This window comes from Prionailurus viverrinus, chromosome F1 (genome assembly GCF_022837055.1).
Source record: "Prionailurus viverrinus isolate Anna chromosome F1, UM_Priviv_1.0, whole genome shotgun sequence".
Taxonomy (NCBI): domain Eukaryota; kingdom Metazoa; phylum Chordata; class Mammalia; order Carnivora; family Felidae; genus Prionailurus; species Prionailurus viverrinus.
The window spans coordinates 50,729,180-50,873,358 of record NC_062577.1 but is presented as its reverse complement, the minus strand read 5'-3'; the positions used below and the strand labels follow the sequence as shown (position 1 = coordinate 50,873,358).

At 37.3% G+C, this 144,179-nt stretch overlaps 2 long non-coding RNA genes across 5 annotated transcripts; one reads left to right on the top strand and one right to left on the bottom strand.

The window, feature by feature from the left end:
* Positions 1-35,091: 35,091 nt before the first annotated feature.
* Positions 35,092-66,867, bottom strand: LOC125155834 (uncharacterized). Of its 3 annotated transcripts, none has more exons than XR_007148370.1 (4): positions 66,787-66,867; positions 51,739-51,869; positions 50,895-51,129; positions 35,092-35,199 (listed from the first exon to the last, which is right to left on the bottom strand). It is a non-coding gene; the product is annotated as an uncharacterized LOC125155834 (long non-coding RNA). The 3 variants fall into 3 exon arrangements; XR_007148371.1 differs by having other exon boundaries at positions 50,895-51,053; XR_007148372.1 differs by having other exon boundaries at positions 50,895-50,980.
* Positions 66,868-66,977: 110 nt separating this feature from the next.
* Positions 66,978-130,775, top strand: LOC125155588 (uncharacterized). Of its 2 annotated transcripts, none has more exons than XR_007148284.1 (5): positions 66,978-67,212; positions 90,724-90,837; positions 90,931-91,027; positions 129,647-129,727; positions 130,403-130,775. It is a non-coding gene; the product is annotated as an uncharacterized LOC125155588 (long non-coding RNA). The 2 variants fall into 2 exon arrangements; XR_007148283.1 differs by having other exon boundaries at positions 129,647-129,783.
* Positions 130,776-144,179: the final 13,404 nt, after the last annotated feature.

Sequence of the window (144,179 nt, the reverse complement as noted above, 5' to 3'; positions counted from 1 at the left end):
AAAAGGAGATTTACGCTTTAATGCTTTAATGCAAGAATTACTGCACTCTTGATGTGAATCTCTGCTCCAGGCGGAGAAACAGAGAGAAGTTCTTCAGTCCCCTGAAGGAAGGAAAAGGGGGATTCTGCTATTTGTTATTTTTAAACAAGAAACACACACACACACACACACACACACACACACACACACACACAAGAAAAAGGAGAATTATCTGAAGGAGAGTCATGTGTGAACTAATTTTTTAAAAATTTATTTAAAAATGGTAGAGGTGATATTGATAATTATAGTCATGAAATGAAGGATTCCATCAATAATTGCATAAATTACTGAAAGAAGGACCTAGTTAAAATATTTTGCCTATTATTCATATATTGTTTTTAAATGGATATTATTGTCCTGATTCTCTTTAAAGAAAAAGCTACCAAAAACATTGTATTCCTTCTATCACAATAGCTAATTAAAGACAGATTTGCAGGAGGACTGGGTGGCTCAGTAGGTTGAGCTTCTGACTGTTGATTTCAGCTCAGTCCATGATCTCATGTTAGTGGGATCCACTCTGTGGATCTGTGCTGATGGCATGGAACCTGCTTGAGATTCTCTCTCTGTCTCTCTCTGCCCCTTCCCCATGCACATCACTCACACTCTCTGTCTCCCTTTATTTTTTTTTTTAATTTTTTTTTCAACGTTTATTTATTTTTGGGAGAGACAGAGACAGAGCATGAACGGGGGAGAGGCAGAGAGAGAGGGAGACACAGAATCGGAAGCAGGCTCCAGGCTCTGGGCCATCAGCCCAGAGCCCGACGCGGGGCTCGAACTCACGGACCGCGAGATCATGACCTGAGCTGAAGTCAGACGCTTAACTGACTGCGCCACCCAGGCGCCCCTCTCTGTCTCCCTTTAAATAAATAATTAAATATTAAAAAAAAAAAAGACAGGGGCGCCTGGGTGGCTCAGTCAGTTAAGCGTCTGACTTCAGCTCAGGTCATGATCTCGCGGTCCGTGAGTTCGAGCCCCGCGTCGGGCTCTGGGCTGATGGCCCAGAGCCTGGAGCCTGCTTCCGATTCTGTGTCTCCCTCTCTCTCTGCCTCTCCCCCGTTCATGCTCTGTTTCTCTCTCTGTCTCAAAAATAAATAAACGTTAAAAAAATAAAATTAAATTAAAAAAAATTTTAAAAAAATTAAAAAAAAGACAGATTTGCATGTTTTGCATGCTAGATGTGTGGTGACTAGGTTTCAACCCCCTAATTTTCTTGCTTGACACCAATATAAAATGACCCAGATTCCTGGTTAAGTCAAGTGCCTGGGTCTCCTCTCCAATATTTTTTGATGGAAGTAAAGGAAAGATGTAAGGAGGAAATAAGATACTGGGCAAGGCTTAGTAAGCATATGCGTGGCAGTAGCATTTCATTTAACAAATGCTTCCCTGACAGTACGCAGTTCACACATAAAGTATGACCATTGATATTTTTACTTTTTACATGCCAGTATTTTAAAAATTACATATTTCACAATGGTCAGGAAGAGTGGTAAGTGCCTGGATTCATGCTGGGTGTCAAGAACTGTGAAGGGCACAGTTATCCTTACAGTGTGACAAGTTCACCCGTCAGTGTTTCATAGATGTCGGCAGAATGTGGGACTGCTGGGTGAGAGACAAAGGTCTTCGTTACTCACGGCACAGGAGGCAACATGAGCATAACATTCACTTGGGTTTCCTTTGTCCTCCAGTTTCACGGACGGAGGTGATATTGAACAGATGCGGGTGGATGCTGCGCAGTCTGTGTCACACCGAAGAATACCGAGATTAGGAGACTCCCAGTGTCGCAAGAGGGCTGCTAACAGTCTCGTCCATCCTGTAACACCAAGGGAGACTGTATCTTTATGATGCTCATCGGGAGACAAATCTGTCCTCTATTCCAGAAGGAATTACTACCGCCAATTTTCAAAGCTGTTTGCTCTACAAATATTCTGGAAAAGATTATCTGGAATAAAAACCGTCACAGGCATGTAAAAATTTGGCAGACCCATGGAGAACTGTCTCCTAACAGTATATATTACAGCCATGTATACAGTGTATGTGGCATGCGTGTGTGTGTAGCATGTATATGTATACCATTCTCCCAACAATTCTATAAAGGGAGCTCATAATTCTCACTTTAGATGCAAAGAACCAGTATCTGCTTCGCGCCTTGCCGAACATCCCAGAGACTGTAAGGGACAAATTCAGAAATTCAACCTTTGTTCTACCCAACAGCCCACAGTCTCTGTGATCAACCAATACATGAATTGCCATGAAAAATTGGGAGAAATAGATGTAACCTGTGACACTGAGTTTTAGAAAGAAGGCTCTTTGACTTATGTTACTTCCACTAGAATTAAAAAAAAAATCTGTGTTGCTGCTCTCCACATAATTGAACTTATTACAAATTATATCACGTGCAATACCATTCAAACAAGTATGTAAAATGGTGGTCAATGAAGCAGTATGATTTTTTTCCCCCTTCAATCAAACCAATTTCTTAGTGTAATTATAATCTTGGAAGATACAGTTAAAAAGATGTTGAATTAAATTGAGCTCTGAAAATTGCTCACCTCATGATTCCTTCTGATTACATCTTGGCATAATTCCACCAAGTTTCAATATGTAATTTAGGGATAATGTATAATTGGTATTGGAACCATTGCAGCTTCTCCACATTTAAATGGGAGGCCAATTTTATTAGTAATAACTATAATAACTCTGCTAAATAGGTTGTATGACTTAGTTTCTCATTAGGAAATTATTTTTCAGCAGGAACATATTACATTTATATATTTAATTCAGGTTTTAAGTAAGAAATTTATTAGCGATGCAAGTGTTTACAAGGAGATAATTTTTACAGAGATTAGAGTCAGGTCCTAATCAGACAATTATTTCCCATGGTGCTAAGATCAAAAGCTTATTTTCCATTAAGTTTTATATTTAGGAAAACTTTATATCCACAGGAGACATTTTTAAAATATGCAGTGATTTAGACCCATGCTATCCAAATACCAGAGAGGTAACACGGCTCCCTCCAATTTCATGACACAGTGCTTTGCTGATATATTTTATGGGGGAAAAACTTTTTTTTATATTAAAAAAACCACTAAAAACAAATACAGTAGACACTGGTATCCATCATTTACTAACCTACATAATAACTACTCTCAAAGTAGGCTCTCTCGTGAAGCAAATCTGGAGAAAATTTGGTTAAGATACGTTTTCATAAAAATTATATTGGATATTAAATAAAGGTGCTGAAAGGTCCTGCTTATAAATAAAGTTGTTTTCTCATTGTCTTTGAAATTTGTTTGATCACAGGCCACTTTCTTTTGTAAGCCTTCCAACACTTGGGGGAAGTCCTGACCACTCTTTAATGATCTTACTCCACTTGAATGACAAGGTTCATAATCTTACTTATTTCCAGCTTCTCACACATTGGATAAAAGCATTTCTTCATTCAAAAATATTCAGCAAGTTCCTATCCATTCCCAGACCTCACGTGGACTTGAAGAGATCATTATGGCAGATGGAAGAGGTTGACTGTAGCACCGAGGGGTTCAGAAAATGCTAGATTGATGCCAGGGAATGAACGATAGGGATTTATTGGTCATCAGCTTTGAGCTCCTATTCACTGTGTCTTGATTTCCTCATCTTTAAAATAAGAATAATGCCTTCTTGGTATGTTTACTGTAAGGATGAACAAAACACAGTTAGTTTGGAATGTTCCATAAATGGCAGCTGTTATATAAGTATTCATTACTTCGGCTATTAAAAAGTGACTTTGAAAGTTACAAAACATGGAGTAAGGTATTTTTTTCTCCTGAAAGTTACCTTCCCCTCAGGATTTCATAATACTTACGGAAATACGGTACAAAATCACACAGCGCTGTATCTAGCATATAGTGCAATGTATGCATGTACTTTCTTGTGTTTGGAAACTGGCACTGAATTGTATTACATTTATTCAGTTTCTTCAGCAATATTTTTGAGCTACTCACGTGGCAGACACTTCTCTAATTGCTACAGATACATCAGCAAACAAAAAACAAAAACATATTCCTGCTTTCATACAGCTTATATTTTAAATTATAAGCAAGTTCCTGTGCTTGTAGTAAAAGCCAAAGAAGATTACAGAAAATTGGAAAAGCAGATTAACAACAGCATGTGAAAAAGATTTAAATTCAATCACCTTAAAAACAAGCAAGACTTGATGTTTCTTAAAAGGAGCTTGGTTCATTTCTTGACAGAGACAGGGTGGGTTTGGCAAATTATAAGAATGTTGTTATTGCTCTGAGCTTCTGGTTTTAGGAAGGAACTTGAAAAAAAAATTATGTTTATTTATTTTTGAGAGAGAGAAAGAGACAGAGCACGAACAGGGGAGAGGCAGAGAGAGGGAGGCACAGAATCTGAAGCAGGCTCCAGCCTCTGAGCTGTCAGCACACAGCCCGACATTGGGTTCAAACTCAAGAACCACAAGATCATGACCTGAGTCGAAGTTGGACGCCTAACCAACTGAGCCACTCAGGCATCCCAGGAAGGAACTTTTTTTATACTTGTAAATTACTAGCTACTTATTTCCACCCAACATTGCAGATACATTTTAATTTGATCTTTAAATCTTTTCTTAGAAGATAGATTATGTAAGACTAATTCTATTTGGTAGGTTTGAAAACCTAGGCTCAGAAGGGAGGCACATGAGTTAGTTGAGAGATAAGCAGTTCAATGTGGCAGAGGGAGAACAGAAATAAGATCTGCCTCTTGACTGAGGAGGCTTACCACTCCTGGTTGTGAAAAGAAAGTGGTAATAATGTCCTTAACAGATAGTTACAAAAAAGGAATCCTGATTTTCACCATGCATAACATCTAAACATTCTTCACAGAAATCACTTTTCCTTGAAATCAGATAATTATATTTAAAGTGAGATCTTGAGAATGAGACACAGACATAGCCTTTGGTCCTATGTCACTGATTATTCTAAATATAATTTGCAACTTTACATATGTTGAATCAGCTCTAACAGCTTGTTAATGTTCTCCTGTGCTGCAAAGGAGTGCTATAGGTCCGTGGTAAATCATCAACAAATATGGGTAGTTCCAAATTTGTAATGGCATATTCACATAGTATGGCAAAGAATTACTCAGCTAGAAGGCTAGTTAGGAAAATATGGGGACTTATCTAGTTGGGGAAATGTGGCCCCCCTTTGGAAACTTTGTGGTTAAAGTACCTGTTGACTCAGGACTGGGACCAAATCCTGTCCCTCCTAATGGACATGATTTAACACCTCTGAGCCTTATTCTTCTCCATATGCAGTGGTGATAAGAGCAATGTCTACCTCATGGCATAATTTTGAGATTTTAAATGAGATAATGCATACATCTGATACTTAGTGATCACTCAGTCAAATGTTAACTATTATTATTCCCCTTTGAAGTTAACTGATCAACTCAAATTATGTTCAACAAAATTATCAATCTGTTAGACACCCTGTCACAAGTTACTTTTCTCACAAGTTTACCTTGGAGATTATGGAATTCTCAAATATCGATAATCTTAAGAAACTAAAACACTGGGGCACTGGGGTGGCTTCCAATTCTAATTAAAAAGAACTTTTTTACATTTATTTATTTTTGATAGAGAGAAGCAGAGCACAAGTGGGGGAGGGGCAGAGAAAGAAGAAAACACAGAATCTGATGCAGGCTCCAGGCTCTGAGCTGTCAGCACAGAGCCCGACGTGGGGCTCGAACTCACAAACCGTGATATCATGACCTAGCCGAATTTGGATGCTTAACCAACTAAGCCACCCAGGTGCCCCCAATTCTTGGTATAGGCTCAGGTCATGATCTCATGGTTCAGGAGCTAGAGCCCCACATTGGGCTGTGTGCTGACAGTGCAGAGCCTACTTGGGATTCTCTGTCCCTCTCTCTCTCTGTCCCTCCTCTGCTCGCTCTCTCTCTCTCTCTCTCTCTCTCTCTCTCTCTCCTTCTATTTCTCAAGATAAATAAACTTAAAAAAAAAAACTAAAAAAATTTGCATAGGAGAGATAAAGAAAAGCCAGTAAAGTGTAAGTTCATTTTGAATATGGCTTCTTGGAGCGCCTGGGTGGTTCAGTCAGTTAAGCATCTGACTTCCGCTCAAGTCGTGATCTCACGGTTTGTGGGTTAGAGCCCTACGTTGGCTCTGTGCTGACAGTTCAGAGACTGGAGCCTGCTTTGGATTCTGTGTCTCCCTCTCTTTCTGTCCTTCCCCATTCACACTCTGTCTCTCTCTCTCTGTCATAAATAAATAAACTTTAAACAAAATTAAAAACTAAAGAACATGACTTCTTCTATTTGTCTCATGTTTGTTAAGTTTGATATTTATATATACACATGCAATAAGTTCTTAAAGTTTACATTTTCCACATATGCTGTAAGAATTCATACCATCAATTAGAATGACAGTTAAACATAACATTCCTTTGTTGATTCACCTTAACATGACAGTCCTAATTTAATGAATTCTTAGGGAGTTAGGAGCAGGGAGAAAACAAAGAGAGAATCTGTAGAATGTACCATGATGGGTATGGAGGGGATGATTTTCCAGAATTATGATAGTAGAACTGCTCATCTAAAAACATGGTGCTAACCAATTTGACAATAAATTTCATATATTGAAAAAAAAATAAAAACATGGTGCTTCCTCAAGAGGACATTTTTGTTTTGTTTTGTTTTGTTTTTTTTTGTTTTTTAACTTAACCTTATGGAAAGTAATGTAGCAGAATTCAGCACAGCATGATGGCCTCAGGTGCCAGGCTGCCTGGGTTCATAGCCTGATGCTATCACTTATTAACGGTGTGATTGTTGAGTATATTGCTTAACGTCTATATACCTCAGGCTCTTTGTAGCATAGAGATAATAATAGTCCTCACTCTATAGGGTTTTCTGACGATTGAATAAGACAGTGAGTATAAAGGATTTAATATGGAATACAACATGTGTTCATAACATATATATTAACTGTTATTACTTCTACATTAAAAAAGAATGCCTCGGGGTGCCTGGGTGGCTCAGTCAGTTAAACGTCCAACTTTAGCTCAAGTCATGATCTCATGACTTGTGTGTTTGAGCCCTGCATCGGGCTCTGTGCTGACAGCTCAGAGCCTGGAGCCTGCTTCCGATCCTGTGTCTCCCTCTCTCTGTCCCTCCCCTGCTTGCACTCTCTCTCTCTCTCTCTCTGAAAAATAAATTAAAAAACCAAAAAAAAAATAAAAAAAAAAGCATGCCTTAAATAACAGAGGCACTTAACAATTTTAAAATGTTTTTCACTTCCTCATTTAACCTTCACAAATCCAAAGGTAAAAAGTTCAGGTATGGTCCTCCTCCTCCCTCACTAATTAGCGATTCAAAGAAATCCAGGGACATGTCTAAATCCTAAGGTCATTAAGAGGTGGGCTTGATTCCATGATGAAATGTCCATATAAGTGAAATAATAGGCTCTCTCCTTTAACATCCTCTTTACCAGGTCCTGGCTTCACCATCATCACAAGTGATGACTTTATCACAGGATAGGTGTTTGATAAAGGTAACAGATGAATGATGAAAGCAGCAAAACCTATGCATTTTAAGGGGAGTAGGGAAGAGAAAGTAGATACAGAGCTATGGGAAGACTGCAGGGAAAAGAATTACTAGAAGTGCGTCTTCATAAAATCTTGGGTGGCAAAATAAAGCCACTGCAACGTGGTTGGTGCTTCACTCCAAGCTGCAAATAGATGATGACTCTAGCAGCTAAAACTGTAAAATATTTTTACATACAATTAAAAAAAATAAATAATAAAGGATACTATATATTTTTCAATGATTAGTTTCTACATACCCAGAAACATCTAATTCTCTATTTTGTTCTTATCTTTGCAAGTTTAAGTGGAAGGAATCTGCCTTTATTCGAATATTTAAGTTACCCATCACTCAGTATAAATTGCCTGTCTTCAACAATTATGGAAGATATTAGGCACAGCAAGACAGGAAGAAGATTAAGTCAGTTCTGCAAAAGGAAATATTGCCTTTCCCTAACTTTTACTAATGTCACTTTGAAAAATCTTGAATATCTGTTTTCCTGTTCAATTATTAAACACAATATGCTTGTGAGACTTAGTCCATTAGTTTTGAATTTTGTTTCATGCTGTTTTGTATAGTGAGATGCTATTCTGATTATCCTGGGTAATAACTTAGCCCTTCCATATTTTTCTTTTGACTTGTTACATTCTGCCAATGATTTATAAATTTTCAGATATAATTACTGAAATATTTTTGTATGTTTTAAAATAATTAAAAATGGTAAAGCAATATCAAGAAAACCTGTGATTTAAACATAAACTTTGTGTTCTCATTAAAATTTCTACATATACATAAAATTATAGGCATGTAGGCCTTTGGAAAGGAGATGCAGTTTATAACAAAGAATAAAATACTTGGCAACATGCATAATGTTATTTTGGAATTGTATAGTAGATGTACATAATAAAGTTTACTGACATTTTAGTCCAATTAAATTTTACTTAGCAATGATACTGATTATTATTATGCAAGAAATTTACTTAAAAACTATTTTTGAGCATAACAGTTATAAGAAAACATATCAAAGTCACCACCTCTTTTTTTATCTCTAAAATAAAATCAGCACCTTCTAGAGAAGAGTTATGATAGTTTAATTACTCACTACGTTTTTGCCTCCAGGTATCAGCTACCAGAATGTCAGACATAACATCTCTGGAAGACAAATACAATGCTAAAAAGAATCATTTCTAACTATATTTAGATTATAAATTCTTTGAGATCCTGATGGGAGCTATGGGTCCTCTTTCTAGAAAAATGCACATATGCACTATGGGCCCTAGGGTTACAGGTAAAATAACCTGTGCCAAAGGAAATTTGCCTTGTGAATTAACTGATTTATTCAAACTATATTTATAGTGTACCGAGTATGGAAACTATGGAAGAGATAAGATTTACTTTTTTATTGGCTAATGTGGCAGGGCAGGAAACAGAGCCATGGAGATCATTGAAAAGACTTTCCAGAATGGACTATTTATACAGAGACGGAAAGAGCAAAAGAAACTCATAAAGGATCATGGAACTTGCATAAGTGACTACCAACAGCTGAATTCTGACCTGAGGTGGCCTGAGGTGGACAAGGGCGGGGGGGCTGGTGTGGGAACCAGATGAGAGCTCTCATGTCCGGGCTTTCCTCTTTGTGTGAATATTAGAGCAATGTTCCACATATATTTGAGAAAAGTCTTCAACCTGAGAGAGGGCCCAAATAAGAGAAAAAAATGAAACAGACAATTCAGGAAACAGAGAAAAACCTAAATTAAGATAAAGTTCTATAATTTGTCAACTATCCCAGTGGTAAGAGAAGACATTGCATCCATTAAATAAGAGCTGGATGCTATCCACAGGAATAATCAGAGAATAAGAAACAGCCATTCAGAATTAAAACTGCAAGCTAACATAAAAAAAAAAAAAGTGTGAAGAAAGATGAAGTTGAGTAAATGTTCCCAAAGTAGAAACTACAAAAAAGAAAGAAAATTTGAGGGGGAAGAAAAAAAAAACAAAACAAGAAAATTAAAGGACCAATCCCAGAGGCACAACATTGAAGGCTCAAGACGGTGGGAGATACTGTCCCCCTCCCTGGACACATGAACTTGTGGTCTCTCAAGGACCACACAGATCATCTTTTCATTCTGATTCCAGAAAAAAAAGTCTAACTTTCTTTCTTTTTTAAATTTTTTATTTATTTTTGAGAGAGAGAGAGACAAGAGAGACAGACAGAAACAGAGATAGAGCGTGAGTGGGGGAGGGGCAGAGAGAGACAGAATCTGAAGCAGGCTCCAGGCTCTGAGCTGTCAGCACAGAGCCTGAGCCAGGGCTTGAACTCACCAACCACGAGATCATGACCTGAGACAAATTCAGATGCCTAACCGACTGAGCTACCCAAGCGCCACCCCCCACCCCCACCAACTTTCTTTTAGGTGATAAATAAAATAACATTAAGAACCTAGAAAAATTATAGCAGAGATATTAGGAACTTGATCCTTCAAACCACAGCTCCACTATCCATTTTCTGTGGGACCCGGAAAACTCAGTTATGAAATAGAAAACAAAAATTACTTACAAAGTGACCCACGATATATATAATGGAGTTTACCTTTTGGTATATACATATGCTCATGCTTTGTTTAACAATTTCTATATTCCTGTACTTTGGAAATAATCTAACTTTTCAATAATATAAATATCCAGTAAATAAGACTTTTGAGACACACTTGCTTACAATAAATTCTTTATTTTATTTTTTAGAATAAATTCTCAAAAGAAGACCAGTTATGCTTTAAGCATTTTTGAAGACAATTGCCCAGTTGTCTTCAGAGAAGTTTATATCAATTTACATCCATCTAGCAGTTTCTACAAGGGCACATTTTTCTCACATACTATCAATACTGGTATCATTATTGTTAAAAATGTTTTTTAATTTGGTAGGTGAAAATAATATATCATAATTATTTTAATTTTCATGTATTTACTTATTATTAATGTTCAAAAGGCTATTTTGTTCTTTATTTTTTAAAACATTTTTTTAATGTTTATTTATGTTCGAGAGAGACACAGAGCACGAGCAGGGGAGGGGCAGAGCGAGAGGGAGACAGAATCCAGAGCAGGCTCCAGGCTCTGAGCTGTCAGCACAGAGCCTGACGTGGGTCTCGAACTCATGAACCATGTGATTATTACCTGAGCTGAAGTTGGATGCTTAATGGACTGAGCCACCCAGGTGCCCCTCAAAAGGCTATTTTAAAGGAAGTTTTATAATTTATTTTTACAACTCTCATTTGTATCTATTTTCCTTTTGACAATTGCCAATTGAGTATATACTTAACTATATATATCTTATATATATACATATAATATAGATACATGTATAAACATATAAGTATATTATATGCATATATGTGTGCATATATATGCATATATACACATATATATACACACCTATGTATATATATATACATAAAATACAATAAAAAAGAAAATATAATAAAAAAGAAAATATATATGTGTGATAAATTTTTGATGGTAACATATTTTTAAGTACATTGTTATGAGTTCAATGGTTTCCTCCCAAAATCCATATGTTGAAGTCTTAACTCCTAATACCTCAGAATATGACCTTATTTGAAAATAGTCATTGCAGGTATAATTAGTTAAATTAAGATGATGTCATACTGTAGTAGGGTATACCCCTACTCTAATATGACTGAGTCCTTATAAAAAGGGGAAATGTGGACACAGACACACCTATGGGGAGAATACCATGTAAATGTGAAAGTAGAGATCCTGATGATGCTTCTACAAGTCAAGGAATACCAAAGACAGCCACTAAGCCGCTGGAAGCTATGGACAGATACAGAAATTTCCTTAATTTTACTGAAATTTCCTTCATTTTGAAAAGTTTATTTTTATTTATATCTTACAATGATCCAGTTCATTACAGTTTCTCATTTTACCAAATACACTAATTTTAATTTTATCAAGTATAACTTTCTAGTCATTATTTCTACTAAGCCCATAATCCTTGGATTAAAATTTGAAGATGCATATTTTCCATGAAGGTTTAATTTGTCCAATACATTTAACCCTGCACAGTTTTAGCCATATTCATTCTATTTTATTATGGTTATTTCTACCAGGCCTATTTATTATGCCTTTTCACAAATGACTGAAGTCAGCTCGGTCAGGAAAAAATTGTAAGTGATGTTGTGAAACACAATCTGAAAGAGAGATAGAAGCAAAGACAAAGAGAAAGTCAAGAAGACATTGAAGATGATTAAGAGATACACACACACACACACACACACACACACACACACACAATGTCAGAGAGTCAGCAGACAAAGTTTTCAAATGCCTGCTAGAATAAGAACATCTTCAGGATCAAAATGTACTCAGGGTCAAAATGCTAGGGTCAACCCACATGCTTCAGGAGTCCTAAATTACATAGGTACACAAAAGGTAGACTAGAAATAGCAAGTTTCTTTTAGAAGATGTGACAATCTTTCTCTCTTAGACTGGCTAAAGAGAATACTTTATGTGCTTGGAAATCATGAGAAGTAGTTCGCTGTGGGAAGCCAAAGTCTAACTTTTCACTCCCCCTACCTAAGAAAAAGTTCTATGGAGGATATAAGGAATATTTTTACCAAGAAAATTTTTCCTGGAAAAGCAGATTGTGGGGCTCTTCAAACAGGAATTTCCACTGATGGCTTACAAATGAGGAGACCAAGCAAGTTAAGTATATCTTGGGATGACTTTCCACATATGTGTACTAACCATTCAGTTGTGAATGAAACAAAACAGCTTTTGCTATATTGCTCTGTATCTGATACACACGCTTCTAAAACCTGGTTCCTTCTCAGCTCTGCAACATCTGAGGGAGGAAAACAATTTGGCTATTAGCTTACCAAGCTTTGGTTCATTCTTGTCTGACTAAAGGATTTTCTACCTTCAAAACATTCAAGATTGTCGCTATAGATGTTTGGATCTCAGACGCATATGGTTCACATTGTTCATTTTAAGTTTCAAAATGTCTTTTTACTAGTGTAAGCCCTAGAGGAAAAATGAATTGGCTTTCAATATTGATAATTTGATATTATCATAATATTATATATATATAATATATATAATAATATAATATTGATAATACATACTCTGAGGTGAAAGCACTTAACACTCTAAATTTTGAGATCAGTTACAGAATGAATGGGATATTGGGAGAGTAGACCCTTTGGATTCAAGAATGCTTTATTGGATCTATCTTGTGCTTATTATTTAAGTCTGAAAATATTTACAATTAAAGAGAAATGAAATACAGAAGAAGCAATAATGAAAGAGCTAATGACTTCTTTTATGTCAGGTTCTAGATTGAAAGCTCTATTTGCCACTTGAGCCTTAAGTAGCCAATTTCACACACAATTCACTTAAACCTAAGTTCCATAGCAGAGAGAAATTTTAACTGCTTCTTCTCCTGTATATAATACACTATAGGAGAAGTTAACATGATTAGTTATTATAAGATCTACTGCAGCAGTTTCACAAATGGCTATGAGGCATTTGGCAATTTTCCCAATTATGATACCTACAACTTTCCTCTCTGTCTTATACTGTTTGGATCTACCAGAAATTCCTTCCACTGGAAGAAGCCAAAGTAATACTAACCCACCTAATCTCTCCTTCTATACTCATAAAACCTGCCAAACTCCCAAACCTGAGACACTTCTTTGGGAGACAAAGGTATTCTTCATTCTTGATAGTAACTCATCTTTTCTTTTTGGTGAGTCTAGAGAGATATGTTGAAAAAATGTTTTTGCATTATTTTCTCTCCTGTAACACAGAAGAAGACAAAGACGAAGACGAAGACAAAGAAGAAGAAGAAGAAGAAGAAGAAGAAGAAGAAGAAGAAGAAGAAAAAGAAGAAGAAAGAGAGGAAGGGGAGGAGGAGGAGGGGAGGAGGAGGAGGAGGAGGAGGAGGAGGGGGAGGAGGAGGAGAAAACCCCCAACAACACAGAAGCTATACAGTTCTTTGGTGCTGTAATAGAGAGTTTTTGTTTTGTTTTGTTTCGTTTTTTCTTTGTGGGTAGAGTCACTCAGTTATGTAAGAAAATCAAGTATGGAATTTGGGGAAAAACAAACTAGTCTTTTATCCCCATGTCTGGCACGAATTTATGATATAACTTCAGTAAATACCTTCTTACTTTCAGTTTTCTCATTCCATAAAGTGAAAGAGTTGGATGCAATAATTTCTAAAGTTATTTTAGTCAACTAAAGCAAATGGTACTAGTTGTGCTGCTGTTTCTAGGCAAAGAAGTGATGAGGTTGGCAGCTATTAACTCAATTGTTGCATAGCTCATATGTCCTCTAAGAAAACAGGAGAGAAAAGCTGGAACACACATTTGAGTGGCATGAGCATTTCTTTGCTACCTGCAGTGGCGCGGCCATAGCTACCAGGTGCCACACTATTCACTGGGTTCCCTTCTGGTCCAGTTCTAGTATGAATCTGGGAGGGACAGGGATGTTCCTCACAATCTCCTTCACAAGCCTCATTGCTCAGACACAATTAAAATAGCCAATAGATTCCAAGAATCTTTCAAATAGAATAAATCTAAGACTCTTCTATTACACTACCAGGTCTTTGTCCTATTGGTGACAAAAAATAAACAAGAGAAAAGAATAATTTGAAGCTTACTCTCTCAGGTGTAAAAGAAATTGCTGACATTTTCATTGTGCTAGAAAACTAGAGCAGAAGGACACATGGCAGCAGCAGGGAGCTTCTCCAACTATCTTGACAACTTGCTACTTTGACAGTTTCTATGAGAGTCCCAGCTGTGACCAAGCTAAGTGGGATGGCGTCACTTGAACACTGCAGCTGCCCTCTTGGCAAGTCGAGTTTTGTGTGATCCTTGGGAAGACAAAATATATAACATTTCAAAGAGGGGCCACTTTGCTACCAAATCAATCTCCACAAGTCTTTAATGAGTTGACTGAAGGAAATAAAGTCTTAATTCTTCATTTAGAAGGGCTAGGATCACCAGGTGGCTGTGAATTCCTCCTCAGTTTTACCAGAAGCAAAGAGACTAAAACTGAAAGACAGATGTCTGACCAATTAGGTATGTCAGACTATTTCTTTCATTTTATGCCTTGCATAAGTTCATAGTTTTCCAAACCTGTTCAAAGTTAACGGGCAAAGAAGGTGATTTACACTCAACTACTGAAAGGTATTAAATCAGAGCTGAGCAGTTACTTTAGGCTACTTGGGAGAGCATGATAATTTGCAATTATTTGGAAGCTATAAATATTGAGACAAGAGAGGAGGCATTTAATAGGGTATTTCAGAGTATAATAATAAGAATGACATAATGTTTAGAGCCTGGCTATTACATGAGGGATAATCACACGATGTTAAAAGCTCCTAAAAAAAAAGCTCCTCATATTCTCATGAGGAAGGCTGCAGAAACCCCACTCTTGACAAGTCTGCCACTGAACTTAGAAAAATGGAACAAATAATGGATTGAGTAATATAAAAAAAAGCAGATTGTAGTGGTATCATAGCATGTTGATTATTTGACTATAAACTTCACAAGTAGTGTCTACTCTTGGAAACTATTTGAATTGTGTCTTCTTACCTGTTCCTTAAGAGTCTCTCTTTTTTCTGTTGGGATCATAACAAGAGGCATTCTCCTCTCTCAAGCTGTCCCCATGATTGCTACATGTTGTGCTTCTCCCTCCCCCAAGGCTATGAAACAACTTTCGCTGTTCTCCCACTCTTCTACTTCCTTGGAAAACATTACTTGGCTAATTAGATGGTGAAGTGGTACTGGCTGATAGTGCTTATCATAGGATTTTAAAAAGGCCTCCCACGTACAAAGCAATGACCCTCTGAAAGGAAGCTGCAGACAGGTCAGCAGCAACTGGGGCCTTCTTAGCACCTCGCAGGCCAGAAGATACTCCACAGGTGCCGAATTCTGCACATCATTCTCTGTAAGGACTCGGATTATCATCTAGACTTTTCACTCTCTCCTTCGTTTACTGGTTATGTTGATAAAACTAAGCTTAGTGTTAAGCATGGGATTCCCTACTGAGAGAAAGAAATGGTAGGGCAATACATATCAGTTGTTAGCTAGTATACATAAACTCAAATTTATCATATGCTTTCTTATCAAAGGGTTATATTAACAATGAGCCAATTTAAAGCCTAGTTCTCAGGGGAGGTATATGAGATCATTCAAAGTTCACCATTCATTCTGCTAAAAATGGAAAACTAAAAGCAGCTTATAATCCCAGGGACAGATATTCCAGCATCCCTGTCCTCTCAACAGATATGGGCGTGACGATTACATGCTCAGTTTTTGTAGAGGTGGTGTATGACTGGCAGAGGTGACATTAACTGGAGGAAGTTGATAACAGCAGCTCGTGCTTTTGAGATATTCTAAGAATAAACTGCTATGTTAGAGCAGTTGTAAAGAGATGCTTTCCTTTTTGTATTTAAAGATTCATCAAAGAAAAATATGTACACATCACTACAAGGCAAATACTAACAGAAGAATGAACATTATGAACATTGATAAAAAAACTAAATTTAATAATTGCAATGGCTAAGGGATGTGGAATTATGAAAACACAAGAGGCTTTTAGGATTCATCTAAACTTAATAAAAATTTTTAAATTGCTGCAATAGAGAAATTCTGTACAAAGCCAAGGTTTAATGATTACTGGGGAGATTCACTAGACTCCAAGTCAACCTTGAATTCCTGAATTCAAGTTTAACATTTTATCATCTATTTTACATAATTAAATTTTGTTACCTGAGCAGTGCTGGTAAATTTTGAAAAGCTTTCCTAAGGTTTAACAGGATACTAGGGTAAGAGGTTGGGTAAGAATTGCTCAAGAATCTGCACTCTTAGAGAAGCCTTCTGCTATGGGTGTAAGTTTGGGGTATAAAGTGTTTTAGATGAATTTTATCAAAGGAAGAAAATGTGTACTTAAATGTTCCTTCCAGGAGAGGAAAGAGAAGGAAAAGAACAACATTGCATTTATGACTCATCGCCATGACCTTGCTGTAGTTTCCTGAAGAAGAAACTTTTCCTCTTAATGAGGAAATTGGTCTCTCTCTTGGAACTGGTTAACTGGGACCAAAAATGTAAAACTTCTGCTGTATTCTTCTTCTCTCTCTTTTGTTTTTTAAATATTAGATATCTATGAGACCTAGACTTTAGAAAGAGTATTTTCCCCTGGACCCTGTGTAATTTGCTTGGCTGTCATAACAAAATACCATAGACAGGGTGTCTTATGCAACATAAATTTATTTTCTCTCAGTTCTGGGGCTAGAAGTCCAAGATTAACATGTTGGCAGGTTTCTCCTGAGGTTAGTTTCTCCTGAGGCCTCTCCCTCTTTGGTTTCCAGATGGATATATTCTTGTTGTGCCCTTATGTGACCTTATCTTTGTGACTATGCATTCTTGACGTCTCTGGTGTCCTAATCTCCTCCTCTTATAAGGATACCAGTCAGATTGGAAGAAGGCCAACTGTAATAACCACATTTTAACTTAATTACCTCTTAAAGGCCCTATCTCCAAATAGTCACATTCTGTGGTAGCAGGGGTTCAACATGAATTTTAGGAAGTGTAATTTAGCCCATAATGGACCCTTTGTTCAGTAACAAAGAGAAAAATAAGCATAATTTTTGGCACAGGTAAATGGAGTTTAGACTTCTGATATATGTCATATTCAGAGGTACAGTTGTTAAGAACTTCAGCCAACATATTAGGAGAAATTAGCTGTTTGGCTTTTCTCTTTTTCTTTCTCATATTGGACTCACTTTGCCTCTCCTACATTCCCTGTAAGGCATAAAAATATTTACCCTCAGGAAATATTTAAGCAGTAAACTCTCCCAGACCTACAGACTTTAATGATTCTCATAGACTTTTTCCTTTTTTTTTCTGATAAAAATGTAGCTTTAATGTAGCATTATATTGCATTATAAAATTGAGATGAGAGAATGATTTTTGTTTGTTTGAGAAATGAAGACATTATGAGGCCAAAAACCAGGGAGAGAAAATAGTGACAGAGGGAGAGAATACTCAAAACTCAGGCACTCATCCTGGGGAAAGAGGGGGATAGCTACTACATGCACAGGGCTCCGGTGGTGGACCTAGAAAAAGACCATCTTGGGAAATCTGACAATAAATGTTTTCACCAATGCCTAATGATGAATATCTGCATAGGCAGACTGTGGTTTAAGTATTATTTACAGTGACGGGAATTAGCATGTAGATCTACTTTTCTTGTCTACCCTATTGTCAAGTCAATAAAATATGCCCCATGAAAGAGGTTAAGGTAATTTGATACTCCAAATGTGTAGGGCAAATGTCCTCGGAGATATGGTCAACACTCTGAGGCCACACCCAGAGTGCTTGTGGGTCACCAGGTCAGTCATTATCTTAGGTAGAGGCAGAAAAATGGAGAAAGGAAATAGCCCAGTTTTGAGCTGTAGTATATGATTAAGGAATAGAACTTCCCAGCAATGTCATTAGGGTGACTCCACAGGCATTAAAATTTAGTGTGGAGGGGAGCCTGAGTGGCTCATTTGGTTAAGTGACTTTGGCTCAGGTCATGATCTTGTGGCTTGTGGGTTCAAGCCCCGTGTTGGGCTCTGTGCTGACAGCTCAGAGCCTGGAACCTGCTTCAGATTCTATGTCTCCCTCTCTGTCTGCCCCTTCCCTACTCATGCTCTGTCTCTCTCTCCCTCAAAAATAAATAAACATTAAAAAAATTAAATAAAATTTAGTGTGGAGCTAGAGGAAATTAGGATGTTGTAGGATATTGTACTGCTTAGTAAAGTGTCCTGTACAAAATGAACGTTACTCTTTGATCTTAAGTACATTCAGTGTAGACTTTAGTTGCCTGAGGAAGGAATGAGACAAATAGAACAAACCCGGTACATGCATGTGTGTGTATGTTTGTGTGCATATGTGTGTGTGTGTGTGTGTGTGTGTATGTATGTGTTTGTGTGTGTGTGATATCTTACCTTCTACCTACCTCACCATCTTCTTATACTTTTAGAAGTCAAGTTCAGAGTCTGATGACTTTGAGGCACTCACAACAGTCAACTAGTTGCTGTTAGTGGGAGGCTCCCAGTCCTGAATAGAAGGTAGTTGTTTCTGGCATTTCACTTTGGCATCGTACAACTGAGAGGTAGGTTCATTATGAGCCAAGTTTTAGCAATGGTTAAATAGAATCCTCTAATGTATTATCTTAATATTAATTAAGTTACCAGATGACTTATGTTTCTTGCTAATCCCAAATCTGAGACGGAAAAGTGCCATAAAATGCAGGTAATTCAGAGATAACAGTTTGGTGACATTTGGATCACACTAACAACATGGGGAATGTTGACTCCAGTATTTCTTTTTATTCAAAAGAATGCCTCCACATGTATAACCTTTGCTTAAATATTTCTCATTGGAGGTAAGCTTCACAGACCAAAAAAAAAAAAAAAAAAAAAAAAAAATGGAAATCATGCATTGCTCAAGTCAAACGGCTGAAGTAATTCCTAAAGCTAGCAGCTCTGGAATCCCCCTGACTCTCAGTCTGCACTAGGTAAAGGGTAGCTGAAATGCTTTACACTGAAAAGTGCATTTCCCAAAATATTGAGTCTATCAGTGCTTTTGATAAGAAAAATTATCCCAGTCTACTCCAAAACAGGGCTTGCCAAAGCAGAGAATGAAAGTACTTTTTCTGAGTACAAGCTAAGGACTATTAACTTATCTCAGAAGGTGATGAGAAGGCATAGATGGAAGAGGATAGGAAGGAGTAAGACACATAGGGAGAAGGTAACTCAAGGAAGTACTTCTGGCTTGGGGGCTCCATTTAATGTCTGTGTGAATGCCACTGTCTGGAGCACAGCTCCATGAAATAATACATGTGAATGGTACTCCTGGAGGTACCCATTAAAGTGTCCTGGTAATATGAGGCTCTGAGTGGAAAATAATTTTCCATGATATGTACATATATACATTCCTAGAGAAATGCATATATTTTCCATTGGGGTTTATTAGATGTGAAGAGATTTGTCCCATGGAATGCACTATGCCTCTAAGCTATTTTTCTTTCTGTTGTTCATAATTTAACAAAAATAGCCATGTTTGAAAAGTAACCTCTGGGGAATTCTTTTCTTGAAATTATATAAGGTTTCAGTAACAAGGAGAAATCTCTGGTAGTGGAAAATGGCAGAACCCTCCTTTTTTCATTTATCACAACTATCCTTATGTTCTGTTGCTCTACTCCTGAAGCACAGACAAAAATATATAAAGATTTACTGAAAGAGACCTTTGAGTTAAAGATTCAATCAATAAACAAATATTTATTGTCTGTATTATATGAAACTCAGTATAGTAATTTCTTTTTCAGTTTGCTTAAGTATAGAATTTTTACTTGATAACCAGAAGGAACCTAGTTAATGTATAGGCCAAAGCAACAAGAATTGATCATAAAGAGATATGGTCATAGAGAGACCAATAGGTTAAATGTAGCTTCCAAATATCTCAATAGAAACAAGTAGATTTTTCATAGAATTTGGTGTTGAAAAAAGTCATACATGTAAACTATGTCAGGAATTGATAACTATCTTCATTCTCTCTCCCTCCCTGCCTCACCCTTGCACCAGGATTGTACATAGGAAGGAAAATTAGACGTGTGAGTGTTGGATGCTTGTGTTGTTTGGAAATCAAGAAAGGATTTGAAATTTTACTTGCAAGTCAGGGACTGAGAGAACCTGTAGAATGTAGGATAGTAAGGTGCTCCAGCAACATACTTCTATAAAATAACCACAAAATTTAGTTGGCTTAAAACAACCATTATATTGTATCTCATATCTGTGTCAGGAATTTAGGCATGCTTAGTTGGCTGATTGTTCTATTTTATGCACATCAATTTATGAATATTGCTCATTAGTATTCAACTGGTAAATGGGCTAGACTGTTGGTCCCAATATGGCTTAATTCACATATCCTGAATCTTGGTAGGGAGACTGAAAAGCAAGGCTCAGCTGGGATGGTTTTCCAGAGCATGGCCTCTCCAACATGGTGGACTCAGGGAAATTGGTCTAACTTTTTACACGATGACCCATGTAAAATATTTCAGAGACAATACTCAAAAAAAAAAAAAAAAAGGAAACTGAAGGGCTATTTGTATCTTAGCCTCAGAAATCTCATCCTTTTACTTCTAATGCATTCTTCTGGCCCAGCTAGTCACTAAGGCCAAGCCAGATTAAAGGAGAAGAGATTTAGAATCTACTTTTCCATGAAAGAGTCGCCAAAAAATTCATTGCTATTTTTAATCAGTTACAAAATGCTACCCATATACACGAGTAATTCAGTAGGGGTAGGAGATTGGAGCCCAAGACGTCTTTAAAAATATTAACCACTTCCTCTCCCCCCATCTTTTATTTTCAGAAATCTTATTTCCGTAGCTTATGAAAGAGGGTTTTGGTCAATCTAACTAGCAACTGTGTTGATTACCCATTTTTCCCTATACTCATTAAAAGGTAATGAGGAAGGGCATGACCCATAACCCAACAGCACCACTAAGAGGTCTGCTTTAGAAATAGACTTAGCCCTCAGTTTCAGCAATAGATCTCTGAATAGCTTGGGGAGACCAGAGCTGTGATCTGAAATTTAAGAAGCATACTTCTGCAAAGTTTAGTTGTGATATATTTGAGACTCAGTGGAGGGTGGTGCTAAAGTGCCCTGCAGTCACTAAAAGGGTAGCCATATTTTTGGAAACAGATGGCAGAACTGATGATAAGACTTTGCGGAAGTTCATATGATGAATAATGAGATAAAGTTTTTAAAATAAAGTTTATGAAAAGAAGAACCAATGATTAAATATAGGGTTATTTGTGTCTTGGAATGAGGCAGGAAGAAGAAAAGGAAAGACAAAAGCGAAGATACAGAGGTAGAGACATACATGACATACAGAAAGTTGTGCATATAGGGTAATGCAGCTGCCTCAAATCTTCTTTGGGATGAGATGAGGTATAATACTGATGCATAAAAATAAATTGTTTAACTCAGAAAGACACAGGTAGACCTAGGGAAATGTAGACCAAGAACAGAGGCAAACTCATCAAAGACACACACATAGAGTCCTCCACCCCATATATTAATCCATACAAACCCTACGTACAAATGCCAGAGTTACTTACTTTAGGCACTTTTGGGGATGAAATGGACTTAATTAACTAATGAATAGCTGAAAGTATTCCAAGAAGAGAGGCATGCCAAGTCTTCATAGGGCCTCAGAAACTCAGATGAAAAATACATTGAGACACATTTCACAGACAGACACACCTGCATCATTCTTCCTTATAAAGATAACTGACCTTGGAATTTTTAAGGATTTGGCCATTAAAGTCATTTAAAGCTATGCTTCATTTTAGTATTATGCGAAAAGAATAAGCTATATTAAACTCATAATAAACTATGTTAAACTCATCAGAGGGTAGATTTTGGCTCAAGAACTGGAGAGTCCTTACTTCTGTCTTACTTTTAGTAATAACATAATGTCTATTACCATTAGCTTACAATTACTTGAGTAGTTTAATATACCTTAAAATTGCCAGAGTAGTTATTAAGGTCCTATTTCAATAAGCTATTAGTGATTATATAAGTAATAAGACATTCACATCATGTAATTCCTTACATTCATTTTTCAGGGCATAGCAGATATTTTTAGTGGTAGGAGATAAGAGAAAGGAATCATTCTATCAGTATTGTAGATTTCATCTTTCTTGAAATTATACATTACTTAAGGACTGATTTTAAATATCACTTTTTTTCTTTAAAGTAAATTTTAACTAAAAATTGTTTTTCTACCCCCAAATTATAAAATGTTAACATTCTTTTTAACATTAAAAAAAAACCTGATAATACACATCTTGCTTCATTCCTAAAGTTCATGGCAATCTCAAACATGAGAATTGATTCATCTCTAGGATGTAGGTGATGTGCTGATATAGATCATGTATACTGATCATTGAGAAAATAATCTTACTTTTTGTGGATAGAAAAGACTACATAAAAAAAAAAAAGAAAGAAAAGACTGCATATGTCTTCTGAGGAGATAAACTTTAAAAAATTCTTTTAAATTAGAAAAATAAAAATTTGAAATTTAAAATTCTCAGGTCTCTGAAAAAAAACATCTTTTTAAGGTAAATGTCAAAAAATATCAATTGATCAAAGCAGATTTTGTTAAAGCATCACAAAGTATTGAAACTATATTTTTTAAGCTACATTTTTGAACTTGTTACTAGATGACACATTGTCAAATAATGAAATATCAAGTGATGATAAGACATGAAATATATTAGTGGTGGTAAAAACTTAATGAATTGTAATGCACTGCCAAAGACCTAAAATTTATGATTTACTTATGAGCTAAAATTGTATGATGTGCGAAGATACCTGTGGTACATAGCTTCCAAGATGGCTTTCAATGGAGTCTTACTTCTTGGCATTCACACCCTTGTGTACTCCCTTCCTACAGTGAATAAAAATGTCTTGTGTCACTAATAGGAAATTGCAAATTTGATGGAGTATGGCTTTCAAAGCTATTTCATTGATAGGTTGTAGCTCCTATTTTATTCTCTTAGCTCAAGAATTTTGGTGGTAAGCCAGTTGTCATGTCACGAGGATACTAAAACAGCACTATGAAAGAAAGATCCTTGTGACAAGGAACTAACTGACAGTAGCCATGTGAGTGAGCTTGGGAGCAGGTTCTCCAGCCCTGGTCAAGCGTTCAAATGACTGTAGCCCTGAGCAACATCTTGATGGCAACCTCATGAAGTGCAGTGTGCCAGAAATAACTAGGTCAGCCACTCCTGAATTCATGACCCAAAGACACTATATGACATGTATGAGGTCATAAATGCATGTTGGTTTTGTTGCTGTTGTTGCTAAGTTTTGGACTGATTTCTTATACTGTGTTTGAGAACTAATATACCAAAATATTGATTATTATAGGCCAAAATCTAACACTTAACAACCGCTCAGCATTATGAAAAATCACTTTATTAATTCTGGGTCTCAGATACCTTATAGATAAAGTATAATAGTATAATTAGATGATCTCTAGGATCCCTTTTAGATATAATATTTATGAATCTTTCTGAATATAAGAATATGAATGTTAAGTTAATCAAGTCCCACTAGATGACTTAAATATTGAAGGAAAACTTTTTTTGCTTAATCATTATAAGCTATTTTCATTTATATTTAAAATCACTCAAAAGAGAAGCAAATATTTTAAAAAGTTGATGTAGTTAGTGAGCTAACTCATGCTGCAATCATTTTAAATTGGCAAGTATGTTGTGGAAGATAAATTGTATAATATATAAGGCATATTAATAAAAGGTAAGGGGAAAATGAGTTAATATGAGTTTTAGTGCAGGATGAACATTTGAATCACCTGGAGAGATTTTTTTAAATGTACTGATGCTGGGGTCTCTTTAGATCAATTAAATTAGTGTTTCTGGTAATGGAATGAGATATGAAAAATTTTTGTATACTCCATAGTAATTCGAATTTATAGCCAATATTAAAACTGCTGACACTTGGGGGGGAGTTGTTAGTTACCAGATTGAAGAGAATTTAGAGTGGGTCCATTGTGGATGGAGAATAAGGACACTCAAACTCTGCTGGAGACCTCCCCATTGGAAAAAGAACCACTGGCCCTGCTCACTCAGAGCTCATTAATGGAAAGCTGTTCAACTGTCTATACTTGCATAAGTCAACTAGCTAATTAAGATCCTCTCAGCAAGAGTGGAAGAAAGCCTGAGGGGTTAGTGTTCACCTGGATTATATAATTGTAAATTAAGGATTATAGATTAAACTGAGAAAATGCCAGAAGTTGAGTATAACAAAGAATATATAATCTGTGTAAGCAGGTGATATAGCATAGCCAAGTATTCGGATATTTATTATTAAAATAAAGTATTTGGTTACTCCCTGTGGAGTAATTTGGAAACTATTCTTCTTGTGTTTTTTAATGAGTTTATTTTCTAATCACAACAATAAAAATAAAGGTCAGCATTTTAGATCTGATGGTACTCACTATCTCTAAAGACAACAATGCCATCTGGCCATCACCCATAATATGTAGGCATAAAATCTTAGCAACTTTCCAAATGCCATTAGTGTAAGCACTTTGCATAGTAAAAACAAAGCACAACACCATTTAAAAATTAAAAGACTAATGAGAAGTTGAAAAAATTTCACTACGTGAAAAATAGCACATAAATCAGAAGGAAAATAGATTGTATCAATAAAAATGTGGGCAAATAACATGAGCTGACAATTGAGAAAAGAACAAATACAAATGGTCAACAAAAACTTGAGATATTCAACCTCATAATAAATGAACATTTGCCATCTGTAGGATTAGCAATCTTTTTTAGTGACAGTGTTAGTGATATCTGTCACTTCCATCCACATAGGGAGTTAATAAGCATTTTAATTAGAGAACAGTTTAGTACTCTGTATTCAGATTCCATACATGAAAATGTCTGAAAATTTATATTTAAAATATAAATGGAAAAAGGCAAATATAACTATCTTCAAGGAAGTTTATTTCATTGTTGTTAAAATACAGGCAATTTGAAATTATTCAAGTGACATTAAAAAGAGGGCTGATATTATATTATGGCATATCTCTAAGATAGGTATGAAAGTATAGCACATCTATGAAATGAAATAATATTTAGCTATTAATGATAATGTTATCAGGAAGTATTGATTGAACCTATTATTAAAGGAGAACATTTTAAGTTAAATTCAAATCATGAATAGTAAGAAACTTAATATAGGGATAGGCAATGGCCAGGCCATATGTGATAATAGAATTCTGACTTTCAACCTCTGCATCAAAGGAAGCTTCCACCAGCTGAGAAGCCAAACCACACTTGTGCAACCAATAGCCCCGAACAGGGAGGGCGTGGTCCATGACTGCAAAATTTTCTGTTTTTTTACCTCCACCTCCAACTCTGAACCATCCAGAGAAAGCAAAACATGTTCCTCTAACCAATCACATAACATGCCCTTCCTCTAGTTAGCCTACAGAAGGGGGCTCTAGAAGTCCCTCCACCTTCCTCATGCCAGTCATCATCACCCAGAAGAGCACATATGAAACTTTCTTCTTCCCACCGTAAGGCATTATCTCCCCATCTCTGCCTTTGAGTCTCTGCCAAATGCAAGTGATGGTGGTTGAATCCCTTGCTCCTGTGAGTTCTGAATAAATAACCTCTGTTTGGTCTCATTTAGGTAGTCTTCGATTATTTCCACAATAGCATATTAGTATGGAAATTTTGTGAGTGTTTCTGTGAGCAAGATTTGTTTCTGAGTGTATGCCTGGGGAAATTTCTGAAACCAGTCACTAAGATATTAAACTCAGTTATGTCTGGGAGGTAGGATGTAGAGTGATTTTTACTTCACAGTACTTTGCATTTGAGTTTTTTAATAAGTACACACAATTTATGTAAATTGTTTAGTATTATGAAATAAAAGATTTCCACATATATAAGACATTATACTTCTATATATATATGTGCGATGAGGCTTAGTTGACTAGACTTCCCTTCTCTCCACCATTCTTTTTTTAATTAAAAAAATTATATTTTGTTATCATTTTTTAGTCACTTAAAAAAAACAACTTCCCATATTGGGTATCTGGAAAGGTTCATTCTGATAGATATTCTTTAAATATGAAAAGTAGATTGAGTTGAGGAATATATTTTTAATTATAAAAATGATTAATGAGTGTTAACCATAAGGGGACTCCATGATTCAACAGTCTCCATTATCCAGCCATAATTCAAATAACTATTATGATTCCAACGCTAGAAAGAAATCTCCTTAGATTAATAAATATAAATCTTCATGGTCATCAATTTTCCCTGATGTTTCTTTAACAAAGGCCAGAAAGATTAGATTTTTTGAATGGAGCATTGCTCATTTCTGTCAACATTTGATTATTTATCCCTCTAAATTAAACAAAACCCTGGATATGACAAAGACTAAACTTTGAATATATTTGCAAACCTAACTTATACAGCTTATGGGGAAAAGGAAGTGCAAATATAGTGCCAACTTCTCTTAGCTGAACACAATGCTGTTTCTAACTAATAATGATGTTATAGAGCCAGTCACATGAAGAGATATGCTTAATCCATTTTAAGGCATTTTAAGGTTTCTGCTCTGCAACTAGTCTACCTTCCTTCATTTCTTGGTGTGACTCCCGACCTTTCATCCATAGCAAGCAAGATAGCAATCAGGGACAGGGCTAGTCACCTGGGAGAGACAAACAGTCATCAAGTACATGAGACCTTTCTGTCTCTTTTGTGCCATGTTTTTTTCATGTCATACTATTGTTGTGAGGATTGAGTAAACATATATAGGTAACTAAAGGGTAGGTCCAATCAACTGAGAATCATCACATATATCATATATAGAAATATTTATACTTTATATATGTGGAATCTTCATTTTTGTAATACTAAACATAATAACAAACTGCTTTATAGACTTACAATGGTTCTTATTTCTACTTGCATAAACTGTGTGTGATTTTGCTATGACTAAAAATCACCCTATAGGCTACCTCCCAGACATAACCAGCTTTAATATCTTAGTGACAAGCTTTCAGAAATTTCCCTAAGCATATATTCAGAAACAAATATAAAAAATTTAGAAGGCAGGCTTGCTTTAGCCAAGCATCACATGCATGATAGTTACTACTACTATTTCATGTTCCAAATTGTTTTGCAATCAACTCTGATACATGTAAAACATAGCCAGTATGTTCTCTTTTACTAGCTTAGAGTATGCGACAAGACCTTATTTCCTTTATCGTTAAAAGTACAAGCAATTTTTAATACCAGAGGGCTTCCCATTGCCCAAATTTCCAAGATCCACAAGGTTTGCCTACCCCAGTCCAAGAATCAGTCTTCTTTGTGGCTCAAGAGTAGGAGGACTCAGCTGGGCCAGCACATCCACTGTTTGCAAATGCTGACCTCAGGAGAGTTCCCGAGCCTGCTTTCAGAGCCACAACCAGGCTTTGGGGACAGGAGAGTTCAAGGGTCCATCTGCCTCAGGGATGCTCTGTACCTGAAGGGAACATGGAGAAAAAAAAATCCCATCCCCACAGCACCACAAAGGACAAAGGCTTACCTTTTGTCCCTATAATTACAAGACGACACTCTAACAGCCCTTTCCATAACAAAGGCATTGTGTTCCCACAGGAAAATGAAAAATCTAATATTGGAGACCCAAAGCAGGGAGTAAATTTTAAATAGCACTAAGGCTTAAAATAAATAAACTGATGATAGAAAAATAAATGAAGTGATTGATAAAACAATATTTAAGACCCCCCCCCCCAAAAAAAAACCACATCTGAGCACTAATTCTCAGTGAGTAAGCTGTTACACATGTATCTTGGCTGATTTAAAAAATTAAATAAGTCTCATCCTCTCCCAATATGCTCTCTTAAAATACATGCTATAGATATCTGTAAATCTGGTGAGAAACTTTATGTGTATTTATGCTTTTTGGCAGAAAAGGAATTGTTTCCAAATTGAATATGTCCTGAAAATGTCTTATGCGCTATTAAGAATGATTTGTTTCTTCCTCTACCATTGCATTTTCAGATGCATCCATTGCCTTCGGTACCATCACCTCAACCCCACAGCAGTGCTGTGGAATCATTCAGTTTACCCATTTTGGAACATTTTGCTCATTTCCTTAAGAGTTTTAATCTTGTGAAGAACAGATCTTCACTCATATTTCTTTGCATCCTTCTCAGCTCCTTGAACAGTGTTTATCATGTAATGAGGTTAATTAATTTAAATTATTCAGTTTCTGATTTTAGTGTGTGTCACACAGTCACAGTTGTGCCCTTACAAAACACATGTTAATAGTTGTTTCCATTGGTAAAATGATGCCCAAAACTGCACTGGACGGACACACAGCTCTACTTCCAAGTTTGCAAGCACATCTAGACAATTGCAGCAAGTTCAGTGTAAGCATCCTGAGGTGCCTAAAGTTCACATTTAGTAATTTGATCTGGTCTTAGTGTTTTGTCTTCAGAATGGGAGCCAATGACTGAATGAGCATCACAGAACCTGACCTCAGTTCTCAAATCTGAAAATGCTTTCTTCCCTTATTCCCTCCTCCAGTAACCTTGTCGTTTATCCAACTCACTACTTTCCTTCTCGATGTGGGATTAGTTTTAGGATGCAGCTGGAGGGAAGTGATTGGCCAAAGTTCTGCCCCATTCCCTCTGACCCTGATGAGTCCTCCTCTGCGTGCTGGAGGTGAAGGAGAGGACTTCTAATCTGTATTAGCCTTCCAGACTTGCCTTAGGATGAGGGGGTAAGGATGAAGACATGTTATGATAAGAGCCAGAGTAATAGGAAAGATATGTGAAGACAGGCTGAGACTCTCCAAATGTTATTTATTTTAAACCAATTCTTTCTTTCTCCTTCTTCAATGGCTCTCATAGTCATTGAATAAATAGGCTGGGAAGGTTGAGTCGTCTCTCCATCCCCTTCCTAGTGAGAAGGAAGACCCCCTTTTGTGCTGGCCTGTGTGGGTCTCAGCTACCTAATGGGTTAGTTTACAATTTAAGCTTGTCTTTCCTCACTTTGTTATCTATGTTCTAGATGAAGGTACCCGTGGCTAATAATATGAGTATTTAATAGAAGTGATCTTTTGTTGAACATTTATATGACTGAAACAATTAATTAAAGAGTTCAGCAAAGGGCCATGGAGACCTGGCTTTGGCAAGTTCTTTGAAGCCACTTAAGGATGACGGGGGTGGGGGGGGCGGGAACCCAACTGAAACAGACACAGAGTGTTCATATGGCTGCATATTACGAATGGGAGGAAAAAAAAATACAGGACCTACCAGACATGACTGGAGCACAGACACTCCCTATAGTGGTATATGGTATCTTCATGAACACACCCTTTCTGTTAAAGTACAGCAAAACATGGGTTCTATTTTGAGACTAGGTGGTTTGGTCATCATTTTTGTCTTGGGCATCAAGGAAAGACAATTTGCTTTGTTAAGAGGAGGTTCCACATACCAGACTCCAGCACTAGGACTTAACTTCCAAGCCACTCTAAGTGGGAAGAGACACCTGATGAGAATTGTTTTGACCCCTAAGAGAGGACCGGCTGGGGTAGGGATCTGTGAGCTTATGTGGCTGATCCAGTGATGGAATTGAAATGCTCTAGACCTCAAGGAAGTAAAATAGAACAAAGATAACTAAAAAAGAAGACTAAAATAGTTTTCTGAAAATATAAAACAATAAAACCATTAACATTTTTGAAATACCCTGTCGTTTTCACTGCATATTTGATTACCGAGCACTTATTTCATATGGATGTCAAACCTAAACTTATTATTTTTGTAGATATAGATGGGGGTAGATTATCTTCCTTCATTTCTTTTCAAGCTAAGGTAATTATCATTGTTTTCTTTCTTTCTTTCTTTCTTTTTTTTTTTTTTTGGAACACACTCTAAAGATTTTTGGATATCAGGATAGGTGGGCATAAGTATAAAGCATATGAAAATGCTTTAAAAATTTTACTGTTATTCAACCACTGAGATAATATATTATCTTGTCACCTTTCTTGGTAGATGAAAGGAAAAATGTTTCCTAAAGTTTTTTCTAGTAAAATACTTCAAAAGGATCTCATCCAACAATTCTGAAGTGTTAAGATGTATTGCATTACCTCTGGCAGAGAGGTCCCTGAGACCCTTTACAACCTCTTTTACTCCAGGTTGTGACTTTTGTCACAATGCTATTGACCTGTTTCTTTAGGTAACTCACTGCCCAGATGGTCCACAGGCCAAATCTATTCACTCTGTTTATTCCAGATAGATGTGGTAAACAGGTGCATTATATCAAAATGACAGTAGATCTGTTTTGGGCTATATATTGCTGATATAGATATCTTCTGTTTTAAAAGCTAATATAAGCTATTTTCTGATAGACACATGACCTACACACAAATTAAACATGCATTTGGGGTAAATGTCTTTGAATTATTAGTAAAAGAATATTTTTAAGATAAATTGAAAACATACTTTGGAAAAAATTTCCTGAGTTGTGTCAAAAGTTGATTAGGAAAATAACGGTAACAAGCAAGTCAAAGCAAAGATAGAAAGATTTTTGTAATATCAAATCTAAAAATAAAGCATGGATGAATTAAAAATTGTTGGCAAAATATCATTTGTTCTGAGTCAACAGCCATGTGGGAAAAATAAAGCAACTTCTTAAATGCGAATTTTCACATCAAAGTAATAACTAGCTTATCCCTCAGTAACAAAAACAGATCTAAAACAAAAAAAACAAAAACAGATCTCATGTATCTGGTAACAATGCACTCTAAATGTTTGTATTTTAAGACGAATAGAGATGTACTGTAGTCACTCTGATATTCAATTAAAGACAATTTTTGCTTTATTAGAAACTTACATATTAGTTTTGCATTATATATTTACTTTAATGAAAATGATATGTAAATAGTTTTTGCAGGGGCACCTGGGTGACTCAGTCTCAAGTGACTGAGTCTCAAGACTCACCCTTCTCAAGTTTTAGCTCCATGTCAGGCTCTGTGCTGACAGCTCGGAGCCTGGAGCCTGCTTGGGATTCTGTGTCTCCCTCTCTCTCTGCCCCTCGCCCAGTTGCACTCTGTCTCTCTCTGCCCTCGCCCACTTGCACTCTGTCTCTCTCTCTCTCAAAAATAAACATTACAAAAATTTAAATAGTTTTTTTTTTTCAAACAATGCTGCTGAGAAATCTGTCAGTGCTACAGAAGAAAAGCAACAATAACCAGCACTTGACAGTCCTGGCCTGGATTCTCTTAGGCAAGCATAAAAGCACATTTCCTCCATGACTCTCCTCTCATTGATGCAGCAGACTCGCACCTCAGTGTATAAACAAATTGCTCATTTTTCTTTCTGTATAACAACTTAATTCTATTTTAATCTTCCATTCTACCAGAAGTAACAGGATCTTACTATCAATTAGTCTCTTTCCCGTATCATGTAAGTATGCTTTATCCTGAGTTTTGTCTAATCTCTGGGAGCCTATGCATTAGTCAGGGTTCCTCAAAGAAACGGAACCAGGGGAGCCTGGGTGGCTCAGTCGGTTGACCGTCCAACTCTTGATTTCAGTTCAGGTCATGATCCTAGGGTTGTGGGATTGAGCCCCAATTTGAGCTCTGTGCTGTGCATGGACCTTGCTTGAGATTCTCTCTCTCTCTCTGTCTCTCTCTCTCTCTCTGTCTCTCTCTCTCTCTCTCTCCCGCTGCCCCTGTCCCCCACTTACGGTCTCTCTCAAAAAACAAACAAACAAAACCCAGAACTAATAGGACAATAGGATGTGTGTGTGTGTGTGTGTGTGTGTGTGTACACATATATGTGTATCTATCTCTATACATAGATGTTTATTTTTGGAAATCGGCTCACATGATCATGGAGGTGCAAGTTCAAAATCTGCAGAGTAGGCTGGCAGGATGGAGACCCAAGACACAGTCTAGTTTGCATCTGAAAGAAGTCTGTTGGCAGAATTCCCTTTCTTCTGGGAACTTTAGTCTATTAAGGCCTTCAACTGATTTGGAGGAGGCCCACCCACATTGTGGAAGATAATCTGCTTTGCCCAAAGTCTCCTGACTTAAATGTTAATTTCATCTAAAACACACCTTCACAGAAATGTCTAGAAGAATGCTTAAGCAATTATCCAGGTACTGTGACCCAGCCAACGTGACACATAAAGGTCACCATCACAGTTTATTTAGTACTGTTGTGGTAGGGAGGTGGAAAGGAGGGACCATCTCATCTTTAATGTCATCAGTCCATGACTGAGACTGCCAAGGTCACTGTCCTTATGGCCCTGCTCCCCTGACCTTTCAAGAGTGTGGTCTTGCATGCTTCTGTTGGTACAGGAAAAATCTGCTTCTTTAATTGCAAGTGCAAAAGAATCTCCACAAAACTCTCTGCAGCAGCATCAGCTGAGACATATGAGGAGGCTGCTTCCTGATTGAGCCTGTCTCCCTGGACGTTGTGACAGTGTGGAGCCCGTGAACCTGACAAGCTCATCACCCTCATCTCCTCTACTCCTTCCACATTTCCCAACAGCCCCATCCCTGCCTGCCCACCCAGGCTTTCCCTGCCTGGATCTGGATCATTCTTTCACATTTGTGCCTGAATATTCTTTATTGCCACAAGCATTTGGGCTTTTTGAACCTTGAAACTACACATTAACAGGGATTTCTTTTTGTTGTTGTTGCTGTTGCTATTTTGTTCTGTTTTCATTTTCTCAAAGTTGCCCCATCTTTAGCTATCTGCTTCAGTAGTGACAAGAGTAAAGGGGAAGGAAAGGATAAAATGTGCTTTTAATTTATTTATGACATAAATTAGACATACTATCTTAGGGAGTCATGAGCAATCAGGAATATCAGTGCAGTCCATTAAAAAATTACTTCTTTGGGTGATTTCTAGCTTCTTGAAAGCTCTGTTGATATTACTAAAGCTTAATTTATAATCCTCTTTCTGTTTCTTGAACTCCCACACCATGGTAAGCACTGTGTCTTTCTCACATTGTTTAAAATTGCAACTTGGATTTGCCTGCCTGAGGCTTGAAGACCTTCAGGATCCCAGAACTGTCAATTCTAAGCAAATGCAGAGATTTTTTAGGTGTCCACCAGATGGCACTGTTGACCAGAGAAAGGTGACTAACTTGCTTCAGCTCTGAAACAAACCTGTGTTAATACTGATTTAATTCCAAAAATAGAAGGGGGAAAATGTCAGGAAAAAGAAACACGTAGATCCAGGATGCAAGCCCATCTTGGGTCAACAGTAACAACTCTTCACTTAAGCAAGAAGTAACAACTCTGCCCTCAGAGCGAAGGAACCATCATCCTTGAATTATATTTCATTCACCTTGGATTCCACAAAGCTCTGATAGGTAGACCCCACAGGTGCTTCTGTTAAGTCTGTTCAGTGGCTAGACCACTGGAAGCTTGGGCCCCGGGCTCCACCTGAGGCTTTGTGATCAGAACACCCTTGTTCTCGATCAAGTTATTTAATCAATCTTGGCTTCAATTTCTTTATCTACAAAATAAGAATCTGAATTTGGTGAACCCTCCCAGTTTGAAAATATAATCCCTGTTTCACAGATAAATTTCAGAGAAATGCCTTTCTCAAGGTCACAATTTCTTATCTTATGAGTCTGTACTAGAACTCAACCTTCTTCACTCCTGAATGCAGGCAAGGGTCCACTAAGATGTGAAGCTTTTCTGCTGTTCCTTTCTGAATCAACAAAAATATATATTTATATTTATATTTATTTAAATATATATTTAAGAAAAATTTTAAAAATATAATTTAAATATTATATATATTTATGTTTGGGGAAAATGGCTCAGTTTTTTAAATGGATTGTTTTAGAAATCAAAATATAATGTGCATACAGACATATTTACGAATAATAAAGTGAATACACATTTACCCAGCACTCAGCTTTACAAAGTAGGACACCTTTTCTACCTTATTATACAAAGAAATCCAGTCCTTCCCTGTCTATATAAAATCGTATCAAGATCTAACTTTACTCCCCTCCCCACCAAAAAAAAGAGTTTTCAGCTAGCAAAAGGCCATTTCCTCCAGGGTTTTACCTTAGTGGCTTTACACTCTTAGCTCATCCATAAGCTTCGGAAGGCAAAGACAACCATATGTTCCTTTAGGCTCTCATCTCCCCATTACCATCTTTTGGGAGAGAAGAATCAAGTTAATACTTAAACTGCACTTTCTTCCTGCCTGTAATCTTCATTTTAAATTATAGTAAATTGTTATTTTCATTAATGCTAAAATACAAATCATTTACCTCTTTTCTGGGGGACCCTTTGGGGAGAATAAAAGAGCCAGGGTTCATAGTGGCCCAGAGAAGAGAAAGAGCCCATGAAAATTTTCTAAGGAGGTGAATATTTTCAGGGAAATGTCTGAAGCTGCAATGTCTACATATAACATTTAAACTTATCTGCCATGAGGTAACTCAATTTAAGTCTCTTATTGCACATAAACTTTCAATTGCGGCTCACATTCCGTAGAGGTAGCATTTAGGGGTTAAAGAGCAAGGCCTAGAAGAGAGATGAATGGTTTAGATAAAGATGGGAATTTGAGTACGGAAGAATGAGGAAAAATGTAAGCTCTCCAGATCTCAGTGTGTTTAGGGTGAACTTTTGGGGTTTTTGAATTCAAATGTTACTAAAAAGGTTCTCCTCATTATAGTAAAAGATTTGAGATAGCCAGAGAGCTGATATCCAAGTTACATATGTGCAGAAATATAACATGCATTTGTTGGAAATAGCAAAGTGTCTTTAAGTTCACGCACGTGAATGGTAAGGTTCACTAATAAATTCTTTTAATTTCTTGGAAATTCACATTCTTTGAACTTCTTTGTGGTTCACTTATGTTTCTCTCTGTTGAATTTCTTGGTAATCCCAGAGGGTCAGGGATACTTCTCAGATTGTTTTAAGCCTGAAAAGAAGTGAAATAGTGCATTTTTCAGCTGTTGGCCATTTTGTCAGCTTCTAAACCAACATCTCCGCCACCCTCCCAAAGGGTTAAGAGAAAGGCTGTGACAGAAAAGGAGCAGCAATTATATACTTCCTGGGAAAATTGCCAGCCATTCCTGGTCTCTGACCTTCTTTCTCGACAATATGTCCAACCTCTCTGCCTTTGAAATTTATATCTTAATCATACTTCACATTTGACAGTGTTTTGGATTTTTCTAAACAAATTTAAATGCACCCTTTCCCTTGGATATTATCCCCACTGCAGACCTAAATTGCTAGGGCAGATTCTATCATCTGTATTTTCCACATGGGAATCCAGATTAAAAAAAAAAAAAGTAAACTTTATTGCTCAAGGTCACACAAAGCTCAGAGAAAACCCACATTTTCTTTCTCCAAGGCTAATGAGTGTTCAAATGCAGGAAGCTACTTTCCGTCTCCAAACATAATCTTCACTTCACTGTTGACAATGTAACTCACCGAAGCCCAAATACCTCCAAGTCCCAAATGAAAGCTATCAAGTGTTTGCCTCTGTATCTATCCTTGCTCGATCTTTTTTACTTTCTGCCCTGGGAAATAAGCTCCAGGAAAGTTAGCATCAAATGATGAATTAGTTGTTTTTACAAAATGAATAATCAAAGTCGTGATGAAACTGTGAACCCACTTCCAAGTTTTCTCTTTATATGGAAGTTTCAGGATCATTACTCACAGAGTTGCACAAAGTATCACAGATCCAGGTCCAAGTGAAATGATTCAGTATTTATCCAATATTTAACGAATGCTTTCTTAGAAAAAGTTTCCATGTTCAAATTATCTGAAGTCCTTTTTTTAATGTTTATTTATTTTGAGAGAGAGAGAGAGAGAGAGAGAGAGAGAGAGGAGGGGAGGGGAGGGGCAGGGCAGAGAGAGAGAGAAAGAGAGAGTGAATCCCAAGCAAGCTCCATACCTTAGTGTGGAGCCTGACATGGGGCTCTAAGTCATAAACTGTGAGATCGTGACCTGAGCCGAAACCAACAGTTGGATGCTTAACTGACTGAGCCACCCAGGCACCCCCAAAGTCCTTTGTTAAAGGACCTGTACGTCATATTTGTACACACCTTCCTTATGAATAGAGAGGTTGAGGAGTGCGGCATGTCCCTAACTTGTATTCCCACAGAACTTTCTACAGAACTGTTTTTTGTTTCGTTTTTCCAGAACATTCTTTGTGAAAATTTCTGTTAGAGAACAGAGCTTTGTGATGATGTCTATAATACTGCTTCTCAGCATTATTCTAAGGATCTTTATATATTTATATATTTCAGAATTGTATTAAATCAATAATAGTCGAATGAAACCTTCAGGTAAATTTGGATAAAGTGTTTTAAGTTGAAAATATACAAAGATATTATTTTTTTCTTGACTGATTGAAGAAAAATAAAGCAAAGAAATTTAATCTGTATTATATATTTGTGCAAGGCACAAATGACCCAAACCATAAAAGATGAACATTTCAGGGCTCTAACACTCACTGAGGATAAGGAATGAGATAACAATGGAAGGGGGCAAGTTCACAACAACAACAAAAAAGTAATTTCCTTAAGTGTCCTCAGTGGAGGGTCTTCACCTTCAACAATCATAAATCCTGATGCATCTGTTTGTTCCTCCACTTCTCTCTCCAGTTGAGACTGAATCTTGCTGTTGCAAGGCCAATTGGGAATTTATATTTCCCTCAGCAACTTGCCTTGCTGATTCCAGAAACAAGTGGAAGACATCCATTCCCAGACAAAGCATGTCAGGTTGGATCTCAAGCTCAGTTGTATCTTTGAAAGGGGATGCTTTAACCTACTTCTTCAGAATTTTCACAACAGGTGCAACATGGACAGAAACAAAATCACAGTTGCTTCACTGATGCCAGGTTGGTGGTTGTTAATGATTCCAAACATTTCTCTAGGCCTTTGAAATGTTCATAATACACTTAATTTGAATTCTCATTTCTACTTCCCACGACGTTATGCACAAGACAGGGGTAATGATCTCTGTTTTAAGAGAATGTGGATGGTAGTTGCTAGGAAGGATTGCATCTGTGACTCTGTCCCTCCATTTAGTTTTTTTTTTTTTTAATTACCTATACAATACAAGCCTACTTCCTTGAATGAGGCACCATTTTTAAGATAACATCAAAATAAAATATTTTGGTTATTTTGTCAGCCACTGGGCTAAGCTCTGACTTAACTTATATATCTACAGCTGTGTTAAGAACTTTATATAAAGATCAATGAAATAGATACTATTTTTCTTTATATATTGTACATACATTACTTTTTAAGTTCAGATATTTATATATAATTACCTTATGGATTTGTTGCTATTCAATATATTTTGGCAGTTGCATATAATCATAATCATCATCTCAAACGATATGTAGAATATTCCCATTATTCCAGAAAGTTGCCATGTACCACTTAGCTGTCAGTTTTCACCCCTCAAAATCCCAGGAGAACTATTTTTTTATTTTATTTATCTTATTTTAGAGTGTGTATGAGCAGGGGAGAAGGGGAAAGGGAGAGGGAGAGGGAGAGAGAGAGAGAGAGAGAGAGAGAGAGAGAGAGGGAGGGAAGGAGAGAGACAGAGAGAGAGAGAGAGAGAGAGAGAGAGAATCCCAAGCAGACTCCACGCTCAGTGTGGAGCCCAGCGTGGGTCTCTATCCCAGGAACCAGGATCATGACCTGAGCTGAAGCCAAGGGTTGGACCCTCAGCCAAGAGAGCCACCCAGACGCTCCAGGGAACTATTTTTAATTTCTGTTGCAGTCATCATCCCTTATCCACAGGGGATATCTTCCAAGGTGCCTCAGTGGTTGCCTGAAACCACAAGTTGTATTAAATCCTATATATATTATGTTTTTCCTGTGCATACATACCTATGATAAAGTTTATTTATATTTTTTTTAAAAAATTAACATTTATTTATTATTATTGAGAGACAGAAAGACACAGAGCATGAGCAGGAGAGAGGTAGAGAGAGGGGGAGAACAGAATCTGAAGTAGGTTCCAGGCTCTGAGCTGTCAGCACAGAGCCCGACAAGGGGCTCGAACTCACAAGCTGCGAGATCATGACCTGAGTCGAAGTCAGTCGCCTAACCAACTGAGCTATCCAGGTGCTCCCCTATGATAAAGTTTAATTTATAAGTTAGGCACAGTAAGAGATTAACAACAACAAATAATAAAATGGAACAATGATAGCAATATACTCTGATAAAAGTTATCTGAATGTGGTCTCTCTCAAAGTATCTTGTGCTGTATCTTTCTTGTGATATTATGAGATGATAAAATGCCTACTTGATGAGACAACGTGAGGTGAGTGATGTAGGTGCTGTGACACAGCACTAGGCTACTACGGACCTCTGACTGTATGTCAGAAGGACAATCATCTGCTTCAGACCGTGGTTGACCACGGGTAACTAAAACCGTGGGGAGTGAAACTGTAGATAAGGGAGCACTACTGTACTTTAGATGTTCTTGAACCTCATTTAATTATAAACATGTTTTCTCTGCTCTTTTGTGTAGGGTTTGAGGGTTTGTTTCACGCAACATAATATCTTTCTGAAATTTTTCCATGTTGTACTGTGTCTGATTTTTTAAAAATTGATTATATTCCACTGTATTAATATACCGTACTTTATTTTTCCTGTCTCATATTGATGAACATTTGAATTCTTTCCACTTTTGGCTATTATGAATAAATGTCCTTTGAAAATTCCCAAACAAGGATTTCTTTAGATATACGTTTTCATGTCTCTTCAGTAAACACCTAGGATTGGGACTTCTGGTCATGTTTAACCTTGTAAGAAGATGACATTTTTTCATTTTCCATTTCTACCAATAACAACATGTGAGACTTCTGGTTGTTTCATCTTCTCACCAAATTTGATATTATGATTTGATTTTAGCCATTCTATAGGATGTGGAATAGTACCTCCCTGAAGCTTCACTTTTCATTCCCCAATGACTAATGATGTTGAGCACCATTTCAGGGTCTAGTTGCCTTTTTTTTTTAATCTTTCTTTGAAAGTAAGAGTTTAATGATTTTGCCTAGGTTTTTGTTTTTAATTACTGATTCGAAATAGTTCTTTATGTGCCCTTTATTTGTACCCTTTGTCAGATATACGTTGTAAATTTTTTTTTCTCTAAACTATGGTTTGCCTGTTCATTTTCTTCTTCTTCATATTTTTTAAGTGGTTTTTTTTTAATGTCTATTTGTTTTGTGAGAGAGAGCAAGAGTGCACAAGCAGGGGAGAGTGAGAGAAGAGGGAGAGAGAGAATCCCAAGTAGGCTTCATGCTGGCAACACAGAGCCTGACATGGGGCTCAATCCCATGAACCGTGAGGTCATGACCTGAGCCGAAACCAAGAGTCAGACGCCTAACCAACTGAGCCACCCAGGAACCCCAATTTTATTATATTTAAAATTGAAGTTTAGCTGACATTCAATATTATGTTAGTTTCAGGTATATGACATAGTGATTTGACATTTATGTACATTACAAAATGATCACCACAATAAATCTAGTTACCATAGGTTACCATACAAAGTAATTACATTATTGACTATATTCCCAATGCTGTATTTTATACATTTGTGAGGTATTTATATTATAAATGGAAGTTTATACCTCTTAATCCTCTTTACCTATTTCACCCATCCCTCCTACCACCCCCCCATCCTGGTAACCACCAGTTTGTTTTCTGTATTTATGAGACTGCTATTGTTTTGTTTTGCTTGTTAATTTGTTTTTTGTTTTGTTTTTTTTTTTTATTCCAGATGTAAGTAAAATCCTATGGTATTTGTCTTTCTCTGGCTTATTTCACTTGACATAATATCCTCTACATACATGTGTGTTGTCACAAATGACACGATTTTATTCTTCTTATTTGCCTGTCCATTTTCCCTATGGTATCTTTTGATAAAAAGAAATTTAAAATTTTGGTAAAGTCCAACTTGTCTTTTTATGTGCATGTGGTTAGTGTTTCTACAGTCTTGTTTAAAATATTCTTTGTCCAACTTCAAGTTTATGAAGATCTTCTCCTACATACTTTCTAGAGGCTTTTTGGTTCTTGTATTTATGATTAGGTTCATGGTCTAAGCTGAATTGCTTTTTGCATATTGAATAAGGTAGGGTTTTATTTTTTCATATTGGGATATCGATTTATTTCAACTCTATTTGTTAAAAATACATTACTTTGTAATGGACTTGTTTGCTGCCTTTCTCAAATACTGACGTTATATGTGCAGATCTCTTTATAGACTTTCTATTCTATTTCATTGATTTTTATTTGTTCATATCTTGACAATCCCAGACCATGTTGATTACTATAGTATTATAGTAACTCTTGACATCAGTTGGCAGTGTAAGTTCTCCAACTCTGTTCTCGTTTTGGTGATTCTAAATCCTTTGAATTTCCATATGAATTTTAAAATCAACTTGTCTATTTCTACAAACAGCATGCTGACATTTTGATTGTGTTGAATCTATAGACAACTTTAGAAAAGAATGGACATTTTAACAGTAGTGTTCTCTAATACATGAGCATGAATATGTTGTATTTATTTATGTCTTACTCAACTTCTCAACATTGCTTCCTAGTTTTCAGTGTAGATATTTTTTGAAATTGCATTGTAAATTATATGTATTATATTTTATTTTCCAGTTGTTTGTTACCAACATATTGAAACACAATTATTTTGTATATTGATAATATATATTGTATACATACTGCTAAAATATTATGACTGCTAAGTATAATGTTACCTATAAGTTTTTCATAGATGACTGAAGAAGTTCCCTTCTATTCTTATTGGTCTGAGAGATTTTTAAAAACATTCAGTAGATACTAGAACTAATTTTTAATGCATATTTTGTGATATTAATATGATTTATATCCTTTATTCTGTTAACATCATAACCTATTATTGTTATTTATTAATATGTCACGTTAACATCATGGCATACGTTAACAAAAATGACATACAACTGGCTGTTTCAACATGTTAAAGTAACTTTTACATTCCTAAGATAAACTCTATTTGGAGTTAAATTTTTACATACTGTTGGATTTAATTTGTTAATTTTCTTAAAGATTTTCCTTCTATGCTCAAGAGGGCTATGAAGCTGATTTTATGTCTTTGTATTATCATTGTAAGGTTTTGCTAGCAGAGTCTGCCTTGCGTGGAGAGCAGGGGCTCTCTTTCAGCTCCCACGCCCTCCTCACAGCCTTGGGCATCTCTCCCTTATGCTGGATGAAGCGTGCGAGGAAGGTTTGGCAGGGAGGTAAGGGCTTGCTCTGTGACCAGTGGTCCTTGGAACGTTAACCTGAGCAGGTAGCCTGTATGAAGCTATCAAACACTGTAGGAGTTTGACTGTCTCTGGTGGTTCCCTTTGACCATGCTACGTGGGATGAAAGCTATCAGGTTTCTTCTCTCCTGGGAGAGGCTCATCACTTTCTGGAATTTAGTTCATTCAGGTTTCTTTGCTTCCTCACCCCTTGAATTCTTTCTTTAAAAACTATGATGTTATAGTGTATCTATCTTGTTCTTATTATCTGGGTGGGAGTGATGATCTCACTGATGGTCTGCTTTCTGTCCAGGTTAATTCAGAATGCACCACCACTATCCCTGCTTCATGAATGACAAAACAAAGTTCCAAGTTCTCCCAGCTTGGAGTTGTTCAACTGGCATCTGGAATTTAATTCTTTCCTGATCCTATTACTTATATTTTTAACAGATTATACAGACTCTATATACACCACTTTTCATTTAGAGAACACAATTTCATTTTCTTTCTTTCTTTTTTATAAGTCATTTTTACCCTTTCCTGCAGCGTAACTCCAATGCCAGGCAAGGCTTTTCTAAATTAGCTGTACTTGGATCTTTACTGATCTACAAAGAATTTGAAGGAGAATTTACAGAAGAGCCACTGCTTACTTTCTACTGGATACAAATGTGGAGAAGAGTCGGCATGTACTCTATTTGAGCCTCTTAGAATAAATTGAACTTTTGCTCCAAATTAAACATGGGCCTCTAACCTAGTAGTTTTGAATGGAAGAAAACCTCTTTCTATATATTCATTGCTAGGAAGTTGCAGTGTCCAGGACATCAGTTTTTCTATTCATATAATTGGAATTTTTTTGTTCAAATGTAATCAAAATAAAAAACAACTCTAACATATTTTACTATTTTTTCAAAAAAAATTTTTTTCAACGTTTATTTATTTTTTGGGGGACAGAGAGAGACAGAGCATGAATGGGGGAGGGGCAGAGAGAGAGGGAGACACAGAATCGGAAACAGGCTCCAGGCTCTGAGCCATCAGCCCAGAGCCCGATGCGGGGCTCGAACTCACGGACCGCGAGATCGTGACCTGGCTGAAGTCGGACACTTAACCGACTGCGCCACCCAGGCGCCCCCATATTTTACTATTTTTTAACCTAACCATATTTTTTACATGAACAAAAGAATTAACATAAAAAGACAATGTGTTGTTGTAAATAGAGGGAAGATTTATCTTTTTTGATTTGCTCAGTTGTCTTTAGGAGATAGGCAAGGGGAAGTTGTTTTCTTCTCATTAGAAAGACCCCCAAGCACTTTTGACCAGTCACTGGAAAGACTTACTCTCTTCTTACTAGACAAGTCCCCAGTTGTCCTTTGTAGCTCCAGGAAACAGGCTGACACCTTTATCTTCTATGTGTGAAGTCTAAGGTAACTGTTTTGGTTTTCTGGGTTTCAGGGAAAAGTTGAGTCTAAAAAATAAGACTTTTTCTGAGAGTGCTAGGTTGGAGCTTCGAAAAATTTAGAGAATTCTAGGTGGTTGGAGGAACCCAAAGTTTAGTTAGATGAGAACGGCCTGAAGAGATTTTTTATTTTATTTTATATCATTTTAGAGAGAGACAGAGAGAGCATGAGCAGGGGAGAGGGGCAAAGAGAGAGGGGCAGAGGGAGAGTCTGATGTGCAGCTTGATTCCATGACCCTGGGATCAGGACCTGAGCGGAAATCAAGACGCCAAACAACTGACCCACCCAGCTGCCCTAAGAGATTCTTAACTTAAGGAGAATAAATGCTGGAAAAGTGTTCTACTTTATAATTTGTCTTATGACCAGCCTAGAATTGTGAATAGAGTAAGTATTCAATGTATTTTTATTAGCCATTATGTAGAACTTCCTTTGAGTAATGAGGTAAGATTTAAAAAGAAAAATGGGGTGGCTGGGTGGCTCAGTCAATTAAGTGTCTGACTTAGGCTCATGATCTCATGGTTCATGGGTTTGAGCCCCACATGTGGTTCTCTGCTGTCAGCACAGAGCCAGGAGCCTGTTTCAGATCCTCTGTCTCCCTCTTTCTCTCTCTGCCCCTCTCCCCCACTTGTGCGCACTCTGTCTCTCTCTCTCAAATAAACATTAAAAATAAATAAATAAATATAAAAACAATTTCTTGGGACACCTGGGTGGCTCAGACACTTAAGCTTCCAACTCTTGGTTTCAGCTCAGGTCATGATCTCCCGGTTCATGAGTTCGAGCCCTGCATCAGGTTCTGTACTGCCGGTGCACAGCCTGCTTGGGATTTTCTTTCTCTTTCTCTCTCTCTCTCTCTCTCCCCACCTTTCTCTGCCCCTCCCCTGATTGCACTTTCTCTCAAAATAAATAAATAAATAAATCTTAAAAAATAAAATGAAAACAATTTCTCTATTTATTAATATAGCAGTTTTTCATTACATACCATATGTCAGAAATGTTCATCATGGACCTCAAAATGCATATTCTTAGTAAGTGAAAATCACACTTAAATATAAAGAAAACACAAATAAAATCATATAGACCACATGCTATAGGAGGATAGAAGGGAAAAGTAAATAGCAATCTTTTCAGAGGATGAAATTGGAAAATAATTCAAAGTGAAAAGTTCATCGGATTTGAAACTATGTGCATTTTACACGGACATAAAAGACAGAGGGAACTTCCAAGATAAAGGGAATAGGACCACCTCACTGTGATGCTCAAGTAAAGGGACAGTTGGGGAAAGGTCTTCGCGTTCATTGAGAAATAAATGTAGTTCAATTAAGCAAAGTGTCATGGACCTGAGGCTAAAACAAGGTGAAGAAGCCTGGTAGTGAAAGGATTTCTAAGGTCTGAACCACGTTCTGTAGACAATGGGGGTTACTGAAAGAATGTAAGCCACTGCTAGAGAAACTGAGATTCCCTACGTATCAGAAAGTAGAAAAGAAGACACACAGAATATCTTGGTTAGGGTAAAAATGGTGGCTACCTTGGATCTCAGCCTGGTGTATTGGAGAGCGATGATGGGATAAGGTTTGAGTGACTCCCCCTTACCTATTATTTTATTAAAATACATTTGACTTATAACACTGTGTAAATTTAAGGTATACAGCATGTTGATTTGATACATGACGCATTGTGACATGATCACCATTGTAGTGATAGTACCTCTATCATGTCATGTAATTATCCTTTTGTTTTGTGGTAGAAATTGTTAAGATCTAGTCTCTTGCCAAGTTCACGATTAGAACACAGTATTGCTGTGCATATTCACTATACTCTGCATTAGATCTCCTTTCTAAAACTGACACTACCAACACTGTGTTACTTTCATTTTCTCAATCTCTTCTTCTTCCTCTTCCTTCCTTGTCCCACCTCTCCCTTCTCCCTTCCTCCCTCTCCCTCTCTCCTTCTCATCTTTTTTATTAACGGTTTTTGTTTATTTTTCAGAGACAGTGTGAGTAGGGGAGGGGCAGAGAGAGAGGGAGACACAGAATTCAAAGCAGGTTCCAGGCTCTGAGCTGTCAGCACATAGCCTGATGCGGAGCGTGAATCCACAAACTGTGAGATCATGACCCGAGCCGAAGTCAGACGCTCAACCGACTGAGCCACCCCGGCGTCCCCTCACTCTCATCTTTCTATCAAGAGAAGGAACCTTTAAAGGAGGGCCCAGCTTTGTGGGTACCATACCTCAGGTACCATACCTTTCTTGGTATAGTCCTGCCTGATGAAATTGTGGTAGTTTTGATCATGCAAATTTGGATTCTTTCTTCAGTACAACTTCTACAAAGACAAAAGCTGCAGACGTGAATACAACAGAGTGTTTGGATGCAGACTATGGAGCCAGTGAAGAAAGGGCATACCAGCCCATCTCTGGCTGGCAGACACATTAGAGGCTTGGAACAGTTAATTCAACCTATTAGGATGGTAGTTTTGATTTACTAAAATGTAAAAAAAAAAAAAATTCACTGTGGTTAATTCCAGGTGACTTACAAGGGAAACAAAGGTATTGGGGTTATGTTCTAGCTGGAAAAAAGATAACTTCATTCTTTGACATTGAAAATAAACTAAAGAAAAGGAACACCTACTCAGACATTTCTACCACTGACTAGGAACATCCCCAGAACCTAAAGGGAAAATGAGCAAATATATCCACCTCCTTCACAGAAGTCATTCTTATTCATGACTCACCTTATTGTAGTCTAAGATCTCCTTCATGAAACTTTTCCTTTCTTTTAGAAACTTCCTAAGAATTTCTCAAATTTAAAAAAATATTAAAAAATTTTAATAAAATTCAAGACACACTTAACTGTTAAAAAAAAAAAAAACCACATGTCTGTATGTCTAAAAAACATAAACAAAACACCGGCAAGGCTCTGAACATTTGTTGTCTGCTATAAATGCAGCATGAACTAGACCGGGATTTTACATCGCAAGTAGGCTGAGCCATAGTGTTATTTTCCTCTGGGTTTTGATTTGTTTTTATATCTTTGTACTCTTTTATTTTTTTTACTTGTTGCTTTTTTTGAAACTGATTTAAGTCATATATTCTGAGATGACATGGGCCCTTCCAGGCCCTTGGGCATGTCATAGTGGGAAAGGCATACTAGTATTAGACTCTCTGTCAGTGCTAGAGAACCCGATGCTTTGGTGACACACATGTGAAACTCTGATAGCAAATAGCTTCCTGAAACCGGTTGAGATTCTTGGAAAAATAAGCTTAGGAAACTGTTTATACCAAAATGTATATTTTAAAAACTGTCTACCCTGTGATATTCACATCTCCTTTTTTCTCTCTCCCCTTTCCTCTCCTTGGACTCAAAAGAACTCACAGTTATGTATCTCAAACATGTCAATTAGTGTGAACATTATTTGGCTTTGTTGGCAGAATATTTGACAAGACATCACGGCATATGGATTCTTCATTTAAATGTCAAATTCAATATATAAATTGGGAACAAAAATATAATGTAGGAAATTCTTACAAATTAATTAGTGTGATATAACTTAAAGTGGGCCATTACCCAATTGGTCCATTTTACTTTTTAATGCACATCACATTTTATAATATTTAATGTTCCATTTTTTATACAATAAGGTTTGAAAAGAGTAGAGTTACCAATAAGACTGGAGAATAGCAAGTTGATTTTAAAATGGGACAAAATTGTAAAATAAAGTGAAACAGGCATTGTAAAATACAATGAAGAACAGAACACTGGAGCAAAAGTCTCTATTCTGATGCAGAAAACACTAAGGGGTGAAGAAAATTAAATATGTATCTCCAGAATAACAGACCAAAAAAACCCTGGCAACAATATTTTGCAGTTGCATATGGTGAGTTTTCTTTCACAGGGTTCCAAAGATATTTCACATGGACCACTAAACTTAGTGCAGAGTTTTCAGTATCAGAAAAATGAAGATAAATTAGGAAGGGCTCATGAGCAGAAAGACAGATAAGGGCCTGTGGAGTTTACCTATTAGAAAACATAATTGAGTGAAAAATATGGTTTGACTCACCACTAATGTAAGATATAGCCTTTAAGAATGTGATAAATGTGAGTAACCCAGGCCTACGGAATTTAATGAGTATGTTTTAGACACACTGTAGGGTGAACAGTTTTTCCCATCTGAGGGACAGGGGCATTCTAACTAGACAGCTGTGTTGTTTCTGTGTATGCCTTTAGGCTTCTGTGAAGGTGAATAGAGACTTTAAGGTTAGATTCTTAGCCTGAAAGGAGAGACAGTCTGTTGAAGAATATAGGCCCCCAGTTGAAGGAGACTCCTGGAGATGCTCAGAGAGCAAGAGACTCCTTATATGAGATGCTCAGAGAGATGCTCAGAGAGCAAGAGACTCCCTATATGAGCATATCCACACTGCATGTGGGGTAGCCAAAGGAATCTTTCCAAGAGCGCTGTTTTCCAAAGTAGGAATTAGGAAACCTGAGGTTATGTTGCAGTAACCAGAAAGCTGCAATAACTTGTGTCATCCTTTCTAGTATTTTCCTGCAAATCAGTTGACTCAGAAGCAAGGCCTTTGCCTTCTAGTCAAGTTATAATTGCCATGGAGACCATGATGAAGGCAGCAGAGACCTTCAAACCTGTAGTAAGGAGAGCAAAGGCCACTTGGGTCACAAAGAGCTGTGACAGACATGGTTAAATGGGAGTTCCAACCAATGTGGAGGAAATTAGAACCCAGAAGCACAGTGGGTGTGACATCAGAGGGGAATACATTGATTGTGAGACAGGGCATCTCAATGGTGTATAGTCCCCCAGCTATTCTAGATTCAGAGGAAATTTGGTAGCAAATTGTGTATCCATGGTACAAACTGCTTTTCCTCTAGAAGGTGTTGAGTAAGACCAGTGGTAGATAGTCTTATAATGGGTGGCACTAGAATTGCACTTTTGGATATTAGGGAGAATAATGCAAACATGTGAATAAATCAGCAGGTGAGAAATGACACTGTCTGACTTCAGTGGAGGCTGTGTACAAAATCTTGGCTTGGAGCCTCCTATGTCAAAACGCGCCTGAACCAAGCCCTTGTCCTCAAGGAGACAATTTCTCCCAATCTATGGGTTATAAGTGGATAATGACAAAGTCTCCATTACCAGCTATAGGCAATCTAGTTAGGAGAAAGTGGTTGCAGAAACCTGTGCTGGTCGGGAATGGGGTGCCTTCAAGTACATTAGGATTATAGTTATGTTCCATATCTATGGATATATTTTTAAATGTTTAATCTCATTTCATTTACTCAAACTCAGTAGTCATGTTCTTGTGTAAGAAAGTAAACAGCAATATTGATTGCTTTTATATGTTCTCACTTATAATTCCACTTCTAGATGTGTGCATGAGTATGTTTGCATATGTGATATAAATAGTGGTCTTTTATACATCTTACTACAGAAAGTTATCACAGCTTTTATGTTCGCTGATAGCTCTAAATTATAGTGTTTGTAAACGTGAGTCTGTCATTATTGTGTTGTAAGTAGTGATAATTTTTATAAGGCTGAATAATATAACTAAAACATATCTTTTATATAAAAAATAACACCAATATTTATGCAGTGTTTTACCATTTTACATGCACTGATGTTTGCCTATGCACAACTAGGCAGCCTGAAGATGCAGAAATCCTGCTGGGATCTAGTCTCTACTACCTAAGTATGCACTATGACTTTTCTGCACAAACCAACAAGGAGAAAATATTCTTTTCTTGTAAGTGAAGAGGCTGTTGGACACTCATAGTTAGGAGAAGTTTTTGGAAACTAGTAGCAGGAGAATATAGTGGGAATAAGTGATTTGGGGCATTCTTTTGGAAACCAAAGATAAAGAGGGGGGTGGAAGCATGCAGGTGATACACTCTAAACAACTTTTCCCAAAAGCAGAATGAATATATGAAAAGGAATGAAGAGCTAAAGCTCCTCACAGATGTGCCATTCAGCTGATGGAAGTAAAGGATTTTGTTGACTGGTTTGAGGCTTAAAGAATACTTACTGGTTCTTGTACTTTCTGTGGAGGATTTCTCTGGAAAGCATCTTGAAATCTAAAAACTTTTTATGAGAAAAATAAGGGAAAATCTCAAGGTTTCCACAATGTGGCTTCAGAGATACTGGCTTATAAATAGTATTTCAGATGGAGTATTTATGAGGTTGAAAATAGATTGTTATTATGTTATCCTAATGTATAATGGGAAAAATTGAAAACATTGTAAACTAATATATTTAAAGACAATTCAGCTATTTTAGCTGACCCTAGCAAGGCAATTGCAAGGATAGTTTTAGAGACACCATACTTCTTGCTACACGTTACTTAGGAAGGGTGGTGAGTTATAAGGGAAGATTCATCTTTGGCTGGAAAGAGATTCACTCTTGGCAATGAACCAGCATCTTCGATCAAAGAAAACTAGATCATGCCAAGGAAAAAGAATTGTGTTCCCTAAAGGGCACTACAACTTTTTCTTCATTGTTTTATTTATTTTACCAACAAAGAAAGATAAATGAAATATGCTAACATTAGTCAATCTGGGGTGATGGAAACATGGTCATTTATTATGTTATTTTCCTCTACTTTTCTATATTTTCAAATTTTTAAACATAAAAATATGTGGTTGATTAAAACAGAATTGTGTTATAAAGAATCTTTTATCTTACATCTTTCCTTAAGGTGCATGGGTGAATGTAAAAAAAAATGACAATGAGCAAGTAACAAAAAAAGTCATAGATAAGGACTTAGTGTAACATTTTTAATAATGTTTTCTGCCACTTGAAATGATAGCTACACATTTGCAGTTTCCATTTTTCCTATCTGACCCTTTATACATATCTTAGCACTTCATAATGAAATTGAGGTGAAGCCAGTGAGCACTCACGGACCATGTCCTGCGTGCTGGGCCATGTGTGACCACTGGGGGTGGGACAGGTGGAAGGCAGCTAGCCTTGTGGGTACAGGTGGGGTGCTGGAACCAGACTGCCTGCCTTTGAAATCTGGCTGGGCTCCCAACCAGCTGTGGGTGTTGTGAAAGTTACTTTGTGTTTTGTTTCTCAATTTCTCATCTGTGCAATGTGGAAGGAAAAACGGTAGCTCCCTCTTGAATTGTGAAGCTGAAACTGTTGAGAAGAGTTAATCGTTAAGAGTTAATTTAATTGTAAATGTATTATGACTCATTTAGTACTAAGGAAAAGGCCTGGCTCATAAGAAGCATTCAGTAAATGTCCATCTTATTATCATTATGAAACAGAGACTCCTGTTCTCAGAGACATGCATCTAACATTTCTTATGTTTCACAATCCTGTTTATATAGAAATTCTTTTACATAGAAAACAAATGTACATTCTTTAAATAAACTATAAAATCCCAGGGGAATCCCTCCTAAATCAGCTCCTTGGAGAGACTGAGAGAGCATAGAGGTCAAAAGTGAAAATGGCGGGGGTGTGGAGAGCTCTAGACCATAAAGGAAAGACATTAAAGAACATTAGGAAACACGCTAATTTGATACATGTCATAATGCATTAGCATCATGGACTAGGAAGAGGACGAAGCTCAGGTAATGAATACTAATTAAACATTTACAAGAGTTTTATACTCCTTAGAACAAGCATCCACAAGAAAGAACAGGCCACGCTTCTCTTTCATGTTGTTTGGAAGAAAGGAAAAAATAATGGAGAAGAGAGGAAAGAAATCAAACATCTGAGTTGGTTTTGATTTAAGGGGGCAAAATGAGAAAAAAACAAACAGCATTTAAACAGAATCAGCAGCCACCTCCCTTCCCAGGTCATAGAACGTGCACATGGCAGCATTGCCTTTCCTTTTGGATGCGATCTACCTTGGTATAAATTACTGAATGAATAAATCACATTTTTTTTTACCTTAAAGAGACAATCTAGTCTTGAAATATATCCTGGTCCTTCCATTCATCAGGCTTCTAATGTCCTTCTGTGGACGGCAGAGTCCTCTGCGGGAAAGGTTGGCAACAGAGCAGGAGCGAGAGGTGGGTGTGGGGTGTGTGTGCCGTATACGTGATGACCCTGTAAAGCACATCTCAGCATCTCAGCTCTCAAGAGGGATGCAGCCACAACTGACCAACGTTCAGACTAGATATTCCTGGAATTAGGATTTTCATTTAAAATCTTAGGATTTTAAAGCTTTACTAAAAAAAAAAAAAATTAAATGCCACTTTGCCTGATTCTTTTTTTCTTTTATAACTGTCTCTGTGTAACATGACTCAATGCATGTGGTTTTCCAGTTCTGACTCAGGACATCACAAAGAACGTCCATTTGTATCAGTTGTAGACAAACTAGATGCCTTATTGTTTCCTAAATATGCCCAATCCTGTCTTCTATTTGATGCTTTCCCCCTATTAGCAAAGTTATCCCACATTCCTTCCCTGACAGTCTAGATTCCAGCTTGCACAAACGCCATGATCACCTGAAACTTGATGCAATTACTTTCAGATGGAAGCAGCTTTTCTAACTCTAAACCTGCATAGCATTTTTTCTATGTCTCTTATGATGTCTATAAATTTCTATTTTGCGCTGTATTTGCATACAGGCTTTAAGATCATATTATAACCATTCTCATATGAGCGAAATAATGCTTACATGCTGCATGCAGCACAGATCAGTAACCACTGTTTTCATCTGGCATATTTTTTTCCATTCTTCTCTGAGAAAATACGGAAAAAAACTAAGATCTAAAGTGGTTGTACCAACCTAGCTATGCACCAGCAGAGAAAGAAGATGCAGCTTCCACCGTTCCTTGAACGCACCGAGTACATTGTCATTGTTATTGAATTCCTGCCGATGTGATAGGAAAAGCACAGTTCCTTGAGATTCTGAATTTCCTAAAAAAAAAATAAATGTCCTCACTTATTCAGGTTTTGGCTATCCAGGCAAGAAGCTGAGAGGAGTATTTTTAAAGGTCATATGGTAATCACAGTAATGTCAAATATGTATGTACCCAAGTGTTATCCTAAGCACGTTATAGATTTTAACTCATTCAATCTTTATGAAAATGCTTTGATGTGTATATGATAATGTGATCCTGATGTTACAGAATAAGAAACTGAGATATCAAAATTTTAGATAACTTGTTCACAATCTTAGAGCTACTAAGAGGTCTAGACAGGATTAAAATCCTCTTTTTTTATGTTTATTTATTTTGAGAGAGACAGAGAGAACATGAGCAGCAGAGGGGCAGAGAGAGAGAGGGAGACAGAGAATCCCAAGCAGCTGTCAGCACAGAGCCTGCCGTGGGGCTCAATCTCACGAGCAGTGAGATCATGACCTGAGCTGAAATCAAGAGTCGGTCACTTTAACTGACTGAGCCACCCAGGTGCCCCTGAAACCTTCTTTATTTTTTTGGGGGGGGGGGGACAGAGAGAGACAGAGCATGAACGGGGGAGGGGCAGAGAGAGAGGGAGACACAGAATCGGAAACAGGCTCCAGGCTCTGAGCCATCAGCCCAGAGCCTGACGCGGGGCTCGAACTCACGGACCGCGAGATCGTGACCTGGCTGATGTCAGACGCTTAACCGACTGCGGCACCCAGGCGCCCCTGAAACCTTCTTTATATATCAGTACAGAACAGCACCTCTCAACACACTCCCACAATCTATGCTGTTTTGTGGATACTTTTCAAGCAATGACTTCCTGTCACATTTAGTGCACAGGTAGGACTTTAAAAAGCCCAAAACGTCAGTGGCAGTTCCTCTCCAGCTTTCTAGAAGAGTTATTTATTTAAAATTTCCTTTGAAGCATTTATCATACAGACATCTATTATTTAGTCGATTAATAAAATAATGTTTGAAAATAATTTGGGTTTGGAATTTCAAAGGTTTTAGCCTTCTTTGGAACCATAATTAGTGTGGTATTTCACACTAGTTTTGTTCACCCGTCACAGAATTAAGCCCAAACATCTTCTAAGGATAGTTATAAGGATGAATTTACTCGTAGTGAATATTATATGCATACTATGGATGAAGTAGTAGACAGCTCAACAACGTTTCAAAGCCAAGATGGCAGGGGTTTTATAGGATCATATTGGAAAATTCCTTTGTTTGTATATGCCTAAACTTGGAGACTTTCTGGTTTTGCTTACTGCTTCTTGGGATAAAAATTATACTGCTATTCTTAACAGATTTGGAAACACATTTTGTTGAATTATTAAATGCATTCAGTAAAAACAAAGGGAATACTGGTAAGATTGGAAGATCTCAGGAGGCTTTCTTCTAATTCTTTCACCCCACCCCTCCCAACATGAAAGGAACAAAAGAAGCATGGTAAGCTGACTCAGAAGAGCTATTCACAAGCCACCATCTGTCTCTGTAATAGTACAACATTCCATATTTTACCTACTAACTTCTCTGATAAATCATCTTTTCCCTTATAGCATCTCAAGTGTGTCATCTTTTATGACATGTGGGTCAGTCATACTCCTCCTTTGTATTCAAGTACCTCATCTTTTATAACCATAAGCTCCAGGAGTATACTCTTCTCTCTACCCCGTCAGGACATCTTTTCCTGTCTATGTGTCTAGTAGGTGACAGTCTTTTCCTTTAATGTGTTTAGGGAGGGACATCTCTTTTCAGCATGCATTCCATTTGTGACATTTCTACGTCCTTGGGGCATCTATACTTAATTTTTTATTTTCAGGACTCAGTACTTTTATTGTGAATGTTGTTTTTAACTTCTGGTTGTCAAAACAAGTTTGCTTGTAATTTTACTGTTATAAGTATCATCAATGAACTTTCATTTCACTTTTACATGCTGAATTTTGTGTTGAGACAGTAGATGCAAATTTAGTTTTGTAGTTTGGGTGGGGGGCTGATGGAAATTGGTGGGGGAAATGGGGTATTTCCTTTTCACATTGGGTAGAGATTTTATGTTCCTACCCATGCCAAAGAATTTCCCTACATTACCTTTCAACTCTGCCTCAATATCATTTTCTGGAAAACTACTGTTTAAGTAATCTCATGAGAGAAGAAAAAAGAAGTGTGTGTGTGTGTGTGTGTGTGTGTGTGTGTGTGTGTGTGTGTGTGTGAGTTTAGTCAGTGAAGACTGGAAGAGAAGGGTGAAAAATTTATTTATGCCTAATATGTGATAAACATGTTAGTAGGTGCTGTTATTTATTAATTCTCATTTAATTGGTCTTTAGTATGTTGTAATAGATAAAATCACAGATTCTGAAGCTGAAGTGCTTGGATTAGTGTCCCAGTTTTACCACTGACCAGCTATATAACCTTGAGGACTTCTCTTAACTTTTCTGTGATCTGATTTCCTTATCTGTAAAATGTGACTATTATCATTTGCAGAAAGTGTGGACTGTAGAGTTTAAACAAGTTAAAATTGAATAATGACTTTCCAATTTTGGTCCACTCATGCCTGGCATTTATTTTAGAATCTTAAGTTATTATTACTCCTTTAAATGGGTGTGAAATAATAATTCCATCTATTTTTGAAAATGAAATAAATAGTACAGTGGGAGAGGAGGGAGAGTCTTAAGGAATTTGTCTACTATTAAGTACTCAAAGGTGACAGTGATGGAATCACCACCAAAGTCTGTGTTTTAGTTAAGGTATAGGTTTGGCTGCTGTCTATATTATAGAGACCTATAATAATAACGTGCTAAAAGACGACAGACATTTTAGATCTTATATAAAAGTCTAATCTTGTATGAGGAACCAGCAAGATTTCAAGGACCCCCAATTCTTCTATTTTCTTGTTCTACCATTCTTAAGGTGTCCTTGCAAGCCCTGGCCAAGATGGAAATGGTAAAAAGGGAGGGCATGCCTCTTCCTTTAAGACAGTAGTTTTCAAGATCAGGGTTGACATTAGAATCAATGAGGGGAGGGTTTAACACCTGAGATTTTCACTCAGTTGATCTAAGGTCAAGACACTGTTTTTTTGTTTGATCGTTTGTTTTTAAACAAATGCTTTACTTGCTTCTTCAGCCTGTTGGCAGGGATTCCTGCTCTAGGGTTATGGAGATAACCAAACACACACACCTGGCACTGGACAGATGAGATTGGCAGCAGTTTAGAAGTTATGTATACTCATAGCCTGAGTGAGATGGATACTACATGGCACATGGGGCCACTTAGGAACAAGAGTGAACAACCAGGAAAGGTAGGGAGCAGGCTCTGTAGTATCAAGAGGACAGTGTATCTCCTGTCCCAGTGAGAGGATGTCATTGTCTTGTTTGAATAATTTTGTGGCTCAGGAGGGTACTGAAACCCACTATTTAGGGATGAGCGGGAACTGTGCCTGCTCAAGAAAGAGTATTGTTTAGCTAGGGCACTTTCTCCATGGGGGCAGAATGGGAAGGGGGAGCATGCAGTTAGACCATTTTAGGCCCTCCCAGTTTCCAGATGTCAAAATAACACATAGCGTTGAGCCTTGGTTTTAGACCTTACACCATGACAGTCCATGATGGGTTTTCCAGGTTGGCTGGCAGTCCACGGAAGTACTTATTTATTAAGTTACTTGATTTTTTCTCTTTAGTATGTAACCTTTTATCCTCTTGTGCTTTATTTTCAGTGCTACTGTACCCAGAAGCCATACTTCTTTCTTCTTTTTCCTTTTCTGCATGATTAAATGCTACTTTCCTTCCAGGTTCAGCTAATAGGACTTTCTTCCCCTGTGAAATCTTTCCAGGCTACTCCAGGAATTGTGCTTTAAATCCTTCTATCTATGCTTCTTTTGAATTATTTGATAATCACCATCACAGGAAATTGTGTTATTTCTTACGATGTTTTATTTATACAAATTATTTAATTCCTTTGTAGTATTCCATTTTTCATGTTTATTTTGACTACTTAATTTGATCAGAAATATCTAAAAGATATACAAAGTATCTTGTGCTTAGTTTTGTCTCTATGGCACTTTGCATTGGCGTTTCATAGAATAGGTGAGTATATGCATTTGATATACATATGCAAATACATATCCACAAATACTCACACCCATAACAAATACAGTTAACTGGTATATTTAATGTACACAACTTTTGGGATGTAATTAAAATTCAGTATTATTTTGGTCTCTTGCTCTCCAGTGAAATTGTATTCAGCCATCCATTTTTTCCCTTGCCACTAAATAAAAACCGTGGTAGACTTCAGAGCTTTAATGACCAATACTAAATAACAGAAAATCTTAAAATTATTTTTATTCACAGAACATTCTCAAATTTGAAACAAAACAAAACAAAACAAAACTAGAGGGGCACCTGGGTGGCTTAATTGGTTAAGCTTCTAACTCCAGCTCAAGTCATGATCATGCACTGAGTACACAAAGCCTGCTTTGGATTCTGTCTCTCTCTGTCTCTTTCTGCCCCTCTCCCGCTCGCATTCTCTATCTCTCAAAATAAGTAAATAATAAAAAACAATTTTAAAAAGAAAAAAAACACTAGAGTTTTCTATCCAGTGAATTAACCATCTTCAATTTCCATTTAAGTATGACAGATCTTCCTTGTGGCCCAGTCAGTATTTGCAATAAGCTGGTTACCAACCTGGGGAAAGATGAAGAGCTGATTGGCTTCCTCTTTCTTTTTCTCTGGCTACCAAACCTTTGTCCACCATCATTGTCTCTCATTTCCTATCTCTACTAAAGAAACCAATTTTGAGAACTCTTGCATTTGGGTTAAGAGTCTATAGGTCTCTTTCTATACATGTTAGTTGTTTCCTATTTTACTTTACTAAATTTCATGGTAAATTTCCATTTATAATTTTTTTATTACTTAATTTACTTATGTCTTCATTTCCCCAAGATATTCTTAGAACTCTGTTTTGAAAGTTTTATTCATTTTCTCAGAAAAGCATGGTATTTTTTCAGCCTAAAAAGTTTACCTTTCTTCCTTCCCAGTGGATGGTCTAGAAGAGTGATATTTTCTTTCTTCTTTTTATATGTCTAGTCTATCAAATTTTCTCATGATTTTATCATTGGATTTCTCCCATAGCGTCTGAAGATCAAAGTGTTTCCTCTTACATATCTAGTGTTTTCTTTTTTTTTAATATACTATATACCTTGCCTTCTTTCTCACATTTTTGCCAATACCATGTGTTCTTGTTTTTTGAATGAGGGCCAGAACTTCTCTGCTCTTTGTTCCTCTGTCTAGGGCCCCTTCTTTGCTGTAGGGGGCCGGTTCTTTCTTCCTGGCCACCTTTCCTTTGGCTCCCCACAAGCAGCACCCTTCCCTCCAAGAGGCCATTCTGTAGGATCACTAGTATTAGTGTTATGGTCCCACGAGCCAATTCTTCCCTTTGTTTTTCAGCATGGAATTCTCTATTAAGTCTATTCAACTTCAGAACGTTCTTTTCTATTCTCAGCGTGTAAAACCATCACTTTTTCTTCTACTTGTCCCAAGTTATATGGTCATTTCCCCTTGCTCAGCAGATAAATTGCCATTTCTCTTCTCATGCTAAATAAAATTTATCATCAGTTCTATTATTCATCAATTTTCTATTTCATATTGTGTCTATGGTTTGGGACTCTTTGAATTTGAGGCTATTGTACTTACTCTTCTGTGGTGAAGAGTTTCTAAGTATTTCATTTCTTCTGCTGCCTTATAAAACTTCTCTTTTATTTGGTACATCAGGCAGAATGCATTATATTTTTCCATCCAAACAGTCAGTAATCACTTTGTTATTCTCTATTATCTTGGCAGTATATCACTGTTTCTCTTTCCATAACACAGATATTATATTTTAGTGAAGGTAAATCTATATAGATATCATTTTCTCACAGACGGTCTTCATGACTTTTGTGTATAGTTTTTAGATATCTTAGACCGATTAAAACATAGATGGATTACCATTTTATACAACACTCAAGTTTAACAGGTAATTATTGCATTTTGTTCTTTTTATCTCAGGACACATTAACTTCTGTAATTTAATTTTCTTTTAACGTCTTCTCTCCATATTATTTTTTCTTTGAATTTTTAGTTATTCATATCTCCTAGATTATTTTCATTCAATTAGTCTATACAGATGCAAAAACAAATATTTTAAGATGACTATACATAGCATTTTACAAAATGTTGAGATTAGAAAGATGCAAATAAATAGTCTTTGCTCTCAAGAAAATCACAATACAGAAGGGAAAGCATATATTTAAGCCAATAGTTAAATTCCAGTGTGATACGCACAGTGACAAAATTATATAAGTGGGCAGAGGAGAGGATTATTGACACTGAAGATATCAGAGAATGCTTCACAGAGGGAGGCAGGTGACCCTCGATGGCACTGTTAAAGAAACAGATCATCATACAGACAAGGAGAGAAGAGATGTCTGACAGATGGAATGGCATATGCAAAGTCTTGAGGTAAGGGGCAGCGAGGTCTGTGCTGGCTGCAAAGTAGCATTGACTGGGTAGGTAGGTGTGGGTTGGGGCATTGACGGGGTAGGTAGGTATAGGTGAGCTGTGAGAGATGGGAATAGAAAGGCAGATGTGTGGAGGTCATGAAGCTGTCTTCACTATTCACACTCTAGGAGTAGGGTAAACTTTATTTCTGTATGTGGGAAGAAATTATTAAAGGCAAAGAAGCAAGGAAATGATTTAGTAAGATAAGGCTGATTTGGTCACAGCAGAGGATGTACTTGATGGTAGCAACACAGAAGTCAGCAAGGCAAGTTATGAAGCTACTGTCTAGGAGACAAACATGCAGGGGTGGAACAATAGTGATGGTGATGGTGATGGAAAGGAACAGGCTTGTTTCTGACTGGACACGGACCCCAGAAGGAGAAGAGAGTCTAGGACAGTGGCAGATTCCTGGCTCTGAATGAGGTACTAATCAGGCAGTTAACCCTGGCGAAATAGTACACCTTATTCATTCTTTGTACCGTAAACAGAGTTCTGTTCTATCAGAAAGCCTGACCTCTTCAACTTCCTGTCATCACTTTCTGTTTTGTAGCTTTGTAAGAAACACATCCCACCGAGGTAGCCAGGAATCTCAGGACAGCTGCAAGTGGTGGATGCCAGAAGTGCAGTAGCTACAATTTACATCATGCTATAGCTCATAAAGTGACTTCTGTATGTAGATTCCTTATGCAAGGACTGACCCACAGAATCAAAATTTTGTTGACCTAGGGAGACCCTAATCTGTGATATTTTTGCTTCCAAAGTTGAACAGTGCTATTTTATACTGAAGAATTTTATTGACATTCTAGGTAAATAATTTGTTTCAGATATGCCTAAGCATGTTGTGAGGGTTAAGTTGCCTGTCCCAGCAATATTCCAACAAACCAGTTTGCTGGTGGAACTCATACACAAATGCACCCAGATACTTTTCCACACTAAAAATACTCAAATATAATCTGAAAAAAGGTAGAATATGAGTCATTATCTCTTGGAAGAGCCCAATAATATTCAGATTTAGTTGGGATGCTCCATGTGTCCACACTCATAGCTCATAATTTTCTCCTTCCTTTTCCCCTCAGTAAATCCCATGGGTATTGTCTCTTCTAGATACTGGAAGTACTTTTACTGATCTGCCAAAGTTCGTGGATGTTTCAAATGTTCTTCTAGTGCATTCCAGGGTTTTATTTTCAGACTTTCTTCTTTTCTCCTTGGTAGACTTACCCCCATCCCCAAGTTCCCCAAGAACATCCTCAAGAAAGATGGATATCTTTCTCATCTTTCCTTTGGTGTGCTCAAAACAGTCAGCTGGAATGGAATCCCTAGTACACACTTGTCACCAATGCACAAAGTAGATCTGCTTCCTTTTGCTGTATAATTATTATTTCCATTCTTGATATATTTCTTAAGGCTTCACTTGTAACAACACTTCCCTAACAGTGTTTACATCTGTCAGTCAGCATAAAGTACCTCCCTTTCCTCTAGTGGGACTAAAGAATATTTAATTTTCCCTCAGTGTTCCTAAGAGTATCGTTCTTGCTCACAGTACTTATTAGTTGCCTCCATTCCTCCACCTAATCCCACCCCCTCCTCAACCACATACACCTCTGTGGACTCCAGATGCACCTTTCCCCCCTGTATGCTTCATCTGTTCCCAATGTGATCCAGATGCCTTGTATTTCCTTCCAGGGAAAAGCAGGATCTTTATAAGCCATCCCCCGTGAGTCATCTTTCTGTCTTTGTGCCCAAGTTTGTTGTATTTTCCCCCCTGTGCCACAGTGCATATGGCTCTTCTCCTTCCCAGCACAGACGTATAATACCGTCACCTTCTGTTCTCTTATTCCTGCTCTTCTACGTGCTCCTGGTATACCTTTTCACCTCATGTGCTGCTCGGCTGTGTCATCTTTTCTCATTGCAAGCATCTATCAATATTTCTTGCTTTAGGAGGGCAGGTTGCTTCTCCCGCTTTAGGAGAGCAAGAGATGTTTCTGTTTCTCCTAGTTTAGGTATACCTGACTTTATACTATTGCATACGTGTAGATTTTACTCTCCAGCACTGCAGTGTTTCCCCTGATCTTCCTCGTCCCAGTAGGAATATGCAGTGTTGTGCCTTTCTTTTGAAACAGACTCTAGGGAGGTGCCTGGGTGGCTCAGTGGGTTGAGCATCATGGTCATGATCTCGTGGTCTGTGAGTCTGAGCCCCGCGTTGGGCTCTGTGCTGACAGCTCAGAGCCTGGAGCCCGCTTTGGATTCTGTGTCTCCCTCTCTCTCTGCCCCTCCCCTGCTCAAGCTCTGTCTCTCTCTCTGTCAAAAATAAATAAACATTAAAAAAAATTTTTTTTACATAAAAACAAACAGACTCTGGGGTCATCATTTGCCTTTTCATTTATATTCATTATTACATCAGGTAAACACTTGTTCAATTTGTTAAGAGCAAGGCCTAGTGTGAGTTCTATGCTCATCAAAATGAAGAAGACATAGTTAATGTGTTGTTTTGTACAATATAATCTCATTCCTAAGATTTTGGAGAAAGCAAATTTCTTATACAAAATTGTTTTTGTGTCTGTCAGAACACACAAACAGGGTTCTGTATGTCTACAATTTACATAAATTATATAGCTATTCCTCATTATAGACGAGTTCTTTTCTTTTTTATAGAGTTTATTTATTTTCAGAGAGAGAGAGAGAGAGAACAAACAGGGGAGGGGCAGAGGGAAAGGGAGAGAGAGAATCCCAAACAGACTCTGTGCAGGTGGCACAGAGCCCAAGGTGGGGCTCAATCTAGTGAACCATGAGATCACGATCTGAGCCAAAACCAAGAGCTGGAGTCTTAACCAGCTGAGCCACCCAGGCACCCCTCTAACTTTTTCTTGAAGGACCTCTATTTCGTAGAGCCAAGTTGTCTTCTCTCCCTGTGTTCCAAAATGACCCAGGTTGTCAATTTCACAAATTCAGTTTGCTTACTCATCAGTGTGACACAGCAATGCTGTAGCAATACACACTCTCCTTTGTGTTCCACATATTTACTCCGTCTTCTTGGTGTCTTGCTCAGAATTTTCCCTTAGGTAGCCACAATGTATACATTTCACCCTCTATGGTATGTGTTATTCATCATTGACTCCACAGAAATTATAAAATACAAACTATGTTCATTAACTTTTGTCTCCCAGTCAGGTCTTCTGTCTACATGTTTAGTTCATAGTAATTCTCCCTGGGAACATTGTAACTTTTCTCCCCTGGCACAGAAAATATCTCTACAAACAGTGGTCATCATGCTCTTTTGTGCTGGAAGAGGTATTGTTTTTCTTCTTAAATATTAAGTCCTTAAGGAACCTTGCTCCTGCATCAGTTTCATCCGTTTATGTAGCTTTCAGCTAAGTAAAAACACGAAACACCTAAATTATCCTCTTTCTGTCCAGTGCTTACTTGTCCTTTGTTCCTCAGGGCTTGGGAATTTCAGTCTTCTTCTATTTGAATACTAAGCTAGTACACTGTTAATTTTTAAAGTATTCATTCATTCTCCAAATATTTATAGCGCACATGTGTGTGCCAGGCAATCTTCTAGGTCTGATAATATGGAAGCGAACATAAACTCCTGCCTTCATAAACCTTACATCTTAAATAGGAAGACAGAAGACAACTGAATGAATAAGCAAAATTCAGTCTACTGTATTAAGAGGCATTAAATGCTTGTTGGAAAAACAATACACCAGGGAATTGTGATAAGAAATGTATATGTGGGTACTGTTGTATGTATTGCAGGGGGATAGGATTTTGCACTTTAAAAAAATTTTTTTTCAACGTTTATTTATTTTTGGGACAGAGAGAGACAGAGCATGAACGGGGGAGGGGCAGAGAGAGAGGGAGACACAGAATCGGAAGCAGGCTCCAGGCTCTGAGCCATCAACCCAGAGCCCGACGCGGGGCTCGAACTCACGGACCACAAGATCGTGACCTGGCTGAAGTCGGACGCTTAACCGATTGCACCACCCAGGCGCCCCAGGATTTTGCACTTTTAATAGGCACCTAGAGAAGGTCTCAGTTGAAGGGTGAGGGAGTGAGCCATTGATATCTGAGTGAGGAATATTCCAGGTGACAGGAACAGGAATTTAAAGGCTCTAACCTGGGAGTATGCACTGGTGTCAATGGGATACTGGGAGGAAGTCGCAGTACAGTTAGTGAGGAAGACGGAGGAGGTAAGTAAGGTTAGAGAGAAGATGGGTTCTGGCTGGGCAGGGCCTTGTACGCATTTTACATTTCATAGAGTCCGTATTGGAGGTCTCTTCATAAATGCAAACTTTATTCCTCATGGACGTCACTACCATTACTGTTCCTGTCCCCCCTCCCCCCCTTTCTAGGGGCTGCTGACTTTTCTCCAATGGGCTAAAGGAATTTCCCCTGAGGGCTCCCTCCCTTCACTTTCTCCTCTCTTCTCCTTTTCCTTTTCCTGTTTCTTCTTTCACAATTGATCTCAACAAATATGGTATCTTATACTTATTTACAAACCTTTTCCTTCTATCTATGATAACCCCGGGGTATCAAGTTTTCTAAGGACATCGCATTTTTTATTCATTCTCAGGTCAAACAAGAACATGCACACTCAATAAATGTTTGCTGCAGGCAAGGCAAGAGTGGAACTTCAGGACCATTTTCTGATTTCCAGCTGTTTCCTTTCTTACTTGGCTTTAGGTGCATGACATAAATCAGACTCTCTCCTTGTGAACTGTCGGTCCATTTCTTCCATTCTTTTTTTAAAGTTTGCTTCCCGGAGAAACACAACTTTTGTTCACTCTTCTCATGAGTTACCCGAGACCGCCCCAGGCAGCGTATCTTTGCTTGCTTACTGCCTTCACTTTGTCTTTGCTTCTCTTCGGCACCCTCGTCACCTCAGGGACACTACAGATGGTTTACGTCTAACTTTGTGTACACATCCTCAATTGTTGTCTGTCGGTTTTTCTGTTAGCCCTCTAGTGGAGTACAAGGGGGTTGCAGAACCCTCGCTTTACAGCTAGAAACGATTCCGTGCAGTACAACATTGCTTGACACATGAAGAGGCAGGGCTTTCCTCTTTGCCTCACATACATAAAGGTGGAGTGCACAGCCGCATAGTTGGGCTGCCATTTGCCTGAGGTGTTATTTCTTCCTCTCTGGAAAAGGAATGGTGATGTGAGCTTTTGGGTCACCCTAGGTGCATTGTTACATTGTCTTTCCCATTTTCTACTTCCTAAGTGATATTCAGAATCCCATTTTCTCTGTGAAAACTTTCTGAATAACCCCAGGCAACCCTTCATTCTTTCTCCCTGCTCTGAGGTATTTTATCCTTCATGGCTGATAATGCTTATTTTGACATTCACCAACAATGTCTAATACGTGCATATTTATTTACACATATATTTATATTTATTTATATTTCTTGTTCCTTCCATTAGGTTGTTAGGTCCTAAGGGCAGAGTAACCCTCTCTCTCTCTCTCTCTCTCTGTCTCTCAAAATCTATTCTGGGGCACCTGGGTGGCTCAGTCGGTTAAGCGTCTGACTTCAGCTCAGGTCATGACCTCACAGTTTGTGAGTTCAAGCCCCGCGTCGGGCTATGGGCTGATGGCTCAGAGCCTGGAGCCTGCTTCAGATTCTGTGTCTCCCTCTCTCTCTGCCCCTCCCCCACTCACACTCTGTCTCAGTCTCTCTCTCGAGAATAAGTAAACATTTAAAAAAAAATCTATTTCTTTCTCCTTGTATGCACAACACAAAGTGATGATTTTTCTTTTTTTTTAATTTATTTTTGAGAGATATAGAGAAAATAGATAGAACCAATGGGAGAGAGGCAGAGAGAGGGGGACAGAAGATCCAAAGTGGGTTCCTTACTAACAGCGGAGAGTCTAATGGGGGGTTTGAACTCTTGAACCACAAGATCATATGACCTGAGCTGAAGACTTAACCAATTGAGCCACCCAGGTGCCCCAAGCAATGATTTTCTTAAAGTGCTCAATAGTAAATTTTAAAAATGTCCACAGAACATGATCTTTTTATTCAAGTTCTCTATTTATTGCCCTACCGTTGGAACTACTGATATGTCATCTTAATGCCCCATTCCTCATGGGCTCCTGTCTCCTAGTTTTTTTGGGAAGGGTTCATCACTATAGACCCAGGAAAATCAACTTTGATCACTTATTTCATTTTCTGTGTATTTTACTTTTCTTGAAATCTTCCCCATGCAGTTGTTTTTCTTCATAATCAGAGTAAAACAACTTGTTTCTTCATCGTTCTTCCTTCCTCTGAGTTATCTTCTTCTATATCATGATACACATACAAGGATAGCTTTTGTAGTTCATGTACCTTGATTTTCTGCAAACTTCAACTTAATAATTGCTCCCCCTTAACAAAAAAAGTGGTTCTTATTCAAGAACATTTTACAGACCTAATGCAAAAGTGATATACATTTCTTGTGAACAATTTGAAAAAATTACCCATTAAAATAGTCTGGAATACAATTTCCTGAAGTTAATTATGCGTGTGTGTCTTGTGTGTGTGTGTGTGTGTGTGTGTGTGTGTGTATGTAGTCTACTTCTCTTCATAAATGTATAATATACATCCTGTCTTATTCTTTTTAAAATTTTTTTAATGTTTATTAATTTTTGAGAGAGAGAGAGAGAGAGAGAGAGAGAAAATGAATGAGTGGGGGAGGGGCAGAGAGAGAGAGAGACAGACAGAGTCTGAAGCAGGCTCCAGGCTGTGAGCTGTCAGCACAGAGCCCGATGCAGGGCTAGAACTCACGAACCAGGAGACCATGACCTGAGCTGAAGTCGGATGCTTAACCCACTGAATTACCCAGGTGCCCCTACATCCTGTCTTATAAGTCATTTTCCCCATCGCATTAAACTGCCTTCTACTCTAACATATTTACACTGTTTTTCATATTACTAAAACAATGATTATTTATTGGATAAGATATAAATAAGAAAAAGAAAATAAAAATTGCTTATAACCAACTACTCAGGATAAACACTGTTCATGTTTTCATCTATGTAGCATATAGTGAACTGTATTACATGTCACAATATATTTTCCAATACTAATTTTTAACATATTAGGACAACATGTCAGAACAATATTTTTCCTTATGTATATTGAGTGATTTGTTTGATCAAATTAGATTATTAAATATATTAGTTCCCAATGCTTTTTTCTTACAACTCTGCAATTAGCTTCACTTTAGAAATATTTTGATTCATAGTCCTGTTTGTTTTTTTAATCTTGATAAATTCCTATCCTAAATTGAACTGCTAGGCTATGATATACATTGCTAAATTGTCTTCCATACAACATGCATCCATTTACATGTGAATTGGGGTTAGAGTATATGTGAGTGCTCATTTACATGATATCTTGATATTACAGTTTTACCATGATTTTGTTTTAGTTTTTTTCTTTTCCTTTTTTTCTTTTCTAAATTAAAAGGCATAATGAGCTATCATATTATTTTGTAACTTTATATTTCCTGAAATAATAATGAAATATAAAAATTTTAAAAGGGTAGTGGGCTTTTGTATTTCTTCTTTTTGGGGACTGCTTATTCTCATTGATTAGGATATTTTTTTCTTATTTATTTTGGAGTAATCTCTTTATAGCAAAGTTGGTAACTGTCATATAGGTTGTAAATGGTCTTCCTGGTTTATTTTAAATTTATCTTTTATATTTCTCATAGTGATTTCTGATATGTACATACTTTAGCTAATTTATAGATTTATTTTGATATGTGTATTCAGGAAGGCTATTCTATACTTCATACTCGGTAAACATTCACTTTTTTTTTTTAATTGCAGTGAATTGGGTATATTATGTGAGGTAAGCAAGGTTTTGCTTTTCTTGAAATGATACAAACTGCATTTTCTACTATTATTCCTATTATTCTATATATTATTCTTCACAGATTTGAAATTTATTTTGTAAAATACATGCACGAAATAATTTTTTCAGGTTTACACAGCCTCACTCTTTTTTCTCTTTGTCTATTTATTTTGCTTATATAATGTAATTCACCTTTCTTCATTTGATTGCTGGCTAAGTTCATTTTTCCAGAGTCAAGATGTCGGTGTGTTACGCTTTTGGCATCTGTGTAAGAAAATCCTCCCTTCCCTGCCCTCCCGCCCCACCCTCGCCATCCCATCCTTAAATTACAGAAGGCCATTGTCCCATCTCACTTTTGCCCATCTCCTGACTTTCTACCATGGTAATCTAGTAAAGACTTTGAGTTCTGTGTGACTTTATTATTTCACCTCCCATCCCTTCCTTTCTCCCCACAATGCCAAACAATTGTTCATGAATTCATTTTGCACCGACTGCATCACTTGTCCACACTCTTCGTAAACCCCCGAAACCATTATTTTGGCTTCCGGCAAATCACAACTTACTTTTGCGCTGTGTGGTCGAGTACCTGGCCGCTTAGGCTCTTGCCCGGCGTCTTCGAGTCCCGCGTGCTCGGCACGTCCAGCGACTCCTGCGTGTTCCGGTTCCTGCCGTGTTCCAATTCTGTGTCGTGCAGTCTCTTCCAGCTCCGCGTGCGCTGTGTGCTGTCGCGTGTATCTTCGTGGTAACGGAGCGTTCTCATTTGGGGCAGTACAAGGGCCGTATTTTTCCCTGCAGCTGAGTTATTCCCTTTGTGCCTCACCTATTTTTAAGTCTTTTAATGTACTCTAAGGTCATCTTTAAAGCCCTTTCTGTATCTCAGCCGCTTCACGTTCCTTCCACCTCCACCCGGTGTACGTCAATCGTGTTCTTGTTCTTCGGGCCCAGGTAGTTCACCGGATTTACGGCAACTACTTTTTGTCTCTCTTCAGGTGAGTCTGCTTTTATTCTTCACACTCTTCTAAGGATGTTTTTGCTTTTTTATCCAGGTGTCCTTATTTTCCATCTCACCTTTTGATAAATGATTTGTTTTCCCTTTACTTTTTCTTTCTCGCTTAGTTTTTCTCCGTATTGTGAAGTCTCTTGCATTTCACACTGCAATTTTCTTTTTATCCAGTCTCTTGTCACCTTTGTGTCTGAAGAGCATTATGTCTTGTTTAATCTTTCATGTTATTGCAGCTGAGCTAAATCACCTTTGCTTTTCATAAATGATCCATTCTCCCTTTTAAACCATAGTAAGTACTTTTATATATATTTACTTTTTAAAGTGATGGTCCATCTGATTTTTTTTTTGTACCTAATATTCTTTTATTTTGCTTCAACTTGTTTTATAAGTCTGTCACTCTCCGCATTCCTCAATTACTTGTGGATTCTGTATTTTTCTCTTTTAAATTCTGAAAACATACTGGCTTTCTAATATTCAGAGTGTATTATTTTTTTACTCCTTAAATCCTAAATTGCTTTATTAATTAAAAATAATTTATTCAAATGGAGACTTACAGAATAGCTATTTATTTATCCACATGCCGAGAACAAAGAGGGATACACAAGAAGTGTTGGGGGAATATTAATCTGGTCTATATGAGCCAGGGAAGACTTTAGAGAGGGTAAGAATTTGAGCAAGATTTAAAGGATTGATAGGTTTTGGGTGGTTTAACAAGAGGAAAGGTTGCCAAACACCACAATTTTTCTTTTATGGTTTAGACAACAATTCACAGTTTTGGAGACAGACCAAACTAAAGTGATTCAAAGACAGTCAGGCACTAACAATCACCAGCATATCAGTTCCATTTATTTTCAGTGAGAAGATAGAGAAAAAGGATACAGGAAAAAATGAACTGAAAAATGACCTTTAAAACCATTAACATGAGGGTAATCCTTTTAAAGGATTACAGCCAGATGTGTCAGGTGGTTAGAGAGCTACAACCTTTCTCTTGTCACCACTGTTCTTACTTTCTGAATCCTTGTTGCCTTGTTTCCACTTTTTATCTATTATGCTACATTCATTATCGACCAATCTGTAAATCAATGAATACTGTTCAGAAAAATGCCATGTGTTGTGGGAAATACAAAAAGGACTGCTTTCAAGGAGCTTTTAGTCTCATACAGAAGCAAATAATTAAACTTATAATTTTGAATAAGTTTAGAACATAAAATGAAATGATAAAATATTGATGAAGCTGTAAAGCTGTATGAATTCAGAAAATACAAAAAAAAAAAAAAACCCACCAAAATTCAGAAAATAACTGGTGGTGGAATTAATCAACAAAGTTGTTATGTAGATACAAAAATGTAGCTGGACCTTGAGAGGTACAGGTAAGTAGAACAGGGCAGGAGAAAATTCTAAGGATATTAATATCTAAAGATAATTACATGTCTTAGCTCATGAAGTCAGTGATGAGCATGACATATACATCCGTTAACTTGTTAATTTATCTAACCATCAAATATTGAGCATGTTTTACATGCCCAGTTTTCTTTTCAGCTCTGAAATTGGTGATATAGCGATGAATAAGATAGACAATATCTTTGCACAAATGAGGTTTAGATGCTCTGGAGAGGCTCTACTCAATAAAGAAAAGAACAAGTGAGCAGAGAAGCTGATATTCATTCAATAGCAGAAGTGCTATGAAGAACTTAAATAGAATAATGTGATAGGGAGAGAGTAAGGAAGGAATATAATTAGTTTGGGTAATCGGGAGCTGCCTCCAAATGATGAGAACACAGCCACATGGAAATGTACACAACATATTTCAGAGAGTGGGAGAAACACTTAGATAGAGCTTAAGGCATGAATGTGATTGGATTTGTTGTAAGAATGGAAAGAAGAGTCATGGTTGAGGTAGAAGGTAGTAGGAAATAAGATATGAGAGGTAGATGTGTGCAGACCATACAGGGCTATTCTGGCCATGAAAAATGTCTTTGGTCATTGAATGCACCCCTTTGTGAATTGTTTGTTCAAAATTATGACCATTGTTTTTGATAAGTGTGGTTTTCTTTTTTTTTAATTATTTAAAAGTTTGTTTTAATATTTACTGAGGGAGAGAGAGAGAGAGCAAGAGAGGGGCAGAGAGGGAGAGAGAGAATCCTAAACAGGCTCTGTGTCATCAGAATGGAGCCCCACATGGGGCTTGAACCCGCAAACCTTGAGCATGACCTGAACTGAAATCAAAAGTCAGATGCTTAACTGACTGAGCCATACAGGCACCCATTGTTTTCTTATTATTATCCTGCTTGAAGTTTATATAACTTCTTAAATTTTAGGCTGGATAGATGCCTTTTATCAGTTTTATAAAAATCTTCAAGCAAAAAATCTTTTTTAAAAAAACATTTACTTATTTTGAGAGACAGAGAGAAATAGAATATAAGCTGGGGAGGGGCAGAGAGAGAGAGGGAAACAGAGAATCCCAAGCAGGCTCCACGCTGTCAGCACAGAGCCCAATGTGGAGCTTGAACTCATGAACCCTGATATAACCTGAGCCGAAATCAAGAGTTGGACGCTTGAGTGAGCCAAACAGGCACCCCCCAATTATCTTTTAATATTGCTTTTGTCTAAATCTTTCCTCTTCTTCTGGACCTCCCATTACATATGTGTTAGGCCTCAGCACCCTGTTCATATGCTTCTTAAATCATTTCCTATATTTTGTACCCTTTTATTTGTGCTTTGATCTGTTTCTATCAAATTTTTCATCTAGTTGACTAGCCCTAATTCTTTCTGCTGTTTTATTTATTGAGGATTTTTTTAGGTGTGTAATTTCTATTTGATATTAAATAGTTGTTTTAAAGTCTCTTTGCTTGAATGTATTATATGGTTATTTTAAAGTCCTTGTCTGTCTGCCTCAATATCTGGACTACTTGTGGGTCTGCATATATGGTCTGTTTATTTTTTAATTCATGATCATAATCCTACTTCTTGGTATGCTTGGTTTTTGTAAATTAAATGATGGATATAGTATACTGACAATTTTAGAATCTTCAGGAAACTCTCTTTTGGCCTGGAGAGGATTTGATTGTTTTCTGTCAGGGAAATAGAAGACAGACAGATCATGTTTAGTGAAGTCAAATCCCTTTTGAGTTTGCCTTATTCTTAGAGTTCAGTTTACTATAGGTCTTAACTGACCTGAGATGTCTATCATGGGATGTCTATCGTGGCCCTTGTTCATTAATGACTCTTGAACTCTATATCCAGTACTAGGAAATTGCTGATGTTTCTGTTTGGCTTTTTGACTTCTTAAAGTTGCTTTCTATTTTGTTGGTTGGGAGAAAGATCTGGACTATGGGTATAGATTTTGAATCATTGACATAGATGTGTTAACTGAGGGTTGCCTGGGTGGCTCAGTCAGTTAAGCATCTGACTTCAGCCTAGGTCATGATCTCGCTGTTCTTGAGTTTGAGCCCCACATCGGGCTCTGTGCTGATAGCTCAGATCCTGGAGCCTCTTTTGAATTCCGTGTCTCCCTTTTTCTCTGCCCCTTCCCCACTCTTGCTCTGTCTCTCTATCAAAAACAAACAAAACAAAAACAAAAACAAAAAAGGTTAAGTGAAAGCATGCAGAAAGAGAAGAGTGTTTTGGACAAATGTGGAAGGATTAAGATGGAAAAGTAAAGAGAGACAGAACTTTGAGGAACACCAACTGCACACATGACTACTGTAGGACTAAGAAGCAAAATACAGTAAGAAGAGGTAAGAGGAGAAGCCAAGAGTGGGATTTAATGGAAGCCAAAGACAGAATTTCATGAAAATGTTCTCAAGTTTCCAAAGACAGATATCCAAGATCCTGGGAACTGTGAAGGGTAAACAAACAAAAGAACTGTGGAGAGTTTATTCACTCTGTTTTGCAAGCTAACAAGTAAGTCTACCACAATTTCAAGGTACTGATAGAAGCCATGAGACTCTTGAGTCAGAATACAAAGGACTATATTGTCTGTGACTGAAAAGACGCCATGAACTTTGCATTTGCATCTGCTCTCATGTCTTCCAAGTTCCGCGAGGCAGTGAAGAGTGGACCCAGGTGACGCTCCACACACCGTGAGTGTACATGACAGGTATGGATCTTGACCCCAATCTTTTAACATGTACTGTGAGCAAAATTACCCAAATTTTCCTGGGAGGGAGATATTATCTCCAATATACTGGGTAGCAAATAACATGCTTACTTCTAAGAAGACACGGTATATAGAAATCTTTGAAAAGATATTCCACAACAAAAAGCTATCAGTGTCTCTGTTCTCAAGATGTGCAAAAATATGAGAAATTCCTAGAACACTATCTCTTATAAAAGGGAGAGACAAAAATAGTTACCAACAAAACTAATATTTAGTTATGTATCTTGTGCTATTATTTATCTCATTTACTTGTCAAAACAACTCTTAGGTACTTTCCCTTTTTGTCTTCGTTTTACATATAAAAGTAGATACTGATGAACTTGTCCTAAGTCCCACAGCTAGCAAGTGGCAAAGCTGTATCAACTTGAATACTCTTTGAAGTCCTACTGTGTCCTGACACACGGTCTATGCAAAAAGGGTGTAAACCACATTCATTGGCTATAGTAACATCATGGTCACTGGTGACTTCACTGAATGTCATTTCAGTGGAGTTCCAGGGACAGAATACAGATCAGAGCAAATTGCAAAGTGATTGGGGGCAGGTATAAATGGAGGTAATGTACACAAAAACTTATTTGAGATGTTTGATTGCAAAGAGAGAGTAGAAACAAAGGACTCAAGAAAGGATATATATATATATATATATATATATATATATATATATATATAATTTTGAGAGTTGTTTGCTTGGCTATTCAGGGGAAGGAATTTAAAAAGGAAAAAATATAACATGGGAGATGGAAGGGGCAACTGACAATATTTCAAGAAAGAAGGTCAAAGAAGATGAAGTCCAGTGTGACACATGGAGAGATAGGAGAGCCAGCTCCTCTTCCATTACAACAAGAGGATTTTGCAGCTGTGCTGAGGTTGAAGTACCTATTTGATGGCTTCTCTTTGATCTGTGAGGTGGAAGGTAAGGTCATCTGCTGAGTTTAAAATACAGGTGACTGAAGAAAGCAGTTTGATTTTGAGAATAGAGTAGCCCTCTGTGAAGAACAGGCGAGAGAGTCTACAAGGAGTAGAATGTGAGTTTCTTTAGTGGTACTCAGGTGCTGTGCTGCAGAGATGGACAAACTGGGCAGCTGGCTGGATCATGGTTGAGATTTTCCAGGACAAGGGAAATAGGGGAAATGAGGATACTGGAAAAAAAAAAAAGGGTGATTGATGTGGTGGGCCATGAAACCAAAGCTGGACAGGAAAAGAAGTGAGGTCAGTGGGAAATTGAGAAAGCAGGAGAAATAAGGAGAAAGCAGAGGGGTGGCCAATGAACTTAAAATCCTCATAAGTAAGCATTATATGGTAAATTAATTGAGTGAATAAGCCGGAATAAATAGAGTGTTGGAGTTCTGTTTTTTAAAATGAAGTTTTGCTTGGGGCGCCTGGATGGCTCAGTTCACGATCTCATGGTTTGTGAGTTCGAGACCCGCATGGGCTGGCTGCCGTCAGTGTGGAGCCTGCTTTGGATCCTCTGTTCTCCTTTCTCTCTGCCCCTCCCCCACCTCAAAATTAAATAAACATTAAAAAATGAAGTTATGTTTCATTTGCCATCAAAAACCATAACCTCTGCTTTTTTCTACCCTGTCCAGAATTTTATGATCATAGACAGGAAAACTTGAGAATTAAGACCATGAACCTTTTTTTTTTTTTTTTCCCACTGATCAAATGTTGAAGTGGGCAGTTTCTATGGCAGACACAGATAAAATACTTTGTGATGTTGCCAGGAAGAAAGACTCAGCCAGGACAGAGCACCTATATTATAGGAAGCTCTCTGTCAGAGGAAATAAGGTGTCCAGGGCAAAGAAAATGTACGTTCTCACATTGTTACAGCACTAGTGTTACACAGCTATGAAACACACCTGGCACAAGACGTGGGTATGGTGAAGAGCAACCCAGTGAACGTGGGGGTGCAGATATCTTTTCACGGTTCGATTTTGTTTCCTCATGCATATACTCAGAAGTAAAATTGTCGGGTCGTGCTGTAGTTGTATTTTAATTTTTGAATGATTTTGATTTCCATAATGTTTACCAATTTATATTCTCACCAACAGTACACTGGGTTTCTTTTTCTCCATATCCTCACCAGAATTTGTTATTGCTTTTTTAAAATTTATTTTTACGTTTTTGTTTGTTTGCTTTATAAAAGCCATTCTAACAGGTATGAAGTGATATCTCACTGGGGGAAGTGGTCAAAGGGTACAAACTTTCAGTTACAAGATGAGTAAGTTCTGGGGATCTAATGGTGACTATAGTTAATACCATTATACCATGTATGTAAATGTTACTGAGATCAGATCTTAAAATTTTCACCACACAAAAAAAATTGCAATTATGTGAGGTGGTAGATATGTTAACCAACCTTGCTGTGGTAAGCCTTTTGTAATGTATACGTATATCAAATCATTACATTGTGTACATTAAACTTACACAGTGTTGTGTGTTAATTATATCTCAAACAGCTGGGAAAAAATGAAGCACATCTATTCTCAGTATCACCCTGAGATCTAATGTTGATATTGGTAGTTCTGATAGAAGTGAGGTTTGTTTTCATTTGCCCTTCACCTCTCCTTCTGTGTTTTACCCCCAGTTCTTGATAACCTTTCTCTTCTTAGGTATCCAGGGCACCTGAACCCCAACCCATGGCTGCATTAGCTGCAACACAACTGGCGGGGGGGGGGGGGTAATTTTCAGACTTTGTAGCATGTGATTATATGGTGAAAACTTCCTCTTGAAATTTACTCTTTTCTTGTAATTTCTTTCACTTGTTACGCTTTTTCTCCATTTTAAACAGTCCTTTCCACCTCCTGAATGACCTTCTCTTTCTCCTTCTCTTTCTCTTATGTATTGATGTGCTCAAAGTCTTGATTATTACCTTTACAGAAGACATTGCTAATTGCTTATCAATGTCTATTATATTCTTGTATGCTAGTTGCATGTCAGTTTTTCTTTTCCTCTTAGTAGAAAACCCTGTTTTTAATCGAATTCATTGTTCAACAGCTTAAAAAGCATTTGTTCTAGTCTCTCAGGCTGCAGGATGGGATCACGTGACTAGAGTGTCCAATCATCCTGGTCTGCCTGGGACTGCCGGGTTTTCTGTGTTGGGAGACATTCAATAATTAGACTGGGAAAATCACAGGCAAACCTGGGTTAACTGGTCATCTCACATCTGACTTGTTTCTAGTCAATAGTATGTGAAGGAAATGTCATGTGGGATATAGCTTTCTCTTTAAAAGACAGTGGGCCGGCTGTCTTTCTCCTTCTGCTTGATGAGATTATTAGTGCTCCAAAAACCGTCTTGGAATTTGATTAGGCCTTCAGGAAGTAGAGCAGAAAACTTAGGTGCTTGAATTCCTGATGATGCTGTGGAGTCACCCACTATTATACTGCTTCAAATACTCTAGATTTCTTTTTTTTAGGTGAACATAATTGCAGGTGTATGGCCCCCTTCCCTTCCCTTCCCTTCCCTTCCCTTCCCTTCCCTTCCCTTCCCTTCTTTCCTTTTCTTTCCCTTCCCCTCCCCTCCCCTCCCCTCCCCTCCCCTCCCCTCCCCTCCCCTCCCCTCCTCTCCTCTCCTCTCCTCTCCTCTCCCCTTCTTCTGTATTTCTAAGGCAGAAAGATAACATCTTTCACTTTATTGGCATAATATCATTGTTTGGTCTTACCTGGAGTTCTAGATCCATGTGGGTAGTTTTATTGGCCAGCTCTATTTAGATGATCTATGTGCCAAATCAAAACTTATCATCATCTTGTGAAAGTACGCTTCTCCACTACATTCCTTATCACGGTACATAGATCTTCATGTTGTACTAGACAAAAGTCAGGTAGTCATTCTTGAATTTCTCTCACATCCAGTTGATGGCCAGGCTCTTTTAATTACATATCTAGAATTTGACCTTTCTACTCCAACCAAATGTGTGTTGGTTTAGGTCCTCATGTTTTTCCTGGGTCATTAAACTGTCTCAAATATTTATAAAATACTACACTCTATTGATAGTTATGCTAGAGTTATCTTTTTAGAATGCAACTCTGACTCTGTGTCTCCCCAGTAGTAAAACCCTCGCTATTGCCTTCAAGAAATAATATTAAGTTAATAGTTAAGTCAATAATGTGTGTCAGAGCCAGCCTGCCCTACCTCTGCCACATCCTATTGTGCCTTTTATTACATGCGTGCCAGTGTTTACTTGTACTAGAGAGACAACACTGATCTAAATATACCAGATATGCTGGTATCTTACTGCAGGGCCATTGCACATGCAACTTCTTTTACCTGGAACATCCTTCTCTCAACTGTGATCAAATGCTGAAAGAGAGGTTCCCAAATTTTCTTGGTTCATGACGTCTTTAGTGCCTCAGTAATATTTACTTAGCACCCACTGATGTCAATACATATTTATTTCCCAACAAATCAGCAACCATTTTAAGAAGTATTACACTTAAAGCAAAAGAAGAAAATGTTATATTTCTTTCTCAACCATGGTTACTTACTAGTGGGATGTGTGCATCTGTTGGGTACTGCACAATATCTCAAGTCTTACAATTGGATTGGATCTCGCCGCCTTCATTTCTTATTCTACATTGATTTTTGCATGTCAGTAGTTTTTTTCATCCAGAAACTGCAGCTCTACAAAGACTCATCATTAAAAGGAATAGAGTTTGATCTAATGTTAAAATTATGAACTATTTTGAGGTGCTATTTCATATGCTATCTGACATTCTTGTGTTTCCTTAGAAATTTAGAAATATTCTGTGGGTCTCCAGTGGGTTTGCTATAGTACCCCAAGTATAGTACAGTATAGGGGTATAGTACCCCAGTACTTTGGCACATAGTTTGGGAACATGATGCTGAAAGACTGGCATTGAAAATAGTACCACAGGAGTTGATTTTTTTTTTTTTACTTTTAAATTTATTTATTTGTTTTTATTTAGAGAGAGAGAATCTTAGGCAGGTTTCACATCCAGCCCAGAGCCTGATGTGGGGCTTGATCCCAAGAACTTGGGATCATGACCTAAGCTGAAATCAGGACTAGGACACTGAACTTATTGAGCCACCCAGGCACCCCATCACTGAGTTTATTCTTTCACTTAAAAATGTAGCAATTGTTCTGCTCAAGAAGTCGTAATTGTTAAGTCACTACGAACTCATCAGAGTCGGTAAGTCTAACATTTTTATTTTAGATTTCACTTTAAGAATTTCTGCATTAAATGGCATTTGAATTTAAAGTATGGGCTGGATATATCAGATGAGTGAGGAAGGCTAAAAACTAAAAAAATAAGCAATGGGGAGTTTTCCTTATCTAGCTCTAGCGAGGCAGTGGACATTGAAGCGTAAGGCCCAGTTTGCCCCTTCAGGTTAGAAGCCTTCATTCACCAGCTGTTGGTAGTACTGATGGCTGCTAGATCCTGGGAATTACATTTGGTCAAAATGAGCTGCCTTGCGTAAGGTCATGGGGTGTCCGTGTGGTCAGCCCGCATCTGATGACTGCTCAGTGAAATGGTGCAAAGGTCCAGGTCCCTTGCCTAATTTTGGGACACCTCTGAGGAACCATCTTTGCTCTGGAACTGTCGAAGGGATAGACTTATACTTCTGTTGAATTGCATCATAGTTCAATCTTTCCCCTCTACCTAAACTTCCTTCTCTGGTTTGCCCAGGAGTTTTGGTAACACGAGTGCTATCTGACAAACTTGCTTCATACAAATCTCCATTTTAGAAAGAAACCAGAGGACTTGACCTAACAAGATGTTACAGTGATCACATAAAATGTCTCTTAAGCAAGGTATTATCTTTACTTACGAATATACACTTTTGAAGTACTATGGATTTGTTAACTTCTTTGAATTTATACTGTTTTATCACTGTCATTATATTGTATTAAATACAAAGCCCTAGGAACAATAGATTGAGCTATATCTCTTTTCACCAATAAATTTTCAAAACTTTTTCTTCTTCATATTATGATAAAGCAAAAACAGGGGAGGGAGGGAGAGAGGGAAGGAAGGAGGGAGAGAGGGAGAAAGAGAGGAAAAGAGGGAAAGACAGAGAGTTATATTTAGAATCTGGGATGCCTCCTTTTCCCATTAAAAATTAATACATAAATTCTAAGAGTTGGGGAAATTTTGTACCATTGGAAATGCAAATTAGTATATATAATCTTTTTTAGCATTTAAAAATAATAAAATTCTTGGGGCGCCTGGGTGGCACAGTCGGTTAAGCCTCCGACTTCAGCCAGGTCACGATCTCGCGGTCCGTGAGTTCGAGCCCCGCGTCGGGCTCTGGGCTGATGGCTCGGAGCCTGGAGCGTGCTTCCGATTCTGTGTCTCCCTCTCTCTCTGCCCCTCCCCCGTTCATGCTCTGTCTCTCTGTCCCCCAAAAAATAAATAAATAAACGTTGAAAAAAAAATTAAAAAAAAATAAAATTTTTAATTATTTCCAGTAAACAAATTGTCTCCAATTTTGTTAGATACAACCACATGCATAAAAGTTCAGCAGGATTTTATCTCATTTTATTGCTTCTCCAAAGACATGAAACAACGACCTTACTAAATTTGTGCAACTCAGAGTCTTCTCAGAAGCTGAATAAATATATATTCAGAATTTTTTAATATATTGATTAAAAAATATTACATTGTCAAGGGAACAGTAAGAGCAAAGGCCTCACAATGTCACAGTGGAAAAATAGTGTCACATTAGTAAAATGGCTGATAGAAATCTCGAGAGTGGCCCACACCCGGAAAAGGCAGAGGGCTAGAGTCCATCCAGCCTTAGAACTGAGTAAGTTTGGCCTAGCAGCCCCGGTAGGTAGTGGAGCATCACCTGGGAACACTGCAGAGATGCTGGGTGATTGTTGCAATGAGATCCGGGCACACACAACACAGCAGTCATGGAGTCAGTACTCTTCTCTGAATTGGCCTTTTTGGATACGTGCCTGTTAGGAGCAGAATGGTTAAGAAGATTCTGGATCGACAAAATCTATTTCTAAACTATATCTTTGCTGTTTATTTCATTTTTTTGAGTTATTGTGGGAGAAATGAAAGAAGTTCCTTGATTCATTCCTTCAAGGTTAAAATCACTTTACAAATGGACAATTTAACTGTTTTAATTTTATCTTCATTTGGGTCAATTTTAGAATGATGCCTTACAAGACAGTAGTTGAGAACAACGGTTAATGAAAAAAAGTCAAATTCATGACTCCTTTTGGCCAACAGATGGCGCTCATGTACCACTTAGGCAGCTGGGAAGAGAAAAAACATCTTTCAAAGAATCTGATGGTATGAAACCTCCAAGGCTGTGGAATAATGACAATGTACTTGAATTTTACCATATTGCATTTGAAATGTAAACAACTTAATTTAAAGGATATGCTTTTTTTTTGAAAATGTATTATTAAACAGCAGCCATCCACAAGAGAGCTAACAAATCAAATTAAAACACTTGTGAAAAATGCAGGATCCTGCAACCATTTTACTGTCTTCCATTCCAACAACAGAGCTGGAAGGGAAGTATGAGAGTGGCAGAAAAAAGGAAATAGTGAAATAATATGTTAAAGGCATATATGCTAGTTTGAAAATCAGAAATTCATTGTTTTGTTATGTAAAAATGAACACCGGGCTTTCTATGTCTATGTAAGACATGTGGTTTAGCATTACCCATAACATTTATTGAACATCTACTGTATACCTGGTATTGTGATATGTGTTTTACATTCAGGATGTACATTCATCCTCAAAACAGCTTTGAGTAGGTGTAACTTATCAGATGCATCTTGCACAGGGGGAGAGTGAAGCTTGTGTAGAGATGGCAAACATTTGGAGCCAACATTTGAACCTAATCCATCTAATTTCAAAATTCGTAGTCTTAACCAGTATGCTGTAACAGCCCTATAACTATGTTGCATACAATTTGAATCCATATTTATAAAATGTATTATTTAAACTTCCCCAGATTACTGTTACTCTTTTGAGCAATTATTTTTCATAAGCATATTTTTTAAATGTCTATTTATTTTTGAGAGAGGGAGAGAGAGAAAGAATCTGAAGCAAGATCCAGGCCCTGAGCTGTCAGTAGAGAGCCCAACGTAGGGCTTGAACTCATGAACCGTAAGGTCATGACCTGAGCCAAAGCCGGACACTTAACCAAGAGAGCCACCCAGGCGCCCCTCGTAAGCACATTTGAAAGTGTTAGGCATATGTTCTGGAGTCCTATGTATTTGGACAGAATGCCAGCAATGCTACTCACTAGATTTTCTTCATCTAGAAAATCAATGCAATACTGGTGAGTTTAAAGACTGTTGTGAAAAACAGAAGCACGTACAGTGCTTATATTTAGTACATACCCATTATGTGGCAGTAATTATTTTCAGAAGATATCTAAAAAAATCTGATTTCCTTCTATAGGTAAACTCTAACTCAGCAGAGAGGAAAGAAAGACCTGTGGAAAAAAAATGACTAAGGCAACATCCTTTGAGTAAAATTAGAACATGTATTTCTAGTACAGGTCTGTTAACTCTGAAATAGTCATTAAATAGATAGCGACAGAATTGTTCATATGAAGATTAGTTTTTAAGTTGCAAAATAATTCCTTACTAAGAGATTCCTAAAATGATACATTTTGAAATTGTAATTTGTTTTAATGCATTCATAATGTGATACAATTGACATGTTTTGGGAAGTAAATTACATAAAGTGAGATGAAAGTTAAGTGATTATTCCAGATCATCAAATCCTAGTACTTTTATTACCGAATCAAGATTATGCAAAATTTTATGCTATTAATTATCTTGCATATTTCTTTTACCCGTAAAGTTCTAGATTAGTTTATTTCCTGGGGAAAACCCTGTGATGAATCATATGTGAATCAAAATTTTACTGAATTTAAACCATTTTCTTGGAAATAATAAGTGTACAACAAATTTAGTAAGCAAGGGCTACACATACGATTAAGGTAGTCAGGTTTGTTTGTATGGTTCGTGTTCTGACTAATTATAGCTATTTCCATTGTGATTTTTTCCAACTCTAATTCTCTGGTATAATTTAAATCTGAGAGTTCCCCAAAGTCGGAACATAAATGTATGTTTAAAAAATCCTCAGTCCCTTGATGAATTTATTTTAACACATCACCTCCTGCATTTCATTACATGGATTAGTCTTTAAAAATGGAGAACAGCTGGCCTTAGCCTGCTGTACAACATTCTCCCATATTCTTCTCCAGGCTAAATAACCCCAATTCTCTCAGCCTCTCGTCCTAAATCCTATTTTTGAACATTTAAATCACTCTGCTGATCAACCTGGCCCTCTTCAAATTTACTCACCTCTCTGTTATGCTAAGCAGTCATAATTCATTAACCAGTTTTCAATCAGTAATAAAGCAGCTGCCACTCACTGTGTTCCCTGCCGTGTAAGAAAGGGCACACAGAGCGGGACAGCCACTGACACCAAAGATGGAGTTGTTTCCAACCACTCTTTGGACCCACACATTGGTTTATATTCATATCTACCCAAATAAAGGTTTACAGATCCTGCTGCATGTGCCAAGCCTGTGCGTCCCCTTCATCAGATTTGGGTTGGTACTTACAATGGTTCTGGCGAAGGATATAGGGTCTGTCCACTTGGTGCTTATATTCCAGTGGGGGAGTCAAATAATAACTGAAATAAACTGTAATTGTTATGAAAAAATAAACTATTTGTGTCAAGAAGAAAAATAATTTAAAACTTTGAAGAAAGTTTATGCATAGGGAATGATAAGAACTCAAGTGTGGTTATTTCTTTTTATTGGTTGATAGGTAAAAGTTTAAATCTGGGCGCCTGGGTGGCTCAGTCCGTTGAGCATCTGACTTTTAATTTTGGTTCAGGTCATGATCTCATGGTCTGTGGGCTCTAGCCCCACGTGGGGTGCTGGGCTGTTCTGACAGCCTGCTTTGGATTCTCTCTCCTCTCTCTCTGCCTCTCCCGCTGCTCATGCTATCTCTCTCAAAAGAAACTTAAAAAAAGTTTGAATCTATAAAAATATAATAATGATGTCGATAAAGACATATTCGTAGAGTGTTCATAGGCTAAGTAATCATGCATTACATGAACCACTGTACATGCATTATCTCATTGAATCAACAGACATATTTTATAAAACAAATACTATTACTAGTCCCGTTTCCTACTGCTAAGCCTGAGGCTCAAAGAGTTTGAGTTTCTAAAGTCATCCAACAACTAAGCAGGAAGGCCTGGAAGCAAAATCAGGTCCTTCTAAAGCTTAATTTCTTAACCCCTGTAATGGTGTTGTTGGGGCAAGAATAGTGAGGGAAATTCTCTGCTTTTTTTCTGTAGCTCTGAGAAACAGTAATTATTAAAACAAAAGCTTTGTCCTTCTAAGATGAGGCTCACTCTTCCCAGAAGGGTATGTCATGACTGTCTTTTATTACTCAAGCATTTCTTTGGGGGCTTCACCCCATTATCTCTCTCCAAGTAGCTTTACAAAATATTCCTTCCAACTCTGATAGTTCTCTCCCTGATATTATGGAATCAGATTTTCTTGTTAGGGAGTTATATCAGTTCAGTGTCTTAATTTTTTTTTTTTTCTTGCATATTCTGAGTTGCTATGGGCCATTTAACTGGGTGTTCTGCCTCTTAATCTGGTTGTTTCAGAATTAACCACACCAGGTGCAACAGCGGCTCAAGATCTTGGGTCTGATAAGGTTGTCTATCTACTCAGGGCATATGTATCCCATAAGTAGACTCCCATGCTCTGGACGATAGAGAAAAACAACATGGAGAAAAACCCATGCTTTCATGTCTGGATAGCCAAACCTCCTAGCTAGACCACACACAAACTAACAATGAAATTCTTCAAAGGTGTGAGTTTTTCTTAAGTTAGGAGACTATACCCTTAACCATATGATCTATTTAATTTCTTTACCATCACAGTATGTTTAAACAAAGCTTGTGTAAAGATATATGTTTAAAAGAATCACTCTGAGGTAGTTTATCCCCAGGACCATTGGTGGCTGTATTTAGATCATGGACAGTGGCACAGATGTCTTCAGGGTCAGGATCTGCTATAAACCCCTATTCCCTGGTACCCCATTAAAGCTTATTAACTTCTCTTACCTTTCACTCTGAGCTCTCCTCTCTGCTAACTGTCTTTACCATAGGAACTGCCCTTCCCATATCATTTCTTCTCCCATCCATTGCTATTCCTTCCCACCCACAGGACCTCCCCATCCACTCTTTCCCACAGGCACTGCAAGAGATGAGTTTCACGGGCAAGAAAAGCTGATACTCCTCTTTTACCTGGATGCCTTTCAGAGAAAACTCTCCCTTCTGGCTCTGCTCCTACTCCCAGTGACGCTGACCCTCTTTGGGTGCTTTGCATTTACAAATTGGGCCTGGCTTGTTGTGGATTAGTGACCCTTTTCTGGCTAAATTTATGATATTCTGCTTTCTTTCTGTAGGAGACAGAGTCGGGCTTATTATGTTGAAATAATATTTGCTGCTTAAAAGTTCTCGAAGAGAACCTTGAGCTCTTCAGGGGAAAGATACTATATAAATCCAATAAAGAATGAATATATAAATAATAAGAGGCTGGCCAATGCTGAGTATAGTGAGAAGGTTTTTCTTTTCTGCTATTGTGTAAGAGACACTATAAATTACAATTTTCAAAAGTGTGGCAGTCTTATTAGAAGCAAAATTATCAGATATCTCCCTTTTCTCTTGAGGATAAAAGAAGAAGAAATGGGTTTAAGTTGGAGTAGAAGGATTTGGGGCTAGATACAGTTTGTTTCTATGGGGCTATTACATTTAAGTAGATCTGGTCAGTATGTAGGATTCATTTAAAATGAATTAATGAAAATATGGGCCTGCAAATGATGCTGATCCTCCTTTCCACAAGCTTATTTCCATGCTGTGGGATATTGTTCATGTTCTGAATGACTCTGTTGATGAGGAAAGACAACTGTATTGAATTGAGTTTCATTCCTGACTCATGAGTTGAGGCAGCATTGGGTTCTAAGCATAGACTCGGGGCTCAGAAAAAACAGTCCATTTCAAAGCCTTTTTAACTTTGTGAGTTTGACAATTTATTTATCCTCTCAGAAACTCAGTTTTCTCGGGGTGTGTGGGTAGCTCAGTTGGTTGAGTTTCCGACTTTGGCTCAGGTCATGATCTCACTGTCCGTGAGTTCGAGCCCCACATCGGGCTCTTGCTGACAGCTCAGAGCCTGGAGACTGCTTCAGATTCTGTGTCTCCCTCTCTCTCTGCCCCTCCCCTGCTCATGCTTTCTCTCTCTCTCTCCCTCTCTCTTTCTCTCTCTCTCAAAAATAAAGATTAAAAAAATTAAAAAATAAACTCTGTTTTCTCAATTTGAACTTGGAGATGATACCTTCTAGCTATTAGGATTAGCAAGCAATTTAAGTTTATTTACTTTATTATTATTATTATTATTATTTTTTTTTTTGAGAGAGAGATAAGGGGGCAGAGAGAGAGAGAGAAAAAAAAAAAATCCCAAGCAGACTCCATGCTGTCATCACAGAGTCCAACATGGGGCTCGATCCCACAAACTGTGAGATCATGACCTGAGCCGAAATCAAGAGTCAGACGCTTAACTGACTGAGCCACCCAGGTGCCCCTGATTATCAAGCAATTTAAAAGAGAATATATGCAAAGTGTCATACATAGTGATTAGCACATGTCAAGTCTGCAGTAACAGTGGGTCAAGTCAAACCTGTAGTCTCATTGGTCGGGTGTCTCTCAATCTCCGATAAGTTACTGAGAACAGGTATCACTTTTCCTTCCTCTCTCCTTTCTCCTCCTCCCTTCTTCCTTTGGTCTGAAAAAAATTAATTGGCCATCCATTAGGTAATGGTCTATTAGTCACTTCAAACTGAGAAATCCATGGTCTGCTAAGAGGTTGGGACAAACATGTAAAGAAATGTTTCCAATAAACTGTTCATAAAATGGTATACTAATTGTCAAACAGGAAGAACTCCTAGCCCAAGGCATAGTAGAGGAACCGTGTGTGCTGGTATTATTGGAACTACAGCTCCTTAACATTTTTTCCTGTGGCTTAAATACGGGTGAAATATCAACAGAGTTTCTCAGGACTTGTTTCTCAACAAGTCCTGAGAAACTCTGTTGATATTTCACCCGTATTTAAGCTCTCTTCTTCCATATTTTGATGTTGTGACTTCGAGGTTCACATTCTTCATTAGTCCAATTCCTAGCTGGATTTAGAAACAGTAAGAGGGAGATTTATGGTTAAGCCTTTAGATTTTATCTAAAACATTTAAAAAATGATAATAAAGAGGCATAAAAGGCACAAATACACCAAAACAAAAGAATGGCACAGATTAGCTGACAAAAGAAGTCAACCTTCTAGGAACTATAAAGCAGAGGATGCATGGTAACTGATTCAACAACCAAGAGAAGCCCGACTGTTTTATAGGGGGTGGGGGCAACCCACAAATGAGCAGATTTCCCCTGCTGAAGTACAAAATTGCGGAAAGACTCTGAAACTCAAATGATCAGACATCTGAGCTGAAACTGGGGTTCATGTTATGTTTTTAAACTTCCCAGATTTCCCCTTCCAACTTCTCACAGTCAAGTGACACCATTTTTCCATTGGCAACAGACTGGACTTTTATTTTCTGGAAAGGGTGAACTTGTAGGGTTTCTTCACTTGGGGCACTGGACACTTGAGGGTGGGGGTGGGACTTGCTATTAAAAGCATAGGATTTTGTATGAGTTTACTCATATAATAAAACCCCATCTCACTGCTTTCCCCATCTTCATACCTTGCATATGGACATCTTGATATTCTTGTCCTCTGTCTTACCTCAACTTCCCAATCCAAGGAGACTGTAAAGCTTCTTTCCCCAAACAGAATACCTAGTTCCAAATGATGCTAAGGATCCACCAAGATTAGTCATTTTCAACCTTGTCTGCATGTTAGAATCTCCCGGGGGGGAGATTTTAAGTATTCTGAATCCTGTGGCTCACCTCCACTCAACCATCAAAATATCTGGGGATAGACTGAACTACCAGTACTAAAAAAAAAAAAAAAAAAAAATTTTTGTAAGTGCTTGTGAGTGGGGAGGGACAGGGAGAGTGAGAGGATTCAAAGAAAGCTCCATGCTGACAGGGGACACTCAGAGCCGGGGGAGGCTCAGAGCTGAGGGAGGCTCAGAGCTGGGGATGCTTGAACTCAGGAACCATGAGATCATGACCTGAGCTGAAATCAAAGGTCAGCCTATTAACCAACTGAGCCACCCAGGTGCCCCTGAAATAGCATTCTTTTTAAAAATACCCAGCAGCCAAAGTTGGGAAGTATCGCCCCAGAGTGAGGCCCATCAGTCAACAAATCTGATTATTATATGCACCTGCCACTTTGTCTTGAAGGCTTCATTCCTTATCACTAAGCAGTTAAAGAAAAATTTAATGTGAAAGAAACAAAAACCAAAAGAAAAATGACAACATGAAATTCCCCAAAACAACATAGAATGGAGCCAGACACTCCAAAAATCCATAATGAATTTTAAAAACAAAGATATTGTATATGTGAAAAACAGAACAAGTCATTACACAAGAGATAAAATGAGAGAACAAGATAGAACCTTAGAAATTAATACAATATTACCACAGGGGGGAAAATCAACTGAAGATTTGTAAAGCAAGTTGAAGCAGTTTGTTTCAAAGAGGAAAACTGGTAAAGAAGTAGCTCCACCACATAACCAGCTGTGCAAATTGTAGGCATCTAAACTATCTACCATCTTTCTTCCTCAGTTTCTTTATTTGTACAGTGAGATAATAGTAAGCATTCTGTATAGTATTCTTGTGAGGACTGAATGGGCTAACAAAAGCAACATGGTTAGAACAGTGTGGTATTTTTAATAAGAAGAAAAAAGAAAGAATAGAACACTAACTCATTCCTGATTGTTTCACATGCAACTGAAAAAATGTCCAGAGAATAAGCGCAGAGGTCACGGAGGGCCAGAAACTATTAAGGAAATAACATGAAAGCATTCTCCAGAACTAAAGCTTTCACGTTGAAAGGGCTCACTGAATATCGACCTATGAAGTAGAGAAAAATGAAATGAAAACAGTAGCACATCATTGTGAAATCTCTCCAGAAGACGAGGGGGAAAAAAGACAAGAGATTCTGAAACTTTTCAGAAGAGAAACACAGATTTACAAGGTTTTAGACTTTCTATTGTTAACCCTGGAAACTGAAAGACAAAGGACAATTATGCACAACTTAGAATTCTATACCCAACCAAATTACTACAATTTTGAGCATAGAATAAAGGCATTTAAAACACGAAATGAATAAAAAAAAATCTGTCTTTCCTAGGAGTGCCCCATAGGCTGTGTTACAAGATGGGAAAATAAGATGAGAAACAGAGGGATCCAGAAAGCAAGGGATTGAACATATGGCAAAGAGAGAGTCATGACAAAGTGGAGATTCTTGAGAACATGTCATTTCACACATATTGTGTATATCTGCCAAATATATTCATAGAAGTAGAATTACTGTATCAAAGGGTATATGAATTTTACATATTGACATATTTCATCAAATTTGCCACCAGCAAATCCTGACTTTCTGACTTACTGTCTGACAGGGTAACAGAGTACCCTACTTCACTTACAGCTTGTATTTATATTTTTCTTACTGTGAATGAGGTTAAGCATATTTTCACATTGTTGTGGCCATTTATGTTTCCTTTTCTGAAAAACATCTGTTCAAGTATATTGAACATTTAGTATTTTTATTCAGTCCAACTAATGTATCCTATAATGTACCAAGTATTAGGACAGCCATGGAAACATTTACTTTGAGGAGGGTTGGGATGGAATCAGTAAATATTGAAACCACTTAGCATACTAATGGCATACATAATAATGGCTATACAGAAGGTGCTGTTTAGAACCATAGTAGTCTCCAATATTATATTGTAATTATTATGGCTCTGAAGTAATGTTAGTTTATTTGAAGCAGTTAATTTTTATCTGGTTTATTTCCTTGTGCAAAAGTCTTCAGTTCATATCTGTTCTGAAATGTGTAAAGCTCACAGGAGTTAACATGCTGTAAGACAGCTCCCAGCCCTCGTGTCTCCAACCTCCTCACTCCACCTCCTCCTACACGCTGCTCAGCTCCAGCCACACTGAATGCTCATCTACTCCCCTCCCCACCTCCATGCACCAGATTGTGTCCCACCTTGGAACTTGTCTTCATGCTTCAAGCTCCAACTCCCGTTTGTTGGAATGCCAGGTCTCTGCCTCAGTAGCCTCCTTATCTTGAAGACTGAGCACAGATTTCACATCTCCCAGCATGTTTCTTCTCTCTTCCAAAGTCAAAATTAGATAAACCTTCTACATAATAATTTCCTAATATAATGTGCTCCTGTCTCTTATGATTTACTTCTATACCATGGAGGTTAAAAGTACCGTCATGTAGTCAGATCCTGGGCTTGCCATTTGCTATTTGAGTTCTGTATATTCTTTAGCAAGTGACATTTTCCTGAGAATCAGTTTCTTCATTTTTAAGTGAGGCTAATAATAATAATAATAATAATAATAATACCTACATTACAGGGTTGGAGGGAGTATAAAATATTGGAGGGAGTATGGTACCCTTTGCCTGGCACATAGTAAACATGTACGTGTTCAGTTCCACCTAGAACCAGGTCATGGGGCTTTTCCAGGACCACTTTGGTGGTCCACTGCTCAGGTGTTAAGTGATTCATCCTTTTTTATTTATTTGTTGTTATTTATTTTGGGGGGTGGTATGATGGTGTTGGACCATTAAAAAGGAAAATCACAGCGTGCTGCTCAGCCAAACTTGGGGTCACTTACTGATAACTACTGATGACGGGGTCTCACCCAAGCAGCTACTGGAAGATAGTAGTTCCTCAGCTCTTCTGCAGGTTTTGGCTTCCCCTCAGCTACCAGGTGTTGAGTATGAATGTTGTTCCAAGATTGTTATGCTGACCATCCTCCTTTCCTTGTGGTCTCTCTGTCCAGACCTCTTATCTCTGTCTCTCTGATTACGCTTCACACCTGCCTTCTTACTTGTGCCCATGTGGAGGCTGAAAGACTGTTGGAGGCCCAGACCCTTACTCTTCTGTGTTCTCTTTGCAGTCTGTTGAGGGGGTATGATCTCTGTGATCCACTCCCCTTTTCGCCTTTCATGTTTTATTCTCTGGAGTCTAGTTGGGAGATAACAAACAACAATAACAACGACCTTCTTTCTATTGTTTCTTTCTCTTAGTAATTTTGATACAGCAATCTAAATTCTCTCTGTCACAGTGTGGATGGAAATGTCAGAGAAAGTATTAATATTTCAGAATAATGTGTCTTGCTATGCACACTCAGATTGCATATGATTTTAAATTTTATTTATCACAGATGGCTGCTTATTGGTCCATATCTTCCACCAGAACATAATCTACCTGAGGACAGTGACTGTATCGATGACATTTTGCTTTCTTATAGTCAGTGTCTGGCACTGTTGATTGAATGAAGATTCTGCCAAATACTCTAAATGACACTTGAAATAAGAATTTCGATACCTCACTGGCCTTAAAATTGTTTTGTTCACTTATGGTTATTTATCACAAAAAACATTTAAGGGATGTAAGTTTACCAACCTCAACATACCTTTTTAAGTTAGCACGATTTTGATATAATTCTTTTCTCTCAATTTAAAAATTCAATTGCAACAGTTCCCGGGTTCAATATTGAATGTTTATGTTACAAAGTCCAATAACATGCACGTGGAATTTTATGCTCTCGGAGAGTGCTTCTTTATAATGTGCATAGAATTCACCTGGGGATCTTGTTAAAGAATAGATTCTGATCCAATGGGCCTTAGATTCTATGTCCCTAAGAAGCTTTCAGGTCATGCTAATCCTTCTAGTTCATGGACTGTACTTTGAAAAGGACTTTGAAGGCTCTAGATAAAACAACAAACAAACGCCCTATGGAATATAGAAATAAAGCAAAATGATTACAGGTTCTATTATATGATGTCCGTATGTCATCAAAGAATAAAGGAAAAAAAAAAACCCAGTAAAAATAGGAATCATAATGGCAAGTAAATAACATCACGAAGTGTCCAATAACATTTACCGAAACTACACAAATAATAATCACAACATAAACAGTCCCTCTCCCTCTTAGTGCCTAGCAGTTGCAAAGTAACTTTACTTTTTGGTGACTGTTGAAATACCTGCTGATTTTGAATTTCATCAGATATTACAGTAAAATTTCAGCAGCCAGCTTACTTGCTAATGTGTTAATGTGCTAATGCTAATGTGTTAACAAACGTCCATTTACCTTTTATAGAAATTCTACTATTACAAATGACAATTATAAAATTATGGTGATGAAATATTAAGTCCTGAACAATCTGCTATTCTCTTAAATTATGAATCACTTACAGTTAAACTCCTGTATGGACTTATTCTTAATTGTACTAATGAGAAATAGCAATGTCTACAGTTTTTAGAACAGGATTTAATTTTTAGTTCCAGAGACAATTTCCACTTAAACCAGATCCTATTAAGAAAATTCAAAGTATCCAAAATCAGGCACAAAAACATATTAGTTAATGCTTAAAGTACTCTATAAACAAGAAATAATTTTTGTTACACTGTGTCATGATTTTTGTGTGTCCTGTGCTTTGGTGAAAACTAGAATATGTTTGCTAAACAATAAGGTGGCATTTGTTTTGTATTGAGAAACAGCTACGGACGAACATCTGAACATTTTGCAGCTTAAAACTTGAATTAATTTAATAGGAATTAAGAAAACTTAAGAAGCTTACATCTCATAGAAGTTGTTCAACAGATCAGGAAACAAATGTCTCCTCTCATGTAAAAAGATAATTTCCAATAATGTTTAATGACTTGAGTAAAAATTATACTGTGTTCTCCAGCTAGGAACCTGCTAAGTTTGTGGGCATACATGCTTGCTACTTGCCCTCCGCATTTTCCACATCTGTGCCTTTTCACGGATTCCTGCCTCAACAAAGCAGCAGAAGATTTACTTGATTACATGTGTACTTGCCACTTGAGAGTGTGTGTGTGTGTGCGTGCACACACACACACACACCCACATACTACCACCACCATTGAAAGGTTACTATTATAGATGCAAATTAATTGAATAAATTTGGGTCCAAAGAAGTAAGGCTTTAAGAAGATTATATCTATTGCTTCAAGTCCAGTAATTAACATTTTTTCTAAACAGTTTTATCAGTGGGGAAATTTGGGGCTACCTTTTACCATTTATATATTACTTTTTTTTTTTATCTTGTTTGCTTACTACCACATTGAAGTGCACACTGTCCATTCGCAGGCTTTACTTTTCTGAAGGACTTCACTCATCCAGAATAGACTTGGAGACTTGAGGCTGAAGAATAATTATTCATTCTTTTTCAAGTCTTAGGACAGCCGAAACACAAGTCTTAATGTAAGTCATGTAATTTACTTGTTAGAAAGTCCCCTTGGGAGGGACATGGGCATCATGGTAGTGTAAATCATTCCCTTTGACTCTCTCCTTCAGTTTACAGCCACTAGGACATCCATGAGCCAACAAATATTTCTCTGCATAGCCCACTAGGATGCCAGAATGATGCACACATCTGTAGAGCTGAGTGCAGGTGGGTTGGACCTCATGGTGGTGGCGAATCTGGGGGATCAATGGCAGCATCCTGTGGAGCAGCAGCAGTGGTAACACGGATAACCTCAGTGGTTCTAGGAGCAGTGGTGGCTTGCAGGACCCTGACAGTCTTGGTGCTCTTTGCAGCAGCCATGATGCCTGTGACCTTGGTGACCCCAACAGCAGCTGCTATGTCCCAGACCCCAATGACTGCATAGATCCTGGCGGCTGGTGCCAAAGACCCTGGCGGTTTCAGGAGCAGCTCCTGGGAAGATGCCCCCTCACCCCCACCCAGCAGCAGTATTCATGCCTGGTGACCCTGCTGACTGATACTACAGAGGAAATTTTAAATATTTGTAAAAAATGCAAGAAAGCATGATCCTATACGTTGATAGACCTCAAAAATGCGTCTATAACAGCAGTTCTAAATAATAAACATGAGTCACAAAGACAGGTAAAATTAACTTCAGTATACTTGAAGAAGATAGAGTGGTGGGGGCGCCTGGGTGGCTCAGTTGGTTAAGCATCTGACTCTTGATTTCAACTCAGGTCATGAACTCACAGGTTGGTGAGTTCAAGCCTTATGTTTGGCTTACACTGACAGTGTAGAGCCTGCTTGGGATTCTCTCTCCCCCTCTCTTTGCCCTCCACTTCTCTCTTTCTGTCTCTCAAAATAAATAAGTAAACTTTAAAAACATGAAAAAAGGAAGATCGAGTGATAACAATTTGGACTTAAAAACATGATTCAAATTATTTCAGGTATCAAAGATTGTATCATCTGGAACAAAGTTTCCCCTAGCAAAGTCAAACAAATAAAATGGCCTTGTGCTATTAGGACTATAGCATGAGAAAACCTGTAGTTACATAGGCTACAGTGCTTAGGTGCCCACAGTCTGATGGGACTTGAGAAGAATAATAGCATGGCAACTACAACTATAAGTGTATACCAAATATGCTTTTATTATTGAGTAGGGAATAATCAAATAAGGTGGGAGTAAGGAAGACTTTATAGAGGAGAGATTATTAAACTGGGTCTGGAAGGAGTAATAGACACTCACCAGGGAAGAAAGGAATATAAAACATGGAGGTTTTAATAATAGTTTATATATATTTCCCCCATTGATTTCCTTTTTGCATCTAGTCAATTATCCATTACCCCAGGAATAATAAGGACTATTAAAGCAGAAGGAAGTAGAACAGAGATTATACCATAAATGGTAGTTCATGTATGTATACTACCCATCCAGACATCCATCCATCCATCCATCCATCCATCCATCCATCCACCATTGTGCCCCTACTTTGAAAGAACGATTACTACTCCCAGGTGGATTGGGTTGGTGTTGTTCAGGTGGATAGTGGGGAGTAAAAGCTGATAAGGCACACTGCTGGAGAAAGCTGGAACGTAACCATTATGATGAGTCAAGATCTGAAAGTAACAGGTGAAGGATTCTGTAAATACAAAGATACTGATCGCTTTCATTCCATCCCATATGCTGCATATGGTCTGCATGCTTGTGTTGCCCCACAGATTCTTATGTTGGAACCCAATGCCCAACGTGATGGATTTAGGAATTGGGGTCTTTGGGAGGTGCTTTTGTCATGAGAGTAGAGTCCTCATGGATGAGATTGGTGCTCTTATAAAAGAGACCCCACAGAGATACCTTCCCCCTTCCACCACAGCAAGAAGTCAGCAGTCTGCAGCCACAAAGCGGGTCTCCACTGGAGCCTGACCATTCTGGCGCCCTGATTTCAGATTTTCAGGCTATAGAACTGTGAGACATTTGTTTTGTTTTGTTTTGTTTTGTTTTGTTTTGTTTTTAAGCCACCCAGTCTATGGTATTTTGTTATAGCAGCTTGGACAAATTGAGGCACCACACTACTGTCCTTCACACAATAGCTAAGTCAGCACCTGCAGCTTATCAGTAATGAGAGCTGAGAGTCTTCATTGACTTTCTTTTGCCTTCATGGGAGGTTTTCCTGTGATACCCACTGGTCATTTTCTTTGCAATTTTTTTCCCATTGTATTCTGAGGCTTTGCCAAATCGCAACTGAAAGAAAACCCCTTTTCTGAGAGATCCAGACCATTCGCTAATCCCCCTAGACTAGAAAATTGGGCTTCCATCAACCTAGAAGTGAGGGTGGCAGTCTAAATAGGAAAACTCCCAGCAACCATACGGTGTAAAATTTCTGTAAAATTTAACAAAAATATCAAGAAGTCTTCAGTGCCCACCTTCTCCCATCATCCCTTTAGTGGATATTTCTCTGGGCTCCCATAATAATTTTTGTATGACCCTACTGAAAATTTATCACTTTCTGTCATTTCTGTTGATTTATATGTTTGAATTTCTCCCAAATACCAAATTCTTTGCAGAAAAGCATGTTTTACCTAACTTTGGATCCTTAGAGACTAGCATCTGGGCATTAGGTTGACTTTAAATACATAACCATTGAATAACAAAGGCATGGAGAGAGGATGCCATGTGTGAAGGCAGGAATGGAGCGACATAGCATGACAGAGCCACAGAACAGTAATATGGGCATTTGCAGGAAAGGAGGTTTTGATAGGACAATAGTGAGAAATAATAGCAGAGGAAAAAAAAATCGGGCTAGGGCACGAAAGGCCTTTTGTATCACAGTGAGAAGTTTGGACTTTACCTGGCATGGAGTCATAAAGTGTTTTTAAACCACAAGTGATGTGTACGTGTCTGCATTTTAGAAAGGTAACTGGTTGCCCTGCAGATGATGAGTTAAAGTGAAGTGAGGCTGAAGTGTAAGAGGTGGTCAGACTCTTCCCTGAAGCGGGAATTGGATAGGAGACAATCATGTCACAGCTCTTGAAAGTAGAGTCCACAGGGTTGCCTGGGTGGCTCGGTCAGTTAAGCCTCCAATTCTTGGTTTCCGTTCAGGTCATGATCTCACAGTTGGTGAGTTTGAGCCCTGCGTTGGGCTCTGTGCTGACAGCATGGAGCCTCCTTGGGATTTCTCTCTCACTCTCTCTCTTCTCCTCCCTGGCTTGCTCTCTTTCTCTCTCAAACAAGTAAGCAAATAAACATGCAAAAAATTAAGAGAGAAAGTGGAGTCAACAGCATTGGTGTGATGGTGGGCATGGACCCATCTGCAGAGTTGAAGCCTCAGTAGAGCTGCTGGTGAGTGGGAAAAATTCCATGGAAGTATTCGTTTTTTCTGGAGTATGGTGAAGCCTGAGGACTGTCACAGACCCTCCACTAGCCAGATACTACCAGATACACACAACCCTCAGATCTGGGCTCCTTCAGCTGGTGGATTTTTGTAATTCCGTGTGGCCTCACTGACTGTCACTCTCCTGGCACAGCGCTGGGAGAAATTAAGGAGGCTATTGGGCAGCTGAGTCCACTTACTTGGGTTTAAGTTTACTTGTGTACGTAACCTTTGCACTGTTTGTTGCTTGTTTAATAGGTAAAGTGAAATGACAGTAAATTTTAACTCAGTCTCAGCCTCCCCAGTCTGGATTCACTGCTGGAGCTCGCTGGTGAGTAATTGTGTGGCAGCGGTGAGGATACAAGAATTGGAAATAGCTCCTAGGCCCGTGGTATAAATGACTTGTAGCTCCATTAATTGGAATGAAGCAGGAAGAGCTTATTGAGGGATGGGAATAATGAGTTTCGTTTCTGACATGTGGAGCTTGAAGACTTTTGAGATGTCCCGTTTAAAGCCCCGGTCAGTGCAGCGATGATGAAAGTTTCATTCTGGACAGTTTTGTTTGAGGGGGTTCATTTGAGCATACGTGTTATTTAAATCCCTTAATTCTCAAGCTGCTTTCGTTCTTGCTATCTCTCTGCCCCATTTTCAACTGGAGATTCAAATTAAGCGGTGTGGCATACTAGCTTTCCCATGGCAACTAGCCCTTAAATTTGCTGACTGAAACCCTCTCCAAGGCGGCATAGGAACAGTGATGGTCACGACTGAAGAAATGACTGAAAGAAAACTTGAGATGTAGCTACTAGTGTATTAGCTTTGAAGACTTACCACCAGGTTGTCTCTAATAATGCGAGGGATGGAGAATTTCTAACAGAGGACTGCGTAAGCATTTTTCTCTCTGGATCTAAAGAAAGGCTGCAGTTCCTACCTGAAGACTGCTGTTGTAGATTTGTTGCTAAGAGGGATATTTTCAAGTGTTTAAATGCTGGGATAAATAAAGACATGTGATGGTCTTTCTTTTTAGTTTAGACCCTGGCTCTCATGCCTCTCCAGAAGATACTGGGTAACTAATGCTGCTGAACAAAAATGATTTTCGTCAAAGGCCAGACAGGACCCATAGTAGTAATAGAACTTCTTAAATCACCTGCAGCACAGACTAAAGAAACCTACACACAGGCAGAGAACCAGAGTTTCAATTGGTTTCCGTTGCACAAGATTGTCTCTGTAGGTGATTTAACTCTTGAATGCTTATGATAAAAGTAACTCTGTCTTTCTGAAACAAATGGATGCAGTCAATTAGAGTTCTGTGATGGCATCTAGAATTATTAGAGAAATTAGACCCTCTGGTTGGATACTAGGAAAAACAGATAATGGGTGATTCTTGTAGCTCCCAAAATGAATGAAGGGTAAGTTACATATTTAAAGGGAAAATTTTTCCCCCTTGATAGTCTGTTCCAATGGGCAGATGTCCTGCAAAAAGACCCAGACAGAATTTAAACTAGAGCTAAGAAGCCAGTTAGAGACTGCTAAGCTCTGATCATATTTTAAAAATATATATGTTCCTAGCACCTAAATCATGTCTGGCAAATAATATATGCTCAATAAATCCCCACTATACCAAATTAAATTTACCATACTTTTTATTGTGCTGTTTCCCTAATTAGTCTCTAAATTATTTTCATTTAGAAATATATTACTAGTTCCAAAATGCTTATAGAGAGTAGATATTGTGTGTAAACACTTGTTGAGCTTAACTGATACACTTGAGACAATAAAAATCAATTCCTTATTGGCAAATGTAGTAAGTAAAGAGATTTCTCAGATATTCAAAGATCTTATGCAGTAACAACTTTTTTTTTTTATTCCTAGCATTTATTACAGTGTCTGACATGTAGTAGCTGGGATGACCAACCCGTCTTGGTCCACCCAGGACTTTCTTAGTTTTAACAGAGAAGGTCCCACATCTAAAGGGCACCCTCAGTCCTGGACAAACTGGGATAATTGGCCATCTTACATCAGGATGTTTACTGAATGAAGAAATAAATAGAAGAAGAATCAGATTTATTAATCTCTAAACCTATTCATCAGATTCCACATAAGTGCATTCTCTCACTATATTTATTACATAGGAAGTTAAATCTGAATCATAAGTCCTATTCCATGCAATCATTTTTAACTTGTAAGCAGACCTAAGAAGGAGTCAGAGGTTGATTGGTCAGAGTGAGAGCCCAAAGAAGTTCAGCAGAAGAATTTATTATTATTATTTTTTTTTAAATTTCTATGTATAGAATTTTGAGAGTGGGGAGAGAGAGGGAGAGAGAGTGATGGAGGGGCTGAGAGAGGGAGAGAGAGAATCCCAAGCAGGCTCCACACTGTCAGCACAGAGCCCCATGTGGGGCTCGAACCCATGAACCATGAGATCATGACCTCAGCAGAAATCAAAAGTCGGGTGCTTAACTGACTCAGCCATTCAGATGTCCCTCAGAAAAATTTAATATTAATGTCATTAGGCTAAGATAACCTGAGACATCTAGCTCACCAAATCACCAGTGAAGCTGGAAATCCTTTGCAAAGGCTTTCATAAAGCAGAGAGCACTGATAAATTTTGTGTCATTGATGCTTTATGCCTTCATGTTGCTGTTCCCTTTTCTCCTTCTCTCTGATATATTCTCTCTTCGCATATGTGAATTTATTAAATTTAGGCTTGCCTTGATATGGAAGCTGTATCGTATCTTCAGGGAATTCTCATATCTGTTCCTTTATAAATCTTTCTTCTATGATTCACTCATTCCTTTATTTGTTCAGCAAATAATTCTAGAGTTTCTACCTCATGCAAAGCACTGGCATGGTGATGGGATACCATAGTGAATAAAAAAGACAACTATTTCTATTCTGTTGGATCTTGCTAATGCGGAGAAACAGATAATAAACAAAAAAAAATAAAATATGTAGTAAGTTAGATGGTAAGTGCTATGGAGGCAAATAAACCAAGAAGATGATGGGGTGTTAGAAGAAGTCAGGGGTGATCAGTGACGTCATTTTGAATAGGGTCATTAGGGAGGCCTATACTGAGAAGAGGGCATGGAATCAGGATCTGCAGAGAATAAGGAAAGCTGGCAAGACTCTCAATGGCGTAGAACACTCCAGGCAAAGGGAACAGCAAGTGCTGTATTCCTGAAACAGGGCTTGGCCTTTGGAGTTCCATGAATACGTGTGTGAATACTCATGAATACCCTGTGGCCAGAGTAGAGTGAGCAAAGAGAGGAGTAACAGAAGATGAAATGGGAATTGGTTATGAGGGAATTGGCTATAAGTAGGGTATGGAGGGTGTGAAATCCTACTGGGCCATTTAAGTCATTCTAAAGATGTTGACTTCTTTGAATAACTTGGGAGCCTTTGAGGGAGTTCAAGAAGAACACTTGATCTAATATACATTTTAACACATCATTCTGGTCGCTGTGTTGACAATAGGCTGGAGAGACACCAGGCAGAGTCAGGAAGACCAGCTGAGACTATTGCAACAGTACCTCCAAAAGAAATTCACGTTTTGGAAAGGAATGGAAACCATAGAGGTTACAGATTTTGATGGTTGGGCTTTCAGAATGTGTTGAAGGATTAGAAGTAAAATATGAATAGTAGGAAGAGGAAGTGATGACTGCGAGGTCCTTGGCCTACACAACTGGACAGTGTATTGGTCGTATTAACCCTAACTGGACAATGTATTAGTCGTATTAACCCTAACTACAACCATGGCCCATAACAACAGTTCCTACAGTCTGATTCATTACCTTTTATTTCCATATTGTAATGTTCAGTGGGCAACATGATTTTCTTTATTTTCAAGTTCTTGAAGTCTTGAAGTAGAGGGGTCGTATTGATATAGACTCCAAGAACTTACAAAAGTGGCTATATATTTTAAGGTTAATTTCTGGGGAAAAAACATCCACAAATGTTCACAGGTGAGTCACTTCACATAATAGGAAACTCTGCTGACTACTAACTTCAGTTACAGGTTATGCCCTATAATATTAGACATATTTTTTAAGACAGAATAAAATATTCTTCCAAGTTCAGCAATCAATCATTTCACACTGGATTTTTTATTTTGTTTCCAAACATATCCTGGGTTATCGTTGTGATTTGTCATTTGTGTGAAACTTCACTTGTAAAAATAATGTTTGTTTAGAAAATTGGCAAACAAAAACAAAACCACCTCTAAGTCCATGTTAGAATGTGTTCAGAGCTTAGAAAAACTTTCCCATTACCTGCAAATTTGACAACATAATTACCTCTAAGGAGAGTTTAGATGTGTATTTTTATTTTCCCCTCATTATTATCCACATAAAGTACCATGTTGGATAAATGTCATGACAAATGGCACACTGAAGAGATACTAACCATTAGAAAGATAATTAATTGAGTAATGCACTATAGATCTTTTTGTAATAAAAGTTTACTTCTAATGATGATAATGTGACCTATTTAGATTTGAGTCTTAAAAGACTATACTTATCACTTTTATGTAAGATTGTTGACCTTGGTGAAGTTTCCTAGGGAGTCAAAACTTACACAATAAGACTGGATCTTTTCTGTTCTGAAAAATGAAAAAAGAATCTCCATTACACTTCTTGTAAATTGAAGTCATTGCCTGCAATGGAAGATAATCATAAATTTCAACTCTTCAGAAAATGAAGTAGAATGATGTATTTTTAAAGGTGTGAAAGCATGTTTTGCAGCCTGAGAGAAATCAAACCATAAACAGATTCTATCTTTCTTAAAATAGTGGCCTAATATTTCTTAGGATGGAATTTAAAGTACCAATAAAATAAAACATGAAAGACCTATAAACTATGAGACACAAAACACCGAATTGTGAACCCCATTCACATAACTCATGGAAAGAAATTTGTAATTTGTCTCTAGCACATAAGTTCATTTGTTGGGTAAATATGCATAGTTAATTTCCCCTTCTTAACATGTTTTCTACAAGTATCTGAAAATTATCAATTAATCTATTTTAAGGTATTTTCAGCAGATAGTTTAGATACTCAGTGAGTTATTTATGGCATCATCTTATTGTCACACTGGAGCTGGATGGCACTTTGTTCGTTTACTTTGTTTGTAGTGTGTGACAAACTGAATTCAGTTTTAGGCCCCAGATCTAAAAAGGAAATACTCAGTGTGTGTTAGTTATTAATGATCTGTATCTGCAGATGACAATACAGTAGACTGAAAAAATACAATCAAGTACTATTTCACTGCCTGTTTCACTTGATTTGCCTTGTTGCTTTAGTATCAAGTAGACATCTTGAGCGAGAAGTTTCTGGCATTCACCAGTAGAGCTGGTGTTTTCTCTAGCCTTTAGAACTTGTCTTCTTAACTTCCTATGTGTTCTTAGATCCCTTTGGCAATCTCATAAAGGATATGAGGTTCTTCTCTAAATGATATTTTTTACATATGTAGAGTAAAATGCATAAAACTATGACAGAAACAAAACATATTGAGAATTAATTCTATCTACAGACACTTTGAGATCCTGAATTGAAAGTACCTACTGTCTTAGTCTATTTGGGCCGCTATAACATAAGACCATAGACTGAGCAGCTTATGAACAACAGAAATTTATTTCTCACAGTTTGAAGGATTGGACATCCAGGATAAAGGCACCAACACATTTGGTGTCTCGTGAAGGTATGCTTCTTGTTTTATAGATGGCCTTCTTTATAGTACATCCTCACATGATGGAAGGGATTAGGGAGCTCTCTGGGTCTTCTTACACAAGAGTGCTAACTGAACCCAGTCATGAGGCTCTACCCTCATGACCTAATCACCTCCCCAAAGCCTCACCTCCTCATATCATCTCATTGAAATCCTAACTGACTTTCAACATACAAGTTTTTGGAGGACACAGATATTCAGACCATTACATGTACTTTAGCACAATATGCAAAAGAAATGAAAGCCTGTCGTTAAATTTGAAGTTAGGTGGTCACCAGAGAAAAAGCCCTTACTTCTGTCTCTAGATTATCTTTCTTGCTGAGAATAAGCAGTCCTGATACAAGTTTTGTGTAAATTCAAGGGGGGATTTTAGTGCTTCAGTGTATACCTAGGGATGGGAAATAGAGAATATCAACAAGGATATAATTTTTCTTTGTGCAGCGATCATTTTGACTCATGACCTTCAAGAGTCAAAATGATCGCTTCACAAAGAAAAGTCCTGAATCCTTGTTAATTTGTATCCACCCCCTGGACAATTTTTCTCACAGTTTAATGCTATATGAATTGGCCTTGAAAGTACTAAAACTGGGAAGAAGTTGTGGATGTTCCGTCTTTTCCACTGTACATGCACTCAGCAATTGGTTTATTATGTAGATTGTATCAGGCTCCTGGGACAAATGCTAAAAGGAGAATTTTTCTCCAGATTATCTAGTTACTAAGTTGGTGTGATTATCAGTGCCTGAAGCAGCATTGTTTGTAGAATTTTATAAGGTTTGAATAGATTCAATTCAATTGAATAGATTCAATTCAATACTTACCTCCTGGGAGTGCAAATGTCAGAGTATTTAACAGTGTGCATTTGAGGCACCAAAATGGAAATGCATTTTGGGAAAAATTCATCTAGGTTTCTCCAGGTTTGCTATCCTGCTCTGAAATGAGGCATCTGAATTTACCCTTTGGTCCATAATTTGGTTCCATTTGGTTCCATCTCTGGACTTTAAGTTTTTACTCTCTCCACTATCTTCTCACTTTCATGTGGATCTTTCACCTTCTTTGTATGAACTCCCTGTGCTATGATATTTCTTGCAGACTCTACTCATACTCTTGTTAAACTGAATGTCCCTAAATGATAACCCAAGCTGTCCCTGGTTACAATTTCTAATAAATAGCAGGTTGCAAAAATTTTTGCATACCATAATCTAAGATGAAAACAGAAGTTGTAAATCTGGTTATGGGATATGAATCTCACCAAAGTACAAATCCAAGCAAGTTTTTCATTGCTTACAATATTTTGAAAGACAGCCATTAGGAAAATCTCTTAAAACGATCTCATTGATTTCCTCTTTGTTAGAAACATTTTACAGGGGAAAAATAAGTTATGTTGTGTGTCCAAAAGGTTAGATCCCTCATTCAGACCTTTATTGGCTTCTGTTTCCAGATCATGTTGGCATATCACAATGTGAATGGGCAAAATAATGATGACAGATGGGAAGGAGAACAATCACGGCAAGATTCCAACCTGCACACTACATTTCAATAGCTAATAAGAAATTTTTGCTCAAGAACATGAATGTGACAATGTTGGACAATAGCCTGTATGCTTAAGTCGACCTGTCTCAGTGAACTTAAAAAAGATAATTACACAATCTGGACATGCATATATAATAAATCCAAGTGTGTCAGATAAATACTAGCTTCAAGATAATCTCAAATAACTGAAGGAGAGACATTAAATGATGCCATGAATGCAAACGTTTATTAACTTCCCCTTGATGGAGATTTGCAAGTTGTGCCTAAATGAGTCTAGAGTCCAGATTTATGTTTTGTCAAGTAGATCAAAAAGAAGTAGACATAAAGCTGAATCCCACTGTGAGAAACAATGAAGGAGACCCTATCTTATTATTTTGTTCCCCTAGGATATTTGTCAGAAGTCAAAAGAAATTTTTATAATGCACACACCCATGGATCATGGCTGGGGGTTTTCACATCATTCATATACATATGCAATTATGGAAGTTGCAGTTCTCATTTTTTAAGTGAACTTGGTGTTCCAACATAATTAGTTTAACAGACAAAAATCTCAGTAATCAAAAAATAGAACATAAATGAAGATAGCTGATAAAATAGTGCTCTGGTAAAAAAAAAAATCAATCAAAAGAAGCATGAAAAAATTAACTTGTAGAAATGTATGCCCTGACAATGGATAAGTTAGCTGTAGGTAAAATGATCATTGTTTTGCTCAAGATCGAGTATTATAACATTTGCTGTTCTTTTAGCCATAAATGAATTTTTCTGCCTGCCTGACTTTGTAATCAGAATCTGCCAGAGTGCTATTTACATGTACCATCATTTGCAAAAGCAGAAACACATTCAGGGCATCAAAGTTGATAATACATAAAGTAAAAGCACTTGCTGCTTTACCAAAACTTTGTTATTTAAGTGAAATACTGACTAAGATGAATTGTGCTACTCAAAAGTTAGGTTAGTCCATGCACAATTGGGCAACTTTCAATTATAGAGTTCTTGACGCTTCCCTTGAATAGGACTAGTTATTAACATTGGCCTCACACTGAGATAAAACTACATATTTAATCTTAAAGTACTCATGGAGTATAAAGCACCACTGCTGTTAGAGCTTTCCTAGTTTCTGTTGCTCAGCTTCACTTTGTCAGCACTGTGAGAAATCTAGTCTTTGTGAATGCTCAGCTTATGGCATTAGGAAGACTGTAGAAGAAATGCTGGCTATTTACATGGGTAGTGCATATTTAATTTAGTCTCCATCATTATCATACCCATGCTTCCAAAATGCAAACTTCTTTTATTAGAATAAAGCATGTCATTATTATTTTGTGCAAAAAAACCCTCATTTCTTCCTAGGAGAGGGGGGGGGTTGGAGAAAGTCTAAATGATCATAATGGAGATTTAGGGAAGCAATTGAGAGGAGAAGAGCTAGTTTTGAGCTGCTTCTCTGACTCAAAAATTGATCATCTATCACTTCAATAACGAGAATTCATTAGGGTTACTGTGAGTTAAAATGTGATGTAAAACTACTATTGCTCAAATGGGTAATCTCTGCTCTTTGTTTTCATTTGTTCAAAAATAAAAGGAAGTAGATAATTTGCCTGTCATGTAAAATAAAGCTCTAGAAACATTAAACAAGATAAAAGTGCTTTTAGGTTTTGCTACTTTCCCAGTTCTAATCACAAGAATATGTTCTGTTCAAGCTTTTGAAATGAAAGTATTTTTAAATCCTGAAGGACTGGTGCAGTGGTCATTATAAGCATGGATCTCTAAGGTGAGCATCAGGTTGAGCATTAGAAGGATAACAGGATCCAATGTTCTTCATCTTCTTATCATTAGAATGTGATTCAGAGCAAAGATGAAATAAGGGGAAAACACTTTTTAAAAAAATTTTTTTTAATGTTTATTTATTTTTGAGACACAGGGAGGCAGAGCGTGAGTGGGGGAGGGGCAGAGAGAGAGGGAGACACAGAATCTGAAACAGGCTCCAGGCTCTGAGTTGTCAGCACAGAGCCTGAGGCGGGCCTCGAACCCATGAACTATGAGATCATGACCTGAGCTGAAGTCGGATGCTTAACCAACTGAGCCACCCAGGCGCCCCACGGGGAAAACACTTCAGATAGAAATGTACATGCATACTACATGGAGCTACATTGCCACAAAATTGACCTCAGTCTTTTACATTGAAGAGAGATTGAAAAAATAAGTTGTTTTTTTAATTTTTATTTTTAGAAATCAAATGCAGTTTGAAAATCACTGACCATTGCTGAATCCAGCAGTGTAGGAACAGGGGAGAAGGAACATTCCCATTAACATTCCCACACTTTATGGTACTGGCACAAGAACAGACACTCAGATCAATGGAACAGAAAAGAGAACACAGAAATGGACCCACAGATGTATGGCCAACTAATCTTTGACAGAGCAGGAAAGAATATCCAATGGAATAAAGACAGTCTCTTCAGTAAGTGGTGCTGGGAAAACTGGACAGTGACATGAAGAAAAATGAACCTGGACCACTTCCTTACACCATACACAAAAATAAACTCAAAATTGATGAAAGACCTAAATGTAAGATAGGAAGTCATCAAAATCCTCAAGGAGAAAGCAGGTGAAAACCTGTTTGATCTTGGCCACAGCAGTTTCTTACTCAACACGTCTCCAGAGGCAAGAGAAACAAAAGCAAAAATGAACTATTGGGACCTCATCAAAATAAAAAGCTTCTGCACAGTGAAGGAAATAATCAACAAAACTAAAAGGCAGCCAGTGGAATGGGGGAAGATATTTGCAAATGGCCTATCAGATAAAGGGTTAGTATCCAAAATGTATAAAGAACTTACCAAACTCAACACCCAAAAAACAAATAATCCGGTGAAGAAATGGGCAAAAAACATAAATAGAAACTTCTCCAAAGAAGACATCCAGATGGCCAACTGACACATAAAAAATGCTCAACATCCCCTATCATCAGGGAAATACAAATCAAAACCACAATGAGATACCACTTTACACCTGTCGGAATGGTGAACATTAACGACTCAGACAACAACAGATGTTGGTGAGGATGCAGAGAGAGAGGATCTCTTTTGCACTGCTGGTGGGAATGCAAGCTGGCGCAGCCACTCTGGAAAACAGTAGGGAGGTTCCTCAAAAAATTAAAAATAGAACTACCCTATGACCCAGCAGTTGTACTACTAGGTATTTCTCCAAGGGATACAGGTATGCTGTTTTGGAGGAGCAAATGCACCCCAGTGTTTATAGCAGCAGAATCGACAATAGCCAAAGTATGGAAAGAACCCAAATGTCAATTGATGGATGAATGGATAAAGAAGATGTGGTATACATATATACAATTGAGTATTACTCGGCGGTCAAAAAGAATGAAATCTTGCCATTTGCAACTATATGGATGAAACTAGAGGATATTAAGCTAAGCAAAGTTAGAGAAAGATAAATATATGACTTCACTCAAATGAGGACTTTAAGATACAAAAAATGAACATAAGGGAAGGGAAACAAGAATAATATAAAAACAGGGAGGGAGACAGAAACATAAGAGACTCATAAATATGGAGAATAAACAGAGGGTTACTGGAGGGGTTGTGGGTAGGGGGATGGGCTAAATGGGTAAGGAGCATTAAGGAATCTACTCCTGAAATCAGTGTTGCACTATATGCTAACTAACTGGGATGTAAATTTTAAAAAATAAATAAAAATTAAAACAAAACAAAAAAAAAACCAAAAAAATTCCCATACTTTATGAGGGAGAGTATGTACCAATACTAGATTATTGATCCTGGTTCTTTTGTATCCAATTTATATTCTTTTGAATTCCCATGTTCAAATTTCTTGAGAGTAGAAAGAAATATGGAAGCCTTTAGATAACTTTTAGATCAATAGTCCAATGTAAATATTAAATAAATTGGAAAGATTATCATGCTAAAGAAACTAAGGCTAATAAGTGACTATTTTATGCCAAGAAGTTACAGTTTTTGAAGGAAGGAACAATTATTAGGCTGTGCTTGCTTCATGAATATCTCCCTTAACACCACACTTTTGCTCTTCTTCTAATACTCATAAAGTATTCTGATTTTCAATTATTTTCTTCATACTAGGAAATAAACAGCACAGGAAAAAATGACCATTTTCCTGAGTCTAGTATATCTTTCTTTATAAATTCAAAAAGTTGTCAGTTTGATATACAAATGAATCTTTGTGGACTTTTGCTTTGTTTTGTTTTTAAAAGTTAGTTTATTTATTTTGAGAGAGAGAGTGGGGGAGGGGCAGAGACAGAAGGGGAGAGTGAGAGAATCCGAAGCAGGCTCCACTTTGCCAGCGCAGAGCCCAATGTGGGCTTGAACTCACAAACCTTGAGATCATGACCTGAACTGAAATCAAGAGTCAGTCACTTAACCAACTGAGCCACCAACGCCCCCAAGTCTTTGTGGACTTTGATGAGAAACAAAGCTTGAGTCACATGGGATGCAAGAATAATAGATAAATAGGAACTTAGACTAAAGATGAACATACCACATACACTCTGAACAACCCCCCAAAATAACATTTAACATTAACATCATCCCATGATTTGGAACAAAAGATATATTGTAGAATGCATTTGATAGATTGTAACGTTGTTAAAATGTCAGCATGTAGAACTAAGCACTCTTACCATAAGATAGAGGAAAAACAAATTTGTTGTTGCTGTTGTTTTTGTTTGTTTAAGACAGTTTTATAACATTTGCCTTAACATTAGAGACCACACTATAGGAGAGAATAATGAAATCATTTTCTCAGATAGTATCCAAAGCTGATGACATTTTTATGCTGCATGTATTGATAGGAAAAAAATAATACAGAACACTAGTGCACTGTTGGTGGGAATGCAAACTAGTGCAGCCACTGTGGAAAATAGTATGGAGTATCCTAAAAAAATAGTTAAAAATAGAACTACTCTACACCCCAGCGATTGCACTACTGGGTATTTACCCAAAGAATACGAAAACACTAATTCAGAGGGATACATGCACCCCTATGTTTGTAGCAGTATTATTTACAATGGCCAAGATATGGAAAAAGCCTAAGCACATTGATTGACAAATGGATAAAGAAGTGGTATAAGTATATATGACAGAATATTATTCAGCCATAAAAAAGAATGAAGTCTTGCCATTTGCAATGACATGGGCAGAGGTGGAGATTATAATTTTAAGCAAAATATGTCAGAGAAAGACAAATAATATTTGCTTTCACTCATATGTGGAATTTAAGAAACAAAACAAATGAGCAAAGGAAAAAAGAGAGAGTGAGGCAAATCAAGAAACAGACTCTTTAAATTATAGAGAACAAACTGATGGTTACCAGAGGGGAGGGAGTGGGAGAATGGGTTAAATAGGTGATGGGGATTAAGGAGGGCACTTGTGATAAGCACCAGGTGATGTGTGAAATTGTTAAATCACTATATTATACACCTGAAACTAATATAACACAGCATGTTAACTAACTGGAATTAAAATAAAATCTTAAAAAGCCAAAAAAAAATAGAAAGAAAGAAAGAAAGAAAGAAAGAAAGAAAGAAAGAAAGAAAGAAAGAAAGAAAGAAAGAAAAGAACAAGAAAGAAAGAAGAAAGAAAAAAGAGGGAAAGGAAGAAAATAGCACATGTCTATACTAGTCTATATTTATTGATCTATTTTGAAATTTACTGATTCTTTTTCCCTTTCATCTCCTTTCTGTTGTTAAACATTACCAGTGGATTTTTTATTTCAGAGGTTTGTATTTGCAATTTGAGAATTTATATTTGATTCTTTTGCATACTTACTATTTCTCTGATGAGGTTTCTCATCTGTTTATTCATTAGGGCCATAATTTCATTTATATTGATGAGTTTAGTAATTAAAAGTTAAATTCTTGTCTGCTAATTCCAACAACTGGATAATCTCACTGTTGATATCCATTCACTGTGTTTTCTTTAAAAAAAATGTTTACTTATTTTTGACAGAGAGACATAGAGCATGAGCGGGAGAAGGGCAGAGAGAGAGGGAGACACAGAATCCGAAGCAGGCTCCAGGCTCTGAGCTGTCAGCACAGAGCCTGATGCAGGGCTCAATCCCATGAACCCTGATATCATGACCTGAACCTAAGTCAGCTGCTTAACTGGCTGAGCCACCCGGCCGCCCCTATTGTGTTTTCTTTTGAGAATGAGTAACATTTTCCTGGACTACATAATGAACAGAGTTACTGTGATATGATAGAGGCTGAGAATGCTGTTGTAATACTCTGAAGAGTCTTGATTTTAGTTTTAGTGTGCACTTAATGTGTCTGGATTTAAACTGCAAACATTGCCTTTTGTGTGGCAGCTCATATCAAAGTTCAGTCTTTTTTTTTTACCTTTAACTGGATGCTTTAACTTTAGATCATGCATAGTCTCACAATCAGCCACATATTTTGGCAGATTTTATACACAAAATATTGGGCTTCCCCCTCTTGCCTTCTCTTTTCTGGGATTTCCCCCCACTTTCCAGTGACTTTGGTTGTCATGAACTCTGTCCTCTGGTTTTTAAGGGCAGAAAGACTATTACTATCAAAGTTTTAGATACCCTGCATGGTGCCATCTGCAACCCTCCCTCAGACTACAATTCTAACTTTATAAACTAAAATCTTTATTGAAATGTCCATATAGAGCCTGTCAACCACAACTATTGGGCTGGTTTTAAATTTTGAATGTGTAAGAACCATGTTATTTCAGAGTGACAATAGTTTATATAAAAATGCAAGTACAACTCTTATAGCTAGTTCTCTAAACTCATGAAAACTCTAAAATAAGTTGCTTTAATGTGTATGGTTAATTTAAAGAAAATAGCCCATGCAACCAGTTGCTAAGAGTGAAATCTTGGCCAATGATCTATCCTGAGCAGCTGTATTTTGAAAGGATGATTAAGACAAAGACAGGGATAGAGAAACACAGAATATTTCTTTTAACTCTCAGTTCTGGAAACAGGTTTGTTAAACTGAATTTAGATATATTTATATAATTTAGATATATTTCTTCCTGAAGTATCATTGTACTTGAAAAAGCTTAGCAACAACACTGACTTTGGTGTGAATTCTGGGTGTTGAGTAAGTTAGGGAGCCTCTCTGACCCTCAGTTCTCTCACAGGCAAAGTGGAGTCCTAACCGTTACCAGGCAGCATTTTTAAGTGATTTCAGATAACATACAGTGGCCATTTTAATGCTTGGCACACATTAGCTGCTCTATTTCCTTATTTGTATATGTATCTCACTGTTTCCTCTGGATAGGGATTAATTATAATGAATAATTTAGGTATGCAATAATTATTTACTGAATAAATGAATAAAAGGAATTCAGGTGGTATTTTATGCTCCGTATCCCATGTCTTCATAACTGATAAAAATTTTTGAAAAAAGAAGTTTTTTTGGTCATAAATCATAATTTTAGAGTTATGTCCAAAATTTATGTTCTTAGTATTTTTCTTTTAGCATCATGTTGTAGTTTTATTCTGCTTTCTCTTTTAAATTCCATGATCAGGGGCGCCTGGGTGGCGCAGTCGGTTAAGCGTCCGACTTCAGCCAGGTCACGATCTCGCAGTCCGGGAGTTCGAGCCCCGCGTCAGGCTCTGGGCTGATGGATCAGAGCCTGGAGCCTGTTTCCGATTCTGTGTCTCCCTCTCTCTCTGCCCCTCCCCCGTTCATGCTCTGTCTCTCTCTGTCCCAAAAATAAATAAACGTTGAAAAAAAATTAAATTCCATGATCACGGCTTATAAATTAGCATCTCAGACTAATAGAAATTAACACTAAATTTAGTTATGATTATTTGTAATCCCAATGACAAAGAGAAATAGACAATGTTTAAATATAGCAACATATTTTCTCAAATGGGATAATTTCCCTCAACTCAGTATTATCTTACGATGTAACATGTTTGTCTTTTTTCTGTAGGTATGAGAGGGAGTGATTGTGCCTTTTCACCAATATACTAGCACCAAAAATTGATAACATGATGAGGTTTAACTTTATGGTTAATTTTATAAAGGTGAATGTCAAGGTCATTTTATAGATAATTCTGATTAACTGACACATCTTTACCACTTTCCAAAGTCCTTTCTTAATATACTCATTGTTTTCCTTTATGTGAAGAGACATCCTTTGGAAACCAGTGGCTAGTTTTCCCACTGCTAACTATGAATAGTGCTATGTAATTAGCTCAAAGGCAGACATTTTATAAATATGTTTAATTGAGCCTTTTCTACTTGAACTGTTTATTTTAGAATCTGTTGTACTTACTGGACAGGGCAGTTTCCAAAACACGAACCTGGGATTGATTATAAGAATGTTTGACATTTTGCCTGCTTTTGCTAAGGTTTCAAGATACTGGTCCATTTGATTTTAAAGTACATAGTCATGAAATTTAAAATGGCTCTGGACACTGGGCTTTTTTTTTTCCCCTGTGAAAATGTGTAGTATATGTGGGAAGACATGTCCTGTCTTATCAGTCAACATTATTTTAGACAGAGTACCTGCCTTTCCCTGGGTGACATATATGCCAATTATCCAGAGGAATTCAATTCTGTTCCAGCTGCTTCCAGTTCTTATTTATAGGCCTGATTATCTGACAGACCATTCCTAAATATGTAGCTAGTAGGCTAGAAATGTCATTCGTACCTCTCTACAAGACAAACAATTTTGATAAACACTGCATCTAAACTTCAGAAGTAACCCAAAGGAACACAAATGGCCTTGATATTTTTAAAAAATTATATTCTTTGATCCAAACACTTTTGAAATATAAACACTCACATGAGAATAGTAGTAATTGAAACTTGTTTATGGCCCCCAAATTGTACATTGTGTTCATCTTTGAAAATGCTCACATCGCTTAGTAATAACTATTTGCACTCAGAATAGATCTTTCATCTTAGATTGTCAAACTACAATAGTCAGTCTGAGTGGTGAGGGAGATAAGTATTGTATTCCCTTCTTAAGTGTTTGTAGTTAAAGCCACCACGAATGCCAAGACAACCAATTGAAAAGATAAGAGGATTCAGTCAAAATGGATACCTGTTTACCACACAGCAAATTTAGACAATTTTACTGCCCTGTTCCAATTTCATAGATTTGACCGAACTGACTTTAGGTTTGAGGTTTAGATCTTAATCTGTGATCATACACTTGCGACAATGTGGTTCTGAGAACCGTGCTGACTTTTCTTAGTACCAACAGCCATGTAACAAAAGCCTGTGCAGACATGGGGGCAAAGTGGCCATTTTGGTCCCCCTGCCGGTGTTAGAATAAGATGGTAATTTGGTTCAAAGTAAGATCAGAATATCCTTAGAATGTTTCTACTATTGTTTGTATAGACAGTTTTGATATTGAAATGATTATAGACTGTTAGAGCATATCAATTTTTTGATAGTGAGGAAATATTGTCTCTCATTTTCTTTTCTTAAAATTTGCTGAAATTTATCCAGTGTTTTTTTTAAATCTGTGCCATGATTTGAAACACTTTGCAAAAATTAATTTTCACAAACAAAAATTAAGTAGATGCTATTATTTTCTCCGCTTTACAGATGAGGAAACCAAGGCATAGAATGGCTAAGTAATTTGCACAAAGTTATGCCTTTATCTGCTAAAACCACAATTCTAACCTAGACAGTTTGACTCCAGGTTTACTAAGGATAGTTTTGATCATGAAGCATCAATAAACCAACACGCTCTGTATTATGCCACATGAAATTAGTCACAGAAGGACAAACACTTCATAATTGTATTTATAATGCAAGTTGTATATGCATTTGTATGGAGTTGTGTACACTGTTTTATACAGAAAATGCTTATATGCATTTTCTGGGGAAAGGAGAGGTAGTTTGCATCAACTTCTCAAAGCAGTTCATGATGTAAAAAGAGGAACCACTGTGTTGGCTCAAGGCAAAGGCATGATAACCTGGCAAGTGCACAGTTCACTAGAGGAAAGCTTCTCCATGGCTGGCCACCTGCTAGAGTCTGGAGATTATCTATGTAGAGGAACATTGAATAAATACGTAAATATATTGAAGATAATGGGAGGCAGGCTTTTGCCACTGGAGAAGGGGAGTACAAATATGAAATGGTGAAAACTTGAATGAACCCTGTGTATTGGAATGGAATTCATGGTATTGGTGTAAATTCATGCTGTCAAGTTGTAGAGATAGATATATGTGGATCTAAATACATACGTATTTTTAGCTCTGCCCACCCAAGTGACCATGAGCATACCCCAGCAAAAACTAAGAAACTTCTCTAAAGTCCCAGCCAGTGAAGGGCAAGACCAGGATTTGAACCCAGGCAGTTCAATTCTGTGCATTGCACTCCTTTACCACAATGCTTATAAGAAAATTATAGTCAGTGCGTGGAATGTCAGGAATCATTCGTGTCTACTAAACAAACAAATAATTTTTTTTCTGAACTCATTGATAGAACCCTTCCATTATAATGTTAAATCTTTCCATTCTTTGCAGTATTATCTAAAACCAATCAATTATAAATATTTTCCTAGGTTAGCCTCTATTGCCATTACTCTTTGAAAACATAAAAATGCATGGGTTTTTTTTTTTTTTTGGTAATTTAAACCAATTCAGTATTTGTGTGCATGAATCTAATGGTAAAAATTAAATAATTGCTAAATTTATAGAAAACTTAAATCCAGCCTGGTCACTGCTTTGCATACGTTTTCTCAATTCATTGCACAGCAGCAGTCTGAATTCAGGTCTGTTAATGTCCCCATTTTATTGATAATGTATCTCAGAGAGTGGTTACATAAATTTTCTCTTGACAGTTGATGTCAGTGGGCTTTATACTTTGCAACTGTTTGTTGTAGACTCATAATGCATTCATGGCAGGATCATGAATGTGTGGTACTATGACTCACAAGTCCTGGATATCTATGAAGAAGAGATTAAGTTGAAAGATATCACTGTTTCTCCTTTTGTGGAAAGTGACTACATGACCCCATCTCTGTAGTCTGTTTCACCCTGGATAGAGGGAATTTTGTGATATTTTAGAGAACTGTTTTAAGGAACTTAGGGAGAGTTCAACATGAAAGCACATATCAACTTTTGTTATCAGACTTATTTTTCAGACATTGTGTTGCACTGTTAAAAAAAAAAAAAAGAGGTATTTTCTCATGTAGAGATGGGCCTACAGCTAATGTGCTCCATACATCTGTCACTGACATAGGGACTGGTCAATTGACAGAAATGTTAGTGAACTAAAAACAAGGCTTAGAAAGGCTTTCAAGAGATCTAGCAGCACTGAACTCACCGAGGAAGGTGTAAAAGTATAAGCCCCAAATGACTCAGCTGAAATCCCCATAGAGGTTTGAACCGGCTGCAGTTAGAAATACAGAGCAGGGGCGCCTGGGTGGCGCAGTCGGTTAAGCGTCCGACTTCAGCCAGGTCATGTTCTCGCGGTCCATGGGTTCGAGCCCCGCGTCAGGCTCTGGGCTGATGGCTCAGAGCCTGGAGCCTATTTCCGATTCTGTGTCTCCCTCTCTCTCTGCCCCTCCCCCGTTCATGTTCTGTCTCTCTCTGTCCCAAAAATAAATAAACGTTGAGAAATACAGAGCAGAACCAGTGGCGAGCAGCACAGATGAAAGTTAAATGGTAGCATAAAGCAAACAGTCAAATTTGAAATCAAAACTATATCATTCAGTTGCCAGTGAGGGTAAGAAGAGTTTCTCAAGTTTGATCAAAATAGGGCATTTCATAAGACATATCTCCCTAGATAGGTAGATACAATATGGGGAAACCAGGTGAGACTGTAGTTTTTTTCATAATGCATTTACTTTATTTAAATTATTAAGTTTTTTCATTTTACTGGAGTTTTATGAGGATGGGTAGACAGAAAAGTTGAAGGCCTGTCTGTGGGTATAAAATTAGACAAGTTTTTGAATCTACATAATCAAAGCTGGGTTATGCCAGGAAGACTCTGGGTTAAATTGATTATTATTCAGAATTGATAAGTATTTGGAAAAATGTTAAAACACCTTATAGTTTTCATAGTTAGGGATGACTATAGACAAAAACATGTGATTTTTAAAATTCCTTTCCTATCCTCCCTTCTTAAGGGTTTTTTTCTTTTTTTCTTTTTTTTTTTTTTTTTCTGTCTCTAGTTTTTCCAGGCACAGGGTTCTAATGCTACCTGACCTCCTCATTATGGTTCATTATCCTGGGTCATCTCATGCTGGAAATTCTTCCTGCGTCTGTTTCCCCTGGAAAGGGCTTAGACATCATATCCAACTGATCTATTTAGACACCCATGTTATGCTATTGGCTTAGTCTTATGATTCAACTAAGGTAACATTCGACTAAGGTAACAGTGTCTCTGGGCTTCATTTTTCCCCCAGAGATCAAAAAAATAATTCCTATCTTTGAAGTATATTTTGAGAATTAATTAGAGTATAGATCAAAAGCTTAGCACAATCTATGGAACATATTAGGGTGTCAGTTAAAATTAAACAATGATGATGATACGATCTGCCCACAATTCTGCTGCCTTTATGTTAGAAGGAACATAAACTGATTGTAAAAATTTATACTGAACTGTTAATGATTCATTTCCATAGACATTGACACTTAAAAAAATGAAATGTTTAATCTAATGAAGTTACTGATACATTGCGTTTAAGGACATTTAGGAGATATATTTTAATGTTGTGGACAAAACTTAAGTAACACTATGTAGTTCTAAATTTTTACTACTTTTAATAGAGATCAATTATAAGCATCCAGTATACATATATATAGTGGTAAATCTGGCTCTGGCCAGAGTTCTCACTTTCTCTCTCAGAAACAAGTATAAAATACTCTGTTCAAAATATTTTAAAATTAAATGTGTAGATACATCAAATTCATGTACATGGAAACCCTAGTTATTAAACCTTCTCCATATATCCACATCCTTGAAAACATAAAACTGTAAAGCAAATTGTGTAGTATGTTCTTCACCAAAATCTTAAAAGATGCCTTTACTCTGCATTCAGTCAGGTTGATGTAAGTTTCAATAATGGAGCTAAAATATAGCAGGGTAAAATTTCCAAGAGGCTGGAAGGATGTTGAATCAATGGAAAATTGGAATTTATATAAGAAAGAAACTACAGAGATTGATAAAAAAAATCTATTTGTAAATAATCCGTAGTGAATATGTATACATTAAAAAATGGAAAGAATGAATGATGATGTTTATAGTGCCATTAATCCTTTTTTTTTCTTCCTTCCTCCCTCTTTTCCTCCTCCCTTCCTCCCTCCCTCCCTTCTTTTCTTCCTTTCTTCCTTTTTGCTCTTATTTTTTTATTGTTGTTATTAATGTTCGTTTTTTGGTATGTAGTGCACTGTATGCACGCAGTTTACAAATTAATAGTAGTAGTAAAAGTGGTAATACACTCAACATCTTTTGTACTTGGGTTAAGAATCAATCATTGCAGTATCTCAGGAGCATTCATGTGCTCTTGTCCAAAATATTCCCATCTTTTTCTTTCCTTTGTAGTGTTTCTACCTATGTACATATCTTTAAATAATGCAGTGTTTAATTTTGAAAAACATGTAGCAAAGACAAACCTGGTTGCAAAAGGGAATAACAATATCACCAATGTTAGAAGAAGGATCCAAAAGAAGTTAAGCTAAACAGAGCCTCTGGATCATAGTTTGACTTCAGCCTCTTTGAGAGTTTGAGGAAGTCAGTGGGTAAGGACACGAAACAATCCTAAGAAACAAAAAACTTGGTAAAATTGAGTGAGCTGACAGGCCTAGAATATGACTAGAAATTGTGGGGTGATATGGAATTCCCTGCTTCTAAGCTCCCGTGGTCTACTTCCTGCTCTTAAATATAGATCAAAGAAAACTCCTTGCTTTGAAGGAGAAATGGGGGGTCGTCAGCTGATCCAGGAAGGAGAAACATAAAAAAAGAAGAATTTTGACAAAAGGTCAAATTGATACAGGTGTAGATATGATTATGAGTAAAGTTCATTTGGGCATTCTGTTCTGAGGCTAAAAAGATGGTGGCCAGAGTGGCAATGGGGATATTGGTGATAAGAACCCTCCTCAGCTCTGTTTCTTGAGGCACAGTGTTCCAATCTGGACCCATCGCCCTATGTCATTGCTGTGCATCTACTCCTTTTGGGCACTTCCTTCCCCATCCTCTCTGGAAATCCATTGCTATATCCTTTTTGTTGACTCTTGCCTTGTAGCTCATGTCTTCCTCTTTCTTGGTTTGTGTTTCAGTTCAAGTGTAATATTTCCTCAATGTCTTTTTAAGAAAAGGTACGTGGGAGATAAAATTTTTAAGACCATGAAGGTTTAAAAGTATTATTTGACTACTGCCTTTTTTTTGGGTATAGAATTTTCTTCATAATTTGAAGCTCCATTATCTTCTTGATTCTGATGAAACAATTAAAGCCATTCTGATTCTTGATACCACATATATGATCTCTGTGGTTTCTTTCTCCCTCTCTACAACTAGTAGATTCTCTTTTTACTCCCAGTGTTAAGAAACCACAATATATAGGTCTATTTTCATCCATTGTTGTAGGGATTCAATCTGGCAACTACTGTTCCATCAGTTCTGCACAAGTTTCATTCCCTTTGTTTTCCCCTGTCTTTCTAGAACTTTTTTGCGGTGCTCTACTGTTCCCTTTTTTTCTTCTACCTCTTTGATTTTTTGCTTTTCTTTCTTGGAGATCTCCTCGGTTTTAACTTCCTAATCTAGTAGAAGAATTTTAATTAGACTATAATGTTTTTAAATTCAAAAGGCCTTTTCTTATTCTCTTGATGTTTTTGTTTCTTTATACCACACAGTCCTGTACCATGCATAAACTATCATCTCTTATCTCACTGATAGTGCTAATAATAATGTTCTTCCTTTTGAAGATAATGTTTTTTCTTTCTAAGATGCATTATGGTTTTTGTTTACTTGTTTGGGATAATTTACATGTGACATGTTTTGTTAAGGTGTTTGATAATATTTTGTTGCCTTTTCATGTTTAAGAATATGTAAGAAGCTGACTGGATATGTCATGTGATATGGATGTATGTGTGTGGTTGGGGCTGTTTTCAATGAGATCTTATGGAGTATTCTGAATAGGTTATTATTATTTTTTTCAGGTAATGACCAATGTCAATATATTCAGTTTAATCTTGGCCTGGTTTCTTGGCCCAAGAAAATGTTTTTCAGTTTCTGCCTGGATGATTTTGCATTCAGGATTCTGACAACCTAATAGGAAAGTAAGGCTGGAGCTTTCGGCATTCAATATGCGGTATGATCACTAACTTCCCTTGTTCTTCCTCTGGTACTGATGCCCCGTGTATATGTAAGAGTCCCTAGTTCTGAGCACTCTGTTTTACCCTCTACATTAACCTAGTGCTAATGTAACTTATGACCTGTTCTCTCTCTTGGAAGAGTCAGGACCCAGCTAGTCATCTTTCTTGCTGCCCTCCTTGGCTCTTGCTGGCTGTGTGGACCCTCTGAAGTTGGGTTGTGATCTTTGATAGGAGATACTTTACCTTCATGGTGGTGACCCTGCTGGAGCCAGCTCCCCAGTCCGTACCTCAGTTCATTCTATGTTCCCTTCTTTTAGTGTATGTCCCCCCGCCCCAAGGTGCCGTCCATATCTGGGACTAAAGTCACCTCAAGAGAATAAACCAAACTCTGTCCCCACCCCACCCCACCCCTGACTACCATGCTGTAATGCCAAGATTCCTCTGAAGTGGCAGCCTGCAGATTCAGGTTGGTGTGAGAGCAGCCTCTGAAGCAGTTGCCCGGAGTCTTAGGTAGGAAGCAACTTATTTAAGACCTTCCTTCTCCAGGAGTCACGCGCAGAAAACAGAGACATGTAGACACAAATGTATTCAACAAACACTAACAAAGCATTTACTGTGTACCAAACGTGGTTTTCAGTGCTTTGTTTTAGATTACTTTAGCATTTAATCTTGACAACCACCTTATGAGAAAATGATTTTAAAAGGTAGTTATTATCATCAAGCACCATCATCATCAGATAATAATAAGGCTGAAAATGAGGAAACCAAGTTCACAATAATTTGCCTAAGGTCATGGGCAGGATAACTATTGAAGCTCAGATTCAATGCTCATTCAAGCCACTAGGTGATGCTGTCTCCAGGTATATCTCCCCTTTGTTTCCTTCCCTCTTCAAACTACCTCCTTCGGACTCATTCTGCTGAGACCCATCTACTCACCTTACACAAGTGATCTCCTCATCCAGTCCAAGTGTTTGTTACCTGAAACAAGAGCTCATGCACTAACAAATCCTTTCTCTTACAAAAGCCAGAGTCTTACGACTATCATCTTGCTGAAGAAGTCCAGAAATAATACCTTTCCTCGTACCCTAAAGCTAACCCAAAGCTGACCAAAGGTGTGTGTCTTTTAGTAAGATTTGCCCTCATCTTCCCTTAGAGAAAGCCTTAGGAAACGAGGACTTTAAAAGAAATAAAGTGCGCAGTTACCCATCTGCAAGTCATTATTCTTGTTATATTAGAGAGATTACAAAATGACCCTGGATGGTCTAGCATCACAAACACTGTAAGAAGATATTTAAGATGGAGAGAGTGATTAAGTTTTAAATAGAGGTTAGGGAAAAAACAGATTGATGTAATTTATCCCTTATATTGGGTAAGAGGTGACCTCTGAGAAGTAGCACATCGCCAAGGAATAAGAACAAAGACTTCAATGGGGATGAGTTAGTAAGGGAAAGAGAAGGCAGGCGTGCCTGGCACATTCAGGATGTTTAACAATGAAAAGGAAGATAAACTCACACTTAAAAAACATCAGGTGCTGAACACTGGCTCTACTAATTCAGTGTGTATGTCTGACGAAGAAAAAAAAATTAATCAGGAAACACAATTACTGAGAAAAATAAAATAAAATCTGGTTGCAAATACTTAGAAGCTGCAAACCTAATGGCTCCACTTCAGTAATTCTCCGATTATTTCCCTCAAGTTTTCTTTACATTCTTTTCCCTTTAAACACCAGGGTGTCTTAAAAGGGGCGTATTGATTGAACTGGCCACGTCAAGAATAGAAGGAGGGAAAGGTCAGAAATTTCTATTGGCTTTCCGTTGCAATGTTAGTTTGCCCAGATTTTCCATGCTGTTTAATGAAGTACCAATTTAGAAGGCTAACGAGAACATTTATAATTTGTGCTTGACATGACTGTGTTAAACTTGACTATTTAATTACCGAATTAATTTTATGATTATAACTATTGTATTGCACAATGTTTATGATGTAAACATTTGGGGACTTTTAAATATAAAAATACTTAATATCCCTAGACTGTCCCAGTGTGTAAGTAGCTATCAAATTTAAAAGGTCTAAGAAACATGTGAACAGCTATAAAATAAATATATACCCTTGATAGAGCACTACAATTTGTACAGCACAATTGCTTTTCTAATATCGTTTGCCCTTGGATCTCAGTTGTGCTTCACATGTTTGATGTACTTGAAAAATCTGTATTGTCTCAACAACAGCTGGCCCAACCATGAAGTGATAATAGTAGCATTTCATGACAATTATGGTGAGGACAGCTTTAATGAAAGGTTGTTGCCTGAAGTTAGCAAATCCCCCACTCTTGTTAACAGTCAGAATTTACCATGCTATTACTAAAGAAAGAAACAAACAAAACACACACCCCCAAAAAAAACAAACCAAAAAATAAACAAACCAAAACAAAAATCTACATTGCTGAGTATTCAGTGGACCAATCTATGTCATTACATCAAGACAATGACGAAGCCCATGTTTTTCTCTTGATAAAAAAGCAGAAGTGATTTTCTTTAAAAGGTCTGAATTTTATGTATTAGCTTTCCATTATTTGTTTTTGAAAAGGCAATGATACCAAGTACTAGTCAGTTGCTCTACCCATTGGAATACAAGTAGATGTGGAAGCTGCCATGGACAATAAGCCATTCAGTGGATGCTATGTCCTCATAAACCATATACATTTTCTAGTGAGGATCCCAAGACCAATAAAGAGACTAGAAAACAAGGGAAAAGTGTGGACTGCCACAGCTACAAGAAGATTGAAAACATAACACTTAGGGATCCCCGTTGTGGCACAACCTTGTTCTTATTTGGATCATGAAATCCTCATTCTAGGGCCATACAGCAAGTTTGCAGCATAGCTGGGCTTTTAGAACTGCTTTTATCACCGTGGGAAGGTGTGCTCTTTTAGGTTCTATTCTTGTTCTGTCCAATATGGTAACCACTAGCCACATGGTTATTTCAATTAAAATTAAATAAAATGAGAAGTTTAGTTCCTTAGTTGCACTAGTTACATTTCAAGAACTCAATAGCCACATACGATGAAGCCACAAAGGAAAAAGCAAATCTACTTTTGCTAGCTCTATGTAATTTTCACTCATTAAAAAAGGAAAAATCCCTTTCTAAAGTTATCTAAGCTTGGGTACAAATGTTGAGTTACATTGGACAGGTTTGAACAAATCAAAATTAAAATTCATTTCAAAAATCTAGAAAACAAATCTAAGCATTATCACATTTGGATTCTGTGTTTACCTGAGGTAATGGCAGAGAATCAAAAGTAAAATCATTTATAGCAGATGAGCATAAATGAAACCCTCTCTTGATTTGTTATTACCTGTTTAGCTTTAGGGACCAGGGAGTAATAAAAGCAGCAAATAGTACATAGGTGGCCTGAATAAGTTAGTGATCCTTCCAAAGGTACAAACTTCCAATGAGTGATTAGTTTAAGCCCCAGTAAAACCTAGCACAACAAATGTGATTTATAGTAATTATCCCAGTTCTTCCCTATAGGCTTTTCCAGATGATTTGTGATAGAGTCCGACTAAATACCGTATTGGAATAACAGTCTGGAATAACAGTCTTTTACATTATAATGCACTAAAACACACTTCCCTTTAAATATTATATACTTGAATTTTTAAATAACATGCATAGTTTCTGGGACAGTGTTATACATAATTTTTAGTTAGTGAAGAAATAGAAATTTTAAAAAGTATATTTTCCAATCATAGGGTCAACTTATAGGAGGTATGCAGGTCAGATGAGCACAAGTTGGGTGCAAAGAAAAATGAGTGTCAGAGAGGAAATGGCAGTGTTATTCTGAATATGGTTGCACACCTCTACATCAGATAATTCCTTAACCCAGTCACCATCATCTCGTGTGTCCTAGGAGAAACCTCGATTCTCCTCTGGGGGGGGGGGGGGCGGGGGAGGGGGGTGGTTGCCATAAGAGAGTAAGTAAAACTCAAAGAAAGCTATTTGGCTGAAATGTCACTTGGACATCTGTAGGACCAGGAGTCAATCACGAGTGCTAACATTATTTAAAAAGAGGTTGTTTAAGGATCTGTAGAGATGGTATCCTTAGTCTTTGGCCCGGTCATTATCATCTCCAACACCAGGATACAAGGACACCAGGACTCAACAGCCTTAGCATGCGTGTCTCACCATGTCGTTAGCATGCATATCTTAGGCAAGCATCAGCAGCCCAGCTACCACTTGGAGCATGAGCTGGAATAGCAGGCAGCCCCATAGCAGTTCAGAGACCAAGTAGCAGATACTGGAGCTGAGGGGGCTAGATTACAGCACACTCCTTAATCACTCCTTGACTTGTTCGTGGTGAACGCTGAAATTTTTGCCATGGAAAACTTCAAACAACAGATGCACACACAGAAAAAAGTGTAGTGAACTCATATGTACCCATCACCCCCTTTAACAATTATTAATTCATGGCCAAATGTATTTTCCTTCATCTATTCTACTCTGCCTACTAGATTGTTTTTAAGTAATTTTTAGGGTATTTAAAGGAAACAGGTTTTTCTCTACCCTGAATTAGGACAGATAAATAATGACCTTTGACTCCTCCTTTGACCTTAAGGACATCAGGGCTTCTGCAGGAAAACAGAGAAGTGTGTGAAGTGGTTTCATAGAAGCAAGGGCAGGAACTATGGGAACAGGTAATACCATGGCTGGCAGGAGGCTGAGGAGGAACCCGAAGGGCCTGCTATCTAGGCTGAATTGCAGAGGACAAATAAGTTAGTCAATGGAAGAAGGGAAGGATAGATTTCCAGGTGGAGGAAACGGCACGTAATGACTCGATGAATCAAGCGCATTTATAAAAGTCTTACTTTGTACATTGCCTTGTATGCCAAGATTGCAAAGATGGGGAAGCCCTCATTCCTCAAAGATCAGTAGAGTGAATGTGTGTAAGACACATGTGAGTACGGATTTCAAAGAAGTTGATACATTCAAGATACTGCCAGCATTCAGAAATATTAGAGAAGGTATTCATGTGGTGGTTGCAGTGGTACAAATTGCAGTAATAGCACCATAGGACAAGATTCTGTGAGGAGCAGCAGCTGGAGGAGAACGGAGACACCACATGATGTGGTGTTTGTTGTTTACAAAAGGAATTATCTAGAATTTGATGTACCCAGACCATGGAATATTTTTAAAACTACCGTCTTTTTTTTGTTTTTAAGTTTCATTTATTTACTTTGAGAGAGACAGAGCAAAATCAGGGGAGGGGCATAGAGAGAGAGAATCCCAGGAAGGCTCTACACCATCTGTGGAGCCAGACACGAGGCTCTAACTCACAAACTGTGAGATCATGACCTGAGCCGAAATCAACACTCAGACACTTAACAGACTGAGCCACCCAGGTGCCCCAAAACTACCTTCTAATATGAGCATGATCTTTGAAACATTTGAGTGGGTACTTTCGATTATGATAACTGATGTTTGTATGAATATAAACAGTGATTCTTTCTTTAGAGGAAATACACTTATTATTATGAACTTGCAAGATTAGGTCAGAAAAAAATTTCAGATAATTACAATTACAATTACAATTACATGAATAGCTTCTGAATGTCTTAAAGTATTCTCCAAAGAATAATAAAAATAATTGCAAATTTTTTATATCAGTTAGATTTCTGTGTAAGAATACATAAACTCCTCTAGATTTTTCAATTGGAAAGGTATTTAATAAATGGAAGTGGTACCTACCTAAATACATTGGGAGGTTTGGCATAAAGAAGTTGGCAGGAAGGGGGGTTGTTACAAGTAGGTTTTCATGTCATACCTGAACTGCAACAGAAATTTGTTAGTGGTACCCAACATCACAGCTACCCCATAGTCCCAAATCTAATGGAGTCACAGAATGCAGAGCTCAGCTGTCCACTGAAAGTTTACCTCTGCTAAAGCCTATGCTTCAACTGCTACAAGACAAGAAATGCCCTCTCCTCCATTCAAAACTCATTACAGTCAACCTCCCTGGAAAAAAGTCAATTATCTTCAGAATTCTTGCACCATGGGAATTTAGAAATATATATCCCAAGGTCCCAGTCCTTGCAATACAAAGAGAGAATAGAGATAAATAACAATGAATTCTAATCACCAGTGGACAATATCCAACATGGTATTTAAAATTAGAAAATTGAATTATCCCAATGAATTTAATGTTATCATCCAATATTAATGCTGAAATGTGTAATACTACCAGGTCTATTTGTGAATCCTTAGTAAAATTTTGGGAGGCGAATTGTATTTAGAAACCTAGTTCTGAATCCTACATATGATCATTGCTGTTCAGGTAACATTGGTTCTGTGCCCTTTTAGCAAATAGAGCTAGAAAATTATTGTTATTTTTATCATTGTTGTTATTATTAATCATCATCCTACACTGATACCTCTAATTCAAATTCAACTATATAGGTTTCTTTATCACCTAAGCCATTCCACATTTGTGTATTTGTGTCTCTTTTCTAAGGAGAAAGGTGCTTTTAAAACAATATATAGGGGCACCTGGGTGGCTCAGTCGGTTAAGTGTCCGACTTCAGCTCAGGTCATGATCTCGCGGTTTGTGAGTTCAAGCCCCGCGTCAGGCTCTGTGCTGTTGGTTCAGAGCCTGGAGCCTGTTTCAGATTCTGTGTCTCCCTCTCTCTCTGACCCTCCCCTGTTCATGCTCTGTCTCTCTCTGTCTCAAAAATAAATAAACGTTAAATTTTTTTTAAAACAATATATATACTTTATCCTACTTTACCAATATAATAATTTTAGAGTTGTTACACAAATACCACCCCCACTCCCCCAAAACTACTAAGTTCAAGATGTTTCTTTTTTGGCATTTCCATTTATCTTTAGAATGCTTCAGAGTATTTGTTCATAAGTTACTTGATTTAAAGTTTTTTTTTTCTGTTCTTATAATCTTATTTTGGTGTAGAATTAGTTTAATTTCTTTCTCTCTGAATTCAATTTTCTATTTTTTTCTCTTTCATTTACTTTTTAAAGTGTAGAATATATACATGGCTTAAAATTTTGAAAGGCATAAAAAAAGTATACTCAGAGAAGTTTCACTTTCATTTCTATTGCATTTGTCCTCATTCCCACATCTTTTTTTTTTCGTTTCTGGTTTATCCTTACTGTGCCTCCAGTAGGACTGTTCTTTCAGTCTCTGATTGTTCTCTAGGTCCAGAGTTTTTTTGTGTGGGAAAAGATGTACTTCCTTTCTAGGAAAATATTCATATCATTTCTTTTATGTATGGAGTGAGTGAGTATTATAATATGAATTGCTAAGTGGATGCTCCTGGAACTGTCTCTGCTCCTGACAAAATAAATACCACATCCCAGGAGGGATTGATGAGATTGTACACGACTGGTGTTTCCAATCTCATATCCATTAATCTTGCCACTTTGGTCTGTGCATAAACCATGAGTCAAAGAGAATGACTGTATCTTAAAATGACTTAATCAGGTGGTAATGCCAGTGTTTGTGGTTAGAGATGTGATGTCTTTACTGGAGCCAATCAACATCAGTTCTGACACCTGATGTATTCATCCTAAATCCTTTGTCTTTCCCTCTCATCTGTCATAAAAGGAAAACAGAAGCATTTAGCCTTCATATTATAGAGACATGTCTTCTTTTATTGACTTGCTTTAAGGCTATGTCAGTTCTCTGGCTTTTTTCTTACTATGGTTAAGTGCTATCTTGATCATCTTGATATTTAATAGAACATCACAGTGGTTCATTACATTTATGGTATTATGCCAACTGGAGCTGATGAGCAGGAAAGTACAAACATCCTACATACTTTACTAAGACATGTGTGCAAGAGGTTGAAATATAATCTCAAGGAAAATCTAGGGTCGTGCCACAATTGTGAAGTTTCTAAAGGTCCAATAGTCTGTGGCATGTTGAGATGTCCTTCCAAAGTGAAAGATAATTTCGTGTCCTTTCAATCATCCACCACACAAAAAAGAGATACAATAGCTAATGGGCATCTGTGGATTTTAGATGTGATACATGTATCATTTGTTGTATGACTCTACCCTATTTTCTGTGCATTCCAAAGGCTGCTAGTTTTTATATGTCTTGGAGCAAGAAATGGGCCTGCATGAGACACAGGGTGCCATACAAGCTACTCAGACACTTAGGCATTATGAGTCAGAAGTCCCAAAAGTCTGTGGTAGATGCTAAATAGCAAGCTTCTACATTAGCCTAAGAGCCAGACTCCTAGTGATTTTTAGGAAGGCTGTATCCTATTCTCACAACACATTTTGTTCATGGAAAATCAGCTCTTGTTTTGCTACTGGAACACAAAGTGACTATGCACCCCCAATTGCCCACTATAAACTGAGTATTATCTAGTCTAGCCAACCATAAAATTGGATGTGCACAGCAGCATTCTCCTGTAAAATGGAAATGGTACGTAAAAGACTAGGACTGAGCAGGATCGGAAGGAATGAGTAAATAGCACTGGTAGGTAGCTTAGACTTCCATCATAGCTGCTCCCACTGTTGTGGGTTCTTCCTTAACTCATGGTTTTGATCAAATGGGGAGTTACCTATGAGTAATTAACAGAAGAAGAAAAAAACTTAGGCCTGACTTACAGATGCATCTGCATGATATTCTGGCTTGAACTAAAAGTGGATGACTCCTCCATTGAAGCCCCACTCAGGAGAAGTTCTGAAAAACACAAGTGAAAGGAAAACTTCCCCGTGGGAAGAACTTCCTGTGGCACGTCCGGTATCATACACAATGGTTTCAGCATTTGACTCATGCTTTTTGGCTCAGTTCATGATCTCATGGTTCTTGAGACTGAGCCTTGCATTAGGCTCTGTGCCGACAGTGGGGAGCCTGCTTGGGATTCTCTCTCTCCCTCTCTCTTTGCTCCTCCCCTGCTCTCTCCCTCTCAAAATACATAAATAATCTTAAACTAAAATAATAAAATAAGATAAAAAGTAAAATAAAATAAAATAAGGTATCTGCTGTACTTCACCTATTCAACCTCTCTCCCCTTCACTCAGTCTCCTGGCAACCACTGATATTTTATCATCTCCGTAGGTTTTCTTTCCCCAGAGTTCATATAATGAAAATAGAGTATGTAGCTGGCTTCTTTCACTGAGAAATATGCATTTAAGATTCATATATGTTTTTTTCATGACTTAATAACACTTTTATTAAGTATCAATGCACATAACACAAAATTTACCATTTTGATCACGTTTAAGTGTACAGCCCAGTAGCATTAAATACATTCATATTGTGCAACAATCGCTGGAGCTTTTTTTATCTTGAAAAACTGAAACTCTGTATCCATTAAACAAGACTCCCCACTTCCCCTTACACCAACCACTGGCAACCTTCATTCTGCCTTCTGTTTCTATGAATTTGGCCATTTTAGGTTCATGTAAGTAGAATCATAAAGTATTTGCCCTTTTGTGACTGGCTTATTCACTTAGCATAGTTTTCAAGTTTCAACTGTGTTGTGGCATGTGTCAAAATTTTCTTTTTAAGGCTGAAAAATTACCCATTGTATTTACATAGTTTTTAATCCACTAATTGGTCAATGGCTATTTTGGCTGCTTCCAGCTTTTGGCTATTGAAAATAACACTGCTATGAATATGAGTGTGCAAATACCTGTTAGCCTGCCAAGCAGTTTCTGGTTGTTACATAGACTGCACTTGGAACTAACATTTATTTATTTTTTGTGAGTTACTGGTGTGTGTCTTTGTTGCAATTTTTAAGTATATTTGTATAACGGTTATATTTTAGTGCAGGAGATTTTAATGTTTGCTATGTCTTATCTTGATCCCCTAAGTATCTTGTTATTTGTTATTTGTTTTTTGTTTTTTGGTTTTTGGTTTTTTTTACTACTTGGTCATTAAAATATGTCTTTAGTTAAAAAAAAAAAAAACCTTTGGATCGCACATTCACATGGAGAGTTAGCAGCTGCAGGATCCAGAATTTATTATGTCTTTGAACATTTCTCTTTAAATTTCATTTGTGTTCTGTTTTTCTTCTCAGGATCCTGAATTTTGCTGATGTTTGCTCTTCGTTTTTCTAACTTACTAAGATCTTCTCTATAATCATTTTTATATCTTTGCCCTTTTGCATCTCATTTGTGTGATTTCTCCAATCTTGCCATCATTTCCCATATTTTTATACTGTTTATTTTATACATAATACTCTAATGACTTTCATCTCTTTAATATTTTTTATTATTTTCTCCAACTTCATGCTGAGCTCTGCTGGCTCATTTTTAATTCCCTCCTTTTGTTTTACAGCCATTGTTCCTCTCTTTTGAGCTCTCTCTCTTCATAGAAATGTTGTCTTTATTTTTTGTGACGATGCTTGATCATTTTTATAGTGTCCTTGAGCAATTTCTTTTGTTATATTTGTTGTTAAACTTATTTTGCTTAAGTTTATTCCTTTCATTTAGAAATTTTCTTATGTTCTTTTCTTTCAGGTTATGTCTTATATTTGAGTGGGGTTGGCTATTTGCTCAAGAATTGTGTGTGTGTGTGTGTGTGTGTGTGTGTGTGTGTGTGTGTGTGTGTTAGGGGAAGGGTAGATAAGGCCAGAAGTTCATTTCATATATATTTTTTATGTTTACTTATTTATTTTGAGAGAGAGAGAAAGAGAGATAGAGCATGGGTAGAGGAGGGGCAGAGAGAGAGAGAGAGAGGAATAAAGAGGGTCTGAAGCAGGCTCTGCACTGACAGCAGAGCTCGAACCCACGAACCTTGAGATCATGACCTGAGCTGAAGTCTGATGCTTAATCAACTGAGCCACCCAGGCACCCTCACCAGTTTATTTCAAAGGTTATACTTGGCTACAAATCTGAGTGGGGCCAGAAGATCTTTTATATACATTTCCCCGCCCCGGGGATAAGTCCTCTATTGGTTTGGATGTTCATGAAGTCTCCATGGCTAATAACTCCGTATTATGGAGTTTTGCAAAGTCACAATTCCTCAGTTCTTCAACCCTCAGCCTGGTGGTCGACTTTAGCCAGAAATTTCATGTCAGCAAGATTTGTTTCTTTAGCTTTTCTTGCTCTATCTTTTTGTTATACTGAATTTAGCTTTTATCAAGAACATTTTCTCTTTCTCCCATTGATCATCCTCCTCTTTCTAGTTTTGTCCTGTTTTCTGTCCTAATTGAAGGATGACTGGATAGGACTTTTAAGACTATACTGATTTGATGCACATTCATGCCATGTTTTGGCACATAGAATGTATACTCATCTCTTAGAACACAGGTTTCCAAGATTTGTTTATTGACATTCTTGTTTGGGGCTCTGCTTCTGCTTCTGCTTCACTGAAGATGGAATTTTGTTATGTTGTTCAATTCTTATATCCATTTAAGTGTGTTTTAAGAAAGGAGGGTGAAATGGAAATATCGTTGATGGCATCTTTAAATGAAAGCTGTGATTCAAGTATTTGAGAAAATATTTCCTCCATTCTCATGTGATACCTCTTCTGATAAAGAAAGAGATGTGTTGTTTACAAATTGGGAGAGCCACAGTTCAATTGCTAAATCTGATACATTTAAAATGTAACATGAAGTTAAAATCTTAGATTCCATATTTTTGTGTTTTCTATGCTTTATACAAATTTTCTTTCAATGTGTTAGTAAAAATCCTTTAACGTGTGGGTTAGACATAATACAATGTTCAAAAATGCTTTGGGATATTTCTACTGCAGTGGGGTCTTCTCTTGCTCATCAGGTATTGTTTATGTCTCCAGTGCGACTGATGAGAGAATGCCCTTATCAGGATGTTAGAAGACACTCCTCAGAGCCTTGATAGAGTTGATGAACTAGAATTTTTCCACACATCAGGGGATCATTAGAACCTAAAGCTAGGGTTTCCTTCTGACCACCAGTTAGATCAGAGTACAGCCTGTGGGCATCTCTTAGGCTTTACATATTTACTCCAAATGTATTGAAAACTTTTATAAAATCAAATCCCAGACTCTTAAGTTTGGCAATGGACAAAGTGACTTCTTTTAGGAGGGGTGGCTGGATTTTGCTTTACTCTTAACTTCAATGTTTCTCCTCCACATTTGGGATCTCTCATTGGTTTACTTGGTTATTCATGGCATAGCCTAGCTCTGTTTAGAATAATTACATATTGTTTTATTAAGATTAGGGAGCATTGGAAATAATAATGCAGAGAACAATAGAAACGTAAATAATCTGGTTTAAAATTAATTTGTCCATTTTCAGCTTTCTCCCTGGTTCCCTGATTGCCTCCATGTGGCAGGGGATGTGTTTAGACATTGTCCCTTAGAAGCATACTAGGGAGTCTTCAAAGACCAGATCCGAATGGGGGAATCCAGAAGTGGGTAGAGGTTTCCTTTCCTTATTTTCCCCTTAGTTTCTTCTTATTGTTGGCGCGAAGACATACCTCCTTTAAGAGCAACAAAGGAATGTTACCTACCCTATTGACTCAAAAAGTTAACTATATCAGAGTATATTCCAATAAATGCAACATGTACACAAAGGACATGTAATATGAAAGAATATTATTTCAATGTTCTAAGACTCATGGCAGGGTGGGGGGTGGGGGAATAACATTAACGTTAAACACTGACACTTACTGAGTGCTTCCTCTGTAGAAGATGCATTATCTCATTTGGTCCTAAGAACAATGACATATGAGGTGGCTATTACTATTTCCTCTATCTGGCAGGCAAGGAAACTAAAGCTTAAAGAGGATGTATAGCTTGCCTAAGGTCACGCAGCTTGTTAATGGTGGAGTCAAAATTGTACCAGTCAGTTTGTTGGATTAAGGTATCCAAATTCTTGCAGCCCATCCCCAGCTTTCCCCTTAGGGCTGGATATGTCGCTAACTTCCTGTATTTTTTTTCAGTGTTTCTGCTGGAACCAGACAGAACATGGATGAGCAGAGATAGGGCAGTATCATGGATCACCAGGAAAATACTCCTTATCCGTGAGCAACTGCATCATGGGGGGAGACTCTAGTCAATTTAGTGCTTAGCTTAGTAGGTGAGCGTCACCATATTTTTCACTGGTGTGGAACCCTGAAAGGAGTTAGAATGATCTTCTTCAGAAGCCAAGGGACAGAAAACTTGAATGCCTCTTAATAAATTAATGTATCATTCCAAATGACCATTTTTTATCTTGTGATAACATAACTGCATTCTTTAAAACACATTTTAAAATGATATCAAATAATAATTATCACAGTGACAAATAGTTTGGTGTACCTCATGCAAAATATAGGTCAATAATGAGAGCTTACATTGAGCTGTGCTTCTTAATTTTTTTCTTGCTATTATTAAGTAAGTTCTATGCCCAATGTGGGGCTTGACTCTTAGACCCTGAGATCAAGAGTAGCATGCTCTACTGACTGAGCTAGGCACCTGTATTAAATTAGTATTTAATGTGGAATTCTTTATGTTTGCCTCTCTTGATGTCTTAACAGGTTATTCTAAGAGAGGTAAAAGAGCTAAGCAAGATTGATAAGGTGATGAAATTAAGATGTGTACAAAAAAGAAACTGGAGAGCCTGTATTCACAAATAATATTTAAATTTTTAACTGATTAGATAAGTAAACCCAGGAAACACTCAAATTGTTTTTTGTATTGTTATTTTTCATCACTAGGGAAGTTGAAGTGTTCTAAAGAAGAGATGCCAGTTTTTAACAAAGCCTTTCTGGAGAGCATCTTTGAAATCATCACCAGTCTTTGCAGGTCTGTGTTCAGATAGAATCGTCTGTGTTGAAAATAAATTGATATACTGTAAAAAGGACTAGCAGGATAATTTATATTCAGCAGAGGCTCAAATACTAATTCAGAGAGAAGATTTCAAGATGAAATGTATCCTGGAGTTAAAAAAAAATCTAATTACCTTGACTACTGCATTTCTTAGCAAACCACATTTTACTTTTGTATATGAGCTATGAAGGCAGTGTTCTAGTAGGGTCTTATGGAGTGTGTTTTTTCATTAAAATCTATAGAATTTGTATATTCATGAGAACAAAAATGATAAAATTTTCAGAAAATTGATTCAGAATGGTCATTTTTAATAAGCATATCTGTCTCTAAAACCAGACTCTTCATTTATATTTTATTAATTACATTTATTTCAAGTCTTATTAGAAAACATGTTGAAATCATACAATTTGGATTTCAAGAAAGAAAAATATATATGATTTGCATCTTCTTACTACATTTTTTTTTTCTATATGCTAGTGGTATGTATTTTTGCTTTTCATCTTCATGGGGGTTCACAATCCTGTTTTTTGTACATTTTGCTAATCCTTCAATTTACAATGTATTTTAGATGCCCTTGCCTGATTAAAGCACCCGAACAAATTACAGACAAGAGAAAAATAACACATGTCACCTTTGCAGGTTTAAGCTATCATAATCTTTAACTTTCCTGTCAAAGGAATTCTTGTCTTCCTTTTGTGCAAATATTTAATTGCTCAGGATAATCCAATTTATGTTGTCAGGAAGTAGGAAAATATAGCGTATTCTGAATATGACCTTCTTTGTTAAATATTCTGCTGGCATCACTCATGGTTGCTGAATTGCACAAGCTATCGAAATAGATCTGGAAGCCAACAAGGACCCTGATTATGAATAACAAGCTATGCTTTATTAATCTTCCAAATAGCTACACAAATGTTCTTTTTCTCCCAACTTCTTGGAAGAAGAGCAGCATAATGGGTAGATCAATGGAGTTAACAAAGAAAAGAACATCACTGTTCGATTTTTAAAGTTTTAGTCTGTTCTTATTATGTTTCTCTTGTTAGCCACAAAGCAATTTAATACTCTTTCTGCTTCCTTATGATATTGCATTTCTTGAAATTAAAAGGTGAATACTATAAGACTTACACCTGTAAGACGATTGATTGTATAATGTATTTGTAAGGCATTTTCATTAATTTTATTACATTGCAAGAGAAAATTCAAAGAGTAGTAAGTGATAGTGAAAACAAAGTAATGATTGTGTAGAGATAAAAGTATATGTGTTAAAATCCAAATTCAGGCAAGTGATTAAAATGCAAACAGAAAATCATTACATCAAGATCACAGAAGACACAACATCTACAGAAAACTCAAAAGCAAACTTAGCCTCTAATTTAAGAGTCAGCCAGGTTTTCAGCCTTGAGCTTAATTAGTAGAACATAAGCGTGGGCATAATGACTGAAAAAAGAGCCTCAACCAAGCCAGAAACAGAGGAGAGTGAGAAGTAAAAATAAGAGGAAAGAAATACACCTAGAAGAATCAAATTAAAAAGGGAACTGATGAAAGAAAGAAGAAGAGAGAAGTTATACAGTGTCCTGATAAAATACATCTTTCAGGTAGGTAAATATATGCATCAGCTTTGCATTTTGAATAACTGTGTCTTCAGGGTAACCAAAAGAGATATGGTTAGCATCTGTTTTACATATTTTAATGAAATATTTAAACATTAATATCAAGTTTAATTAATTGTATATCCCTTGTGTTAGATATTGTTGTTCTGTTATCCTTTTAATTTTTATTGTGAATGTATATCTAATAAGAAATTCCTTTTATTGAGTATGTATCTAATTAACATACATGTATATGTGAATTAGTTTTATGTTTCTTTTAGTGGTTATTTATATGACAGAGTAACACAGATTATCCCAGAAATCAGGAGACTTAGATTCTAGTTCTGCCTATTATTTACTATATTTGAAACATTATTTACTATATATTTCCACTACTGTAAAATGGAAATAGCATTCCCAGCTATGCCTACTCGGGAAAGATGAGTATTTAAGACCACTAGTGGCCATGTCAGTCTTCCTTTACAAACCTGCCCCCACTGAAGAACTGGCCCCTGCCCCTACTCCCACTTACCAGTACCCACATATTCTTTACTAGCCTACAACAATATACCTTGCTATATTAGTCATAGATTCAGAAATGCATTTTTAAGACCAATTTCATTTCTGTGAAATTAGGATCTATTTTATCATGTGTGGGGACTTCTAATCACTCCTGGCTAGCCAACAGCTATGGTTTAGTTGTTATCATATGTGTGAACTTGGTTCCTGATTAGACAGTGACACTCAAGAGTTTCAGTCCACAAACCTTTTTAGAGCCACTTCAAGAAATACACTATGTCTCACATTGACACCTTCTGGTATAAGAAAGTGACAGCATCAAAACTTGGAGAGCTTGGAAGAAAATTCCATTGCCAATTCATTTAATGATATTGTGTGAAAAACACAGACATAAATGGCTCTGGGTTGCAAAGTTATTCAAAAGAGTTGAACTCAGAAAGTAGTGTTAGAAACATTCCAGCCAATTTCTTTTGCTTTCCATTTTCCTTTTTATACATGCACAAATAAAAATTGATGTGTAAGGAAGTCCACTATAGTTTTAAAATGAGTAAACTGTATACAAATTTCAAGTTGTAGGGTAACATTGTGTCATGGTTTAATTGGCAGAATTTTAAATTTTGTAGTGGTACATTAAGTAATAGTGCATCTAACAACCTATAGTGTCTAGGACTTTATGTGATACATTGTTTCTTAAGTGGATTTCCTAAATCAAGTCTCATGCATCAGAAATTTCTTTTCTCCCATATCCATTATAGAACACATTTTCCTAGACTCTTGTTTCTCCTGGGCCTTCCTCTATGTAGATTAGTCAAATTAGACACTGATACCAGCCCTGATAACTTCACAGAAAATAATGGCTTCTGTGCTAATGGACCAACATAATATATTTGCATTTTATCAATGATTTTTTGGAGCCCAGAAGCCCAAGAGTATGATTGTAATGATAGGTATCTCAAGGACCGTGTTGAGCACATGCTAAGACCAACAATTGTTTGTCAGTAACAGCAATTCTCAGGTTTTTCCCATATGCCCTCATCTGGGCTCTATGAGGGAGACCCTTTTTTATTACCATTGTTATTTATTACTCTGTTTATGTAATAATATGTGTATATCATTGAAAATGTGTATAATTCATAAATGTAGGAGAAATGGCAGACATCTTACAAAGAAGACATCTATAGTTTACATTTTCTTATACTTCTTTTTGTCACTTTTTTATTTTTTTTAAGTTTTATTTATTTTGACAGAGATTGAGAGCATGAGCAGGGAAAGAGAGGAGAGAGGAAGAGAGGGAATTCCAAGCAGGCTCCATGTTGTCAGCATGGAACCTGACATAGGGCTCAAACTCAGGAACCATGAGATTGCAACCTGAGCCAAAATCAAGAGTCAGACACTTAACTGACTAAGCCACCCAGGTGCCCCACTTTGTTATTTTTAATATGTTTGTGGGCATGTGTGTGTATAATAGTATTTTCTTCTTTTGTCAGTTAACACTAACAGTTTATCTTGCTATCCAACTCATAGTACACATTATTTGAATGTCTGTACATTCAATCAAGTACATAGACTTCCTTTCCCTATGGTTACAAATTAGGCTTATTATTATTATTATTAGTGTTTATTTATTTTGAGGGAGAAAGAGCAGAGTCGGGGAGGGGCAGAGAGAGAGAAGAAGAGAGAGAATCCCAAGCAAGCTGACAGCACAAAGCCCGACATGGGGCTCAATCCCATGAACCGAACCATGAGATCATGACCTGAGCCGAAACCAAGAGTCAGTAGTCAGATGTTCAACCGACTGAGCCACCCAGACTCCCCAGGCTTATTTTTTAATTTGTATCTCTTCAGAAATATCTTTGAACACAAATCTTTTTTTTCTTGCATAATTTGAATTAATTTCTTTAAGATAAATGCATGACTTCAGAATCCTTTGTCAAAAGGATGACTTTCTTAAAGGTTTTATGTTTTTATCACCAAATTCCTTTCTGAGAGCTTTAAAATCCATTTGTAGTTCTCACAGCAATGAGTAAGTGGACATAAGCACATTTTCCATCAAAGATGAAAAAAATAATTTTTGTAACATTTTCTTCAAGATTCTTTGATTTTCTATTAATATTATTAAGATGTCTGATGCAATCAGACAAGAGCCTGGCTCAGACAAGCGTGTAGCAAAACAGAGCAAAGCAAACAAGCAAACAAAGGAAAGTAAGACACAGAGCATGATGGATAGTAGAATTTGGACACATAATTTAAAAGAATCCACATGAAATCAGGCTGTGATTATAATAACTATTTTTGGCTAAGAATTTCACAATCATTAAGTGGGAAGGGAATTGAAACTTGAGAGCTTTATATAATATCTGTGGTGTGTATTTATATTTCTGTGTAAATTGCATAATTTGGTGCTAATAAAAATATCCGTGTCTGGGCTGAGATATTGCTCTTTTCTGTCATAGCTTTCTGCTTATGAAAGAGTGTCTGTAGACGTACAATTCCTCCAAGTTTACTTTGAAAACTGAGTCTTCTGGGGACATTCACAATTTGAGTATGTTTGCCAAATTTTCCCACTAATCATTTATAACCCTGGGGATCTTTCACTGCCTGTTTACATGGCCCTGTTACCTGTGGGCTTTTTCTTTTCTGAGCACTTTTGTGTTTCACATGCTGTGATGTGGTGACAATTAAATGTTACTACTTTAAATGGGAGCAGGACCTGTATGATTGAGGCACAAGTGTGTCCATTGTTAACACTTTCTTTAAGCTATTAAATGTCCTCCCTAACTCACAGAGAGATCAGCCTTTTTATGCTTTATCACTTAGATTAACTTTCCATGTTGGTTTCACTTACAAAAATCCTAACCTAATTTGTGATCCATAAGGAAAATGCATCAATTAATCTCCGTAAAAAAGGTTATTATTGGGGCGCCTGGGTGGCGCAGTAAGTTAAGCGTCCGACTTCAGCCAGGTCACGATCTCACGGTCCGTGAGTTCGAGCCCCGCGTCGGGCTCTGGGCTGACGGCTCAGAGCCTGGAGCCTGTTTCCGATTCTGTATCTCCCTCTCTCTCTGCCCCTCCCCCGTTCATGCTCTGTCTCTCTCTGTCCCAAAAATAAATAAAAAATGAAAAAAAAATGAAAAAAAAAGGTTATTATTGTTTTAGATGTATATCCCAGAAATCTGATTGTTTCCCCAAATCTTTCCATTGTCTTAATCATACCTTTGACATCTTAACATATCTATAAATAATTTCATATATCTATGTATATATATCTTTCTAATCCATATAAAAATTTTGATTACATAATTGGAAAATTTAAATTTTGTGATAGTATTTTTTTTTTATCTCTTCTATTCCATCTACTATATATTTCCCTTCTGCTTACAAAACATGGCAACATCTTTCCTTGATTCTGGTACATTTAACTACTGTATCCCCTACCAACTATTTACTGCATGCGTTTATAAGAAAGCATGTGCCTTATCTTTCACTTAACACTAGTATTACACATCACATGCGATCTAACTTGTGTACTCACTGTTCTTCTCAAATTACTCATTCCAGCCCTGCTATTGATTCTCTAACATGAGAAAGGATTTTACAGTCTTCATTAAGTTGATCTAACTAATGAGCACCTACTCTTTCCTAAAATTTCTATTTACCTTGATCTTGGAGATAATGCGATTATAATTCTACCATTCCCTAATCTCCTTTACGATTACATGTACCTTAAACATAGATATCAGGGCAAATCTTCAGATCTGGAATTCTCTTCTATTGCAGTGGCCTGAATGAAATCAATTTCCATATTTGTGTGTTTTCTGTCTTTGATCCTGTCTTAGAATAGTCTCCCCCAATTCATTTCCTTCTACTTTGTATGATCTTGAACTCTCCAGATACTTCATCTATCTGACTCTTTTAAAATTTTTATTAAAAAAATTTTTTTAACATATTTTATTTTATTTTATTTTATTTTATTTTATTTTATGAGCACAGAGCATGAGCAGAAGAGGGGCAGAGAGAGAGACACACAGAATCAGAAGCAGGCCCTAGGCTCTGAGCTGTCAGCACAGGGCCCAACGTGGGGCTTGAACCCACAAATGTGAGATCATGACCTGAGCCAAAGTCAGATGCTCAACTGACTGAGCCACACAGGCACCCCTTATCTACTTGACTCTTAATAGTTGTTCCGTATGGTTCAGCTGACACTTTATTCCTTTTTGAATTACAACTCTTTGAAAATTCTCAAATTCCACCAAATGGCACTTCTCTTTGAAATTTCATGTCTATACTTTCAACTGCTTACTGAGTCTCTTTCATAAACATGAATTTATTGTTCAAATTCAGCACATGCCAAACCAAACTCATAATTTCCCCCCTCCCCATTTTATCTGGGTCTTCCTCCTGTATTTTCATTATTGGTATACTGGCGTTGCTATCTATTCAAGTTCCTGAAACAGGAAACCGAATATATCTTTGACTTTTCCCTTATATCTAATATCCAATTAATCACTCTCTCCTCTTTATTTCTTCTCTTTGCTGATTTAATTCAGACCTTCATCATCTCTCACTTAAAAAGCTGCATAAATCCATACTTACTTCTCCTGCCTTAGCTCATAATCTCCCCACAAATCATTCTCAGCAGTGTTACTAAAATTGTCTTTAAGAATGCAAATCTGATCATGTTCTTCAGTTATAAAAAGAACCTTAACTTGGCACTGGGGTTCTTCGGTATTTGGACCCAGACAATCTCTCCAAAACTCAGATCCTCCAAACTCCATCTGTGTTACAAAAAATAAATGTCAAAATGCTAAGCTACCTGCCACGCTGCCCAGAGACTCCCTGCGCTCCTGCTCATGTTCTAACACTGGCTGGAGTACGCATTCTCCTTTCATTGTCCTGATTTCTTTAAAACTCCATGCAAACATTTCTTTCCAGACAGATTTCATTTCACACACATATCTCTTTTTGAATCTTGAGTGTTCCTCCTATATTCTCTTCTACAATTCATATCACACCACATTATAATCACTCAATTGTTTCACCCATTCAAGCTCTCTATACAACTACAGAAATGAAAAGGTCCACTCTAATTATTTCCACATTCCTATAAACCAGTACAGTGCCTTGCAATTTTCATTTATGGCTCCTGGAGGAAATTCTGTTCAGACTTCTTCCCTGCCACTTGCAACACTGCAAGAACTTTGGTGCTGAAGTTACTTAGCTCTCCTCTAGGCGATATTGGCTTATGTCTTTCTTCATGGGGATGCTGAAAACAAAACTACATCCCAACCATTTGTTACCTTAGTGAGAGAAGGCATCAACTATGGTCTGAATGTTTGTGTACCTCCCTCCCAAATTCATGTTTTGAAATCCTAACCCTCATAATGATGATGTTAGGAAGTGGGGGTTTTGGCAGGTGATTAGGTCATGAAAGCCAAGTTATCACGAATGGGATTAATGCCCTTAAAAAGGGGGCCCAAGAAAGCCCCCCTGTCCCTCCAGCTATGTGACGTTATAGGGGAAAATGACAGTGTATGAGGAAGTGGGCTGTCACCAGACACGAAATCTGCTGGTGCCTGGGTCTTGAACTTTGCAGCTTCCAGAAGTATAAGAAATAAATTTTTGTTGCTTATAAGCCACCCAGTCTATAAGATTTTTCTGTGGCAGCACAAATAGACTAAGACAGCATTCCTTCTCATAAAACAAATTTAAAAAGTTATGCTAAGGTAAAGACCCTTTGTATGAATGAAAAGATGGATGGTTTCATCTGTGTACTCTGGGAAAAGCCACACAGCACAAGTTTTGAGAATAACTAATCATCCAATGAATGGTTTTACAGAAAATTTACCTCTTGCTGTATACACTGCTATATGTTTCTCTAAGCCAAGAACCATGACCATTTTTAAAACTTTATTTAAAAGGTATTCTTACTTAGAAAACATCAGGGTGGATTGTCTGTACCAGAGAAGTATTGACATAATTTCAAACTATTTTCCATAGATTTTGTCTTATTGCCTAGAATCTGGGTGCTAGGTTTTTCATTAACACATCTCTAGTTGTTTTAAAATCACCTGTAGTTTCTGAGACTCTCATTCCATCAGTTTTATTACTCTGTCTCTCCAATGAAGAAAATAACAAATGTCAGCTGTTTTTACCTTCCTCTGAATTTCAAGTACAAAGTTCCATTTTTCATGGAACATGCAGGCAACATACAGGATTTGAATATAATCTTTTTAGTCAGATACTCTATTGTTCTCTTTAAAAGCATCATTTTCAGTGGCAATGAAACTAGTTGAGGTTTTTCGGTCTGACAAACCTAGTTTCAATTCTGACTCTATATGGGACACTGTGAGACTGTTGCCAATTCAATCATCCTGTCCAACCCTGGCTTTCTCATTTGTAAAATAGGAATAGTTGTATTGACTCAGGAGCATGAGCTGATGTTTTCTTGCTTAATATCCATTTCTAACTCTTTTTTCCTAAAATTCTGACATTATTCAGGTGTCGACCCATCATCCACAGGCATTTATCTCAAGTAAAGCTGACGTGACCTTAGAGATCTGTCTAATTGTAATCCCATTTCCTCTATCAATGGTTGTTTTAGGAATAGACATATGTAAGTGTGTCTCAATTTCTAACACTTTCTGGACCCTGATAAATTTTATTCAACACTTTTTTCAAAAGTTATAATTGCCCCAAAGCTGTACATTCATTGCGTGAGTATGGGGGTGAAAATTGTTTGCTTAACCATCACCACCACCAAGGCTCTCTCTTCCTTCTCCCAATTCATTCTGGGATCTTACATTTGCTAAAAACTGAGGATCCCTTGAAATGCCAATGGTTTTCTCAACTGGTTCGTTTAGAGTAATTCCATAAATTGAGGGAGGCACATCTGATCTCAGTTTCTGTTGCCTCTGCCTACATGGAGCTGGTCAGGGAGGCTATGAGTAGAATGGGTGTTGATAGGAATGAAGAATATGGCCAGGGACTATATAAGTGGTTTTGTGTTTTTATAAATTTGACTAAAAGTTTAAAAATAACCCTCAAGAATATCTTTTCTGGTAACTCTATCAGAGTATATACGTGCACACACACATACACACTATGTTCACCCTGCAAAATAATAACTCTCAACATTTTCCATGAAGGGCACAGTCATCTTCCTGTATTCTCTCTAGGGCCCCCTCATGTAGACATACAACAATTGAAGCAATGGACAAATCAGCTCTCTCTAACCTCTAGGACTCTCCTTTGACCATGGGCTATGGTAACAGCATGTTCAGTTTGTTCTACCATATTTCAGAATCATCCCACCCTAGTGTCTATCTTATTATTTGAAATGCTCTCCAAATATATCTCTGTACAAATGTTCCAGGCAAACTTATATTATCATTACCTTCCAAATATATTATTTGGTCTTTCTTAATCTGCTTCCCTGACCCCTACTCCTCAGACCATCTCTTACTATCCTTTTTATTTGCCTCACATTTCTGAGTGCTCTTCTCTGCAGAGCTGGTCACAGAAGGGATATAAGCAAAATCTTAGAGGTAAAAATCTTTTCCCAAGCCCTGCTTCCTGAGATCTGAAGTTATATAGAGCTGTCAAAGTGGACCAGGATGGGCCCACTGAGGGTTCACTGGCAGAGTAAAGCAAGGAATTCACTGAAATAGAAAATTACCTTTTACCTAGGAAAGGGGTTGTATGGGCTAAAATCAGAGCTTAGAACATGAGCATAAGAGTTCACAGAGGTAAAGCTTTTTCTGGAAGAGAGAGCACCTAAGTTTGAAAAAGAAAAGAAAGAAGAGAGAGAAAAAAATATATATAGTTTATAAGAAGATACATATATCTTATGTATTTTTATAATGTGTAAGATATAATGTATATAATGCAAAAGCAATAAAATATCTATCTATCTATCTATCTATCTATCTATCTATCTATCTATCTATCTATCTATCTTCCCGTCCATCATCTATCTATCTACTGAGAGAAATCCATCTTTAGGAAAAAGGGAACATGTCTCAGCACTGTGCTTTGGGAAACAATGCCTGAGAACTAGTGTTGTGACTTTGAAACTCAATTTTTGTGCTTCTCTGCAACCTGTGCAGGCATTTGAACCAGCAAGAGCATCATCTTGTATAAAAGACTGTGAAGATCAAACTACATTTTCAAAACAACAGGCCAACAAGATGCAGTAGAAGTAGGGGACTATCAAAACTTTAATTTTATGTCAAATTGGCATTTAGAAACAAACATATCTCATTTGTATCTGACAAGAATTTGGGGGTTATTTAAGGTAGACTCAATTATTCCTGTCATGGAATGTAGGTGTTTGGATGATAACATCTAAAAACTAAAGCCAAATAAAGCTAGTAAAACCCAATTGCGTTGTAAAAATTAAATAGGGGAATATCAAAGCTACCTGCAGCTAAAATACATCACAAGAGCAATTTCATCTTCCACTTGAAACACAAGGAAAAAGCAATTAATAAAACTGTTTCAATAACTCTTCCAGCTAATGAAAGAAATTGCTTGCCAACCAAGAGATACAACTTTGGTAATCATTGAAAGGTGGTTGACATGGTATGAAGGTGTACATACGACACATGTCACACTGCAAGGAAGTGTGATTTTGAGGGAAAGATGCATGCATAAATATTTCTGTGAAATTAGATGCAGTGAAGCCACCATTATGCCAACAGAACTGACTTTTACCATTGCAATGCTAGGTTCAGGAATTTTAAAAAGTACTTTTTTTTTTTTTTTTGCATAATGTGAACTTAACAGAAGAGTCTGTATCTGATAGCCATGCTATTGCAGATGGGGTTACTCTTAAGAATTTAAAACGCAAACTATCAAGGTGAAATATTATAGGTCAGGGCAAATGTTCAACACAGAGGAATATGGTCTGTACTGGAAGAAAATGCCTTGAAAAAGATATATATTCAAGGAGAAGCATGAGGCAGGGTTGAAAACAGCCAAGGTTTGTCTTTGTGGAAATGCATTAGGCATTTTGATTACTTTTGGCTCTTCCAATCCCATTATATTAAATATTAAGAAGAAAAACCTCTTTCGCATGTATATAGGGTCTAATGGAAATAAATTTTGCTGGGGTACAACTCTTTTTTCTTTATTTCATAACATTTTCATGGTAGAATGGGGACAAGTATCCTGCTTCACAAATCTTCAGGTTAAGATTGTGCACATGACAGATTTTTCTATATTTGCATGAGAAAGATACATGTTTTAGTAGTTTCATATTACAAAGTCCCTCAAGATAAACTTTTCATGACAATCAATCATTAATTTTCCTGAAAAAAGGAAAAACTAGTGATTAAGTATATCTGCCCCCAAATCAAAGTCAATGGGCCCATTCAATAATACCAAAGCTTTGGTACAAGGATGCATTCTGAATAATGGTAAGGGGACCAGTGGTCACATCTGAGTGTCTTGGATTTTGTTGTGCTCTAATATGAACATTTTCTGAGCAAGGCAATAACCTTATGATCTTCTGTGGTATAGGGGAGGTTTGAGAGGCATCAATATATAAGGAATAGCTTCTCTCTAGTTAAGTCTTGGCAAGTTCATCTATAAATATCAGTTAAAGTGTCTTATGTGAAGCAATCCAAGTTACAACCAACTGCTTGAAGAGGTGGATTGATTGATTGATTTTTTAATCCTTACCTATTTATTTTGAGAAAGACAAAGCCAGCAGGAGAGGGATGGTGGGCTGGGGGGTGGGGGGGGCAGAAAATCCCAAGCAGAGCCTGACATGGAACTCGATCCCACGAACTGTAAGATCATGACCTGAGCTGAAACCAAGAGTCAGATGCTTAACCAGCTGAGCCACCCAGGTGCCCCGAACAGGTGGGTTTAAAACAAGTTTCAGTGTGGAATCAAAGCTGAAATATTAAGCATTTTATTAGACTCATTACATAAAGAGAGCTTATTTCACTGTTAAATAAAATTACTAATAAATGTGAAATATGGATATCCATCAGAAGTCAAATGGTCAGAGGCCAACTTGATGGTTTCTTTTTGGTTGTTCAGAAAAACAAAAAGACTAGAGAAAAGAAAAGACAAGAAAAATGAGAAAAGAGAAAAAAAAGAAAAAAGAAAATAGAAAAAGAAAAGAAGAAAAAAAGAGATTGGGCCCAATGATAGAGGTCCACTAACCTAGAATTTGATCAATAAAATTATGCTACTAATATCTTCAAAGTCATTTAAAAAATAGTGTATATACACTTAGGACTTTACACTGCCGAAAAATTACTTGGTATTTATTACCACATAATTCCTTGAATATCTTAAGTGTGTGTGTGTGTGTGTGTGTGTGTGTGTGTGTGTATTTTCCATTAAACCATTTGCCTAACATTTGCCTAAATATACAAAGGTAAGCAGCACCTTTGTCATTCTCAAGTTATCTGTCCCCCAACCACCAAGGGGCCAAGACTTAAAAAAAAAATGAATCCTCAGGAAAGAAAGGACATTTAGTAGTGCTATAGTGCAATTAAGTTCAAGCGCGTGCCCTCAAGTAGCATATTGACCTCATCGTGGGCTGTGTTAGTTTGCAGTCTTCCACTGACCTGCAGACCATACTTTAAGAAGTTATTTTAAAGAATATATTTGTGGGGGTAAAATTTTTCCTGCGTTGGAGATTTACTTGTGTAAGTACAGAGTCAATGCTAGAGAAAAACTTCTAACATCTTGTAGCACATAACTATTCAGATTTTATATTAAGGTGTGCATTTTGATCACTTTGTTGCCACATCCAAACAGTACGGGTCTGACATTTGGGGCATGTGATGCTATTTAGGTAACTGTGTTATGCGACAAAAAACAATTAAACACCTTCTTTTATAGCTTAAATTTATGATCTAATTTATATGAGAGTACATTGTGGCTTACAGTTTGGAGAGACCAAATTTTAATTATAACCAGAAGGGAATCTGATTAAGAGAGGATGATCTTGATATACTCAGCAAGGATAATAAATAGCTTCTCATCCCATCAGCATTAACAGAGAGTGTCCATAACAACACAACACTTCATCTGACAGCTTATAATGAGTCTGTAAGGTTCTCACCCTGTCTAAAAGCTTGTAGCGGTTTTATATTACCTCAAATTTGCTGCATTTCTACACAAATAATTCTCTAATTGCTGCATAAATTTACATTTTAAGCTTAACAGCAACTTAAACAGCTTCTAAACACCATTGATATTCAGGATGGTATCTAATGCACATCAAGACAACAAAATATTTCTTGAGACTCAGAAAATTATCCATCCAATTATTTCTATAAATTTATCATCTCAAACAATTATTGAGGCAGCGCTATTTCACCTTTGCTTTTTTTTTTCCTTGAACGTATTCATTCCTACAATAGATAAATGTTGTTAGGAGTCTGTGGTAAAAAAAAAAAATAGATTTGAGATAACAGATCATATATATGTATGGTATGTTTATTCAAGATATTCAATGCTGTAAAAATTTTAGTTGTCTAAGGGAAACTATACTATGGTATGTAACTAGATGATAATTCACTTTATTTGAGGAAAA